A 144179-nucleotide genomic window follows, 5' to 3' on the forward strand; every position below is an offset into this window, starting at 1 on the left:
AGTAGCCCCTCCGCGAGTTCCCCGTGACGGCTCACCCAGGAGGGTGGGCATCTCCTTCGTCCCTGGCACCTCAGGCCCTGCCCCAGTGAGCCCTGCTGCCCTGAGTGAGAAGGCTATTGACCTCCTGAGATCCATCTCTGTAGGGCAGTCAACCATTGTGAATGCCATCCAGGGGCTGGCACCCCAGATGCAGCAATGCAGTGCATTCCTGGAGGGCATTCATGGTAGTTTGGCGGCCCAACACAGATCGATTCAGGCTCTGGCCTTCTCTCCGATGGCAGCCATTGTCCCTGTTTCTACCGTCCCCCCTCCAACTTCCACTTCCCAGTCCCATTCTCCTCAACCCCAACCCATCCCAAGCACACAGACAGACGAGCATGCACACAAGGCAACACACAAGAGTGGCACAGGCAAACACAAGCACCACACTTCATCCCACAGTCACTCACACAAACACCATACCGTTGCAGACACGACAACATCCACAGCCTCCACTGTCTCCCCCTCCTCCTCCTCCACCTTCCTCCCAGTCACATCCACACTCACACCTGCATGCACTACATCGACATCCACTATCAGCATCACCACACCAAGCAGAACACACACCTCACTGGCAGACACCTCCACAACAGCCATGCACGCGTCCCCTGTGTCCTCTCCCACCGTGTCTGTATCCCCCCTCCTAAAGGACACAGATGCAAGCACTCAAGACACCCAACAGCCATCCACCTCCCATCAGAACACAGCCCATGCATCTGCACCCAAATCCAGCAGACATACACCTCCAACAACCACTACTTCATCCTCCATTCCCATTACTCCTCCCTCCTCCCACCCCAACGTCTCTAAAAAGCTTTTCCTTTCCAAAATTGACCTCTTCTCTACCCCTCCCCCCGTCCTGCACATATGGACGGGGTACCAAGGACACAGCCCAGCACCTCAGCGAAACATGCCAGCTGTGGATGTGTAGCCATCAGTGAGTGCAGGGGCTGCCCAGGAGCCTCCTCCAACCACCACCACAATGCAGCCATCAGTGAGTGCAGGGGCTGCCCAGGAGCCTCCTCCAACCACCACCACAGTGCAGCCATCACCGCCGGCTGACGCCATGTAGTCCACCCTACAGGGACTACTGTGCAGGCTGCCCCCCTCCAGAACCAGTGGGCATGTTCCCCACTCCAGAGACTGTGACCTTGTACTCCCCAGGACAGGGAAATGGGCATGTTGCCCCCTCCAGAACCAGTGGGCAAGTCACCCACCTGAGAGACTGTGGCCTTGCACTTCCCAGGACAAAGCAATGGGCATGTTGTCCCCTCCAGAAATTGTGGGCAAGTCACTCACTCCGGAGACTGTGGCCTTGCACTTCCCAGCACAGAGAAATGGGCATGTTGCCCCCTCCAGAACCAGTGGGCTTGTTCCTGCATCTGGCTGAGGTGCCAGCCTATTTGCAAACTGATGCCCATGCAGTGTACTATCAGGATGTGGTCAGGATTCGAGTTGGGCCTTAGACTGTGCCCTGTGGCCATGTGGGCCCTTTGAACATTAGACTGGGCAGTGTCCCTTTGTGTACAGATGTACATATCTGTTTCATTGATAAATCAAATTATTAATTTTGACTTTGATCTGATTACAATCACTTCAGTCAGTTCCTGTTGTCTTTGCATTAGTCTGCCGTTTTTCGGGGACAAATTGTTTTTCATGTGCAGCTGGTTGTGTGTATTGTGTATGTGTGTGTCTGGTGTGTGTCGTGCGTGTGTGTCACTCTTGTTTTCCACCCACCCTCCCTTGTGTGCTAGGCGGCTGTACTCACCGTCGTCGTCTTCATCGGCGTTGGTGTTCCAGGTGGAGCATAACGTAGATGATCATCGGAAAAACTTGCAGTTCGGGTTCCATGGCGGCGTGGTTCCTTTCTGTGTCTCCAATGCTGAGTCCTTTCACTTCTGAGCTCTGATTCCACCAGGCTTTTGTTGCCGTTGGTTCCGCCCCGGAAAAGGTGGCGGATTGTAGGGTCAAAATATGGTGGGCGATACTTTGTCTCCTGCCTGGCTGTTGGCGGCTACCGCCGTGGTGACTATTCTTTCCGCCCTAGTGGTTGGTGTGGTACATTGGCTGTCTATGGGAGTTACCACCGCCATGGTCATAATTTGGGGGTACTTACCGCCAGCCTAATGGCGGTATTACCGCCACTTTATCACCCACCGCCAGGCTCGTAGTGAGGGCCTAAATATTTTAAAATAAAAAAGCACAATGGAAACAGCTGCATTTTTGGGGGTTTAATATTTTACACTGTAAGAAAGAGTCCACAAATATTTCAGTGTGGGGACTCTTCTGAAGCATATTTTAATGGGAATTTTAAAAAAAGTCAAACAGATTTGTTTATACCTAACTTCTAGACAAGAAAAAAACAGCTTACATGATTTGCTAACTCCAAAGGACTGATTTACAATCCAAAACACATGTTGTTTATGTAGAGTCTTGTGAATTAGGGATGACGGAAACCTTTTGGTTCCTGACACACTCCAAAGAACTGTGACGTAAGTGGTCTGGTGTGGTTAGTAGAATTCATGATTTAGAATGTTAAGTTTGCGGTTACGTGCTGAGGAATAAAGACGTGTAATACCAACCTCTGTGTGGTTGCGTAATCATTTACATGTACTGAGGCTGGAGAGGGCGCTACAACTGTTGACGAGATACGGGATACATAACCCAAGGAACCAACAGTGCTCTCCCTGAGAGTTTGCCATGGTCAGCAAACTACTTGTGCAAGCCACACCTGCCTCAGTCGAAGTGAAGATCGAAGTTTGCTGTATGTGGAATCAAAGCGCCACTCGAGCAAGCGCCAAGCTTTCGAAGAGGACACAGGCATTACAGATCAATTTTTTTACTACTTGCCAGGAGCCTGTTGGTAAGGCCATGAAAGAGGTACTGCACCACAACACAACACAGAGCTATATGATATACGGAAAGATAATGCTAAAAGTAGCGACAACCAGGTACAGAAAAGTGATGAAGGCAGCGATAGCCGAGTGCAAAGAAGCAATAAAGGCAGCGATAACTGAAGCGTTAAGATTACAAAGAAACGCTAACACAGAGAATATTCAAATATAAAATATATCATTGTACTTACTGAAGCTTGAGTAAAGCGAAGCATCAGACCACAGCATTGGGCGAAGCAACCCAAGTGAAAATATAGAGGTTGTGCTTACAGAGTGGTCATTCCTTGAAGTGGCACACCACAGAAGCTGCCAGGTGGGGCTCACAACAGCTCAAAAGTCTTTGAGAAGTTATAGGGCTCCAATGGCCATGAAAAAAAGAAGCCACAAGACCTCAAGCTGTCTGCACCAACCCTGATGTCAGCACTTTGTAGGGCCTCAGAGATGATGTAAATAAAGCAGATCCCAGCGGGCAGTGCTGGAGAGAACCCCACTTTCAACATCAGTAAGTTTCACAAATGGTTATAATTCTGCTTCCTTCTTGAAACCACTACTTTCATTCAATACTGCCAAGAAGCAGAATATTGGCACCAAATGGACTGCCTGGATAGACATTTTTAATGAGTTAGCTGATGAACTGGAAGAAGCAGATGACAAAAAGATTATCAAATATCTTAAGAATCTTGCAGGTGAAGGAGTAGAAGAAGTAATAAAGAAAATACTCCATGCAGATGAAGTCTCATAATGTCAAATAAAAGGAGCGCGAAATATCAAGTTCAATCCAATGCCAAATGTTGACTATATAATAGATATATTTTCAACCAGGAGAGACAGAGAGCTGGTGAATCAATTAACAAATTTGTTGAAAGACTTGATACGCTCATCAAAGATTGTAAGTTCAATTAATTCAATGATGAAGAAGCCATACGTCTCAGAGCTATAGAAGGTTGTTTGTTAGATTCATTCAGACTAATGCTGAGAGAAACACTGAGGGCCTGATTTAGATTTCGGCAGAGGGGTTATTCCGTCGCAAAGGTGACGGATATCCCGTCCACCAAAATCTAAATATCATAGAAAAAAACAGTATTTAGATTTTGGCGGACAAAATATTCATTACCGTTGCGACAGAGTAACCCCTACCCGAAGATCTAAATTAGGCCCTTAGTCTGGAGTGAGTTCTCATGGCTGCCAGAGCTGAGGAATCTGTGGATTTTCAAGCTGCTGACATGGAGGCTGGGGTGCCCAAAGTGAGTCAGTCATGAACATGAAAAGTAAGCAGAAACACAAGACTGAAGGGCACAAAGTGATGTCTCCAGAGAAAAAGAAACTGTGCTTCAGATGTGGATTTTCATTTCCACATGAAGGTAAATGTCCTGCCATTGGGCAAGTTTGCAAGGGCTGCAGGAAAGAGAACCATTTTGTAACGGTTTGCAAGGTGAAGGAAAAACTAAGTGTGTCATGCCGAGAAAACAAAATGGACACCCGAACATTCCAGAGGAGACGTTCTACTCACGCGCACAAGGCCAAGCGACCACATCAGACTGAAGACAAGGCAAAAATGGTATCTCAGTCGCACATCTCCTCTTGCTGAAGTAGTATCAAATTGATGGTGCTCAAAACATTACAACACACCTGCTGCCAAGATGTGTATGTCTGGATCAGAAAAACTTCCACCCAAACTCATATGAAAGGAAGAGGTAGCGGAGCACTTTTACAGTATATCACATGTAGTTTTTTAAGACTAAGGCCAAGGAATATAGGGGGTCATTACGACTTTGGCGGGCGGCGGAGGCCGCCCGCCAAAGTACCGCCGTCAGAATACCGCTGCGCGGTCAAAAGACCGCCGCAGTAATTCTGAGTTTCCCGCTGGGCTGGCGGGCGACCGCCAGAAGGCCGCCCGCCAGCTCAGCGGGAAACCCCTTTCCACGAGGATGCCGGCTCCGAATGGAGCCGGCGGAGTGGAAAGGGTGCGACGGGTGCAGTTGCACCCATCGCGATTTTCAGTGTCTGCTATGCAGACACTGAAAATCTTGGTGGGGCCCCACGACACCCGTTACTGCCAACCAGGTTCTGGCGGTCAAAACCGCCAGAACCAGGCTGGCGGTAAGAGGGTCGGAATCCCCATGGCGGCGCTGCCTGCAGCGCCGCCATGGAGGATTCCTCAGGCCAGGGGAAAACCGGCGGGAAACCGCCGGTTTCCCTTTTCTGACCGCGGCTTTACCGCCGCGGTCAGAATAGGCCTGGATGCACCGCCAGCCTGTTGGCGGTGCATCCGCGGTCCCCGGCCCTGGCGCCCCCATAATCATGCAATCCTTACAAAATATGTCATGTTTAAGAGAAATATAAAAGTTGATACACTATAAGAAAAAAACACTCAAAACATTTTATTGGAATGAAGAGTGTGTTTTTACATAGCAAAAAATGTTTCCATATAAATTATAAACATGTGCAATGTGTACAGCAGCACAAACAAAATTCTAAATATGTTGTCAGTCTTGATCGAAAGAAGACTCCAGCTAACACATAGTTCGTCCCTTCCCACAGACTTTTTCAAGGTTGATAATGAAATTAAGCTTAAAATACAAAATATCACAAATTATACCTTAGCACTACTATAAAGATGAACTTAATGTCACACAATGCTGTGTCCTGAATCCCATCATCACCAGAAAAGCTGAAAACACCTATGTGCATATCAATCCTTCAAGACAAAATGAAATATGAAGATCAAGGACACAAAACACATGGATGTAAGGACTCCCATGTGAGTAATACAAATAGAGGTTACCACCACCTGAACCTTGAAAGAAAATGTGATAATTTGTAAAAAAAAAAAAAAAATACAATCCATAAGCAAGACCAGAAAAGGGAATAAAAAGGTGCCAAATTAGTAAATTGTGTTAAAATGCCATTCAACCACATGCCTGCCTAAAAAATATAAAAACTCCACAAGTCAATGCATAGTGAACATACAGGCCTAAAAGATAGCATAGGAAAAAGTTCCATGGATTACCTAAATGTAGGTCAAGTTGATTTGAAATCAGATCCTTATAATCATTAGATCAAAAAAACATTAAACACCTGTAGAATGTTAACCCAATATCAAGATGGGAACCTGAAAGGACAATAAATGTCAAATGTCATCTGCACCAAATAATAAAGATTCAACTGATAAAAAATCTCCCCTCAACCAACCTCCTGGCTCCAGTGCTCCTTTATTATAATAAGAACTCTGATACGAATTTCCTCCAACATTGAGATACGGTCCATACGTAGTCTGAATCCGATATGAAAACATGTAGGGTGTAGGTTCACAAATGTTACTGCTACCAAAAAGTAGGATTTAGTCAGCAATGAAGGAACAACCTTTGGAAGGAAAAGGACCCTGATAAGTCCATATAGAATACCTCTAAATAATATAGAATGAAGTGTATATTACAGATAATATTATAGCTAATAAAGGATATCAGTTAAGTAATTGTGTGTCAAAATACTGTAGGACCTGTGGCAATCAGAGTAACTCAACATAGTATCTGAATAATGCGCCTAAGGCATTTTCATTAAAATATGATGTGAACGCCCATTACTGAAATGTAATCGGCAAAGTTATAATTCATAAAGTGGGACATGTGCCTACAAGGCTCAAGCTATGGAGAGAAACAATCATTGCAGTCGCAATATCAGTGCCAGCAGTAATCAGCACATGTAAAGCACAACAAAGGCAGTCCAAGAACATAGAATCAAGGCCAAAAGCAAAATCATCTAAAATCAGTGGTTCTTGTCAAACAATATATTGTATATTTACTAAAGATAGCACAATCGCATAAATAATATATTGGGATGACTGAAGAGAGACCATATTTTTGTTAAACAGGGAAAAAGAAAACGCAACCCCTTTATAATTCCATAAAAATTGTATTTGAATGACAATTTACAAGAATCAGAAGTTTAAAAAAAGATTAAAGAAGGTGTCCAACATAGACTGGAACCCACAAGTTCAAATTTTCAACAAATCCCAAACATCCACCACATATCAAGTACAGGTTTCCTATACATCAAGTAAAAGTGACCTAAATTCACCAATAGTCCATATCTATAACCAAATTAGTTCCAAAGGGTTACATCATTAGGTTCACCTAATTATAGTCAACTGTGTTTTGACTCTCTAAGAGATGAGGAGTCTCATCAGGACAAACATAGACACAGGACACCTAGAACGGTAAGCACAAGTTATTACGGTGGGTAGCAATGCAACTCATTAATTAATTCTGACAATAGATAGTCCATGCATGCAGGACTAATAAACCAAACCTGAAAAAACTGAAAAAATCAAGGAGACAATCACCAAAGTGAAATCACTACTCAGTGTAAAAAACATGAAGGAAAGTACTTACAAGGGGTCTGACGCTGTCTAAAGCACAGAACACTAAATTAGTGTTTACAAGAAGCCAAAAGTCTATTGGTGCAATAAAATGTAGTGAAAAAGAGAGGAGAGAAGAAGACAGCTTACCCCCATCCTGTCTTCAGCAGTGCACACACAATTAGGGAAATTTATGGTCACTCTTTGGACTTTTTCTTTCCTTTTGGCTGTGTCTTTTGTGGATAATATGGGTCATCAATTGACTAAGGAATATTTTTAGATCCACATGGCTGGATGAATCAAAACTTACAATTGAATCTGGATTGCTTTTTTGAGAATTCAGTAAACATAAAATTGTTTTTTGCTGCAATTCCACTTTCCTCGGCATATTGTTGATAAGGACTTTCAAAGGAGTTGTAATATCTCTTCCTATGCATCCATGGCCTGGAAAGTTACGGTATTTCCACTATCTAGACTATTGGCCTTTTTTTGTGTTTATGGCTACGTGAGTATGTAGTCATATTGTTAAGGGGGGTGGGTGCCTTGGTGTTCTCTGGACTTGAGAGAGGATGTTTGGGGCTCTCAGCACACCGTGTCGAACACAATAAGCTTGGATGATTGGTAATCCCTCTGTTGGGCGTTTAATTGATAGCAGTTTCTGTCATAAGAACTTGCGGACAATTGAGTTTCAGTTATATCATACACATTTTCTCGCTTTAGGTATGGATAAAATTAGAAGGTTCTTTCGAATAGGAACTTTTTTGGTGTGTCTTTTACCAAACTATATGAAAGAAGGGTATGCCTGGAAAAGTAGCCACTTTATGTATTCATTAGTGATTTCAATAATTGTGGCTAACGCTGATGGATTCTTCGGCATCCTGTATTTATGGCTTTCGTTAAATTTAAGCATGTGCCCCACACACCTTTAAAGGGAATTGATGACTCACGCCTGAGCGATTTCATTGTGTTATCAAGCACACCATAGTGACCACCTTTCTATTGACATTGTTACCAGTGCTTGCAGACACATCTGCTGATTTGTGCTAGTGTTGCCATTTCGCTTAAACAACATTCTATTTACCCACAACTTAGGCCTGGTAGAGGCACTGGTGGGCACTTTTCCCACTCTGTAAATTTTAACACTGTCCCTTACATTTTTATTTTTGAGTGTTAATATCTCTTGGGAAGGTTTACATACACTTCTAAGAACTGCCTCAGGTGCGTCTTTATTTGTGTTATTAAGCACACTGTAGCAATCACATCTCATTTTACTTCAGTGCTTGTAGTTATGTCTGCTGAGTACTTCTGGGATTGTTATTGTGATCACAATGATTGTTTTTCTCCATAGCTTAGGCCTAGTTACGGCTCTTGTGGGTGCATGCCCCACTTTATTAATTATAACTTTGTCTATTACGTTTCGGTAATGGGTGTTCATATCTATCAGAAAGGCTCACACATATTTTGAATAAAGTGCCTTAGGTTCATTATTCAGATATTATGTTGATTTGCTGTGATTGGCCACAGGTCTTATAGTATTTGGACCCACAATTACTTAACAGATATTATGTATAAGTAATAATATTATCTCTAATATATACTTCATTCTGTGTTTTTTACAGGTGTTCAATATGGACTTCCAGGGTCCTTTTCCACCTAAAGGTTGCGCCTTCACTGCTGAATAAAGCCTACTTTTTGGTAGCTGTAACATTTGTGAACTTACACCTTTCGTATTCAGACTATGTATGGACCGCATCTTAACGTTGGAGGATACTCTTATCAGAGTTCTTATTAAGATAAAGGAGCACTGGAGCCAGGAGATTGATTTAGCGGAGATTGTTTTTATCAGTTGGATCTTTATTATTGGATCCAGATGACATGTGACATTTATTGCCTTTTCAGGTTCCCGTCTTGATATTGGGTTAACGTACTATAGGTGTTTATGTCTTTTTTGATCTAATAATTACAAGGAGCTGATTGATTTCAAATCGACTTAACCTACATTTAGTCTTTACTATGCAACTTTTTCCTGTGCTATCTTTTATGCCTGTATTTTCATGAATGGGCTTGTGGAGTTATTATATTTTTTAAGCAGATATGTAGTTGAATGGCATTTTAACACAACTTACTAATTTGGCACCTTTTTATTCCCTTTTCTAGTCTTGCTTATTGATTGTTTTTTCCAACTTTTCACATTTTCTTTAAAGGTTCAGGTGGGGTAACCTATATTTGTATTATTCACATGGAAGTCCTCACATCCGTATGTATTGTGTCCTTGACTTTCATCATTCATTTTGTCTTGTTCAGTCTTAGGATTGATAAATACATAGGTATTTTCAGCTTTTGTGGTGGTAGTGGGATTCAGGACACAGCACTGTGTGACACAAAGTTTGTCTTTATAGTAATGCTAAGGTATCATTTTGTATTTTAATATTAATTTCATTATTAGCCTTGAAAAAGTCCCTGGGAAGGGATGAAACACATGTCAGCTGGAGTCCTCTATTGTTCAAGACTGACAACATAAACATTTTGTTTGTGCTACTGTATACATTGCCCATGCTCATAATTTACATGTAAAACAATTAAAATAATATTTTGCTAAGTAAAAAGACATTCTTTATTTCAAAAAAATATCTTGAATGTTTTTTTCTTGTATTATATCAACTTTTGTATTTCTCTTAAACGTGGCATATTTTGTAGGGATTGCATGATCATATTCTTGACCCTTAGTCTTAAAACATTACATGAGTTATATAGTCAAAGTGCTCCGCTACCTCTTTTTTGGTTGTATGGCGGAACAATGCATAGCATTCCAACGCATACCTTTAACAAGTATCCGCTACAATGCGAATGCCATTATCCCACATTACCTTAACCACACATATCAAACAACGAATATGCCTTTACCACGCATGCTTTTACAACGCATTCCATTGTAAAAGCATGTACGTTAAATGCATATATGTGGTTAAGGTTTTCTCTTGCCCCTTCCCTAAACACTAAAAACGGACCTCTGCCCCCCGCCCGCAGCCCCTTTAAAACAAATACTGACCCCTGCACTGAACTCTAAAATTGCCCCCCAAATCCTACAGCCGAACTCCCTCCTGCACCATACCATAAAATTTGACCCCCAGCGCAACCCCCTCCCCCAACTCTTTAAAAAAAAACATACCCGCCCTGAGCCCAAACACCGCCCCCACACCCAACACTAAACCTATACCTCCTACCCCAATCCCTAAAACCTGACCCCCAGTGAGAACCCCTCCCCTGACCCCTAACTCTTTAAAAAAAAAAACACCCTCACCTTGAGTCCTAACTCCGCACCCTTCCCCAAGCCCTAAAACCATACCCTACCACTCTCGACCCCAACCCTTTCCACAAAAAAATACATGCACTCCGCCCTGAGCCCTAACACTGCCTCCCACCCCAACACTAAACCTATACTCCCACCCCAAGCTCTAAAATCTAAACCCCAGCACAAACCCCACCCTAACACTGCCCACAGCCCCAACACTACACCTAAGCCCCCCGCCCCAAGCCCTAATACATGACCCCCAGCACGTCCCCCTCCCCTAACCCCCAACCCGTTTAAAAAAGAATACCCGCCCCCCCACTCTGAGCCCTAAAACCGTACCCCCGCCCCAAGCCTGAAAGCCTAATCCCCCCAGCCCTAAATCTACCCGCTCCCCCTTACCTCACTCTCCACACGACAAGGCAGCTCTCCAGGCAGGCCATAAAGAAGAAACAGTAAGGTATTTCCGGTTCCTTTAACGATGCTGATAGTCTTTACCACACCTTCACCACACATATGCCCTAACAACCACAACCACGCATATGCCATTACCATGCATGCTTTTACAACTTAATTCATTGTAAAGGCATGCATGGCAAAAAGGTATATGCATTGTAAAAAATGCATGGTTAAGACCATGCACGGTAAAGGTGCATGTCTGTAACACATGCGTGGTTAAGGCTGTCCGTGGTTACAACTTCATGGTAATAGCTGTTTTCCCTTCTTTTCAAGCGACAACAGTAGCTGAGGCAAATCAACACTAAACAAAGTTGATTGCCTACTAAACCTTTGTCTAAGAGTTCTTCAGTATCACTGTCAAGCAACATTGAAGCAGATAGATGTGCGATGTTGATGTTCACCTCAGAGAAACATGCGCTTGTCGGACTTGGCACGTGCTAGAAAGAAAACAAGTCAAAGACAAGTCAACAAGTCAAATCACAAAAGTAATTCACACATTGTTCTAAAATTACACTAAAGGTGAAAGGTTGCTCTATACCTTTTATTATAGACAGTGGTGCATCGATAAACATTATGCCTGAGGAGCAATACCACAAACTCTCTCCAATGCCCCGTCTCACACCATCTAATGCTAAAGTGTCAACATAGGCTGCATCAATGCCATTGAAAAGTCATGGTTCTTTCGTAGCAACCACTAAACACAAAAAGACAAAAGTACAAGCACCCATTCATGTGCTTCAAGGTAATACGTCAAGCGATTGTCTACTCAGTTTCAGTACTGCTGCTGAAATGGGACTGATATTTGTGAACTATAACATAAATGCTCATCATGAAATAGTGAGTCAGTTTCCATTGTTGTTTCATGGATTAGGAAACTTAAGAACATGAAAGTGCAACTGCATATTAATGGGGACGCTCATTCTGCTGTTTAAAGACTTAGTCAAATTGCATTTCATTTACAGGAAGCTGCTGAAAAGGAACTTAAGACGTTACCAAAGGATGATATCATTGAGTGATATACTGGCCAGACACTATGGGTTTCACCCATAGCGGTAGTGCCCAAAAAAAACCGTGAAGGAGCTGTACACATCTGTGTTGATATGCGTCAAGCGAAGAAGGCAATTGAGAGACAATCGACATCCAGGTCTACCCATCGCAGACATGATCACACAGCTAAATGGTGCCAAAGTCTTCTCTCGCCTTGATCTGAACAAAGGGTATCTATCATCAGTTGAAAATTGAAGAAAATTGCAGATACATTACTACCTTTTCTACTCATGTTGGTTCAGATATGAAAGATTACATTTCGGTGTGTCATCAGCAGCAGAACTTTTTCAAGATGTCATTGGACGTATAAAAAAAGGCTGTCGCAAATACTTTTAATTACAGTGATAGTGACTTATTGATACTTAAAGACATTATTGCACATCAATCCTGGAAACAGCACACTCAACCTCTTACAAATGACAGTGAATATCAGAAATCCAAAAATTTGAAAGATGAACTGTCCAGGTTTTAGGAAGGCATTATCCTACAAGGTTCGCAACTGTCATACCTTCTGAGAGCCCACTGACTGCTCCTGTCTGTGTAGCACCAGTGCAAGTCTTGGACACCTCTTCTATTTCTTCACAGCCTCGGAGGACACATTCTGGCCGATTGCTTTGAACTCTACAATGACTTATTGAAACGTTGTAATGTATATATGTAATAGTTGTATTTTATATTTAACAAGGAGGAGATGTAGTGTCTTCTGAGTTAGGGATGATGGGACCCTTTTGGTTCCTGACAGACTCTGTACAACTGTGATGTAAGTGATCTGGTGTGGTTAATAGAATTCTTCATTTAGAATGTTAAGTTTGTGGTTACACATTGAGGAATAAAGAAGTGTAATACCAAATTCTGTGTATGGTGTAATCATTTACATGTACCAAAGCTTGGGGGGACATTACAGTTTACTACAGTGATGGTTATCCTTGCAGCTGGGAAAGCAGTCTGCTTCCCAGACACAGCTTTTGATTATTCACCCCCCCTCACATCACGGCTGGCGCCATCCTTTAACACCCATTTCGCATAAACAAAAGCATGAGAGCCCTTTACAGACATCTAAGGTGCTTAAGGTAGCCTAAAGGCTTAAAGCCACGGAATGGTGAACTTTAACCTCGTGCTCCACCCCTTTTCACCGCTCGCAACGCCAAACTGACTGTTTTTAGGTTGCGTAATCTTGCAAAAGATATTTATTGCTTTTGTAAAGAATGAGAGCTCAACCCCTCTGTTATTCAACTGTGTTTTTGTTTTCCAACTAATATTGTGAATCAGTCACCTTCAATAGCTTTACACTACCTGGGCAAAGACCACCTCATTAGTACCAGTACCAGATTAATAGCCAAGTACAGTAATAAGAAACTGACAGATGACCAGTCAAGCTTTGCGAAGGCCACGTGGTAACACATGAACCCCATGTTTTTTAGTAAATCTAGCTGCAGTCACCATCTCAAAGTTTGGGTTTCCCTCATTCTCTTGGCCGGAAAAAATGTCTTTAACCAGACACTCCACTCCCTCTCACTGTGTCTTTCCGTGTACAAAATTCAAATCAAGCAGTTACGTGAAACAGAGCTGTTGTTTTGTGGATGCAGCTGCTGTTATATGTATTTATGTGTTTTTAATGGTAGTTAGGTGGTCCATTGGAAGGCTGGCCAGGACTCTTTGTTGATTATTTATTTTTTATGTTCCTTGCATTCTATGTCATGCAATGATTTCAGAACCCCAAGAAAAATAAAAATGTTATCTTTTGGGCGCTCCCTTTCCCCTTGTAATATAAAGTCATTCTGGTGTTCTCTTTTGGCTATTTGTGGTTGATCCAGAAACCAGTCGCCTTCAGTGGCTCTGCACTATCTGTGCAAATATTTCACCTCATTAGTACCAGATTAACAGCCAAGTCCAACAATAAATCAAGCTTTAAGAAAGGCCACACGGGAACACATGAACCCACCTTTTTTTTTTAGTAATAGTAGCCGCGCTCACCATCTCATGGTCTGTGTTTCCTTCATTCTCTTGGCCTGAAAAACATGTCTTTAACCAGACACTCCGCTTCCTCTAACAGCCTCTTTCCTTGGACAAAATTCAAATACAGCAGTTACATGAAATACAGCTGTTTTTTAGTTTGTTTAACAAAGAAAAAAAGTACTTTAACTACACAAGCTGGGTAACAATGAAACCTTTTAGTCAATGGAAATTACTAATGAACTACTGATGCATTGGTTCATCATTGATCCACGTGTTGGAGACTTAGCAGATGCATTCATACCACATCTACCAATTACCTGTGAAGTATTTTTTGTAATGGATATATTACAAAAAGGATAAAGGAATTTAACAGCTTGTAAATGTAAACAACAGAGTGTAAACAAGATATATACAAAGTGCAATCATTTCAAATTTTACCGACCTTTAACAGTTTGAAATTGTAAACAAAAATGTATTGATAAGAAAATAAAGATAATTAAAAAATGCAAGCGAAAAAATGATTGACCAAGAATTATCAGACTAACCAACAACTACGAAGGCTATAGCCACTAAATTGGCTATGCTATTTCTACACCTACAGCAATAAACAATTAACTGTGCATTACATTTCCACATTCACAAGTCAATATACCTACAATCAGTCAATGCCACTCCACTCTATGCCAGTATACTCTACTCTACTCTTCTGATTTGTATTCTAAACTTACACGATCACTCGTACATTAAAATAACATAAAAGCCATAGCATAGCAGTTTATACAGAATTTTTAAAAACAAGTAGAACAAAACTGTAATACAACACAGCTAACAAAAAAAAATATTATTGGCTTTGCCAAAGCTTCTTTTTTTTTATTGTTTTACCGTAACGTGATTGGTTGCTGTTAACACAAAGTGAGGGATTCCTTAATACTCGCCTCAGTCGTGGAATCCTCTTTCTGTGCTGTCAGTATAGCCCTACATCTTTAGTTGACGATTTTTCATTAACAAGGTGACAGGCCAAATACACATACGAATACTACACTCCTTTAAATGTGGATGAGTCCACTTCATCTTAACTAAATAGTAACAGAACCCTGGCCCGTCAACGGGCACCAAAAATATAACAATTGGCTGACCTCAAAACGGCCACTATAAAAAAATCAGTGATCTGTATCCCAATATTACGTGTCCATACAACATCTCTAGCCACGGGCCCGCTCTTTCTTTCCTATAACTATAGAAGGAGCGTGATTCTAAATCACAAACATGTCGGCAGCCCCCGAAGGCCACGCCTGTTCCTTCTGAAAATACGGATTCTCGTTCTAGTGTTTAAGCTGCCGCTGCTTCCTCTTCTGGGATTGGTCAGCACTTGACGAAGGGCTGGACAGTAGCTGTCACCCGCCTTCTCCCCGGAGGTCACGCCTGCGCGCTGATAGCGGTGCAATGTTCGGCGGCGCGGGTTGAAAGTGGGAATGCAACTTTTGCGCGCGGCCTGGGTGCGAGAAGAGGTGGCGGAGCGCGAGGCACTTCTGTAATCCGTCAGAGAGCAACGCGGCCGCTTACCGCGTCGCTCAGTCTACTCTAGCCCTATACCCTCATATTAGTGGGAACGCCAGCCCGGCCTGACGGAATTGTGGCGGTGTCTTGTCTCATAGATCGAGGGGCGGAAAACTAGTGAACGCCGTTGGTGCCCCGGGGACGCGGGCGGAGAAGAGGACCCCGAGAAGATGGCCAGTAAAGAAAGTAAGCGCCACGCAGCCTCAGGGTGGGGAAAGCACAGCGGCCTGCATTGTGACGTCATAGCACACTGGGTCCGGAGCGCCTCTAACTCCTTATGACGTCGTTGCACAGCAGCACGTCCATCCTGCCCTAAATGTGATTTCACTGTAAAACCTCTTGAGGGTTTCAGAGTAGCACCGTGCTGGCTTGAGTATGGATAGCTGATTAGAAATGGCGCGAAAAATGCCGGGCGGTAAACCCTCCGAGCGTGTGTACCTCCTATGTATGAGAAAGCTGAATGGGCAGGAGGCATTTATCACCGAATCCTTGGAGGTCTTTGCGGCTGAGTCCGTGATAAATTTACGGATTATTGAAAATGCATATGCAATGAAATAAAACGTAATTGCGTAGTTTGGATATGCAGAAAACTACCATGTGTACAGAACCATACTACTATATCGTTCCTTTTCTTGATTTAGCAAATAGTATCAACTTGCTCAACTAGTAGCATCGCGACTGCCCGCTCCGCGCCCCTGACTTGGTGAATATGCCCTCGCCCCTTTAGAACACTTTTTGCTGAACCCCGCTCCCCTGTCACTGGTCTAATGATTCGTTTGTTCACCTCCCGAATACTTTGCCGAATTAAAACATGATGAGCTCTGCTGGCAGTGCCTTTTATGTCCGGTTTTGAGGCTCAGGAGTCCCTTCACAGTGAGCAAAACCTCTCATCTGACGCCCATTGAAAGGGTACTCGCTTGTCGGTACAACACCCTTCATATTTATACGAGGCGGTAACCACACTGATGTCAGTCGTTATTTAGGCAGAATGAGCTTTGTACATCAAGGGGTTTGAACCGCGGGAGAGATTTCTCTGGTTGCCCCTGAAAAGTACATACAATTGCTGCATCGCTCTGTGCCTCTGGCGGAGGGTCTGGATCCCCTGGTGGTTGTTTGTTCCTGGGCGTTTTTGCTGACGTTTCCCAGCATTGGTTTGCTTTTAACTTTAATATAATGCCTTTTAACACTTCCCTTGCAGTCGTGGCTTTGCGAGAGAAGTTCTCAAGTGGGAGTGGAGTCGGATATGGATTCTCTCTCCTGGGTATTTTGTAGCTGGGCTCGGGTAGAGTGATCTTCTACCTACCGTGTCAGTGTCTGTCTTTTTTTTTGGGCGCTTGGGGATCCTTTACAGTGAGCAGTATTACCATAGCCGGCCTAGTGTCTGTAGGGTATGTGCTACTTACGACGATCTATTTGGTTGCTTAAATTTGGATTGATGCTTTATTTATTTTGATCATTGACCTGCCTTTGGATTTGTTTTGTTATATTGCCTCTACTACACTTTTGTGGAGGGACTTAGTCACTCTTACTTTTATGTCCAGCAAATCAAACAGCACAAACTGTCAGGTTGCAGAAGACCAGTTGACATCTTACCAAGAATTTTAGTGGACTTAAATCCCTCCCATTGTTTGGCCTTTTTACTCATTTGCTTGCTTTTTAGGTCGAGTGCGCAAGCGCTCTGACGTGTTGGAATCTATCTGTGGGCTTTTTTTCCACGTCCATCGCACGCCCATCTGTATCACTTGCCTTTCAAAAATCCTTTTGTCATATTTGGTAAATGCTTTACGTTTGTCCCTCCTTGGGGCAGTTTTGTTACCGCCTTGGCCATCGACCTAGTTACATGGATAATTGCACAATTGCTGAAACGTTTGACTGTGAGCAAACTTCTTTTTCCTTTTGTGTGTCTCCTTTGCACTCACTGCAGCAGTGGCGCTTTGAATTTGCTTGCTTAGGTCAACTGTTCTACTTTTCATTTTCAATTTATGTGGCAAGAAAAGTCCAGTGAAGAATTTACCACGCTAATAGCTATAACTCTCGCAAACGTGAGACCCATTACATTGCAAATTCTTGTTTTTTCTTTTCAGTGGCTTGTCCATTTTGTATGTTCCTCCTCTGGAGTGTGGCCTCGTTTCTTGTCATTCCACTGTTAAAAAAAGAAGTTTCCATAAAGTGTTTTTGTTTTTTTTTTTTTTTTTTTTTTTTTTTTCATTCCATGAGAGTGCTTATTCAAAAAATGACAATCTAATATTAATGTGGCATGGTGCTGCTGGCAGTCCTATCATTCTGCATGTTCACACATGAATGTGCGTCACCACATATGCATGCACATATAAAACGCTAGGCAATTTGTTTCACTTACTTTTTTTTTTTTTTAATTACTGTTCCAAGGTGAACGACAAATGAAGAGGTAAATGAATAAAAAAAAAAATCCACTTCGATAAAGCTATATATATATATATATTTTTTTTTTTGCTAACTGAGTGGCTAGCAGCTAATGGCAGCTGCTGGACTCTTGTTTGGGGGTGCAGGGTGATTCAGGAGAAGTGAGGAGGAGCAGGTGCCAAGGTAGCAACAGTGGAGCTTGAGTCCTGGGTGGCAGAAATGTGGATGAGAGTGGTGGTGGGGGGGGGGGGTGCCTGAGGAGGAGGGAGCAACAGAATATGCAAGGGCAGCAGGTTCTGTTGGGGGAAAGTGGACAGAATGGAGCGATCAAGAAAAACAATGTGCTTAAAGTAAAAATGTAGTTATGTAATTAAGGGCATTGGGAGGATACAAGTAATCTAATCAGGAGGGTGGAGAAGAGAATGCCCCAAAGGAGGGACACACACACAACCATCGGCAATTTTTTTTTTTTTTTCGACTTTGGGACCGATTGACTTGGCAAATGCCTTTTAGCAATGCTCTGCAGCATGACAAAAAAGAATATTTGTTCTAGCTGAATCTTTAAATAAAAAGAATTTAAAAAAACTAAGGAGCACAAAAGTGCTTCGTAGATAGGCTGCTAAAAATAACTACCTGGACTTCCACAGCCACAAAAAATAAATACATATTTCTTTAAAAAAAAAAAAAAAAAAAAAAACTTTGCGGGAGAGGGGAAGGGGAAAAGCACAGGAGGGAGATGTACACGTAGGTGAGCACAATACTGAGGAGGCAATGGGAAAGCACATGGGCAAGAATACAATACTTAGCACAGTGGGGGAGGAAGGCAACAGAAGTGCACACGGGAGATAAATGGGAAATACATGCACTCCCATGGAGTGCTTAACCATAAAAGGGAAAACTGTTCCCAACAGTGAGCAGGGAAAGAATAAAATCCAGTCTGTCAGAGATTAAGAGGTTATACTCAAGGAGTGGAACAAACACAAGAATTACGGCAGGACAAAGAAAGCCGTAGACCAGTGGTTCTCAATCTTTTGAGTTCTGTCCCCCACCACACCCCACATCCTCTTTAAAAAAAAAAAAGCATTATTGGAACCTAGGAACCCCCCACTAAATCATTATTGGAATCTGGGGACCCACTACTGAGTCATTAGTAGAAGTCGGGGACCCTGGCCTAAATATTGTCAATGATTGATTTGAACCACAAAACAATACACACGAAATACAGAAAAAGCATTTCATAAAGCACATACATGAATGATAACACATTTAAAAAGATGTGCAGACATAACATAAATATATATATATATATATATATGTATATGTATATATATATATGTATATGTATATATATATATGTATATATATGTATAGTTGGAGCTTTTCTAAATTCCATTCAAGCCACACATCATCCATACTATATTGTTTGATGCAGCTGCACCGCTCCCACCAATCAATCTAAGCATACTAATGTCATTTCTAGCCTCCGATTTCAAATTCCTTGACATTTATAGTATTTAAAACAAATCAGTTATACAGTTAACCATTTTATTTCGTAAAAAAAAAAATATATATATATATATGTTTATTTTTTTTATTTACACCCTCAGGAGTTTTTGCGGACCTACAGGGGTCCCCGGACCACAGGTTGGGAACCACTGGCGTAGACTAAGATGCCAGCAAATGAGTAAATGCAACCCATACTTAGCAGTGGGTAGGATGTTTTGCTCCATTAAGCTCTGAGACGGGTCTCCAACGGGAAGCTCCGGGTAGCTTACCTGTACTCTGGAAGCAGCTCTCCAAAGTGCAGCCCAGCAAAGTACTTAATTAAGAGGGTCTACTCCAGCCACATTAAAGGTCCCTTTTACAAGAAAAAAAAAAGATTTTTGTTGAATGTGTTAATGGAAAGTGCATATTTGATAGGAAAGTATTTCATTTGCAAAACTGATATGCTGAGGTTTGTAATAAAAAAGATTGAAAATCCAAAACACATTTATACTGCTATTTGAATAATACTTCCAACCAAGTTGTCTAGGTTTACAGCTTTTCTTTTTTGATAACCAACTTTTATTGATTTATAAACATAAAACTGAGTTGCAAAGTAGAAGGCACATTTTATTATCACATTAGCACATTCATTACAGATTTGCAGATAAACAGGTCCATGTAGCATTTGGGTTAGTTAAAATGTTCATGGGTGAGTAGCGCCCAGCCACACGTCCCGAATCGTATGGTATTTGCTTTCACGACCCCTTGCCTGCTAAACAGCTCATTCCATTTGAGCACACTAATCCATCCCCCTTCTTCACTGTTGTAGTGAGGGAGGGGTCTTGGACGCCCAGCTTCTAGCAATGCCCCGTTTTGCAACAAGCAAGTCCATGCCCACAAGTGTGCGAGTCGCCTGGGTACCCCCGATGCCCTCCATCACCCCTAGTAGAGCAACCTTGGGGGAGGCCATCAGGGTGAGGTTCAGCAGTGGAGAGTTCATGTAGGGTCTGTGTCCAGTATTATTGGATCCTGGGACAGGACCATGCCATGTGGAAGAAGTCTGCCGGCGAGTAAAGGCATCTATCACACAGAGTTCGGTTTGAGCCCAGCACAAAAGAGTCGATCTGGTGTCAGATAGGCACAGTGCAAAGAATGCATCTGGACCATACGCAGTCTCGTGGGAATTAAAGAGTGCACGGAGCCATCAATGCATCCCGCGAATCCTCTTCCAGGGGGTCGATCCAGGCCTCCCAATGGGCCCGTAAAGGCAAAAGGGATGGAGAGGTGTTCAGTACAAGAGAGCTGTAAATCTGCAAAACTTCCCCTCCCCGCCCCCCAACCCAAAGCCCCCATCATAGTCTTTGCCTCCATAGGACTGAATTCGGGTATCTGGGTACCATTGTTAATATGGGCATTTAATGCATGTCTGAGCTGTAAAAATGTGTGGAATTGTCTGATTCAGGGTGTATGCCTCCTGGAGTTGCTAGAAAGACGACGTGTGTACCCTCCCAGACATCTCCTACTACCGTGATGCCTATGGCGTCCTAGCACATGAAGCCCTCGAGGTTAGCTACTTCATGCAACCACGTTCCCTTCCATAGCGCGGTATACTGGGTGACTCTGCCCCACCACCCCATTAGTTTCTGGGCCGCGTGCCATCCATGCAGGACCTGGCTTGTAATTACGGGTGTAGCCCTGGGGATGGGAGAGCCATATAGCATATCCATAAGTCTTGTGAACCCTGTTGTTGACAATTCTAAACGATAGGCTGGGTCATCCCACCCCCGGTAAGCCATTCATTGAGGGCAAGTATCTGCACTGCCAGGTAAAAGAGGTATAGATTAGATATAGCCAGACCGCTGTCGTACATGCCGCGCTGACATGTGTCCCAGGATAGGGACCGTCGGCCCTCCCACCATATAAAGGAGCGGGCCACCGCGTCCATCTCCCAAAACCAGTGTAGGGGGATCCGGGTGGGAAGATTCTGGAGAACATACAGAAAACGGGGTCGGACCAACATTTTATATAGTGCTATGCGACCCATGGTGTTTAGTGGCAGTCTCTGCCGTTTTCCCAGGTCCGCTTTCACCCTACGGGAGAGCGGCCTGAGATTGAGTATCCAGGTCATAGAGGGTTCGAGCGTGACTTTCATGCCAAGGTATGTGAAGCTTAATCGTCTGATAGGAATGGTCGTTTGCCAGTCAATCAACGCTCGAGATTCTGAAAACTGGACCAGCAGAGATTTCGTAGAATTCATTTTAAGGCCCGATGCCTAACCAAAAATACGTATCAGTTGAGGACACCGAGGGCTGCTTATCTCTGGTTGTGATAAGTAAAGCAGGATATCATCGGCATAAAGCGCAATGCAGTCCTCCCCACCGCCATCCCTCCAGGAAGGCATCCTGGCAAACCATTTGTGTGAGAGGATCTATAGTGAGGGCAAAGAAGGGGGGGGGGGGGGGAGAATAGGGGACAACCCTGTCTAGTGCTCCTCCCAATGGGGAAGACCTCCGACAGCCTCCCATTCACCAGGACACGAGCTGATGGTATAACTGAACCATGCTCCTAAATGGGCGCCCCCAAGCCCGCCTTCCGGAGAACCAAGTCTAGGTAGCTCCAGTCCACCATATCAAACACTTTTTCAAAATCAATTAGGATGAAGGCCGGGAGGAGCGGAGCATATGTCTGTGTCAGGGCAACATGGAGCCTTCGTAGGCAATGTCTAGTGCTACAGGTGGGCATAAAGCCACACTGATCTGGGTGGGTCAAGTGTTGCAGCACCGGCCGAAGACGAGCAGCCAGTATATTAGCGTAAATCTTGAGCTCAGTGTTGATTAATGATAGTCTGCGCAGTGCAAGGAGGGTGGCCTGGACTTGGGCAATACAACAATCGTGGCCTGGTCCAAGTCGAGAGGGAAGGTACCCCTCTCCAAGGCCTCAGTATGGAGACTGTGGAGCTGGGGCTCCAATATGTCTCGGAACTTAGAGTAATATTCTGCTAGGTATCCGTCTGGGCCAGGTGCCTTTCCAGATCTAAGATTTGCGATGACCTCTCCTATTTCTTCCAAAGTTATGGGGTCGTCTAGACCTCTGCTAACAAAGGCTGAGAGTACTGGCATGTCTATTTCATTCAACAGTGGCATCTGTTGTTCGATAATAAGTCTGGGTGCTGCCGTGTATAGGGTGGCATAATATTGAGTAAGGGTCTCAGCTATGTCCTGGGGGGGTCGTGTGTATCAGCCCGGACTCGTCTGTTATCTTGGGGGATCACTCGTCCCTTCATGGGGCCGGTGGCCAGCCAGTAAAGGACGTTACTGTTTTTATCCCCCCAGCCATAAATTCGGGCCTGTATTGCCTGCCATATCTGTTTTGCCTCTTAGAGGGAATGGGTTCTAATTTCTTGCCTCGCCATCTCCAGGGCTTGTCTATGACTGTTCCATTATTAGTCGTGTTGAGGCATTTTGTTATGATAAAGCTTTTCCTGACACTGCAACTCAGTCTTAGGTTCGAGCTCAATTACAGTACTGAATTCAAAATATTGTATGCAGCGTAGACTACTAGTGTCTCATTAAGGTAAGTATTTAGAGGTTGGTATGGCTTTTATTTATGTTCTTTACCACATCTATTTATATTGCAGATATATTTTAAGGAATGTAGATGAGTTTAGAATTGTAAATCTATACTTGCCTATACATTTACATTCATGAGTGCATTAGCCAGTATCCCAGAAATATTTTGGAATCACTCAATATTGCCAATCTGGCATCTGGGTAGACACTTTTTAATTGTGTGGTGTGGTCATTATAGTGATTCTCTGCAATTGCTCTGCATTATTGATTGCTGTAACAATTGTGAGTGATTAGTAGCTCAGGGCTATTTTTCATTGATCAGAAGTAGCTCTGGGTAAATAAAAGGTTGGAGACCCATGCTCTAAGACCAAAACATTTTTCACAACCAGACAGCTGTGCTGCTTGGTAGACTTGATCTAAACAAGAGGAAGGAAAGCTGTTGAGTAAGAAGTAAGCAAATGAGTGACAAGAATGCCAACCAGTGGTGAATAAAGAGCAGGAAGCTTTTGGTATGGTTTGCAAGGGGCTTTTGCCTTCAGACGGCTAGAAAGCTAGGAGGACAGCATAATCACCTGCCCTGGTCCTGTCACAAAATCATCCCTGCTGTTATTGCAACCAGACCCTTAGAGCTATGTTTTGTCCTGGTATTGAATATCCACTCAGCCCTAACTACAGAGAAAAAGTATGACCATCTTTAAATGTGGATGCCCCTCCTTCACCCAGTTGGCTAAACGGCAACATACAGCTGGCCCTTTTTGACAATAGACCTATAGGCTATTGTTGAGAGTTAAAAAGGGGCAGCAGTCACAAAAATAGTACTCCAAGTAACAGACAATCCTACTGGCAAAAGGGAATTTGAAATGTTGGAATGCAGAGGACTAAGGTAGGAGGCCCACTGTTATTGATGAGGGGGAGAAACTAGAAATATAAAGAAAACTACACTTTAAGCCATATTAAATTGGGATTTCATTTTTCCAATTTATAGCAGATTGCACCATCTTGGATTGGGGAATGTATGAGGCTCTGGCCCAGCAGAACATCAAGGTGATCTTTAGCATGATGGTCATGGCATTTTATCATGGGGTCTCCAGCATTCGGTCATGGCTGCCAGCCACCGCCTGCTTTTCAAGGAATTCCCATGAACTTCACCCAGCTGCTATGTAGGTACTTGAGTGGTCTTCAGTGCTGCCATGGCCTACAGCTGCGAGTGCACTCACTCGCAGCAAAAGCCTTGCATGGTACCTGGCAGTGTCAGAAGTTTGCAGTCCCCTCTCATCCAGTAAAATAAAAGTATGTGGCTTCTGGCAGTCTACCCCTCCCCAAGATCAATGGCTCATCAAGATGTTTAGTGAGAATCAACAGACCAATGTCGAGGCACAGACAGACGTAGCAAGTGCCCATGACTGATCACTTATTTGTATACATTCAATCGTATAAAATATGGTAAAGGTATATGAACAAATGTGAATTACAAATGTCAGAAACCCCAAATTCAGGATGGCCATCAGTTAAGAGATAGAGGTCGAGTATTAAAGTTCAGAAACAAAAGGCCTCAGTTGAGAGGCACAATACAGATTCTGATTCCACAGTTGCTATGCATTGTGATTGTCCAGCTGTTTCTGATGACCATACGGGGGTGAAAACATATTCCAGATCTACGAATAAAAGACTAACATCGTGTCAGTTCATTTTTCCTTGGCTTAATGTAGGAAAAATTCATAAAACATTTTAAAAATAAACTTTTTAAAAGTTGTCGTAGCTCAGTTCTTATTCTAAAATGTGACATATAATGCGAAGAAAGTGGATAGGAACTACTTTTAACAGATGTTTGTCCATTAAAGTGTTTGTTCACGCTCATGGCTGTGTACCATACAAGATATCTGGTAGTCTCAGAAACGGTAACTTTTATAAAACCTCTTTCCTGATTAACTGAGGCATTGTGGTCCGGAGGGGGTGGATTAAAGTATTTGACACAATTAATAAAATATAACTTTACAGGCTATTATGTTTTGGTTTCTAGTGTGTTAATCTGAACAGGTCTGGGATGACAATGTTGCAGGAAAATCCGCTTCTGCTTGTCTGTTTTGTGATATGAGACACTTGTTTCCTGATCTGAGACGTAACATCAGGAAGACCTAATCCTAACATGGCTGATCAGAGCACAGGCACTAGCCAGTAGGGAGGCAATGCTAAGGTTAGGCTTGCACGACGGTCCGCACGAAAGCATGTAAAATAATAAAATCAAACAACACAGTGGGGTGAACGTGGGGGGAAGAAAAGGGGTGAGCACCAAGGACACTTCGTTGAAATGTAGTCTGACCCTCAATATAATGCAAATACTGACTCTAAAGATGGTGCAACCAAATCATCCTCTGGGTGAGAGAGGCACAAAAATATGGAGGAAAACCATCAAGTAAGCAATAATTGAAATAGACGAGCATTTCATGTGATTACAACACACTTATATTATGTAAGGCGAAAACATCAAACCTAAAGGTGGTAACTCTTTAATGAGACAAACACCAGAGTAGTGAGGAAAGACATCAAATCAGGATTAGGGAAATTGGCAAGCAAGTATTTGAGTTATGAGAAAAGAACTGTCTCAAAGCCCACTCTTTTCTACTGGAAGCAACAGGTCTGCTTGCGGACAACTAAAGCGGTCCCTAGCAGAGACCTGAAAAGGTGCTATTTTAGGATTGCTATTATAGGTAATCTTGGCACAAGGCAGCCCAATTATCACCGGTTGTACTAAAAAGACATTTTCAGATACTGCTCCATCTGATTGGTTCTCTGTCAAACCATTAGTCCAAGGATTAAATCAATTATCTGTCCAAGACCTTAAAAAGGCCAAAAGATTTTTGAAGAGTCTTATTTTGGGTGCAAACTGGACAACATTTGGAAGTATTCAACATATTCAGTGATGGTTAACCTCGAAAACAAGAAAGTAATCTCAAGGGTGTTCTTTCGACCGCCCCAGGATAACAGCAGGGCAGGCATCGGCCATGCTGGCGAATGTTGTATAAACGTTTTGAATTCATTTGTGTTCCGGAGGTTGGGGTCCATTTGGCTTGATGGCTAGTTCTACATTGAGCAGATTTTAACACCTGGAGGGTACCGTGATCGGTCCTCCTCTCCAAAGGACGTCTAGCTCTTCTGTACTGGTGTCTCCATTCCTTTTTAAGTGTCATTCTTGGCTAAAAATTGTTCTAGCATTGAATAATTTCTCTGGAGGATTAAGAGCACCAGAGTAATAAGATTTGAGGCACTTTGTGTTGAGTAACATGCTACTGGAGAGCCCAGAGTTAATGGCCAGCCTATTAATTATTGGGGTTAGGTTTGCATGCTCATTCCATGCATTCACTCCGGTTTCTTTCTGGTACATTATTATAATTGATGTGATTATTAGGGGGGGCTATGCGAGAAGCAGTTGCTTGCTGGAATTATTGGTGGATATTGTTATGATTTCAAAAAAGAGCTTAGGACGGAGAGGCATGAGATTTAGACTAATTTATATACTGAAGAGGCAGGCAGAATGTAGAAGAAAGCGAAGGTGCAATTAATAAGAGGAGGGTCAGTTTTTCATGCAGGACTTTAAGGAAAACAGCAGGTTGAGAATTTTTGCATGCAATTTGTGGATGTAAACCTGTTGAAAGTTTCAGATTTTGTTCCTTAGGAATATAGCTCATGCAGTCTTTCTAGAGGCACTTGAGAGGTGACGCATACTTCCAAAAGTAGCAAAGGAAGCAGTGCTTTAGACTCATTTACTTCAAGCAGTGTGAAACAATAAGCACACTCTTTTACGTGTAATTACAATTTTAGAACACCCTAGGAAGACCCCTTTTATACACATACCTCAGTATATTCAATAATATAAAGTATTCTTGCAGTTTATGCAAATATGCACCATACATAAACTATACATATAATATAAAACGTTATATAAACGCCGACCAACTTAAAATTATAAGAAGACAATTGATAACACATTGCAGCAATCATTAGTATATTCAGTGCATGCTTGAGCCATTCAATGCGTGGTCGAAGGTGTTGCCCCTGCGTCCACCTAAAGAGTACCCCCACAGAACAGGCACCATGTCCAGCAGGATCCACCTTGTCATGTAGTGGTGTACACCTGGCCCCAAACAGTAGGATAGACACACAAATGATCCCCTTCCTCACCTTCCAGTTCCTGTACTGTTTGATATTTTGTTTTTACAAACTTCTTTACTCTCAGCACTCAAGAATGAAGCCTCTTCTTTTTTTTTTTTTTTTTTTTTCTTGCACCTTTGACTCTATGGTGTCAGTATGGATTCTCTCACTTTAGTCGTCATTGGTATCCTCAGAAGTGTCCTCGGGTCACTGTGCCTTAAGACGCACAATGAAAATAAAAAGGAAACTGGAAGGTAGAATAAGCAAAAGGACAAAAGGTTAGAGAAGGACCTGATGGAGAACAAAGAAACAAACAAAATGAGTGAGTAAGAAAAGTAAAGAAGCTGACATGGATGGAGAGAGTAGCAGGAAGGTGAAGACAGAAGGACAAGGAAAAGGAGAGATACCTGCAGCATGCCATTACAAAGGAGAATTTCAAAGCACAAAAAGATTGGGGGTGGGGCGGCAAAAAGTCATTATTTTAAGTGCAAATTCCATCACTGTTACTTTAAAAGAAGGAAAACACCATTTGGGACTTGAATTGTAAGGGCGGGAGGCAGATGACTGCTTTATCAGTTGAACTGACCCTTGTTCAGTCTCATGGTTTCTATGCTCGACTGGCATTAAGGCTAGATCGCATGCCTCCTTAAAAGTATATCCCAAATTGTTTATTTTACTTGAGCACACCAGCTTAATATATTTGCCCATGGACAATATGGTGGCGTCCTTGGGTTTAGAGCTTCTTCTAGCAGCCCAGCGTAGGATTCTGTTTGAGTTCTGGGACTCGATTACCTTAGAGTGGGGGGTGGTTTCAACAGATTCGGAACCCCTGCAGTAGGGAAGCATGAGCTGTATTGTTTTGCCTGTCCTATTGTTTGCCTCGTTTCTTTATGGTCCTAACACTAGTTTTGTCGAGTATAAATACTTATTTGTTGACCATTCACTGTGGTGTTCTTACAGGGTCCAGTCTGTTCCCTTGATGCTCTGTTGTGAAGTTTGTCTGCTGTAGTTTATGGTCATTTACTATCCTTAAGTGTCGGATTTTTAATGATTAGTTTTTCTTGTCGTGCCACAGTGAATTCTGTTCTAGGGATTTTAAGACCGTGTTTCGTTTGAACTTGATTGGTAATCATTCCCCCCCCCCCCCCCCCCCCCCCCCTCATGAAATCTTTCTTTCAGTGTTTGAAGACACCGTTGAGGAGCGGGTGATCAATGAGGAGTACAAGATCTGGAAGAAGAACACCCCTTTCCTGTATGACCTGGTCATGACGCATGCTCTGGAGTGGCCAAGTCTTACAGTTCAGTGGCTGCCAGATGTGACTAGGTAATGTTAAGGGACAGGGGGACTCTGTGTGTGTGTGTGTGTGTGTGTGTGTGTGTGTGTGTGTGTGTTTCAGCCGGTGTTCTGAGATCTTTTGCTTGTAGATGAGACTTCACAGATAGTTCTGAGGCAGTTGATATGAGTTCTGCATATCCCTAAGCAATCTTTTTCTTCCAGACACTGGCCATCAACCAGAAAACTTGAATTCAACATCTCAAAGTGGTTGGTAACTAAAGAAAGCAAGGGACTGTTTGATAACTTGATAACTGGTCGATCAAGTTTAATTTAAAGAACCTGTGGCATGGTAAACTCAAGCCCCAGTTCTGATTGAAAGACGTTATTGAGGAAAGCAGCTTTACAGGGAAATTTGCTGTGAGAAAATGGCCAGATTGAGAACTCATTGTATGGCATTCATTTCACAGCAAGCGCACCATCACTTGGCCGTCAGACCTTTAAGGGACGGGTGGGGGAAGGTTGTAAAACCTGCTTGTCCCACCTGGGTACCTGCTTCCTTTATATTTCAGGCAGCAGGGATATTCTATATAAAAAAAAAAAAAAAAAAAGCCCTTCAAACCGCAAGTCTCTAATTAAAGCACTTCAGAGAAAAGAGAAGCCATTTAGCGGTCATACAACATTTCTTGCAATATGGTCCTATCCAGTTAGTAAGCCATTGGCGCTGCATCTCATCGGAAATGGAGACTGTAATCAAGCACTATAAATTACTTTTTGGACAGTGGCATTTAGTTGGTGAGCTAAAGCAAGTAACAAACAGCATTGTTGAAATAATGCATCCAGAACGGTTGCAATCAAAATATCTTGTTCCCCAAGTGTGGGTGTTCAGATATGCGTCGTGGCCATCTCCCCTTAGCACTACTAGTAGTATATTATGTGTGTCCTATACTCCATTACCATAAACCCTGTGCAGCTCTGACCCTGTGGGTGGGAACATCCACCTACCGATAGCGCCACCTTACTCCTCAAGGAAAAATACATTGGAAAACGTCCTGGGCGATAAGTGGTAGTATTTCTCAGTCCTTTCAATTACGGTCCAACTGTTGAATATTTTTAATAAGAATGGCATGAAGGGTGATGTGGTTGGTCAGTGAGACGTGTCCAAAATACTAGTTTCTTGTTGAACACTTTAGTAATTGGTCCACAAGAGCCGGGTCTCTGTAATATTTACAAATGTGCCTTTTTAAATGATTTTTTTTTTTTAAATTAGTTTTAATAATGCTTTTCATAGCTAATTTGCCTGTATTTTTTTTTTCTTAAGTTCCATGTCCCTTTATTGAATCAGAAGTTCTGGTTTTATTTATCTTGACTGTCATTTCTTATATGTGTTAGCGTTTGGACAAAGCAGGTATTCTCGACAGATAACTGAAGCTCTTAAGCACCAATATCATTGACCTTTACACGCTATGCCGCGCTGATGCAGCACCCTGTCATTTTCTCGTGGGCCTGTTCGTGAGGAAAATACCTGTCGACTTGTCAAGTGACACCTTTTTGTTATTAAGAATACTATTTTAACCAACATTAAAAATGTCTTGGTGATTTCTTTACAATGTGAACGATACAAAACAATTGCTCCTTTCCATGCAAATGAGGCCGTGCATATGTCTTCACTCTCAATAAAAATAATGTTGGACCATGGATTGCCCTACAGAGGCAAGGTCGTAGCTTTTGGTCAATGCTGTTTCTTTTTTAGGCCAGAAGGAAAGGACTATGCACTCCATTGGCTTGTACTAGGGACCCACACTTCTGACGAGCAGAATCATTTGGTGGTTGCACGAGTACAGATTCCGAACGATGATGCTCAGTTTGATGCGTCTCACTACGATAGTGAGAAAGGAGGTGAGTACTGTAGGAGCACTATCTGGTTGTCTGTTTTGTACTTGAAGGAAGTCGGCTTTCCCTCTGGTTCTACAGCAGTATTTGTGCATGCAAGTGCCTGGTTGGTGTATTTTTTTTAATTTTATTGCTTCATATCACAATAAGACCTTAAACAAGGCTTTTGTAATCCACTGGAGGGAGTGAGCATGTCTGCATATTCCCGAGGGAATCTCTGCAGCATGATAAGGCTTTTGAGCAGGAAATGAAAACTATCTTGCGAATTAGAGGTTGGAATACATGGGACTGTGCAACTGTCCCCTTGCATGGTGGGATGAATGACTACAGTAAGTACTGCATTAAAATATCTGGTGGGATACCGTGTAGGAAATGCCTGATAAAGGTGGATGCCACTTAAGGTCGTATGTTTACTTAGTGCCTTGTCCGTTCTTAATGGACGGTATCTTGAAAAGTGATACCCTGACTCTTAACTGTCTTGACTACTGGTCTTGGTGTGGAAGCAGCGGTTTGTGTCTCTTAGCTAATTTGCAGTTGATGCTTCATACTTTACATACAACTCCCTTTTATTAGGTGTTCTTTTGAGCGAAGTACAGCAATATTAATGAAATCTTGTGAATTGATTTAATTTATAGAGGTATATTCTGTTAATGGCTGTAAGTTTCTTACCTTGCTATGCTGTGAGTTTTTGATTTGATATAAATTGCATGGAATGCTTTGTTCCTCCTATCCAGTTTTGAAGTTTTTTTTTTTTATTGTTACAGTTCAAGTCCTTTGTGTAACTGCACTGAACAAAAGCTTCTCTTGCTGCATGCGGAACTAGGCATCACCCTTTTTAAACATTTTCTTAATATGGATATATCATGGGTGTATTATTTTCTGTGTGTGGTGTTTCCACCTCATGAGCCCTTATAGAGAGCAGTAGCAAAACGCACCTTCCGTTTAGTGAACTCGGCGCTCTTCTATCATCTAGAAAGCTGGTACTTCATTGTCCTACAAAATAGCCATGACCAGACCTGGCTTTCCTAGACCTCTACCCTTCTCAAGAGATGAGCTCCACTATCACACCCTACTGACTAAACCGGACCAGTCTATGTTATAAGGTACAGTCCTGGATTATCTAAAAACAGGTTGGGCCTAGAAGAAGAAAATGAAAATTCTGAGTAGCTGACTAATTTCTGCCCGGTTTTGAACTTTTATATTTGCAACTGTTCTGAAGAGCTGTATAGAGGTTCAGCTCAAACTTTTCATATTTAAAATGACCTCACTGATTAGCTATGTCTCTTCAGGTCATAATGCAGAAGAGAAACAAAATTCACAAAATAGTTGACAATGTCCTTTCATCCTAGACGAAAGGCCTCCTCATCCTCTGGGACCTGTTGGGAGCTTTTGACTCAGTTAGCAACTTTACTCTCTTGAAAATCTTAAGGCTAGAGTGGTGGTCAGTGGCACAGTCCTCAGCTGATTGTCCTCTTAACTTAAAAATAGATGTTCTCACAAAATTAGAAAACTTGCTTCACCTCCTGTGTGCTCTTCAAAGGTGTTGTTCAAACTACTGTTCTTGCGTTTTTATTCTTTGTGGACATTTTTGCTTGTACTATTTTTAGGGTGACCTACTTATCTGACGGTGCCCATTCCTTACAACATTAAAGTTGTTGCCAGTGCTTCTGTTGACATCAAGTCATCTCACACTCTGTTTGCTTAAGAGAGAGTTCCTTCTCGTTTCAACCCCTTTCAGAGAGGCCTTATACACAGTGGACATTATTTCTCCGTTTGACATATTGAAATGACTCCCCTTTCAGACAAGATGTCATAAATTAGCCTACATCATTCTGCTCTGGAATCCCAATCTACATTGCCCATAAATTGTCAATCTCGTGTGGGGTTGGAAGAAGGAGCGGCAGCAGCAACTATGGAGCTCAGGCACTAAGGCAGTCCATCACTTGGTACGCCCTCGAAGTCTGAATCTCTAGTCCATCAGCAGTATAGCCTTTTCTTATGCGATCAGAAGAATTCAAGTGTTCCAACAACAATTGAATCTATAAAGGGTGCATGAACCTATGAAGTACCATGTATTTCAGAAATTCCTAGGACCATTGTGTGTTTTTTTTTATTTATTTTTATATAAATATACATTTGTGTACCCTCATTTGTTATGCACTTCTTTTGTAAAAGAAAAGGCTCATCAAATCTTTGCATAGTTTGTTATGATATTAGCTAAATGCTAAAGCATGTATTCTTCACCACACATGTTTACTAATCCTAGAGTTTGGAGGCTTCGGATCTGTAACTGGCAAAATTGAAACTGAGATCAAGATCAACCATGAAGGCGAGGTGAATCGGGCTCGGTACATGCCACAGAATCCCTGCATTATCGCTACAAAGACACCCTCCTCTGATGTTTTGGTTTTCGACTACACCAAACACCCTTCAAAGCCAGGTAAATTGTATTGTATTGTAATAGTATTTATATAGTGCTTACTACCCCTGGCGAGGCGTTGAAGCGCTTTTCGGCGAGTAGCAGGTGATGACAATCGTTTTATGGTCCAATTTAAATTTCTGCTTCTAAAGTGGTGGCTCAGAAGTGCAAAGGAAAGCATTCATTGTCCAGAACCAGTATTATTTACGTATGTAATTTATTTCATTTTTTTTAACCCCTTTTGCTACATTTTGGACTCTTTTTAGTCAATAGTGCTGTGCGTTTTGCTTTTGTGCACTTCTTACTTCTGTAGTTAGACCTCCTTCAGTCTTTCTCCATTACAGGGAGCCAATAGAAGGAAAGCTAAACTCCACAAGTATCAGTGACAGTTGTAAAAGTCAGTAAAATAGTCCGACTGGTCTATGCGGATGTTATCAAGGGGTGAAAGGTGTAGTAGTAAACACCAGCCTTAAATTCAGTAGGGATTTGATTGAGCTTTCTTTAGAGCCCTTCCAAAAGGCTTTCCAATCGAAAGTCTCCTCTCGGATACTGTAAGGCGCAGAACCTTTAATCCTTAACGCCCAAAGTATGTTGGGAGCATCTAGAAAGCTGTTCTGGGAAACAGCTGCTAAAATTACATCCAAGTGCTATGTCCAAGGCCAATAGACTAGAACTTGTTTAGCCGTCTTAGTTTATAACGGCAAATTGTTTATTTTCTTTCAATGTTTATCTAAACGTAGGGGATAATATCAGTGTAATGTTGGAACAAGCTAAATTACAATGAAAGCAACTGGGCTAAGGCAGCTAAAAAGGAAATAAGGATATTTTTGCCAGTGGTAGTAGAATTCCCTTGGGATATCAGCACCTCCAGACATGAATTGTCCCAGGTTGCTCTGCCACCTCTCATTACACGGATACAAATTATTTAGAAATAAAGCCATACACAGACCTAACTTTGCCCACCTGAGATTATAATTTCAAATATCGCTCTCAGCTTCCTAACAGTGCACCAAGCTGTTTTTAGGGTTGAGCATGCAAGCGCTCTGGCCTGTTGAAATCTCTCTGGGCTTTTAACCACGCCCACTCTAGCTATTTATTGTTTGTTGTGCTTGTTTTAAATGCTTCATTTTTAATGTTACATTCTGTGAAATGTCCCTCCTTTGTGTGCTGAGCCCCCTCCAGGCGATTTTACTACTTGAACATTTTTGTTGGCCGCCACACTGTCACGCTTCCTCCTGTTGCAGTGTGAGACGGCCCCTCATCTAGTTTGTGTGCCTTCCATCCCAGTCACAATCCTTTCTAGACATTCACGAAGGGCGCCAGTAACTCGCGCTCACACACATGGTGGCCATGGCGCTTTGAATTGACCTGCTTCTGTCAACTGGTTTACTTTTTATTTTCAATTAATGTGGCCAGAAAAGTCCTGTTAGGAATTTAATAGCTTTAACTCGAGCAAATGCGAGACCCATTGCATTGCAAATGCTTGTTACATTTAGGATGGATATAAACCCTTTGGGCTCTTTAGCTGCAGCTAAACTTAAGCTTGCTGGTCCTCCCTTATCCTAAATGTACCTGTACCCACATTTTACTTGACTTTTATTTTCAGCATTTCCTTGTGATAGCATAAAAACACTAGAAGCCGAAATGACATTTATGGATGTAGACTATACACTGATTTTCCATTAGTATTTTTTTAAACTAGCATGCATAAACACATTTTACTAAATTATGCTTCAAAGAAATGGTAACTCGAATTTCATAGTAATTTACCAAAATGTTTTTTCCCTACTTGCATTTTTTTCTGAATATTTTATTTTGAAAGCAAAGAATCTTCAATTTTGCATAAAAGCTTCTACAAAAATTTGCATCTAACCAGAGAGCGTTCTGGGAGCATTATACTCGGCCTCATGAAACTTTTTAAACAAGTGTACAATTCTTTTTATTTAGTGGAACGCCTGTCAGTAGTGCAGTGTGACCTTAAAATGTTTCTTTAGAGCACTTACCCTAATAATAAAGGATTTGCATTAATGAACCATAAATACAAGTTCAAACGGCATCAACATATGGGCAAAATCTTTTACTCAACTTCAGACAGTTCCTTCCCTGTAAACTGATAGTCAAAGGGTCTGTGTTGCAGGAAGTTGAGCCTTCTTGTCCCAAGTACAAAATAAATATGAAAACATGTTGTCCTGGACCCCAAACAATATGTCCTGGGTGTCTGGCTATAGGAACTCCACATCCCTGACGGGTCCTCAATCACCTACTGCTCCATTTGTTTCCCCAGCCTACCCCAACCCCTCCAAAACCAACCAAAGTAGGTAAATTACGCAAAGACCCTTGGCAATTTCAGTATCCTGGACAGAGCTTTTACACAGCCCACATCATGTCATTGCATCTAAGCCAACTTCTAGGCCTTGCAAACTGAGTGATCTCCAGGAATCCAACATCCTTTGCTTCAACATTACCATGGACTCCAGATCTCCATGGTGTCCCTCCTGCGTGAGGTAGGTTTCTACAATGCTCTTCTGAGGATGGCAATTGAGTGCCTTGAAGATGTCTGCCCGCACAATAGGTGCCAATCCCCACCACCTCTGCAGTTTGCATCTTTTTAAACTTATGGGTGTTTGAAACACACTCATTCACCAGACAGGATGCAGGTTGGTAGATGTTGCATAACTCACCTGATGAGATTCAGGAACTCTATCTAATATCCAGCTTTTATTTGCTAGGATACAAATAACCTCTTGGGATGTGAAACTAACTAGTGTAGTATGTTTGACTGTTGGCATATGTAGCCCACTCTACTGCTGTGTTCTGAAGATGCTGATAACTACACATATTGATTTGGTCTACGATAGAGACACTTGACAACAGAATACACTGTTCCAACAAGAAGATAGGAAAAGGAGGTCTTAATTCTAGGAGCAAGAATCCTCACACACCCAAATGAGTGTCACGCTTCATCATCGGAAGTGCTCCTCGTCAGACTGGCACCCCCGAAGGGGGGCTCTTTGCCGGAGATCTTTACTCGATGATGCCAAGACCCAACAAGTGAGGATTAACGTTCCAGTTTATGGGTGACTGCACTTGACCCCATTGCATCAGAGAAAGCTGACTATTTTATGCCAGTGCTTCTTTAATAAAAAAAAAAAATAGCTGGATTGCTGTAGGTACTTCTACAGCAGAAGTGTTGTAACCTTGTGGGACTCCTGTGAGTCGCTTATCCTTCCTTTAATCATTGTTCATTATAGCACAGGATATCTGTTTGTGGCCACCAAAATGCAAAAAATCTTTTAGGCATGTTTTGGCAAAAGTGGGGTATGTAAGGACTAATGTCTTTGTGGAATAAAAGCTGGTACTTTGGTCTGTCAATTTCTAATTTAAGTGTCTCAAAAACCTGACTGGATTGGGGTGGCACAACTTCCTATGGAGAGCAGGAAGTCCCGCAAGAGACTTATCCCGATAACATGAGTGCTTCAGAAACAGGAGCACCATGTACCGGGTCAGGCTAGGTCCGTCCAGATAAGCTTATCTGTAACCCTGGGTTTTTAGGGAACGCATAGCATGCGTCCCATAATGACTGTGTTTCAACCCAGGTGCCTTTTCGTTCCATCAATAGTTCTCAACCGAAGATGGTTCTGAAGACCATCAGTGAACTGGTCATGCAGAAGTCGTCTTATTTTTATTTTCCTTTTTTTTTTTTTTTTTTTTTTTTTTTTTTAAATCAAAACCCCACGATCCTTTTGAAAACTACAACATCCAGAGTTTTAGAACTAGTGAATCTTACAAAATGAACAAAACCGTGACTTGGACGTTCCATATGTTATGAATTAACTTAATCAGGTAAATCAATGTAACATTTTAAACTTCATAATGTATAGTGGTGATTAAAAGCTGGCAACCAGTTCATAGTTTTGTAATTTCTAATGTTTGGTCTACTAACCCTGTGTGCGGTTTGTGGGTCCAGATGTTGGCCCTATGCATACTGTGACTGGAGATTTGTGGTTCTCGACTTACAGGATATCTATTAGGCTTGGTTGCTTAACTTATTGACAACATTTTGGATTGCTTAACCTATCCACTATTTTGTCTACTAGCTTGAATTGAAAGGCTGTTTGTGCCTCGTCTGGCTAATCTGCACGTCGTTTACCATCTGTTAATAGCTCAATTAAAATATGGAACACCTCTGAGATATTAAAGTTTTTAATTCGTATTTTAGGCAGTCCCTTATCCACCATATACTTGATGGTCTATGGTCTATCTGGTTAGTATTGCTGCGTTACCTGGTGTAGTCCCAGGATTCAATAAGAGTTCACTATAATTTTTGCTGGATGTTTATGTGAAGCAGGTATTTCTCTAATATATTTTCTGTTACGCTGATGCTAAATTGTGTTAACTTGGAGTTTATTTGAAAAATGTTTTTTTTGTTTTGTTTGGTTTGTTTACTTAGATCCAAGCGGCGAGTGTAGCCCGGACCTGCGGTTAAGAGGTCACCAAAAAGAAGGTTACGGCTTATCTTGGAATTCCAACTTAAGTGGACACCTCCTGAGTGCTTCAGACGACCATGTAAGAATCCTGATTATGTAAGAAATGTAGCAATGATTTTCCCATGAGTCGTATAAGCAGCTGTTCCTTTAATTTCTACAAGCCACGATTTTGTTGGTGCTTGTCCAATCTATATACAGATTAGTTGAAGAGGCTCATGAGTCGCTATTAAATTATAACACTTATCACTGGCTCTTATTTCAGTATATGTGGCTTTGTTTTTGTCTGTGAATTCGGTAATTTGCAGTAATTTAAGAGTAAACTGCTTGCAATTTTTTTTACTTGAGTCACCTGAAGTGTCAATTGCCCGGCATCAAAGCTTAGCCCTTGTCGTGCCAGTTAATTGATCTGGCAAGCACACCTTGGCAGGACAAGGAATGAAAGTTGCTATCATACAAGTAACGAGCTGCATCGGCAATTCCTGAAATTATGACAGTATTCAGACAAAACAAGCAACCCAGATTAAAAAATCTAACCCCTCTAAAACTGAATTTAGATTAAAGCACAATGTACATAGAGAAATAGAGGGTGTTTTTGTAAGCATCTACAGAGTGGGAGTGGTCAAGCTAATTCTTTTTGACAGATTTATTTTAGGGAAAACACTGGACTCTCCTTTGTATTCGGATTTAAATGCTTGTTAAATGTTTAATCTGACTTAAATATCTTGCTTTCGTTCTTTCCATTGCATGTCCGCGTTTGCCAGGAACTTGCTCTGCCCTGTTTTGACAGGGCAGTGACATGAGACAAAAATGAATGTTTAGAAAAGTTATGCTCTCTATTCTAGTGATGCTCTCTGGGTTGCACGTTATCACTAAATGTACAAATTGAGTGTTCATTGTTAATTTTAGGCTCTGTCTCTTTACCTACAGCACATTAAACTTTTTTTTTTTTTTTTTTACTTCCTTCTCAGACTGTATGTTTGTGGGACATAAGCGCTGGACCAAAAGAAGGCAAGGTTGTTGATGCAAAGGCTATTTTTACTGGCCATTCCGCTGTGGTCGAAGATGTGGCTTGGCACCTGCTTCACGAGTCACTGTTTGGGTCTGTTGCAGATGATCAGAAGCTGATGATGTGAGTGAATTGGGACCCCTTCAGTTTGTTGATTCATAGATAGTACCCCTATTATTTACTACATACTGTACCTGAAGGGTTCTGGTGACATAAACCATAAGGGCGAGTGGTTTTTAACCCCTTAGCTGCTGGGCCTTCCTTCCATCCAGCGCCCCCCCCCACCCCACCCCCATGTCTCCCAATATAAATGGTACCTCACTTGTGTGGGTAGATGTAGGAAGTTGGCTCTTTATGTACTATTTCAAAGTAAGGAATAGTATGCACAGAGTCCAAGGGTTCCCCTTACAGGTAAGATAGTGGCAAAAGGAGATAATACTAATGCTCTATTTTGTGGTAGTGTGGTCGAGCAGTAGGCTTATCAAAGGAGTAGTGTTAAACATTTGTTGTACACACACAGGCAATAAATGAGGAACACACACTCAAAGACAATTCCAGGCCAATAGGTTTTTGTATACAAAAATATATTTTCTTAGTTTATTTTAAGAACCACAGGTTCACGATTTACATGTAAAACTTTAAATGAAAGGTATTGCAGGTAGGTACTTTAGGAACTTTGAATTTGCAAAATAGCATATATACTTTTCACATAAATCACATATAGCTATTTTAAAACTAGACAGTGCAATTTTCAACAGTTCCTGGGGAGTAAGAGTTTGTTAGTTTTTGCAGGTAAGTAAACCACCTACGGGGTTCAAGTTTGGGTCCAAGGTAGCCCACCGTTGGGGGTTCAGAGCAACCCCAAAGTTACCACACCAGCAGCTCGGGGCCGATCAGGTGCAGAGGTCAAAGTGGTGCCCAAAACGCATAGGCTTCAATGGAGAAGGGGGTGCCCCGGTTCCAGTCTGCAGCAGGTAAGTACCCGCGTCTTCGGAGGGCAGACCAGGGGGGTTTTGTAGGGCACCGGGGGGGGGGGGGGGGGGGGACACAAGTCCACACAAAGTACACCCTCAGCGGCACAGGGGCGGCCGGGTGCAGTGTGCAAACAAGCGTCGGGTTTGTAATTGAAATCAATGGGAGACCAAGGGGTCTCTTCAGCGATGCAGGCAAGGGTCCTGGGGGCTGCGGGTGCAGAGTCTTTACCAGGCGTCGGGATCTGAGGAGCAGGCAGTCTCGGCCAGGGGGAGCCTCTGGATTCCCTCTGCAGGCGTCGCTGTGGGGGCTCGGGGGGACAACTCTGGCTACTCACGGTCTTGCAGTCGCCGGGGAGTCCTCCCTGAAGTGTTTGTTCTCCACAAGTCGAGCCGGGGGCATCGGGTGCAGAGTGGCAAGTCTCATGCTTGCGGCGGGAAACGCAAGTAGTTTTAAAGTTGCTCCTTTGTTACAAAGTTGCAGTCTTGGGTGAACAGAGCCGCTGTCCTCAGGAGTTCTTGGTCCTTCTAGATGCAGGGCAGTCCTCTGAGGCTTCAGAGGTCGCTGGTCCCTGGGGAGAGCGTCGCTGGAGCAGTGTCTTTAGCAGTGGGGAGACAGACCGGTAGAGCTGGGGCCAAAGCAGTTGGTGTCTCCGTCTTCTCTGCAGGGTTTTTCAGCTTAGCAGTCGTCTTCTTCTTAGGTTGAAGGAATCTAGTTTCCTAGGTTCTGGGGAGCCCTTGAATACTAAATTTAAGGGCGTGTTTAGGTCTGGGGAGTTAGTAGCCAATGGCTACTAGCCCTGAGGGTGGGTACACCCTCTTTGTGCCTCCTCCCTGAGGGGAGGGGGGGGGGGGGGGGACATCCCTAATCCTATTGGGGGAATCCTCCATCTGCAAGATGGAGGATTTCTAAAAGTCAGTCACCTCAGCTCAGGACACCTTGGGGGCTGTCCTGACTGGCCAGTGACTCCTCCTTGTTTTTCTCATTATCTCCTCCAGCCTTGCTGCCAAAAGTGGGGCCGTGGCCGGAGGGGGCAGGCAACTCCACTAGCTGGAATGCCCTGGTGTGCTGTAACAAAGGGGGAGAGCCTTTGAGGCTCACCGCCAGGTGTTACAGTTCCTGCAGAGGGAGGTGATTAGTAACAAAGCCTGTACTGGGTGGAGATGCTTGCCACAGAGTGACAAAGGCACTCTCCCCATGTGGCCAGCAACATGTCTCTAGTGTGGCAGGCTGCTAAAACCAGTCAGCCTACACGGATAGTCGGTTAAGGTTTCTGGGGGCACCTCTAAGGTGCCCTCTGGGGTGTATGTTACAATAAAATGTACACTGGCATCAGTGTGCATTTATTGTGCTGAGAAGTTTGATACCAAACTTCCCAGTTTTCAGTGTAGCCATTAGGGTGCTGTGGAGTTCGTGCATGACAGACTCCCAGACCATATACTCTTATGGCTACCCTGCACTTACAATGTCTAAGGTTTCGCTTAGCCACTGTAGGGGCATAGTGCTCATGCACTTATGCCCTCACCTATGGTATAGTGCACCCTGCCTTAGGGCTGTAAGGCCTTCTAGAGGGGTGACTTATCTATACTGCATAGGCAGTGTGAGGTTGGCATGGCACCCTGAGGGGAGTGCCATGTCGACTTACTCGTTTTGTCCTCACCAGCACACACAAGCTGGCAAGCAGTGTGTCTGTGCTGAGTGAGGGGTCCCCAGGGTGGCATAAGACATGCTGCAGCCCTTAGAGACCTTCCCTGGCATCAGGGCCCTTGGTACCAGGGGTACCAGTTACAAGGGACTTACCTGGATGCCAGTGTGTGCCAATTGTGGAAACAAAAGTACAGGTTAGGGAAAGAACACTGGTGCTGGGGCCTGGTTAGCAGGCCTCAGCACACTTTCAAATTAAAACTTCAGCAAAGGCAAAAAGTCAGGGGGTAACCATGCCAAAGAGGCATTTCCTTACAGTAGGCCTAGTGCCTGCAACAGAAAATGCCTCCAAACACAACGTGAACACATCACATTTTCCCAAATAAAACTAACCTGTTTTTGCAAAGTGCTTAGCTGTGGTCTTGGGCCTCTAACTCAGCCGGCACCTAGGGAAACCTAGCAAACTTGTAAATTTTTTAAAACTAGCCATCTAGGGGAATTCAGAATGGGGTGACTTGTGGGGCCCTCACCATGTTCTGGTACCAAAAATCCTTTGCAAACCTCAATTTGGCAAAAAAAACTTTCTCACATTTCGGTGATGGAAAGTTCTGGAATCTGAGAGAAGCAAAAAATTTCCTTCGACCCAGCATTCCCCCAAGTCTCCCAATAAAAATGGTACCTCACTTGTGCTGGGCAGGCCTAGTGCCTGTGTCAGGAAAAGATCACACACCGCTTAATGTTGGTCCTTACATGAGGGCGACTGTTGACCCTGGGGTGATCCATTCCTGACGCAGGCACTAGGTACAGGCAGTCAAGAGGGTAGCATTTTTATCAGGACAGGTGGGGAAACACTGGGTGGTATGAATTTTGTGGATCCCAGCATATTCCTGTAGTTTCTCAGAAGTGTACATTTCTTTTTTTCCTCCAACATTTTAGCTTTGCGGGGTGTTCTGGGTAAGAAAACTCTGGGGAATCCACACAATTCACAACTCTGTGGACTCCCTCCCGCACCCGGATGTCTTGTTTCCAGAAATGTCTGGGTTTGGTAGGTTTCCTTATATTGCCACCGAGCCCAGGACCAAAAACTCAGGTGCCTGTCTTACAAAACCAGGTTGTTTTGTGATAGATACTTTTGATGTCTCCACAATATGATTTGGGCAGTGTAATGTGGATCTGAACTAAATTGGGGAGCTCCCAAGAGAGCCCTCTCTATGCTTGCTGCCGCATGCACCTGCTCTCTGGGTTGGGCTAAACCGCTATTGTCCTGCTGCACAGACTGTGCTTGCGAAGGGACAGCTGGACTGTCTTCATCACCTCCCTCATAAATCACTGGAAGAGGAGTTCTGGAATGGGACTCCTCCTTCTGAAAAATCACTCAGTCTGCGCCATTGTCCTATCCCTCATATGGTGTGTAGGAAGTTGGCTCTGTATGTGCTATTTCAAAGTAAGGAATAGCATGCACAGAGTCCAAGGGTTCCCCTTAGAGGTAAAACAGTGGTAAAAAGAGATAATACTAATGCTCTATTTTGTGGTAGTGTGGTCGAGCAGTAGGCTTATCCAAGGAGTAGTGTTAAGCATTTGTTGTACATACACATAGCCAATAAATGAGGTACACACACTCAGAGACAAATCCAGCCAATAGGTTTTGTTATAGAAAAATATCTTTTCTTAGTTTATTTTAAGAACCACTGGTTCAAATTTTACATGTAATAGCTCTTTTGAAAGGTATTGCAGGTAAGTACTCTAGGAACTTTGAATCATTACTTTAGCATTTATACTTTTCACATAAAACACAATAAGCTGTTTTAAAAGTGGACACAGTGCAATTTTCACAGTTCCTGGGGGAGGTAAGTTATTGTTAGTTTCAACAGGTAAGTAAGGCACTTACAGGTTTCAGTTTTTGGTCCAAGGTAGCCCACCGTTGGGGGTTCAGAGCAACCCCAAAGTTATCACACCAGCAGCTCAGGGCCGGTCAGGTGCAAAGGTCAAAGAGGCGCCCAAAACACATAGGCTATAATGGAGAGAAGGGGGTGCCCCGGTTCCAGTCTGCCAGCAGGTAAGTACCCGCGTCTTCGGAGGGCAGACCAGGGGGGTTTTGTAGGGCACCGGGGGGGACACAAGATAGCACAGAAAGTACACCCTCAGCAGCGCGGGGGCGGCCGGTTGCAGTGTGCAAACAAGCGTCTGGTTTCCTTCAGTTTTCATTGGGAGACCAAGGGGTCTCTTCAGCGATGCAGGCAAGGGGGGGGCTCCTCGGGGTAGCCACCACCTGGGCAAGGGAGAGGGCCTCCTGGGGGTCACTCCTGCACAGAAGTTCCGTTTCTTTAGGGGCTGGGGGCTGCGTGTGCAGGGTCTTTTCCAGCCGTCGGGAAATGGAGTTCAGACAGTCGCGGTCAGGGGGAGCCTGGGGATTCCCTCTGCAGGCGTCGCTGTGGGGGCTCAGGGGGGACAACTTTGGTTACTCAAAGTCGTAGAGTCGCCGGAGGGTCCTCCCTGAGTTGGTTGTTCTCCACCAGTCGAGTCGGGGTCGCCGGGTGCAGTGTTGCAAGTCTCACGCTTCTTGCGGGGAGTTGCAGGGGTCTTTAAATCGGCTCCTTGTAACAAAGTTGCAGTTCTTTTGGAGCAGTGCCGCTGTCCTCAGGAGTTTCTTGTCTTTTTCGAAGCAGGGCAGTCCTCGGAGGATTCAGAGGTCGCTGGTCCCTTGGAAAGCGTCGCTGGAGCAGGTTCTTTGGAAGGCAGGAGACAGGCCGGTAAGTCTGGGGCCAAGGCAGTTGGTGTCTTCTGGTCTTCCTCTGCAGGGGTTTGTCAGCCCGGCAGTCCTTCTTCTTGTAGTTGCAGGAATCTAGTTTCTAGGTTCAGGGAGAGCCCTTAAATACTAAATTTAAGGGCGTGTTTAGGTCTGGGGGGTTAGTAGCCAATGGCTACTAGCCCTGAGGGTGAGTACACCCTCTTTGTGCCTCCTCCCAAGGGGAGGGGGTCACATCCCTAATCCTATTGGGGGAATCCTCCATCTGCAAGATGGAGGATTTCTAAAAGTTAGTCACCTCAGCTCAGGACACCTTAGGGGCTGTCCTGAGTGGCCAGTGACTCCTCCTTGTTATTCTCATTATTTTCTCCGGCCTTGCCGCCAAAAGTGGGGGCTGGGGCCGGAGGGGGCGGGCAACTCCACTAGCTGGAGTGTCCTGCGGTGCTGTGACAAAGGGGTGAGCCTTTGAGGCTCACCGCCAGGTGTTACAGCTCCTGCCTGGGGGAGGTGTTAGCATCTCCACCCAGTGCAGGCTTTGTTACTGGCCTCAGAGTGACAAAGGCACTCTCCCCATGGGGCCAGCAACATGTCTCTAGTGTGGCAGGCTGCTGGAACCAGTCCGCCTACACAGATAGTCGGTTAAGTTTCAGAGGGCACCTTTAAGGTGCCCTCTGTGGTGTATTTTACAATAAAATGTACACTGGCATCAGTGTGCATTTATTGTGCTGAGAAGTTTGATACCAAACTTCCCAGTTTTCAGTGTAGCCATTATGGTGCTGTGGAGTTCGTGTAAAACAGACTCCCAGACCATATACTCTTATGGCTACCCTGCACTTACAATGTCTAAGGTTTTGCTTAGACACTGTAGGGGCACAGTGCTCATGCACTGGTACCCTCACCTATGGTATAGTGCACCCTGCCTTAGGGCTGTAAGGCCTGCTAGAGGGGTGTCTTACCTATACTGCATAGGCAGTGAGAGGCTGGCATGGCACCCTGAGGGGAGTGCCATGTCGACTTACTCATTTTGTTCTCACTAGCACACACAAGCTGGTCAGCAGTGTGTCTGTGCTGAGTGAGGGGTCTCTAGGGTGGCATAATACATGCTGCAGCCCTTCGAGACCTTCCCTGGCATCAGGGCCCTTGGTACCAGAGGTACCAGTTACAAGGGACTTATCTGGATGCCAGGGTGTGCCAATTGTGGAATCAAAAGTACAGGTTAGGGAAAGAACACTGGTGCTGGGGCCTGGTTAGCAGACCTCAGCACACTTTCAATTCAAAACATAGCATCAGCAAAGGCAAAAAGTCAGGGGGTAACCATGCCAAGGAGGCATTTCCTTACATGGTGTCTCAGTATCTGCTGCCTGTCTCTAATCCTGCGTCAGAGCTGTCCTCTATAACCAGAGTTAGGGCTTGAGCAGCAGTCATCCAACAAGATGTGATCTCTGCTACTAGCTAAACTGTCGCTCTAAAACACTAGCTTACGTAGACAGTCACAAAATTGATTGTGTGTGTGTGATACCTGCAACAGTAAAGGTCACCTTACCTTTGCTTCTTCCCTCAATCAGCATGTTCTCTCAAGACACTTGTAGGAAGTTGGCTCTGTATGTACTATTTCAAAGTAAGAAATAGCATGCACAGAGTCCAAGGGTTCCCTTAGAGGTAAGATAGTGGCAAAAAGAGATCATTCTAATGGTCTATTTTGTGGTAGTGTGGTCGAGCATTAGGCTTATCAGAGGGTAGTGTTAAGCTTTTGTTGTACACACAGAGGCAATAAATGAGGAACACACACTCAGACAATTCCAGGCCAATAGGTTTTTGTATAGAAAATTATCTTTTCTTAGTTTATTTTAAGAACCACAGGTTCAAGATTTACAATGGATACTTCAAATGAAAGGTTCTTCACTTAGGTATCATGGGAACTTTGAAACAGCAAAATAGCATGTACAGTTTTGGCAAAAATGGCAATAAGCTATTTTAAAACTAGAAAGGTGCAAATTTCAACAGATCCTGGGGAGGTGAGTATTTGTTAGTTTTGCAGGTAAGTAAACCACCTACAGGGTTCAAAGTTGGGTCCAAGGTAGCCCACCGTTGGGGGTTCAGGGCAACCCCAAAGTTACCACACCAGCAGCTCAGGGCCGGTCAGGTGCAGAGGTCAAAGAGGTGCCCAAAACGCAGAGGCTTCAATGGAGAAGGGGGTGCCTTGGTTCCAGGGTGCCAGCAGGTAAGTACCCGCGACTTCGGAGGGCAGACCAGGGGGGTTTTGTAGGGCACCGGGGGGGGGGACACACAAATCAGCACAGAAAGTACACCCTCAGCGGCACGGGGGCGGCCGGGGTGCAGTGTGCACAGGCGTCGGGTTTGCAATTGGTTTCAATGGGGACCCAGGGGTCTCTTCAGCAAAGCAGGCAGGCAAGGGGGGGGGCGGGCTCCTCGGGGTAGCCACCACCTGGGCAAGGGAGAGGGCCACCTGGGGGTCACTTATGCACTGGAGGTTGGATTCTTCAGGTCCTGGGGGCTGCGGGTGTAGTGTCTTTACCAGGTGTCGGGTTCTTGGAAGCAGGCAGTCGCGGTCAGGGGGAGCCTCTGGATTCCCTCTGCAGGTGTCGCTGGGAGGGGCTCAGGGGGGGGTCAACTCTGGCTACTCACAGGGTCGCAGTCACCGGGGAATCTTCCCTGTAGTGTTTCTCCGCAGGTCGAGCCGGGAGCGTCGGGTGCAGAGTGGAGAGTCTCACACTTCCGGCGGGAAACGTGGAGTCCTTTAAAAGTTGTTTCTTTGTTGCAAGTTTTGCTTTCTTTGGAACAGGGCTGCTGTCCTTGGGAGTTCTTGGTCCTTTTAGATGCAGGGTAGTCCTATGAGGCTTCAGAGGTCGCTGGACCCTGGGGAGCGCGTCGCTGTTGCAGTTTTTCTCGAAGTGGGGAGACAGGCCGGTAGGGCTGGGGCCAAAGCAGTTGGTGTCTCCGTCTTCTCTGCAGGGCTTCAGGTCAGCAGTCCTTCTTCATCTTCAGGTTGCAGGAATATGTCTTCCGAGGTTCTGGGGGCCCCTAAATACTCAATTTAGGGGTGTGTTTAGGTCTGGGGGGTTAGTAGCCAATGGCTACTGGCCCTGAGGGTGGCTACACCCTCTTTGTGCCTCCTCCCTGAGGGGAGGGGGGCACATCCCTAATCCTATTGGGGGAATCCTCCATCTGCAAGATGGAGGATTTCTAAAAGTCAGTCACCTCTGCTCAGGGCACCTTAGGGGTTGTTGTCCTGACTGGCCAGTGACTCCTTGGTTTTTCTCATTATCTCCTCCGGCCTTGCCACCGAAAGTGGGGCCGTGGCCAGAGGGGGCGGGCATCTCCACTAGCTGGAATGCCCTGTGGCGCTGTAACAAAGGGGGTGAGCCTTTGAGGCTCACCGCCAGGTGTTACAGCTCCTGCAGGGGGAGGTGAGAATCACCTCCACCCAGTACAGGCTTTGTTACTAGCCACAGAGTGACAAAGGCACCCTCCCCATGTGGCCAGCAACATGTCTGGTGTGTGGCAGGCTGGCAAAACTAGTCCGCCCCCACTGGAAGTTGGGTATGTTTTCAGGGGGCATCTCTAAGATGCCCTCTGGGTGTATTTCACAATAAAATGTACACTGGCATCAGTGTGCATTTATTGTGCTGAGGAGTTTGATACCAAACTTCCCAGTTTTCAGTGTAGCCATTATGGTGCTGTGGAGTTTGTGTATGACAGACTCCCAGACCATATACTCTTATGGCTACCCTGCACTTACAATGTCTAAGGTTTTGCTTAGACACTGTAGGGGCATAGTGCTCATGCACCTATGCCCTCACCTATGGTATAGTGCACACTGCGTTAGGGTTGTAAGGCCTGCTAGAGGGGTGACTTATCTATGCCATGGGCAGTGTGAGGTTGGCATGGCACCCTGAGGGGAGTGCCATGTCGACTTAGTCATTTTCTCCCCAGCAGCACACACAAGCTGGCAAGCAGTGTCTCTGTGCTGAATGAGGGGTCCCCAGGGTGGCATAAGACATGCTGCAGCCCTTAGAGACCTTCCCTGGCATCAGGGCCCCTTGGTACCAGGGGTACCAGTTACAAGGGACTTACCTGGATGCCAGGGTGTGCCAATTGTGCAGACAAAGGTACAGTTTTATGGAAAGAACACTGGTGCTGGGGCCTGGTTAGCAGGCCTCAGCACACTTTCAAATCATAACTTGGCATCAGCAAAGGCAAAAGGTCAGGGGGTAACCATGCCAAGAAGGCATTTCCTTACAATACTAAAAAAAAAAAAAAAAACACTGTTACTTCATCGTATCACATACCCATCGTCAGTCTTTAGCGCCTCTAGCACCCAGTCAAACAATCATTCTTGGTTCTCAGACCCCCATTACCACCTCCTCCGATTCCCTCACTACAACACAGCAAAAGTGCATTTAATCTCTCCATAGCCCCCCTCGCATGCGCATTTCATTTGATTGTAGCACAGGTAATGGCTGGCTTTACTTATCCACTCAGCTATTCACCTAAAATACAGTTTTGATCCTTGCAGTAGGCATATAAACCTTCTGCTCTACTTTATAGCATCAAAACTGCCACTAGACAAAAGTCAGATCCTTTTCTAGCAGAAACATAATCTCAAGAGTTACTTGCCTTTTTTGTTTTTTAATTGCTGCCTAAAAGCTACTGTTGAAATGTGTCAGTTGAAGTATGCATTGCTGTGAAGATGCAAGCTGCAACTGAACTGGTGGCGAATATATATGTGTAGGAAGTTGGCTCTGTATGTGCTATTTCAAAGTAAGGAATAGTATGCACAGAGTCCAAGGGTTCCCCTTAGAGGTAAAATAGTGGTAAAAATAGATAATACTAATGCTCTATTTTGTGGTAGTGTGGTCGAGCAGTAGGCTTATCCAAGGAGTAGTGTTAAGCATTTGTTGTACATACACATAGACAATAAATGAGGTACACACACTCAGAGACAAATCCAGCCAATAGGTTTTGTTATAGAAAAATATCTTTTCTTAGTTTATTTTAAGAACCACAGGTTCAAATTCTACATGTAATATCTCATTCGAAAGGTATTGCAGGTAAGTACTTTAGGAACTTTAAATCATAAAAATTGCATGTATACTTTTCAAGTTATTGACAAATAGCTGTTTTAAAAGTGGACACTTAGTGCAATTTTCACAGTTCCTAGGGGAGGTAAGTTTTTGTTAGGTTTACCAGGTAAGTAAGACACTTACAGGGTTCAGTTCTTGGTCCAAGGTAGCCCACCGTTGGGGGTTCAGAGCAACCCCAAAGTCACCACACCAGCAGCTCAGGGCCGGTCAGGTGCAGAGTTCAAAGTGGTGCCCAAAACACATAGGCTAGAATGGAGAGAAGGGGGTGCCCCGGTTCCGGTCTGCTTGCAGGTAAGTACCCGCGTCTTCGGAGGGCAGACCAAGGGGGTTTTGTAGGGCACCGGGGGGGAACACAAGCCCACACAGAAATTTCACCCTCAGCGGCGCGGGGGCGGCCGGGTGCAGTGTAGAAACAGGCGTCGGGTTCGCAATGTTAGTCTATGAGAGATCTCGGGATCTCTTCAGCGCTGCAGGCAGGCAAGGGGGGGGTTCCTCGGAGAAACCTCCACTTGGGCAAGGGAGAGGGACTCCTGGGGGTCACTTCTCCAGTGAAAGTCCGGTCCTTCAGGTCCTGGGGGCTGCGGGTGCAGGGTCTCTCCCAGGCGTCGGGACTTTGGATTCAAAGAGTCGCGGTCAGGGGAAGCCTCGGGATTCCCTCTGCAGGCGGCGCTGTGGGGGCTCAGGGGGGACAGGTTTTGGTACTCACAGTATCAGAGTAGTCCTGGGGTCCCTCCTGAGGTGTTGGATCTCCACCAGCCGAGTCGGGGTCGCCGGGTGCAGTGTTGCAAGTCTCACGCTTCTTGCGGGGAGCTTGCAGGGTTCTTTCAAGGCTGCTGGAAACAAAGTTGCAGCCTTTCTTGGAGCAGGTCCGCTGTCCTCGGGAGTTTCTTGTCTTTTCGAAGCAGGGGCAGTCCTCAGAGGATGTCGAGGTCGCTGGTCCCTTTGGAAGGCGTCGCTGGAGCAGGATCTTTGGAAGGCAGGAGACAGGCCGGTGAGTTTCTGGAGCCAAGGCAGTAGTCGTCTTCTGGTCTTCCTCTGCAGGGGTTTTCAGCTAGGCAGTCCTTCTTCTTGTAGTTGCAGGAATCTAATTTTCTAGGGTTCAGGGTAGCCCTTAAATACTAAATTTAAGGGCGTGTTTAGGTCTGGGGGGTTAGTAGCCAATGGCTACTAGCCCTGAGGGTGGGTACACCCTCTTTGTGCCTCCTCCCAAGGGGAGGGGGTCACAATCCTAACCCTATTGGGGGAATCCTCCATCTGCAAGATGGAGGATTTCTAAAAGTTAGTCACTTCAGCTCAGGACACCTTAGGGGCTGTCCTGACTGGCCAGTGACTCCTCCTTGTTGCTTTCTTTGTTCCCTCCAGCCTTGCCGCCAAAAGTGGGGGCCGTGGCCGGAGGGGGCGGGCAACTCCACTAAGCTGGAGTGCCCTGCTGGGCTGTGACAAAGGGGTGAGCCTTTGAGGCTCACCGCCAGGTGTCACAGCTCCTGCCTGGGGGAGGTGTTAGCATCTCCACCCAGTGCAGGCTTTGTTACTGGCCTCAGAGTGACAAAGGCACTCTCCCCATGGGGCCAGCAACATGTCTCTGGTGTGGCAGGCTGCTGGAACTAGTCAGCCTACACAGACAGTCGGTTAAGTTTCAGGGGGCACCTCTAAGGTGCCCTCTGTGGTGTATTTTACAATAAAATGTACACTGGCATCAGTGTGCATTTATTGTGCTGAGAAGTTTGATACCAAACTTCCCAGTTTTCAGTGTAGCCATTATGGTGCTGTGGAGTTCGTGTTTGACAGACTCCCAGACCATATACTCTTATGGCTACCCTGCACTTACAATGTCTAAGGTTTTGTTTAGACACTGTAGGGGTACCATGCTCATGCACTGGTACCCTCACCTATGGTATAGTGCACCCTGCCTTAGGGCTGTAAGGCCTGCTAGAGGGGTGTCTTACCTATACTGCATAGGCAGTGAGAGGCTGGCATGGCACCCTGAGGGGAGTGCCATGTCGACTTACTCGTTTTGTCCTCACTAGCACACACAAGCTGGCAAGCAGTGTGTCTGTGCTGAGTGAGAGGTCTCCAGGGTGGCATAAGACATGCTGCAGCCCTTAGAGACCTTCCTTGGCATCAGGGCCCTTGGTACTAGAAGTACCAGTTACAAGGGACTTATCTGGATGCCAGGGTCTGCCAATTGTGGATACAAAAGTACAGGTTAGGGAAAGAACACTGGTGCTGGGGCCTGGTTAGCAGGCCTCAGCACACTTTCAATTGTAAACATAGCATCAGCAAAGGCAAAAAGTCAGGGGGCAACCATGCCAAGGAGGCATTTCCTTACAATATGTGAATAGATCACTTTTATATGTGGGTGTGGGTTTCCTGGGGGGCAGTCGCAGCCCCCAGGGAAACCACACACAGTGACAAATGATAGATGTAGATCTAAAGATATCTATAGATAGCTATATCTCCAAGAAAGAAGGGACTCAGATCTCACCAAAGAACAAAAATATATTTCTACTACAGTGTTTCAGCTTCCGACTTCCTCAGGTAGTACAAGATGGTTTGCATAAGTTCAGCATTTTCTTATGTTTTTCTGTAATAAGGAAGTACTGGAATAGAAATGACTCAAACTGCAAAGACTGTCCACCTACTATTGACAAACTGAATGGCAAATGATTAGTTCAGCAAACTGCCTCTTTGCCACACCATCCCTTTCTGATCATGTGATTGTCCAATGTAGGGGAAAAGGGTAGGAACTCATAACTTTTGAATTATTTCTTTTAATGTGATGCCTTTTTCTGTAGTTGGGATACCAGGTCTAACACCACGTCAAAGCCAAGTCATTCTGTGGATGCTCACACAGCAGAAGTCAACTGCCTGTCCTTTAATCCATACAGCGAGTTCATCCTAGCCACCGGTTCTGCGGATAAGGTAAGTTTTGTAGATATTTTAGCATATTGACTTCAAGAATTGTTTTTAATGTGCTATCATGATTAGCCTGCTTCATATATCTTATTTATGCAAAGTAAAACAACGTATACATGTTTGCACCGTACAGGAGTCTCACTTCATGAACCATACATAGAGTCTCGCTCTTCCAAATATAAAACTTGTCTGTCGACTCTACCATTCTCAGCTGTTTTCAGAATGATACAATACAGAATACACGGTCAAGCACTATAGTAGTGATTGTCCAATGGTCCATCGCAAGCTGTGCAATATTTGAATGCAATAGTAATGAGCAAGTCTATCCATATCAAGTACAGTGCATAGTATATTAAATTTATCAATTAAACTGATGCTGCAATGCATGTTACCGTATTTAAACATGAAGAGAACAGCTGTTGCATTCCATTGGACTAGTCAATGTTCGGGTGACTTAGGCTCTTAGATGGGCCAACCGAACCCAACCTGTGGCTATATAGGTAAATCGAATGAGTCGGCGAGGGAGAAGATCAGGCAAAAAAAAAGATCAGGTGACGAGAGAGGGGCATATCGTCCTCCAGTCCCACTCAGCCACACATCCACAACCGCCGCTTACAGCCCAAGTGGGTGTGCCAGTACTCACACTTTGCTATTGGGGTTCACCAGCCGAGGTGTCCCCCTCTTCCCCCACAGGCTCCCCATGCAGTCCTTCAATCATACCACACCAGACTTCCAGATCTCGCTCAGTGTGTTCATCCATACGTATCTTACGGAGGTGACCTTCCTCCGCAGTCGCCCACTCAGTGAAGTCAGACAGCCAAGCATCATGTGTCAGAGGGGCCGGGTTTTCCCAACTGATTGCAATGCGCCTTTTAGCCAAAACGAGCCCCCAGCTGCATGAATCTGTACGACATTTTGCGCCCTATTTTTAGGAATGGGAAGGAGGCCCAGCATGCAATGGCACATTGTTACTTTCAAGTTCACAGCCATCATATGCCTTAAAGTCCCCACTATCTGGCGCCAAAGAGGTAGAATGGAGTTACATGTCCATGTGACGTGTTTGAAATTGGCTGGGGTCGCACCACAACTAGCACATCTGTCGGGTCGTGACGGGAATAGTCTTTGAAGGTGTGGCGGTGTCAGATTTGCTCTGTGCAAATAGTAAGTGTTAATTTAAATCTGGCATTGCTAGTCCCAACCTGTACTAATGAGCAGGCCCTATTCCATTCTCCATCAGTAAGCGGAGTATCCAGGTCTGCCTCCCACGTAGCTCTTGTCAGCTTTATATTTATCAGTCTATCCCTTTTTAGGGCCTTGTAGGTGCAGGACTGTAGACCCCAATCGCATCCTGGGTCTGTAAGAGCAGTCACAAAGTGGGATTCAGTGAGTTCCACAGGAAAGGAGGTCCAAATCTCCCGAGCCGTCCATGAGAGGCTAGCATTTTGCAGGAATTGTCCCTGGTCAATTCCAAAGAGGGACTCTGCCTCCCCCCCCCCCCCCCCCACCTGACAAACGTGCCCTTTTGGTATAAATAACCAGCATTGTTACATCCACCTGCTAGCCATTTCGAGAAGTCTAGTACGTCAGTGACTCCAGCAAAAGGGCGAATCCATCGGAGCGGAAGTAGGCGCACATATGGCACCTTCCGAAGCACCTGCGTGACAGCCCGCTCTCACAACCGCAACACCTGTGATGCTAGGAAAGGGAATCCCTCTGAAGCCTAGAGCCGCACATGAACAGACCTGGTTATCCAGATATACATGTAGAACCTTCTAGCAATTATTTTTCCCCAGTTGGGGGGTATCCCTGCACCACATGGCCACACTGCAGCAAGCACTCCATGTAGTGTAGGTGGAGGTCGGGTAGCCCCATTTCCCCGTCAGCCAAATCTAACTTCAATACCTTGAGGCGTACCTGCCTAGACTAAGGACATCAGCAGTTTATCTATTAAACAGAGAAGGGGGCATCTCACAGGATGGCTTTTGCATAACATACGGGCAACGCAGGAGTAAAACTGTTACTGAGTGCAATTCTGCCGATTTACCCACAGTGGGTTGGTAGTCCAAAATTGAACAGAGGCTCGAAGGGAAGGCCGTCCATTACTCTACCCAGGTTCAATACATATTGGAGTGCCGCGGGGGTTGTAGTAGTATCTGATTGCCCAGGTACTGAAAGGTCTCGGTCTCCCATGCCAAATCTACCTGCGATAGAGCCACCTTAACCTTCGTCAGCTCTGCCATGGGGTACAACACCATCTTCCGACAGTTGACGTGGAGGCCGGATATCCCTCCAAAGTCTTCCATCATTTGTAACAGAGGTGGAATTAATCATTCCGGGTTTGTAACATACACTAGGGCATCATCTGCTGTATATTGGTCTATCCTGGTTTGTTCTCCTTCTCCCCCTTCTCTTCATTCTCCCTTTCCTCCTCCCAGGTTACAATAGCAAACTGTCTGGCTAAACTTGTCTTATATAAACACACTGTGCCTTATGCTCTAAGGGTGTCACTCTTGGCTTTTCAGTTTGTAGAAAGGACTGGCGGTACTCTGTCTCTTTCAGGAGACTCAGAGTTAAGTGCTTAAGCTGCTCTTCTGTAGACTTTCCTGAGCTCCGATTGATGAGATGCTGGGCGGTATTGTACTTTGCAGTGGTGGCAACAGACATATCTTACTACACTTTTATTGGTCGTTTTTCTTAAACTCACTCTACCAAGACCTAAACCTCAGTTTGTGGTTGACTTATCTGATCTGCAGTTTTGCTGTTATTTTTGTGACGTAATGTTGTTATAAAGGCAGGCACCCCAGAAATTCCCCAATTGGTTTTAGGACTTAATGATCATTGTGGAGAGAGAGTAGAATCGCTAATTGCATCAAACAAATGACGATGTTTCCCTGTTTGAAAGGAAAGTATCTCATTGTTTGCAGGCCTTACAACACATTTTTCAGAACCAGTGGTTCTGTTGTGATGCTCCTGGTGACACCCCGCTCCCAATTTGAAAGCAGCCTGTGCTTGGACGTTCAGATGCTGAAAGACCATCTGGGTTGGGGGTCGTTGCTCCCAACTCACAAGATCTAGGCTAAGACTTACTCCAGCTGTTGTGGCAGAGGGCTTGGTACAATTGTGGACTTCGATTTACTAAATGTGCCCACCAGTCTCCCTGTGATTCTTCTGACCCAGATTCTTTCATCCCCAAAACTACTCATCTCTCCCCCAAACACCTGCCAACTGAACAGCCTGAACCCTTTGTTTCATTGGTTTTGTTACCTTCAGGGCTGGGAAGGCACCTCTTCATTCTGACATGCTATTCTTTGATTATCTCCTGGTTGAGAAATATCCCTTTAGTGTGAAAGATGTTAACTGCCAGTGGAAGGTTTCGCTATGATGATAGCTGTTATTTTGTAGACTGCTTCAGAGTGTAGCTAGTGCCTTTCTGGCGGCTAAATGATGTGCAGACTAGGGGCCCATGCAGAGTGCTAGTGAACTTAATGTCTGCTTGTAAGCTTCCATTATTGGGTATTGGACATTGGTAGTTGTAGGCAGACCGTGGTGGCACACAACAACTTTGCTAAAATATTGAACTTTAGCAACAAAAAAAAAACCACACATTAATATGGTGGTGTGCCGTAAGTGTTACACGGAGTGACGAGTTAAACTTTTTTTTTTTTTTTTTTTTTTTTTTTACTGTTAATTTGTTTAAACAGTTGACTCCATGCATGACACCATTTAAATTTCAGTGGATTGTTCCAAGTCCGAAATGGTTATCTACATACTTATTCTACACTAATAAATACAACTGTTTTAGCAGCTTTCTAAAGCAAAACTTATAACTTTCACAATGGAAATACAGTGTAATTGTTTACATATAGATATCAATAAAAACATGTACAAAAAACATTGTTTTGTATTTAACATTTTTGCTTTTTCTAAGTTATTTTTAAATAAAAGCATTCTCATTTGTAGACGGTGGCATTGTGGGATCTCCGAAATTTGAAATTAAAACTTCATTCCTTTGAGTCGCACAAGGATGAGATCTTTCAGGTAACATGAAGAAACTATGGTGATGTAAGCTGTTTCTAAGATAATTTCAAAATAATATTCAAATTAGCGTCCTATACATTTTATATGAACCTAAATCCAAACGGAAACCGTAGAAGTAGCAAATACCATAGGCATCGTAAAACATACATTCACATATTGGGAAACCTAAAAGCGCGAACATTGCTTGTTTTTTCTAAACATCTAGTGACTTTGTGAAGTGCAAGCCATGTGGTTCATATACAGTTGATAGTGTAAAACAACATGAATTTCATTATGTAATTGTGATTTGCATCACAAGTAGCACCATAGTATGCATGTGTCTAGAGGAAACATGGCCATGAATATGGACTGCCCTCTGTCGTCGCCATTCCTGTGCCCTACCGCTATAGCTGGCAGCCATGATGTTATTGCACTGAGGGTGGATATACACCTGCTCAGATTCCGTTTCTGTGCAGTTTTACACCACCCCTAACCAGCTGGGGATTCTGGAAGCATGAAGCTGCAGTGATTGTGTTTTAAGCATATTTGTGTTTATGGATGAAATTTAAGAAAGTTTACCCGAGGCTGGGAGAGGCAGGTGTTGCTGAAATCCAGGGTAAACTGTGGATACTTTATGTAGGGATTGTGTATTAAAGTGCTTCTTGTCAGACCAGAACTATCAGAATGAAACTAGTTTCTACATCCTGTATATCCCTGTTGAATGTTCGAACAGCTGTTGCTTTGCCATAGACCTGGTTTTCTTAACCCCTTCGCTGCCAGGCCTTTTCCCCCCACCTGTGCCAGGCCTTTTTTGTCTATTTGGGGCAGTTCGCGCTTAGGCCCTCATAACTTTTTGTCCACATAAGCTAGCCAAGCCAAATTAGCGTCCTTTTTTTCCCAACATCCTAGGGATTCTAAAGGTACCCAGACTTTGTGGGTTCCCCTGAAGGAGGCCAAGAAATTAGCCAAAATACAGTGGAAAAATTCGTTTAAAAAAAAAAATGGGGAAAAGTGGCTGCAGAAGAAGACTTGTGTTTTTCCCCCTGAAAATGGCATCAACAAAGGGTTTGCGGTGCTAGAATCACCATCTTCCCAGCTTTCAGGAACAGGCAGACTTGAATCAGAAAACCCAATTTTTCAACACAAATTTGGCATTTTACTGGGACATACCCCATTTTTACATTTTTTTGTGCTTTCAGCCTCCTTCCAGTCAGTGACAGAAATGGGCGTGAAACCAATGCTGAATCCCAGAAACCTAAATATTTCTGAAAAGTAGACAAAAGTCTGAATTCAGCAAGGGGTTATTTGTGTAGATCCTACAAGGGTTTCCTACAGAAAATAACAACTGAAAAAGAAAAATATTGAAATTGAGGTGGAAAAAAAAACAGCAATTTTTCTCTACGTTTTACTCTAACTTTTTCCTGCAATGTCAGATTTTCGAAAGCAATATACAGTTACGTCTGCTGGACTCCTCTGGTTGCGGGGATATATAGGGCTTGTAGGTTCATCAAGAACCCTAGGTACCCAGAGCCAATAAATGAGCTGCACCCTGCAGTGCGTTTTCATTCTATACCGGGTATACAGCAATTCATTTGCTGAAATATAGAGAGTGAAAAATAGCTATCAAGAAAATCTTTGTATTTCCAAAATGGGCATAAGATAAGGTGTTGAGGAGCAGTGGTTATTTGCACATCTATGAACTCCGTGGTGACCATACTAGCATGTAAATTACAGGGCATTTCTCAAATAGACGTCTTTTTTTACACACTCTTATATTTGGAAGGAAAAAATGTAGGGAAAGACAAGGGGCAATAACACTTGTTTTGCTAATCTATGTTCCCCCAAGTCTCCTGATAAAAATGATACCTCACTTGTGTGGGTAGGCCTAGCGCCCACAACAGGAAATGCCCCAAAACGCAACGTGGACACATCACATTTTTTTAAAGAAAACAGGTGTTTTTTGCAAAGTGCCTACCTGTAGATTTTGGCCTCTAGTTCAGCCGCCACCTAGGGAAACCTACCAAACCTGTGCATTTCTGAAAACTAGAGACCTAGGGGAATCCAAGATGGGGTAACTTGTGGGGCTCTGACCAGGTTCTGTTACCCAGAATCCTTTGCAAACCTCAAAATTTGGCTAACACATTTTCCTCACATTTCGGTGACAAAGTTCTGGAATCAGAGAGGAGCCACAAATTTCCTTCCACCCAGCGTTCCCCCAAGTCTCCCGATTAAAAATTATACCTCACTTGTTTGGGTAGGCCAGGTGCCTGCAACAGAATAAGGCCAAAAACTTGTAGAGATAGAGGGGATAGCACAGCGAGTTGATAAGGACATATTCTTCTTTTATACATCTTTAGGCTGACTCTGCTTTGGGGGCCCATACAAGTGAGGTGTAATTTTACTTGGGAGACTGAGGGGAACGCTGGGGAGTAGGAATTTTGTGCTGGAGCGGTGATCGTACAAACAAAAGTCAGAAAAATATGCTTTTTTTAAGCAAATTTTGCAGTGTCCAGAGGCTTCTGGGTAAGAAAATGTTGGGGGAATCCACGCAAGCCACATCTCCCTGCACTCCTTGGGGTGTCTAGTTTAAAAAAATGTCTGGGTTTGGTAGGTTTCCCTAGATGAAGGCCGCACCCAGGACCAAAAACATAGGTGCCCCCCCTCCCCCCAAACACAGGTAGTTTTGTAATATATAATTTTCTGTCCACATAAGTCTGTGATGTGCCCAACACTAAAACTGTGAAAAGAAACGCACTTAGGTTATGTGAAAAAGACCCCTCAACCACCAACCAAGTTGGTGGCATGCTTCATCATCGGGGTCCCACCTGAGACACCTAGCGTGTCAAGTGTGCTGCGACGCCCGATTACAGCGGAGCAGGTTTTGTCATTTGTACCACACATACTGGTTGGATTTGGCACGAGGGTGAGTGATGGTTCAGTAGATCAAATTTTATTAACAAGAGATTTCACAAAAGTGAAATGCACTGGTAATAACTGAAAGGCCAAAAAACTGAACCAATGACTCGCAGCTCGTGAGCTGTAAAGCCACGGCAAGGCACCAGCTGCTTTACAGTCCATTCACACACCTTTCATACATGACATGCACAAGGCCATTCACGCCGCCAGCCACGGGCCCAGCACATTACAAGACTCGCATCGACAGACAGCGCCAGTCAAGGGCCCATCACTTTCATACGCCCACATGCTTGATACAGCAATCACACCAGCTGATGAGTGTGTGGACTGGCCTTTGGCTGGCACCGCCAGCCAAGCGCCACCCCACCCACACTGCCAGCCAAGCGCCACCCCACCCACACTGCCAGCCAAGCGCCACCCCACCCACACTGCCAGCCAAGCGCCACCCCACCCACACCGCCAGCCAAGCGCCACCCCACCCACACCGCCATCACTTTTGTTTTGTTTATAAACAAGAAAGAAACCACTAACTAATTATTATAAAATAAGTACAAAACTACAAACACAAATGCTCTAACTAAATACATGACAGTGATGCCAACCATGAAACTCAACATATGAAAATATAAAACAGACCGTTTACGCTCACGGTATTTCCCAAAAGTTTTTCCTTGTGTGGTAACTTCTAAAACAGCTGGGCGCACACAGCCCAGGCTTTGAAGGGCATTCGGGGCAGTACATTGATCTCCCGGCACATACTCTACATTTCTTTGTGGGCAAGTCTTTTTTGGGAGTGGGAGGAATGTGATCTGGAAAGTGCCGATCTTTCAATCTAGCCACATCCTCTACCACTTCTACTCTAGGAACTCTTGCCTGTTCCAGCACAATAAGGCTTTCTATCACTGACTCCTGAAATTTAACAAATGTCATCCTTGACTCAGGTGAACAATCCTTGAATACAATAAAAGCATTAAGTTGCCAAATTAAATAAATGTAGGGCCAACTTTTTATACCACACGTAAGACTTACGAAGAGCAGTGTAAGGTTCCAACCTCTGATCTACTCTATCAAAACCACCCATGTGCCTATTGTAGTCCAAAATGCACGCCGGTTTGCGCACTTCGCAACCTGACACCAAACAGTCACAGGGGAAGTACTCATCATGGATGGTACACGGCATGTACACATCCCTCCTGTCTGAAAATTTCAGAGCTAGCAGCTCATTATACCGCAAGACACTGCACTGTCCCCTCAAGTTTTTTTTTACATCCAAGCTCCCTTGGATAGCCTTTCCGGTTTGAACGTATTGTGCCACAAGCAACAGTTTCCACTCTAAACAACTCCTTGAACAACTGCACTCCAGTGTAGAAATTATCTACGTACAAATGGTGACCTTTGTTAAACAGTCGTCTACCAAGTTCCCACACAATTTTTTAGCTAACTCCAAAAGTGGCCTGACAACCAGGAGGGTCAATACTGGAATCCCTACCAGTGTAGACCCATAAATTATACACATATCCTGTACTGCTTTCTGACAGCATATACAATTTAATCTCATACCGTGCCCTCTTACTAGGAATGTACTGCTTAAAAACTAAACGCCCCTTGAAAAGGACTAAAGACTCATCCACACTTACCTCTTTGCCTGGAACAAAGACCTCTGAAAACCGATCTACAAAATGATCAAGGACCGGCCTAATCTTAAAAAGACGGTCACAATCAGGGTGATCTCGTGGCAAGGCTAAAGCATTGTCTACAAAATGCAGCATACGAAGAAGCAAATACCGATTACGTGTCATAGTTGCAGGAAATATAGCTGTTGCTATCAAGGGACTAGTAGACCAATAAGAAGCCAGTGACGGCTTCCTGATCAACCCCATCAAAAAAGTCAAACCTAAAAACTTTCATCTCTTCCAGATATGTGGGAACCCACTGAGTAGCTCTAGAATGAGGCTTAAGTCTGGCAGCGTTGTCCCTCAAATATTGCTCTGCATACAAACTAGTCTGCTCCACAAACTCTTCCAAAAATACATCGTCCATAAACAAGTGAAAGGAATGGACAGGCACAAAGTTTTCCGTATTGACTCTACACCCTGGGAGACCAGTAAATGCAGGTAACTGTGGCTGCTCCATGTTTGGGGCAATCCAGGTGTCAGGTCTTCTAATGGGAAACCCTTCAGCCCCAGGCTGCTGCACTCTTGGCACATCAATGTCCTCCTCTACAACAGGCCCTTCATCTGCACTGAGAGTAGCTTCCTCATCAGAAGAATACTCTTGGACAGAAAACTCACTGCCAGAATCTCCCACTTCCTCCTCTGCCTCAGATGCAGAGTCAGTCTGGTAATCTTGGTCTGAAGACGACTCTGCCAACAACCTGCTGAGCGGTCACTCTGCGGCTAGCCATGATCCTCACTAACAACAAATGGATTGCCAACAACAACTAGCACTAAAATAAGTAATAAAGTGTAGATTTATCACAGAGTTATGTACTAAAAAACTATACCACTCACTTGCCTGAAAAAGCTACTCACCAAGCAACTACTCTGCACAGACACAGCAATCACCAATGAGATCCCACTAAAAAGAAAAAAGCAAATTAGACATATGACAACACAAATATCCTTGTGCTCAAATCTAAGGACAATTTCACACACAATACTGCATTTAGTACACCACCTACAAACATGTCATTCATGCATGTCAACAATACTCCTTTGGAGTAAATTGCTTTCACTTACCTAAAACATGCAACTATGCAAACCGCAGGACAACTACTGCCAAAACCTCAAGGATCCACAGCAAAGGAAGCAAAAGCGTTTAACTTGAAGAAAAAGAAGAAATAAATTGTTATAATCACAAATACTTCGCCAGTTGACAAACACCCCACCACCAAGAACTTAGAAATTGTCCCTGATACATAGGTGGATTCTGCCACCCTTGGGGGCAGATAGGCATAAAGAAATTTGCCGATCTGCCCCCAAGGGGGGCAGAAATGGGCAACAGCTCTGTACCCCCTTTAGGGGGCGACCCTTCTCAAAGGGGGCACCCCAGCACAAAACAAAAAAGGGGGAAAAAAAATAAAATCCCAGGCGTATTGGTGGTTTCTGCCTCCAAAGGGAGCAGAGATGGCCAATACGACCTTTCCCCACTTTTGGGGGGTGGGGGCGACCCTTGCCCAAGGGGTCCCCCCAAACCTCCCCCCCGCCCCAATGGCTTCCAGCACGCCCCGGCAATACTTGATGACGGCGCGATGTGCGTGTGCTGACGTCATCAGATTGCCGGGGGAGGGGTCGGGGGTGGAAGGGGAAGGGCTTCCCCTTCCATCCCCGCCTTGCTAGCGCTCCCCCCCCCCCCCCCAGTTCCCGGGTGTAGGACGAGGTGACCTTGTCCAAGCACCCGAGTGGTTAAACCCTTGGAATTTTACATTTTGCTTTCTTTGCCACTTAAAGCGATTTGTACCTGTTTGCTAGAAGAGAAGAGGGGGGAAATGCTCTCGCTTATTCAAATTATTTAACATACACAAGTTTCTACAAATCTATATTTTTCATATTTCAATGAGATGTGCATTGCAAGCTGTTTTTTCTGTCAAAAGTGTACTGTGTTTATTCACAGGCCTTTAGGCAACAGTTTTTTGTGTTTTTGTTTTTGGGTTATTTCGGCATTAGAGTTGACACTATCTTGGCTCATGATTTTATAGACCTTTTATGTTTTAAGTTTGTCTGCGAACACATGGTCTCACACCGCGCTGGTCATTTGCTGGATCTGGTGTTAAACCACATTTTAAACCAGAAATCCTCATTTTGTGATTTGGTCGTGCCTTAATTACATTTTAGATTGCCTTTTTTTAGGCAATCTGTTTTGTCAAATGCTTCCACTTAAGAACATTTTATAAGCTAGTGAGGAATTTTAAACCATTACAGAGGACGACGTTATGTCTATCCACTATCTGCAGAGAGGTAATCCTTTAGATTTGAGGCATAAACAAAATGCAAATTAATAATGAATATTAAACAGGCTGGCACCTGAAAAGATGCCCCGATAATAACGTGGAAGAATCTGTGCTATTCTGCAAATCTCGGTAATTTTAAATGTCATAGAAATAAACTTGAGCACAAAAGGCAAAAAAAAAGACTGGGATCTCACATTAACCCTTGTGACGTCCACGGGTGTTAAGGAAGCAATTTGAGTTGCTAAGAGCATTGTTGATCATATTTGCATTACTCTGTTTTGAATTACATAGCTAGTTTCATAACTAGCTTTTAATATAGTCAGTGGGTTCACATTGCAAAAAAGTTTCCAACTTTTTTAAAGCTAAAATTCAAATTTGAAAATCTGGTTGTTTATTGATAATTTAACTTGTTAATTTCCTTTCCCTTAAGCTTTAGCTTCTAATCTTGATTTGGATTTGAAAACTTTATTCAGCACATACAAAATAGCCATAACAGTACAGCTTTAAATATTTAAAACACTTGACTCCACCTCATCCTAATTCATAATAAACATATAAAATATTCATTAAAAAAGGATAAATAGATAAAACATTCAAGACAGTCCCAGCCACGTACTTAACGACTATTATCATAAAATGAGTATAACGGATAAAACAAGCAGGACAGCACAAACGATTACACGTATCCAGGGTTTACAAAGCTAACAACTAAAGCTTTTCCTAACCGGTATGGCTTTTAAGATATATTGTGCTACCCTGTAACACTCAAGGATTATTTAAATTTAATAGAAATTCCAGCGCCACCAAGTATCGTCTTAAATTATGTTCAATAAAAAGTGGGTTTGAGATAGGCAAACCTAAGGTTCTCATACAATTTACAGAATAGCAAAGTGCTCTGTTTACTAGCCCCATCACAGGGGCAGCTATCCAGCTCATTGGAACAAGATCTCATTCTGGGGAATGCTACCAAATGGTACACTATTCCCAATCTTAGTCTTGTCAAAACAAACTAATGCTACATATTAGTGACTCCTGATAGGTATCCTTCTCTACTTAACTCCAGAGAAAAGGACATATATAAACCAACAGTGGATTTTGGTCTTTCACTGGTTTTCTTAACATCCACCCTATATTGCAGGAAGGTATCTTAAATAAATTTCTTTGGGAGTGTCAACACCTGCTTTGGGTCCGAATTTATAGATGTATTAAACAAGGTTTTAGAGGGAGAGTCAACATAAGCAAGCCTAGGAATACATGGGGCATTTTCCAGTTTTAAACAGTCCAGGATAAGTTGTTTAGTAAAAATAGTTTCCTCTTTGGACCAAATACTGCACCATAGGAGCAGGATACTTGACTGCAACACATCCTCCAAATGTTGGAGACCCACCTCATGATGTACAATCCAATTAGATGCAGATGTGGGTAGACCTAAGACGTTTTAAGAAACAATTTCCTCTATTGCAACTGGATACTTTTTGCATAACCCCATGCTACCATGGCTAAAACTCTAGCACTGTAAATTTTCACCATAGGGATTATGGGGTGGGTTCCTAATTTACTAGCAGATCTATTTAAAAAAAAAAAAGAGCACAGTCATTCCTTCCCATCTTGTCCTTATCTGAATCAATTTGCTGTTCCCATGAGCCATTACTTGTGAACAAAACACCCAGATAGCTGAAAGAACTAACAGTAGTAATCTGTGTATTTTGGATATAAAAACCCCAGCATTTCTTTGCCTTTTGGCCACAGACCATGGTAAAGGTTTTAGATTTATTAATCCCCATACCCTTTGATGTCATAAACTGCTCAAAACCATTCATTCGTTACTGAAGACCCACTGGGGTCCTAGAGATCAAGATGTCATCTGCATTTAATAACGCAGGTATAGGCACTATGCCACATAAGGTGGATCCACCTGAATTCCCTACAAGAATTTATCCACCCCATTAATAAATATAGAAAACAGAAACAGGGCAAGGACACAGCCTATGCGAATGCCTCTACCAATCTTAAAGGAGTGGTACATTCTCCTGTTGTCCTGAAGCGGACTTTGTATGTTAAATCTTTATATAAACAGGCCAGGAAATCAATAATCTACCCTGCGGCACCCATTTATAATAATGTGGGCCACAGAAAGGTGTTCTCTTCTACATCAAAGTCGCTACAAAGGTCAGCAAAACAGGGTGTGCCCCTACTTTGGCCTTTGCGTATTTCCCTATAATTAGGTCACGATTGACACATTGCTCAATAGTACCTAGTCCTTTCCAGAACCCAAACTGGACAGGAGAAAGGATATTGTCCAGTACCCATTCATTGAGTCTTGCCAGTAAAACCCTACTTAAGACTTTCATAGATGAATCCAGCAGTGATATTGGACTATAATTATTGGGGTCTGCTTTATCTCCTTTCTTATATATAGGTACAATAATAGAGGTAGTCCATGACGTTGGGATATCCCCGGTAATTACTACATTAAACAACCTGGTCAAAATAGGTTCCCATAGATTATTATATTTAAACATCCACGGTACCCCATCCGTGCCTGGGGCCCTACCCCATCACTAGCTAAAGTAGCTGAGAAAACCTCTTCCAAAGTAATATATAAATGATTGGGATACTCTGGCTCCTGTTGTCAACTAATTTTTCTACCCCACTCTTGTTTAAAGACGTCAGAAGTGGTCCACGCAGGCTACACTAGTGCCTAATCCAGGTAATGCCCGATGAGACGACAAAGGGGCATTTACTAATTCCCAGAACAATTTGATATTATTTGTTCCCGTCGCCAGGGCTAGTTTGGACCATGCCTCTTTCCTTAAGGGTCTCTGGGTGATGTGTTAAGGGTAATCATAAGGTTCCCCTTGGCTTTAGTGCATGCATGGTCAAACCACCCTCTGTCTTTCAGTCTGCTTAGCCTTTGGTTGAGGTGTCAAAAGACCCTTGGTATAACAAATAACTTTACTAAAGCAACTAAACTACTGTAATGGTTTAATGTCCTCTTGTAAGCAATAGTTCATTTTGAACAGACACCACCACACAGTATTCTACTGTAGGTCATCTGGGTTAATGTCTTTACATTTCAATCCTATGGACCTTAACCTGGTTCATGATGGTATGAAAAACAGCCTTTGGACCCCAGAATACGATTGGAAGGATAATCGGTTCATGGTCACTCAGTGGTGACTGGACAATGTAGGGGGTGTCACATACATGGTTAGCAAATGAAGACACTATAATGAGGTCAATACCAGATGAGTTAGTACCTCTAAAGGATGGCATCACTTCTACATTAACTCCATTTTTTAACATCGCAATAATATCACGTCAAATTTGGATAGTGTCAAATTAAGAACCTCACCATAATCATTGTGAAAAATGATTGTAGCCTTCACCCTCGTAGCTGGTAAGCCCACAGGTCCGTAATATAGGCAGGAGGCATGATTGGATATTAACATCACCAGCCCATAATATAAGGAAGTTTGAATGAATAGGGCGTAGAAATTTGTATAAACACTGATCTAAGGCATGGACTACTCTACACCAGGTAAAATCAACAACATTGTTGTAATAGTTAATACCACATCGATCATACTCTTACGTTTTAACCACAACAGTTGGGAGTTTTGAGTATCCTATAAGGACTTTTTTGATCACTACTGGAAGCTTATTTGAAATAAACATATGAGCCTGCCCTTGGCCCTCCCTGATTTGGAAGCAGTAGCATGTAAAAAAATGTGAGTTAAATCCTTGCATATGGATGGGAGAAACACACCATGTTTCTTGGATACAGAGCAAATCAAGGTCATTTTCGATGTTACACCACTACTGTCTCAATCTTATTACATAGACCTTGAACGTTCTATGTGGCAATATTGTGGCGATAACTGTTAGGTCTGATACACTCATTACCTTCAGTTACGGTCTCCAGCGAGCTATTAATACTTGGGGCTTTTCCTTTAATGCTCCATCAGGATTACTATTACAGGCCACAGTAGCTGCCCCAACTGAACCCTGAATCGTTCGAGAGGCTCTACTGCAACCAGTAGACATTGTTTTCCCTGTAGTCATCACCATAGAGGGCCCTCCTTTTTGGCTATTCAGATGGCCCCTGTAATTTTGTCAATCATTGTGAATTATTGGGTGGCTCATGACAAGGTGTACTGAGGGATACCCTGATTGTACAGATTGCGAATGTCAGTAGAATGCACCCAATGGCAGCAATAGCGGAGTGTTACTACATAATGAGCATAAAGTAGCTCTAAATAAAATGTCTCGCAGGTCTAGGGCTCCAGAAGTTACTGATTTGTACAGTCGTGTCGTCGTCCACCCCCCCACCCCCAAAATCGAATCTTTGACCAGTGGCCCAACCTATCCCGCTCTTCGAGTTAAGATAATCTGGTGAGCTTTGTCAAGTGCGAATAAATTATTTTAGACCAGCCAGTGCATAACTTTGTTCTTCAAAGCCCCTTGGGATTCACTCTGGCCAGGCCGTAGAGGAGGGACATTAACCATAATTATTTCATAAGGGCAACACTCTGGTGATAAACTGATAATGGGAAGTTCCTCCCTCGGGGGCAAAGGGACAGACACAACATTCTGATTATAACATGGCTGGGATATGGCGGTCACCTTTGGGATTATATTAGTTCTTGAACCAACTGATGATATCCCATGTAGCCTATAACTGGTGGTTGTATGATACCCACCAGATTGACCTACACCACTGTCCTTCATTGACTGTCTTTTAGCAAGATCCTTCTGCCTAGAACTTGGCATCTCCTATCATTCAGATACAGGGTCTAAGTCCTGAGCGATCTACAGGGCCTAGCTCATTTTGTTCACCATTATATAAGAGTTTTGGGGTTTAGGGACCATCGTGGGCAAAAGGCCTCTGGCACATGGCAGTTATTTTCAGCACTTACCCTTCAAGTTTATCAATTTATCTTTAAGTGGCTTTAGCAGATATAAAATGTATTCCAAGATATAGGTTGTGTTGACAGATGCAACAGGGTCGAAATCAGTCAGCACCTTTCTGGCCTGTTTCTTCCTTTTTACAACAGGTGAATGTGTGACTGGAATAGGGGTAGCTGTGGCCGTGTGTCCTAAATGTTTATCACCACTCCTCATCACATCCAGCTTTAGGATGTGATGGGTATCAGTTGCCATATCTGTTGAACTAGGCGATCCCTCTAATACTGCATTCAATCCAGCTGCCCCTAGAGAGAGATGCCTTTCAGCAAGATCTATTTCTTTAGAAATAACCCCAAATGCCTGTACTAAAAAGGAGTCAATGGTGGAGCAACTTGGTTCAATGACTGCCTTCTGATTATTGACTTTGCCCATCTTAACACCTAAATTGTTGAATCTGTTTGCAACTACAATCGGCATCCCCCACCCCCCCCCCACCCCCACCCCCTAGGCCAAGTGCAGAGTGTTCCGTGCAGTTTCATTTCAGCTGTCGATGTGTCAGGACTCCTACCCTAAGTTTATGTTCTTGATATGATTAATGCCTTTGTTACACAACACGTTGTGGATTTCATCCTTTCCTACTGTATAGCTCTACAGAGGGGCATATATTGTTCTATTTTATAATGCTGTTTAGTAATCTTTGAGTCTATACAACAAGGCCACTGACTATAAAATAAATTCTCATCTGGTATATTACAGACTAATGTCTATGTAGCTTTTCCATTTAAAGGTAATTGAATATGTGGTTATCTCACAGAAGCAGAATTAAAGTGAGCCAGATAATTTGCTTTGTGATTTCTAGTCATGTTTCAGATCTCTAGGTGGCACAGTTTTCTGTAATTTCTTTATTATGAAGCATAAATTTTAGTGATAGGGATTATGCCGTAACACTAACGCATATAGCTCTGATGGAGGCTTTTAATGCAGTTGACTGTGCTGCTCCTCACTTGACTGGAAGACATGGCACTAGGTGTGATTTGTTCTCTTCTTGCCAGCCACCAGCAACAAACTTGTTTAGATCATTTCATGTACAAAGTCTGTCTTTTGGGCTGTGGCATGCCACAAGGTCCAGGTGTATCACCACTCCTTTCTAACTTATATAGGGTTCCCTGGCTCCCAACAAAGCAGCACATGGGCTTCAGTGCAAACAGTATGCTAATCCAGTTCTTAATGAGCGTTTGTGAATGAGCTAGTAATTCAAAAAATCTGCCCATTCATTTGTTTTTTAATGTTATTTTTGTTACGGTTTCCTTCCCCTGGGACGCACTCAACCTTGTATTGAACATCTGTGTTGATTCCAGTGGGCTTGTGACAACAGTGTGAAATCAAGGGTTTGTCTGGAATTCAGCTGGGCTTTCGGATTCATGGTAATGGCAAGCACAAAGACTACGCATTTTTCTCATTTAATATTTCAGGCATCTCACCGCTGTCATAGAATAACTCTGGTTCAAACCATGCTGTTTACTCAACTTCTTGATTGTTCAGACCAAATTGGTTTGTAAATTGCAGCAGTTCAAAATATACCACTATGTGAGTAACTGTAGGCTTGCTAAATATGGTCCAGTATCTATACAAAGGAAAGTTCTAGGTTTACTGAGGGTCCAGGAACAGTTAAAGTTGAGCGTTATGCCCAATATTAAAGGTAGTTCTCATCACCATACTTTCCATAAATCTAAAATAAGGTCTGTTTACCTCAGATTCTGTATTTCCAGATGCCTCTGAGAAGTTTGGACACGAACAGAGGGAGGATCCTAGTTAGTCACATTATTTAATATCTTGCAGGCTGCATACTGTTTCACTAGGTTCAGACACTTATTTAGCCTCTGAAGACCTTCAAGTGGGGTGGTGATAATGATTGAGTTAATGTGTTTAATTTATTTGCAAATTGGGTTTTGTAACAGCTGATTTATTGTCGTACCTTTATAGTATTTGTTTTATGATGTATAGCACATTGAAGCTGGGTTGATTCTTAGCATTGATTGTGCTTCATAAATCCATGGGTTTACAAAGTAGGACATTAGTGCTTAATATTGTGTTGTAGGTTTGCCACCGGTCTTCAATCTCGTCATACTCTTTACCATTTTTCTCTTTCAGTTGTTTAGTCAGGCATGGCCTCCTATGAATTCATTGTTCTTCACAGCCTTTGATACAGTATGAATTTTGTGTCCTCAATATTAAACATTCCTTTTTATAGCTGCAAAGGGTAGGACTTGTCCATTCAGAAACTGGTTGTAGATCTAGAAAGTTTTTCCTCTATTTGAAAATGTCTGTAGACGTCTTCTGAGCAAGATAGACCCTACAGAGCCCTTACTTCGCAAAACATACTGTTCCACATTTTGCTGAATAAACGGGTTTCCACAGGAGTTTTGATATTCCCCTCAAATTAGGGAGGCGTCCAGACTAATAGTCATGAGTTAATTTGTTCTATCATGTTCGTTTACTTCCCTTCTAGCAATAACGTATCCTAGTGCTCACCATCTTCAAGTCAGTCTGCTGCATATTGGAGCTGTGCTGCCAAAATGTAAGTCTTGTAGACACCAACCACCTTCCTCTTACTCTAGTGTATGGACCGCTCCTTTTTCTGACAGCTATTTTATTGAGCAGGCTGTCAAGTCTCTTGAAAAAAAAAAAAAAAAAATCCCTGGATTTGTGGACAAACATCTTTGAAATACATTGAGACATCTGGGCAGCAGAGCTGTTTTCACTTGAGGTATACGTCCCTTCGTAAATGAGGACAGGGTAGTCCAAAAGGCCCATCTCCATAATCTCCATAATCTCCATAAAACCTACTCAGTAATTGCTTAGCAGGACCTCTGCCACTTTGACCAATCTGCATGGGTATCTCTGAGTCCATCTGAGGCAGAACCCTGCAGTTGATAGTCTCTCACAGTCCACAACACTGCCTTATTGCTGTTCTCCTCAGGCCTGGCACAGAGCCAAAATTGTCCATCATACCCGTTGATGTCACTTGTCGGCTGAGGATCTTTAAGATATGTTGTCAGTGAGTGCCACCGCACGTTTGAAATTACCCACCCTCAGGGCAAACAAAGGAAAAAGGTATTTGGTGTCTTATTTATAGCTCAACTTCCCATTCCGTAGACATGAGGACCCTTCTAACTTTTGCCAGTGGTTTTGTAGACGACAGACTATCGAAGTGGACAAATCTAACGTAGTTCAATATTTTAGGACTGCGGAGATAAACACCTGCCCAATTGTGTTTAATGCCTTTCCTGCATCTTATGCAACCTTGCACTCCTCCATGCTCTGATCATATACTTAACAGTGTTACAGAAAGGTTTGAAGCCTTTAATTTGGGCTGTACCAGTGACTTCCCAACTCCCTGTAATCTCTCCCAAATCCTAGCTGAATATTTGTTTATATTCCGCATGCAGAGGGTTCTAAAAGCCGTCCACTCCAGTGGGTTTTCCTTGTTTATGCACCATTACCTCTCTAACCTCAGTTGTGGCAGAATGTGGTTCTCTGTTCGAAGCCTGTACCGTGGAGTTGCTAAGTGTTTGGGCAACCTCTGACACTGCTGAACTTTTATTAGCGATAAGACTACTTATCGCTCCCATTATTTCAGCTCTGTTAAGCAGTTTGTTCAAATAAACTTTGTAAAAGTTGCTTAAATTTAGCATTAATTTCAGTAGCAAAGGTACCTTAAACAGGCACTGGTGACAATCATCCCTGTAAAATGTATGTAGTCCAAGTGATTGGATAATACTGGTTAATCTCTTTAGATAGGAATATGCTTCTTGCATTTTTTGTGTACAAACCTGCCTCAGAACTTTGAAGAGAAGTTCTTAAAAGAACTCAAACGTTTGAAAGTATTTAGCTACTTTCTGTCTGGTTAAAGATTGTATTGCTGTTGTTGCATTGATCCACCACCTCCCTCTGAGCAGCATTTTCTTTGTCATGGGCCCTAATTACATGTTGGGCACAATTCTATGTAGTGATTTTCAGCGGTTGGAATTGCTGTTACTGTCCAGCATCTTCACATGGAATTTTGCTTATTACGAATCCTGTTAAACTCATTGAAGTGGACAATACATGTAAATACTGAATTACTGTATGATACTCAGCACAGTATTACCTATTGGCAGTTTTAAAACTCACGTACTGCTTGTCCTGAATGTAATGGGATACTAGTTAGGTTGCAGCTAAAGCTTCATCCACGAAAACCTGATGCAGGAACACCAGGCCAAAAGTGATCCGGATTTCAGTGGATTTCCATAGAGTAATTCTGCTTCACCTGACTCTTCATTAGGGTCATAGGGCCTTTAAAGACAGTTTGGTTTAAGAAAAAGGCTGGGAGTGAATGTGGAGAGATGACTTCAAAGCCTTTTACAAAGCTGTTTGGGTACTGAATAACTAGTGGTGTTGCCCAAATGCCCCCTTGTATAACTTGCTTTGTGGATACCTATAAAGGGATAAGTCTCACACAGAGTATTAACTATTAGGAGCACACGTATTAGTGGTACCAGTATCTTCCAATCCAGTGAACATTGAGTCAGTCCGCCTCCCCCTTCCCGGTGATTGCCCCCAGAGAAACAAAGTAATGTTGGCAGCAGAAGTTGGTTAAAATGAGGAAAGGGTATACTTGGGCTTTACCCTTTTCCTAGAATCTGAAATTATTTTAAAATGTGTATCTCCAAGTAGCTTTTTTATGAGCTACTACTGTTGAGACCCATTGCAAAGTCTTTCTACTCTGACATCTCAGGTAGTAGGATGAGAGATTGACCTCTGCCCCGTGACTTGTTCTGTGAATCTAGTGTCATGGAACTGCCCTGTATCAAGAATTGCTTCGCAGTAAAAAGGCATATATTTTCATGCACTCAGGTAACCCAAAAGCCACCTACTACACTTTGAAAAATTAAAAGGTGATGTATATGAACTATTGAATGGAATTTGAAAGTGGTGTGTAGAAACGAAGGGTGGGTGATGGTAGAGAGCACCTCTATTACCTATGTAATGTTAATGGAGTGAAATCTTGAAAGTTTGTTTCCTGAGGTATTCATTGTGGAAATGGTATCTTCTGCTTGATGTTACTGGTTGTTGGGAAAATGTTTTGTATTCTAATTCAGCACTGATTTCCTCAGAGCCTTGGTAGGTCAGGGTCATGGAATTTAATAAAATATCTACTTGTCCATGGGACAGGTGACTCCATAAATCAACTTGTCCTGTAACAAAATCCACTTGTCCTTTGGTGCCATGTAGTACAGACACAAATAATGGTAGCATTCAGGTTATATAGGAGCTCTGATAATAGCCTCACTGATTGTCAGGCTCCAAGTATACAAGGATTTAAATACTACCAATTCCCTTATTTTGCCTCCTTTCTGCAGATTTATATACAAGGGTTGGAGGTAGCGGTAAGCAATGCGCTTTTGAGTGTCTGCAAACCTACTAACTTGCATGTTTTAGGGGTTTTCACAAGCTCTTCTCTCCTCTCTTTTCCCATACTGAGAGGGTGGATATTTACTCCTGATAATGGCAAAAGTAAAACTTCTTCCAGGGATGCGAAAAATGTGAGTGTAAGAAAAGTGAACTTGTAATTACAACAGATTTTCACTGGGGCAAAATTACACATTCATATTTGCTAGTGCTAAAATGCACTTCACAAATGTTTTCTAGAAGTACAATTTCTTTGCCTACTTGAAGGAAATTCATGTAAATTCACGTAAGTCGTAAATCTGCTTTAATGCAAGGACATATATCATGGGTGCACTCTTGTGACTAACAATTGTCCCCTAATTAGTTCGGTGTAAACCAAGACCTTTTGTTCTTATTGAAATACTATATTTTGGCTGCCTTCACTGACTGACAGCATTCTGCTCTTTTACAAGGAGTATATATGCACACAAAGTAGTTTTGTTAGGTGCCAGGAACTACTACATCAATATGGGCTTTTTGAGATCAAGAACTACTGGCTTTTTAGGAAGAACGTGCTGGCAAACAGCACCATGCCCACCCGATAAGCCCCAGGTAGAGAAAGAAGCATAGCGCAGGCCAAGTGAGCAGCCAGAAAATTAAAATAACCCCCACATTAAACCAAAGCTCTTATGCCACCAAGCAAGCAAAGTCATTGTATACCTCCCCAGGATAGTTGACTTGTCTCTTCCATCCAAGCATCTATCTATTCATCCTTTCATTCACCCACTGATATCTACCATGTGATCTATCCTTCAGCCTTTCACTGTTCTGTTCATCTGTCCATCTCCAAATGTATATATCTCCAAACCTATCCATCCATTTCAGCCATCTGCCCACCTATCTACCCACCCTTTCACTACATCTATCCACCCTCCCTTTCGCTCATCCATCCCTTCACCCTGTAACCCAACTTTTTTTTTATTCACCATCCTTTCCACTCATCCATCCTTTCCCATTAATTATTGGCCTTTGTCTGTTGAGCTGTAGACAGTAGAGGTGCATCAAGAGCTCCCCCCAATTGTAGCTGCTAAAATTGTGGGGTGGGGGGGGGGTGTTATGGGGGGGAGGAGGTTCATTACTCCCCTGTCAAAACCTATCCATCAAACCCATCCATTCCTTCATCGGTTCTCATCCATCCATTCTCATCCGTTCACCCTTTCAATCATCCTCCTTTTTACTCTGTCCGTCAATCCACTCCTCTGTCAACCGTTCCACCCACCGATCCGTCCACCCTTTCACTCAGCCATCCATCCACCCTTTCACTCAGCCATCCATCCACCCTTTCACTCAGCCATCCATCCACCCTTTCACTCAGCCATCCATCCACCCTTTCACTCAGCCATCATTGAATTATGAGCCTTTGTCTTTGGACCTGCGCCGGAGAGAGCTAGGTGTGAGCAGGTACAGGCACCGGATGAGATCTAAGATGTTCAGGCAAGGGGCGGTGCAAGGGGGTTGTGGGGGCATGAGATGCATGAGAAGGGAAAGCAGTACTCTTTACTATAGGACCCTGAGGTGAGGAGGGTTCATGAGGCCCAGGGTGGAGCACAGAATAAAGGTCTGGATCACAGGGTTGAAGTCAGAACAGGGCCCAAGAGGCATATAAGCCAGCAGCCAACATGCCAGTGGTGTGCATGTTCTGGAGCTGCAGAAGCTCGATGGTCACGTCCTGCTCGAAGTAAATGAAGGGACCAGGGGGATGTCATGGAAGTCACACGAGAGCCTCCGGGAGAAAGCAAAAAGCCTCTATCATGACAGTGCTGTGGATGTTCTATACGGGAGCTGCAACTTCAGCTCTGCTTTATCATGTTATTCTGTTCTGGGGAAAGGAAAGTGCAGGCCCCATCTTTTGCATTGACCTTTACACTGGAAATAAACTGCCCAGAGCTCAGTTCTTAACTGGCTGTGACCAACAGGGTTGAATAGCTGTGTATCGGAATACCGTCTTTGTTTACTTGTCATTCGGGCAAAATAGAAATTAAACATCTTGCCCTTGTAAGAAATCTGGATGTCTCGGGCATCGGAAGATACGAATTCCCCACCCCTTATAGGTGAATAATTGCTTCCACATGCATAAATTAGGACAGGCAGATTGCAGTGCACAACAGACGAGCGAGTTATTTGACATTGGACTCTGACCATATGATGCATCTAGTGTTCACACTGCAAACTGGCTTGACTAGGTCGAAGGAATTGGGGTCTCCACTAAGACAACTAGCATGCTTTGCCGCTTGCAACTAGCGATCGATTATAAACACAAATAAGGTTTTTTTTTTTTTGTTGCCCACCCAGTAATTACCATTGGTTGGCTTCATTGTCACTCTTATTTTCTTCCTTTCTTTGAGTGTGGGTCTGCACATGTTGGCTGCCCGTCTCTGCTGCTTGTGTGTTTTTTTTCTCTGGAGTATGGCCCAAGTACTGGCTGATTTCGATTAGCATTCTTTTGGACTGTTTGCTTAGATTTTGGAACCTTTTCTTTTGTGTGTGAGTATATATTGTCTGTCTGTTCTTTCTATATGCCCCTGTGCTCCTCCTATCTTTTTTGATACTATGCTGCTCTTTATTTTTTGATACTTTAATGCCCTTTAGTTTTTGCTTGTTAATCTTGGGTCTGCTGCTCCCTTTGCTCCACATTTAGTTTGCATTTCATATTTTTCATAACCTCGCTATCCTCTTTCTCCGGCCAGTCCTCTCCTATCCACACAACAAAAAATAAACTTTAGTAGCTACATGTTAGGGCGTTCGCTGTGGGTGCTTTTTGTTTGACTCCTCGTTTTGGTTGCATTCCGTGTAATGCTTCCTACCTACCCTATTTGGGAAAGCCAACGTAAATTGCATGTTTTTAAATTGTACCTGCTGGTAATATCAGCGCATGCCTAAAATGCATGTGTAGATGTGCTATTATCAGTTCATAGGTTGTACTCCTCAATAACACACCTTACCATTCTCGTATCATAATATACTATATACCAGGCCATGACCTACCATACAGTAACACAATAACCTACCATATTATTATAACCTACTTTACAGTGAGACCATAGCATACAATGACACGCCATACTGTACAATAAGCCGTCCTATATCATACTATCCAACTAAGTCACTGTCGCCACCTTGTATCTCAACCCGCCACATAACCTTCAAGTCCCCATCATTTCCTTTTATCCCTACCTGAGCCTTCAATTCACCCTCCTCCCTGCTTCTCTTCCCACCCAAGCCCTCCAGTCTCCCTCTACCCACCTCTGAACTGACAAAGCATCCTTTCCTCTATCACTACCAAACCCTAAAATCACTTTATGGGAAACCATTTCACCTGAAATGTTTAATGGAAAACCACAGTGAGTGGAATTTACCACTTCATAGAAACCAGTTCTTAGAATCTCTCGAAATTGGCAGTTGATTGCACATTTAAGGCGTAAATTTAATGATTGCATTTTTGTTGGGGGTATTTCAGTGCTTTACTTCAGGGAACATTGTCTGTTTTACATCATTTACATTGTCGAGCATTTGCTTTTGAATGCTTTTAATTTACGAAGCCCTCATCAGTCCTAGAAACAAAATCTATCCCAGACCCCCAGACAATCCCTGAACATCATCAGTCCTGGACTCTGACACCCCTCACCACACCTAAACTTCTCCTAGCTCTGAACCCTATGAATCCCTCATTACCACTACCCATTTCTGAACTTTATAAATCACACTCTACCCCAACCATTCCCGAACCCTTAAATCCCCTCAACACTTCAGAACTCCCATATCCCTGAACCTTAGGAATAACCCAAATCACCCTAAACACCATTCATCCCTGACCCCCAAAATCCTTCCAAACCCAAAACACCATCCTCCCAGGCCCTTTAAAATTCCTTAGCACCCTGAACTCCACCCATTCCTGTTCCTAAAAATCCTTTAGCACCCCTAAACTCCACCCATTACGGAACCTTAAAAATCCCTTGCAGCCCTAAACTCCGCCTGTCCTAGAGCTCTAAAAACCCCAGTCCTACCCTGAACCCATACCTGAACCAAAAAAACTCCTCACCACCCCTAATTTTCAATTGGTGTACCCTAAAAAACTCAGCACTCCTAAACTCCACCCAGATCTCATCCCTAAAACCCTTCGCAACCTCTAAACATCCCCATCCCCTAAGCCAGAACTCTCCCATCTCAGACCCCACCAAAAAAACAAAATCACCACTTTACAAAACCCATATTGGAAATGCAAAACCCCTCGCTGCTTCTAAACTCCACCCAGTTTTAATGTTTTCGATATTTATTTATTTATTTCTATAAAATTCTTTCCTTTAAAATGTTTCCTTTTTAATTTTCGATTTCCTTGTATTTCAATAAGATTCTTTCTCCAAAATCGTTTATCTATGATTTGGTTTCCTTCAGTGTGGAAACCCAGTTCTCAATTTTATTTTTTTATTTTTTTTAAATAGATCTTGTGTATATATACATTAGTTTCTACTTTGTGGGCTTGCAGCCGTCCACTGCATTTTAATTTTTAGGGCCGAGCGCAAAGTGCTGTGTCCCTGGTATAATCTCTGTGGGCTTTTAACCGCGCCCATGTCAAGCCCATCAGTTTGGGTGGTTCATGGGCTTACCTTTTTAAAATTTGCTTGATTTCATTAGTGAAAGGCATGCATACGTCATGCCTTTTCTGGTATTTACCCCTCCTCGAGCGCATCGGCCAACTACTGAAAACATATGAGGCTCCATGTTTTCCGGATGGTTTCTGCACTACTTTTTCTCTTTATTTCGTAGGCAGGGTGACCTCGCTGGGGAGTTGTAGAGCGCTTTGCAAGGCATCGACCATGTTACATAGATATTTGCACTTTTGCCAGTTATATGGATAATTGTACTTTTGACGGTTACATGGCTAATTGCGCTTTTGCAGATACAATTCACTGCAGGCAAACTTCAGTTTTCTTTTGTTTCCTTTGCGCCCCCATGGCGGCTTGCTTATGTGGAACTGTTTTACTTTTCAGTTTGTGGCAAGAAAAGTCAGATTAAGAGTTTACAACTCTAATATCTTTAACTCGAGCAAACGTGAGCCCCTTTGCGTTACAAATGCTTGTTGTTCCAGCGTCCTTTAAAAATCCTTGCTTACTATTGGTCAGTCGTCTTTGTCCATCCTTTCTTTTTGTTTCCTCCCACGGAGCAGGGACCTAGTTACTGTATCATTACACAGTGGTTGTTCATCTATTGGGGTGTTTTTTTGTTTGTTTGTTTTCTGTTTGTGGCACACATCAGTCCTTGTTTGTTTATCCTTATCTTGTCACATTTGGTGAGCGTTCAAAGACCAGATCAAATGGCTGCTGTTTTCCGAGGGCACCCTCATTGGTTTCTTCTTTGTATTCCAATAACCAGCAGAGTTTGAGATGCACAGCAGTTCATCTGCATTTTATTGTCTGTGCTTGCTGGGAATTGTCAAAGCTACGTTTTCAAACCTCACTTAGCCCTGCGGTTTTTGTGCTGTCTACAGTAGACACTTTCTAGGTGAGAGGAGGATCCTGCGGCCTAGTCTGCTCTAGCTTTAATAACCACACAAGTGCTGCTCTTCCCCATTACTCCTCCCCATCGTGCTACACGAGGACTCCTCATCTAGGGGAGGCTGACTCAGGCTTAGGAGAAGAGTATTGCCTGCCCCTCCCCTAAATCTGGAAGACTGCTTGCAGAAGTCCTCACATCCCAATACATCCCTGTTGCCAAACAATGACATGCCTACACCATAAATCACATTGTGGTGTGCTGAGACAGCCTTTGGGAGCCCCCTCTCTATCCATTCCCACACCTCACAGCCTGAGGCATTCTTCCCTCCTCGCAGAAGAGCAAAGCTGGGCTAATGCGCAGCACGGTATGGAGCAGGTCTGCTCTCCTTTCTGCCCCATGCATTTTCCCACCCGGAGTCCTCGTGCAGCGAGTAGGGCATGGGAGATGTGGGAGCGCGGCTACAGGAGGTGTCTGAATGTGTAGTGATGTGTATGTAATCCAGCCTTTGTATATAACTATGACTGTTACAGGCTTGCATTACTTGCCAGCCATCTGTGGTTCTAAGTGTGCGTGTCGAGTGGCAGCATATCTGACAGTGGTATGGTCAGAACGTCCCATCCCATGACTTCACTATGGATAGATGTAAACTTCGCCCAGCCTTCTGCCTCCAGAGATGTGCCTAATGGCCCATGTGCTGGCGAGCTGTTGGCAGTTAACTGCCAACCGGCATCAAGTAGTTCAAGTCCACGGAACCCTATATCGATTTCTAGCAGGCGTGAGCTGTTAAGCTTTCTTCGGACTTGGACCTCCTGAGCTTACCAAAGTGAAAATAAATATTTAACCAATCTCATAAATAAATATCTTTGCTGGTTGGCTAAGAAATCGCCGGACCATAAATTCTGACCCACGTGGTACTATGTTTGTTGGTGTTGCCAGTGAAACCGAGGGGAGGCAGCAAAATAAGAGAAATAGAGCGGGAGTTGGCCCTGGTGGTGACTTATTGATCGCACAATCGCACATTGACTGATAAGTATCAGTTCCCTCTAGCTTTTAACTTGCTTGGTCTCTGGTCCCCGCCGCTTCTGTGACTTGTCGTTCATCTGCTTTAGTAAGGTCTTCTTTTACCCTCTTTCTTTTTAGACTTCCTACACTCCTCTTGCATTCTTTCATCTTCTTACACTCTATTGCTCATCCACCTCTTGTCTGTTCTTCTCTCTTGCTCTCCCCATCTCTTTCCCTTCTGGTCCTCTTATTTTCCTCTGCTCCCTCTCTAATTCCTATCCCTTTTTCTCTTGTTTCCTCATCCCTCTTTGTCGTCCTACCAGTCTCTCCTTTCTTCTCCCTTGTCTTCCTCAATCCCCATCTCCTTTTTGTTTCTCACCCTCTTAAACTCTCTTTTTTTCCCTGTCTTATTCCTTTACCCTTATCGTTCTGCTTCTCGTTTATTCCCCCCACTCTTGCCCTCAGTCTTCTCACTATTTCTTTAGTTTTTGCTTATTTTGCAAATGTCCCCCTCCCTAACATTCCCTCTTTCATATCCTCCATCTTTCTTCTCTTGTCTTTATACTTTTTATTTCTAACATTACCTAACCTTTTAGTTCTCAAGCGTTGCAGTTCACATTTTGTCAGCTTTCACTTTCTTTCCTTTGCTAGTTCTCCCTTATTTCCATGCATATTCGATAGCATGTGTGGCTGTAGATACACATGCTCTGCATACTCCTGCCATCTAGTGTTGGGTTAGGAGTGTTGCAAGTTGTTTTTCTTTGAAGAAGCAGATTTGAGTCACAGGCTTGAGTGGCTCCTTCTCGGTGATGGAATGGGCATTGACTCCTTTGTTAGATATTTTCTCTGTCTGATTTGGATGTGCGTCTGTCTTCTGTCTTTCCCTCACACCCGTTTCGAAACCTCCCTTTTCCTTCTTTACTCCATCAACTGTATTGTTCTTGAACCCGTTTTCTCACATTCTCGGACTCGTCTGTCGGTCTGGGAGCCAATCGAATGCCCTCCAAGGCGTCCTTGCCCGTTTGGGCCTACCTCAATGCGTGGCACCGTCCAGTATGCTATGCGATTGAACAGACGCAGTTTCACTTTTGTACTTGGTGCCACTCGGAATTCCCACATACTGACCAACATCTGGTGCGTAACCTGTGCCTCTGCCTGACCATCAAGAAGCTGCCTGAAAACCCTTCCAGTCGTAAAAGACTCTTAAAGACACACTGGACATCTTTGGGTAGGAGCACGCCCAGTAGGAACCGGAATAGGCGGGAGGCCTTCTCCAACTAGGACTGACGTCCAGTCTGATATCGAAAGCCTTAAGGTGACATGGGCACAACCCATTAATATTGTGGCCCCTTCTGCCCCACTAAGACTTCCAAAAGGCCCCCTTACTGAGGTTGTCGGCCCACCACTGCCACCAGACCATGGCCAGCTCCGAAAAATAGGCTCAGATGTCCTGCTTTCCGGCTTGCACTGGAAATTGCCAAGGCTAAGACATTGTCTTCGATATCGGCCTCATAATCTTTGGTCTGAGACATTGTAGCAATTGTCATTCAAACCTCGGCGCTAACCCCTTTGGAACTGAGCTGACCAAGCTCCACCCCTGCTCCGGTATCGACAAAGAGGGCACCCACTGGAAAGCTCTTTTGGAAACCAGGAATCAGGCCTCTTTGGGACCGAGAGACTTTAGCCAATCTTTGGCCACACCATCTATTGTCTCCATTTTGGAGACAGTTGACACTTGGTCAGTGTCACCTTTTCACCCAAGAGGGTACAGGGTGCATAACACACACTGCTCACCCTCTTGCCTTCAAGCGGAAGCTATCTTTTCAGGAGGCTCTGGACACCTCACCTCCAGAGAAGACCAATGACCAGAATACCACTATTCACAAGCCTTCTCCTCTTCCTCATCATCCACCACCTACCTCTCCTCCACCCTCCTCCTCATTCATCTGCCTCTCCTACTGCAGGGGATTTAATACCACAGGGTTCCCCCTTATTCACTGGGGGAGATTTGGGTGAGACACAGCAGGACCCAGATTTATGGGACATGTGACTCTGATCCCAGGATCCCCCACACATCCTGATCCCAGGATCCCCCACACATCCTGATCCCAGGATCCCCCACACATCCTGATCCCAGGATCCCCCACACATCCTGATCCCAGGATCCCCCACACATCCTGATCCCATACCAGCACGGCCAAAGGATGCTACATGCAACTAGCAGATGATTGTGGAAGGTGGCTGCTCGAGCATTGTCAAGCTTCACAAGGACCCCATTGAACAGTACTTTCTTTTTGATGCCTGAACATCCACACATTGGGGATATCCAGTTCCTCCCCATGCTCCCTGGCATGCTTTGTCATGCAGACAGCATTTTTAAGGAACCAGCCCGCTCTAGGGTGATCATCCCCCCCCCCCCAACCCCCCCCCCCCTAGTTCACTAAAAATACAAAGCTGCTCTCTGATCTGCCGTACATCAGATCACAGGTCCCACAGGATTCTGTCGTGGCTACTACCACATATAAATAAAAAAAGAGAGAACAGGGAGATTATGGTCCAGTGTACACTCTCCCTAATATAATCAGTAATAACTAAGAAAGTACACTGTTCCAAAGTGACACAACTACTCTACAAGAAGGCGAGAATAGTCGGGAGCAGAACAGCCCTCACACCTCCAATAGGATATCAAGCTTCATCACTGGGCGAGCTCCTCACCAGACTGGCACTGCAATGTCTGACGGGCCACCCCTTCAAAGCAGGAGGTGGTTCTTAGCCGGAGGATGTACTCCTCATAGTGAATATGCCCATATTAGACACAAGCTGAAAGTATAAATAGGAGAGAGGGGGGAAAAAAAGGTGAAACTTAAAATTGGCTCTAAACCATCACAATTTAATAGTTCATGGATGGGGATGATGGTCTCCTGCATTGCCATTGTTCCCCATGCCAGAATCCACACGTCTCCCCTACAGCAGAGTCTGTCTCATCAGTGGGCTCAGTCACAGGGTCACTGGAAAGATTTAGTGCTAGATCGCCGTCCTCACTGCTCTCTGCAATGGTGGAACACCACCAACCTGTTGAAAGGGTGGGCTTTTCTAGACCATGTGCCTCAGATCATTCTGACAAGATGCTTCACACATGGGCTAGGGTGGTGGTTCCCAACCTGAGGTCCTGGGACACCTGCGGGGTCTGCAAAGCCTCCTCTGGGGGTCTGTGACTGCTTAATTTAAAAAAAAATTTTTTTTAGCAGATTAGGTCCCTAGCTTTCAGCAACGACTCGGGTGGCGGGGGAGGTATGTTGGTGAGTTCAGAAATGATTCAGTGGAGAGTCCCTGGGTTCCAGTATTGATGAAGTGGGGGTCCATATAAGTCAATAGGTTGGACTAGAGTGCTCACCTTTGAGGCCTCTCAACAGAGACATTGGGATCCTCATCAATACCCACAAAACAGCCAAAATACATCCCTCTTTAGGATTTCAGTAATGAAAGTATTCTGTTCATGGCTTGTACTGCTGTAGATACACATGCGCCCTCCCTCCTCCCCGGACGCCTATGAGTGTATCAGTTACCTTATACATGTATATAGTTGTAGATATATAGCTACATTTGCATGGACATATTTCTCTGTACTTTCTCTACACTCCTTTTCTCACTTGCGGGAAAACAATCTAACAAAGTCGATGCTCATGCTTAATATCACTGAGGAGTCAGTCGATCCCATGACTCAAATGCTGCTTCGAAGAAGAAAAAAAAACACTTGCAATACTCTGAACCCAACACTAGATGGCAGGAGTACGCAGAGCGTGTGAATCTACAGCACTGCATGCCACGAACAGATGCTTACTGGGTATGTAACATTTACCTTTCCTCATTTCCCCTTTCTTGTATCTTCATTTCTCTCCCTTTTGCACTTACTCTGCTTTCTCTTCCCTCCAGTTTCTCTTTCATCTCTTCCTCTCAACATTTCCCTCCTTTTTCGTTTCCTCTTTGCTGCTTTTTTTGCTGTCTCTAGTCTTCTGCCTGCTTTCTGTCTGATCACACAGGCACCCCTCCTTTTAATCTATCCTGTGATCTTTCTGACATGCGTTATCCATCCCCCCGTGGCTTTCAAGCACATGCACACATAATTTCTTGCTTTATTTTGGTCACCCTCTGTCCTACCTGTGGGTATCATTGTTTCTGTTCTTTTGCTCTCCTCTCATAGTGAGTGTTTATCAAGTTTATTTCTTCCCCCTACATACAACCTCTTACCTCAGTGTTTCGATCTCCGGTCTCAATGCTTCTATATATGTATCTTATTGTGTATCTTATTGTGAATTATACTGTTTTCACTCTGTCCACAGTTTCTAATGTGCCTCATTCCCTTAAGTGCAGTCTGCTCTCTGAATATGGTGTCTGTTGATTCTCCCCCTAGTGTCCGTCCGCTGCGTGTGTTTTAATTGAGGTGTTAATTTCCAACCTCCACCCTCCTGTTTGTGTCCGTCTACCCCTCCCTTTTTGCAGGCTCAGAGCCCACTCATTCCTTACCATTGGCTGAGTTAGCCACTCATTTCATTGCTTCTCCTTCGGTCAGCAAAGCTGGCTTCACTTCCTTTGTGTTTGTCCCCATCCTGGAGCTTTTGTCTAGTTTGGGTTTTGTGTGTGTCAAGGCAGAGAATAATCCCATAATAAGAAAATAGATAACTGCTCCTCGTAGTCAGCACTGACATGTAATTTCTAACTTTAAGCCGTGCTGCTGTACAACATGGCTAAAAGGAATTGGCAAAGCCAATAGTGCTGCCATAGGTGAGACCTATTTCCTATGCCAGTGCTTTTTTCTCTTCTTGAGGTCCTGATTTAAACTGAGGAGAATGGCTACTGTTGATGAAATTCTCCCAATGTAAAGACTGTGAACTCACCCCCTAGTACCTATCCATCTAAGAGCGAAATGGAACTGAGAAAAGGGCTTGTACTTTATTCTCTCACTTGAGAGTAGATGACTTTGGTCACTGAAGTTTGCCTGACCTACACTTACACATTTATATAAAGTGTGGCTTGTCTTACTGCGTGTACTGTTTTTCTTTTTTTTTCCCCCCTTCCATGAGAAGCAGAACTATAAAGCAGTTTAGAGCTCCTTTCCAGAAATTGAGGAGCAGTGGTATGGTTTTCTTAATCCCACCTACTTCACCTTGCCACTTTCCGCTCCCATAAGATGTTTGACAAGTGAAAGCCTGGAGTTTGCCTGTGGGTACAACTATTCAGAGGGGAGGATTTACTTTCTCACTTTGTAACTAGGCTTTAGTATCTTCTCTAAAGAATTGTGGGCACCAGGAAAGTGATCTAATGCTAAAGCAGAACTTGCAGATTCCAGAAGGATTGCTCAGAAAGTGTGAGCACATTTCAGCCCTCGTACTGTTTAGCCTTGGAAAACAAGGTCCGCAAAGTTAGGGTTTCATCACACAGGTTTAAATGTAACTGAACATTATCCCTTGCTTAAAAAAACAAAAATAAACGAAAACGTTGAATACTTCAGCATGGCAGCTTCACTTCAAAGATTTTGCATGTGGATATCGATCAGCAAGCACAGTCTAAGAAGAATTGTTCGATTCTCCTGTGTTTCTTTTGTATGGCAAGATACTCAATACCACTGCATTATAAACCTCCGTTAGACATGTCTTAAAGTATCTTTTCCCTACAAGAAATGAGAAAAACTGTTGCTTGCTGTCGCAAAGGAACTATACAGGTCATATTGGTGACTTAATTTGCCCGAGGCATTCTCTTGTGAGGCATTTAGGTAAAAAAAATACTTAAGAGTTTATCTGTTTAACACGAAGGCAGTCTGCTCACAGATTGTCTTCCGGTGCTGCATGTACCACAAAACAGGCGTGTGTGTGTACTTTACCTAAGTAGCTGAAGAAAATGGTGATGGAAGACAATTGTGAAAGTTACTTTTGTCCCACAGCATACCCAAAAAGACCAGTAAAGAGGATTAAATGGTTAAATTTCCAAGAATTAAAGTGACCAATAGAGGTGATGCTAGAATTGCATCTGTATTGACACTGCTTGACTGATTTTACTTTGGCAATTTCTTTTTTTTTTTTTTTTTTTAAGGTTCACTGGTCTCCTCACAATGAAACAATTCTTGCTTCAAGTGGAACAGACCGAAGGCTTAATGTATGGGATTTGAGGTAAGTACGGTATTTTGGGTTGATAGCAAGTTAAAATATTTCAAGGGACCCAGTTTAGACCTTTTAAAGGAAGTCTTTGGGAATGATTTTTAATTGATCACACATGGATCGAATATTATATTTGAGCCAGGATATTGGACAAGTATAAGTTGATTTTTCTCACTTTTTTTTTTTTTACCCACCGCAGTCTTGTGTTTTTGTGCTCAAAATTTCAACATATCTGCTTCAAATGAAATATAAAGCAGATGGTTGTTGTTCACGGTCTGGAGTTGGGTATTCCTCAGACTTGTCTCACATTGCTTGTGATGAATGAGCCCTGTATTAAGGGCTGTCAGTGGATGGTGTGATGTCTCTTGTAAGTTGTATGCTTATGAATTTGCTGTTTTAAAGGCTAAGTTACATAAACTCTTATTTAACCTTAAACCAAATCCAAGAGCCCTTGGTCTAGTAATTATGGGGTCTGATTACTGATTTTTAGACTTGGACGGTCATAAGACGGGGAAAGAAAACTACTTAATTATGCAGACTGGTTCTGACAAGAATGGGATCGCTAACCTAATACATATAAACTGGCAAAACCGGTCTTCACTGACTGCAGAATTGTTTGACATAGAATGTAATGACCAAGTCTTCTTTTACAGTAAAATTGGAGAAGAGCAGTCCTCTGAAGATGCGGAGGATGGACCACCTGAACTTTTGGTATGCCAGTTGATTTAAAATCTTTGAGCCACATGAAGATTGTGTATTGTAATTGCCCCTTGTTTAGAATCTTTGTAAAATGTGTGTTATTTCCATCATCTAATTTGTAACCCAAAAAATAGGATGGCGTGTACACGGCTCCCTTAGCTGAAGTAGTATGCATTTGACTCTTCCAGAGCAATCCTGACCTCTGCTTCTTTGAAATGGACGCACTTTGTTTGCATATTTGTCCAGACATGGAGCGTTTTATGGAAATTTGATTGTCTTCATCCCAGGAATAAGTTCAGATTGTCTGGCAGATGCTAGAACTCCAACAGTGCATATGCTTAGCAAATGTGTTCTTGTACCCTCCCATGTAAAGTACTCGCAGTACTTTACATGTGAATACTGGAGTATGGTGCATTACAAAGATAAAAGCTAACCTCTAAATTGGACTGTAACATTTTAATAGAAGTGTAATGCCATACACTTACCAAAATTATGGGTCCTGCTAATGTGTGATGCTTTTTTTGGGTCATTTATTCGTCATTTTTGCTTGGACTGTTGGTATCATTTGGTGATGCCCATCTTTGTCTTGCACAATGAGTACATTTCACCCTATTTCAAGGGCAGTAATTTCCACTGATAAAATGTTAACCGAGTCACAACCAGTGATATTTGTCTTGTGTTGCTCATGCACACTTATTTAAGAGCTGTATTCATCCTTGTTTACAGCAAGTGAAAAGAATAATTGACACTCCTAAGGAAGGGTGTTTAGTGAAAAATCTTTGTGATTCAATTCATGCCTCCTAACTCCCAGCTTTAATTTATTCTTTGCATTAATAGCCTGGCTTCATGTTGGACTTCTCTACTTGCCTAATTATGAGTAATGGAGCCTTTTTAGCATTCGTACAGTTTCGCTAGCAGTGGGTCAAGTGTTAATTGGTTTGTGTTGGCTGGATTAATATTAAGTACTGTTCATTTCCAGAGCTCTCGTTCAGTGCGAGTGGTTCCTGGTGAATGCTTGCATTCTCTATTTTATTTTTTAAAAAAAAGATAAATATTCCTTCTTTGTTGAAGGACCTCAGAACTAGGCGGAGTTCTGGAATGCAGAACTCCGCAAAGTGCTGGGAAAAAAACTGCGTAGTTTCTGGAACCACAGAGTCTGGTAAGTTATGCTGATTTTTACCGCCAGGAGTGAGTTACAGCACAACAAGCAACGCAACAGATGCTGCTTCTTTCTGCCGCTAGTGTAGAGTTTCTGCTTGGGTGGCTGCTTCCACAACACGAGGGGCAGTTTTGTCACCGCAAGCGTTAGCAACCGCCTGTTTGAGAGCTTGCCAGGAGGTGGTATAGCGTGTGATTTTTCTTGCTCGCGCTCGGCAACCCAACGCTGGTGAACTGCAGAGAAGAAAAAAAATTCTCCCTGCCGTTCCAGTGTATTTCAGAACTCCAAGATCTGTACAGAGCAGGCAAAATGCCGCCGCAGACAAACTCATCGCCCACCCCTACTCGGAACCTATATTTCTAAGCGGCATTGGGTATAGCAGCTTAACATGATAAATTGTTTCCAGTTTATTTGCATATGTATGTTCCCGATTTAATGTCTTGTTCTTTTAATAGTTTATCCATGGAGGTCACACAGCAAAGATTTCAGATTTCAGTTGGAATCCCAATGAACCATGGGTGATTTGCTCTGTATCGGAAGACAATATCATGCAGATCTGGCAGATGGTAAGCAATATTTATATATTTTTTTTAAGCAGCTTAAGTGTTAACTTTCCTTCACCAGGGAGCTTTTTTTCTTTCTGCTTCAGGCTATGTAAAGTTTTGTTAGTGCTGTATATCTTTTTCTATACTTTTTTATTTTATTCCTTTTGAGACTGAAATGCACTTTTTCTGATCCTCTTCTACAACATATGGCTCATCCAGTCCCTGAAGAGACAAGACTTTAAGGACTGAACACTTTCCATTCACTAACTTTTTGCCTCTGACTCTTGTATATAGTTTCATCACTTGAACAGTCTTTGATGTACTATCACTCCTGCCCCAGAGGGGTCTTATTACTAGAACTGTCATGCAAATGTTTGAAAGAACAGCACCAAATCCTTGGTGGCAGTTCTGGGACCAGATCTGTGTGGTTAATTTGAGACTACATGAGGTGCTGTCGCTCCTAAACAACCACTTTGACATCTGTTCTAATAGGTCGGCCTAGAGCTCAAAGCGCACATGTCCAGGGCAGTGTATTTTCAATGTTTGTATATGGCTCGTGCAAACATGAGGGTAGGTATCTGGCACAGGAGTGCACAGACACTGGCAGTTGAGACTTAATCGAATGCAGACATCAGCTTCTTCCTAGTGCCTAGCAGTGGTACCAGCCACCTGTTGTGGTCCTTTTCTGAGTGAGTAATAGCTGACATGGGCAGTAGTATGTAGTTATCCAGTATTGTATCTTTGATAGATTCACCTGCTTGAATCTTCCCCGTAGTCGAAGTGGGAGTCCCACAGTGTCCTATAAAACATGATATAATAACCAGAGAGGCTGCAATGCAAATAGGCCTTAAATTTGCTATTCTATCCGTACTTTTTTTTAAAAAAATGGACAAAACTTAAACCTCAACCAATCGGGCGACCGCACCCTCCAGTACACTCCCAAGAGAAGCTCCCTTTCTTAGATTTTCACCGCATGTTGAGTGTGAAGGGAATCTCCCTGAGCTCTGCTCAGTTTTTTTTTCCACAAATTACTTCAAAAATGGTTTGGACTTCCATTTATTCCAATTATGTCTGATTCTAAAGGCCTCTTTCGTCCCTGCAAGACCTCTGAGGGAACAAAGAGTCCACGTGGATGATCCGAATAATTTTTTTATTTATTGCCTTCACCCTACTCATAAGGCAGAGGAATGCAAAATCTGTCGTACTTTTCCACCAAGACTTTGAGAGACAGATAAGGCAGATCATTGCCGTGGCTACAAAAAACATCTCTGATGAAGATAGTGACTCTGCCCTTTAGTCAAAAAAGGGCTAGGTCTTTGGAGGGAACTTCTGAGGAGAGGAGAAAATCGCATAAGATTCACCGCCAGTCGGGGATTCTAAGAAAAACAATCCTCTACAGAAGTAGCTTCATCTGCTCCAGCTACACCCATGTAAGCCACAAAAGCAAAAAGGTAGTTGCCTCAGACAAGTCAACAGGAGAAAAAGCTCCTTTCCTAACTCGGTCGACGACAAAATCACCATCAACGGCAACATCGGCAGTGGCGACCTTCACCACCCTATTGTTGACCAGACCATCCACGTTCACGACGACTACCACATCTTCACTTCAGGTTCCTATGTCGTCCACGAGAACCTCCGATGAAAGGCATTTCAATTCCAGCGATGACTGTTTACCCAATGACAACAGTAAACACTATGCTGTTGACGTCAGTAGATAAGGCCTCGTCGACGATAGCACCGCCATCAGCGCTCACACTGTCGACGATACCAAAAATGAAAATATTCTGCAAACCTACCCTGGCATACACGGCAAACATTTCACCCCTCCTCCGAAGTCACCTTTCTGACAGTCAGATGAGTAAGGACCTTTTAGACCAGCTCACAGGCCTTCAGAGCTCCATGTTAAATATGAAGAGGAAGAGTATTATGAGGGTGACCAAAGTCAGGACTTTGAGGGATACTAAGTCAACCCTCTATTCCCAAGTACCACCAGATCGAGATGAGACCTTGACACTAAGGCAAAAGATTTTCCCTCATGTCGGCTGTTACAGTGAGGGCTGCCAACGCTTTGTCTATCCTGGCACAATCTGACAGGCTGATGTAGTCTGATATCAAATCTATGATCAATCTCATTCCAGAGGACCAAAGACAGGACGCAAAACTGGAACACTATCACCTTGGATCAATGGGTATTAGACATAGTGGCTTATGGCCACACCTTGGAGTTCACACTAAAACCACCAAATACCCCCCAAAGGGGGCGCGTTCCCCTTCTCTTCACTTTTCTTATTGAAAAAATAAACCAAATTGATGCTTCACAAAGGAGCATTAGAGAGAGTTCCAATGGCTCGAAGAGAAAAGGATGCTATTCCCGTTTTTTCCTCTTGCGAAAGAAAACAGGAGTGCAGACCTATTCTAGACCTGCGGCTTCTAAACAATTACCTCCGCAAGCAAACTTTGAGAATTATCACTCTTTCAGATATATTAAATTTTCAAACATCGGAGACTGACATCTCTAGACGTGGAAGATACTTATTTTTCATATCTCCATTCATCCCAAGCATCACAAGTATCTTCGGTTCATAGTGGCTGGTACTCACTAGCAGTTTCAAGTCCTTCCATTCGGACTCAGGTCAGCCCCATGCATTTTCACCAAGTGTTTAGCCCAAGTAGCAGCCGTTCTCGGGAAGCAAGGCCATCAGGTTTTTCCATACCTAGACGACTGGCTACTAAGTCAACTCCACAAAAAAACCACTCAAAGCGACAAAGGCCTGCCTTATGCTCTTTCAAAAATTAGGGGTCTCAGTCAACAAAAAATCTTTCAGAATACTCACTCAGAGAATGACGTTTCTTGGAGCTGTTCTGGACACGCAGCACTACAAGGCCTTCCTTACACAGGGCTAACAGAATGGGCTGACATCTTTGGCCACAATAATATCAAGAAGAAAGTCCATTTCAGTGAGGTTGTACAAATCGCTCCTAGGTATATCTTCCACAATCAACCTAGTACTAAATGCATTTCTCAAAATCAGACCATTGCAGGAACCGATCAACAGGATCGTTCGATTGCGTTCTTGTTACGCCAAAGATGATACATTGGACTGGTGGGCTCACCAGTCTCCTTCTCAAGGCCTCGCATATATTCTGTTAGTCCCACAATTTATAATTATTACAAATCAGCACAGAAAGTACACCCTCAGTGGCACGGGGGCGGCTGGGTGCAGTGTGCAAACAGACGTCTGGTTCGCAAAAGGTTTCAATGGGAGACCCAGGGGTCTCTTCAGCGAAGCAGGCAGACAAGGGAGGGGGCTCCTTTGGGTAGCCACCACCTGGGCAAGGGAGAGGGCCACCTGGGGGTCGCTTCTGCACTGGAGGTCGGATCCTTCAGGTCCTGGGGGCTGCGGGTGCAGTGTCTTTACCAGCCGTCTGGTTCTTTGAAGCAGGCAGTCTCGGTCAGGGGGAGCCTCTGGATTCCTTCTGCAGGTGTCGCTGTGGGGGCTCAGGGTGGTCAACTCTGGCTACTCACGGGCTCGCAGTCGCCGGGGAGTCCTCCCTGTAGTGTTTCTCCGGAGGTCGAGCCGGGGGCGTCTGGTGCAGAGTGGAAAGTCTCACGCTTCCGGCAAGAAACATGGAGTCCTTTTAAAGTTGTTTCTTTGTTGCAAGTTTTGGTTTCTTTGGAGCAGGGCCGCTAGATGCAGGGTAGTCCTCTGAGGCTTCAGAGGTCGCTGGACCCTGGGGAGCGCGTCGCTGTTGCAGTTTTTCTCGAAGTGGGGAGACAGGCCGGTAAGGCTGGGCCAAAGCAGTTGGTGTGTCCGTCTTCTCTGCAGGGCTTCAGGTCAGCAGTCCTTCTTCATCTTAGGTTGCAGGAATCTGTTTTCCTAGGTTTTGGGGGCCCCCTAAATACTCAATTTAGGGGTGTTTAGGTCGGGGGGTTAGTAGCCAATGGCTACTAGACCAGAGGGTGGCTACACCCTCTTTGTGCCTCCTCCCTGAGGGGAGGGGGGCACATCCCTAATCCTATTGGGGGAATCCTCCATCTGCAAGATGGAGGATTTCTAAAAGTCAGTCACCTCAGCTCAGGATACCTTAGGGGCCAGTGACGACTCCTTGTTTTTCTCATTATCTCCTACGGCCTTGGCGCTAAAAGTGGGGCCGTGGCCAGAGGGGGCGGGCATCTCCACTAGCTGGGATACCCTGTGGCGCTGTAACAAAGGGGGTGAGGCTCACTGCCAGGTGTTACAGCTCCTGCAGGGGGAGGTGAGAAGCACCTCCACCCAGTACAAGCTTTGTTACTAGCTACAGAGTGAGAAAGGCACTCTCCCCATGTGGCCAGCAACATGTCTAGTGTGTGGCAGGCTGGCAAAAACTAGTCAGCCCACACTGGAAGTCGGGTATGTTTTCAGGGTGCATCTCTAAGATGCCCTCTGGGTGTATTTCACAATCAAATGTACACTGGCATCAGTGTGCATTTATTGTGCTGAGAAGTTTGATACCAAACTTCCCAGTTTTCAGTGTAGCCATTATGGTGCTGTGGAGTTCGTGTATGACAGACTCCCAGACCATATACTCTTATGGCTACCCTGCACTTACAATGTCTAAGGTTTTGCTTAGACACTGTAGGGGCATAGTGTAGGAGGCTGGACTGGCTTGTAGTGAGTACCAAGGGGTACTTGCGCCTTGCACCAGGCCCAGTTATCCCTTATTAGTGTATAGGGTGTCTAGCAGCTTAGGCTGATAGATAATGGTAGCTTAGCAGAGCAGCTTAGGCTGAACTAGGAGACGTGTGAAGCTACTACAGTACCACTTAGTGTCATATGCACAATATCATAAGAAAACACAATACACAGTTATACTAAAAATAAAGGTACTTTATTTTTATGACAATATGCCAAAGTATCTTAGAGTGTACCCTCAGTGAGAGGATAGGAAATATACACAAGATATATATACACAATAGCAAAAATATGCAGTATAGTCTTAGAAAACAGTGCAAACAATGTATAGTTACAATAGGATGCAATGGGGAAACATAGGGATAGGGGCAACACAAACCATATACTCCAGAAGTGGAATGCGAACCACGAATGGACCCCAAACCTATGTGACCTTGTAGAGGGTCGCTGGGACTATTAGAAAATAGTGAGAGTTAGCAAAATAACCCTCCCCAAGACCCTGAAAAGTGAGTGCAAAGTGCACTAAAGTTCCCCTAAGGACAAAATAGTCGTGTTAGAGGAATAATGCAGGAAAGACACAAACCAGCAATGCAACAACTGTGGATTTCCAATCTAGGGTACCTGTGGAACAAGGGGACCAAGTCCAAAAGTCACAAGCAAGTCGGAGATGGGCAGATGCCCAGGAAATGCCAGCTGCGGGTGCAAAGAAGCTTCGACTGGACAGAAGAAGCTGAGGTTTCTGCAGGAACGAAAAGGGCTAGAGACTTCCCCTTTGGTGGACGGATCCCTCTTGCCTTGGAGAGTCGTGCAGAAGTGTTTTCCCGCCGGAAGGACGCCAACAAGCCTTGCTACACGCAAATCGTGCGTTTGGCGTTTTTGGACGCTGCCGGGGCCCAGGAGGGACCAGGAGGTCGCAAATTGGACCTGAAGAGAGAGGGGACGTCGAGCAAGACAAAGAGCCCTCACTGAAGCAGGTAGCACCCGGAGAAGTGCCAGAAACGGGCACTACGAGGATGCGTGAAACGGTGCTCGCCGAAGTTGCACAAAGGAGTCCCACGTCGCCGGAGACCAACTTAGAAAGTCGTGCAATGCAGGTTAGAGTGCCGTGGACCCAGGCTTGGCTGTGCACAAAGGATTTCCGCCGGAAGTGCACAGGGGCCGGAGTAGCTGCAAAGTCGCGGTTCCCAGCAATGCAGCCCAGCGAGGTGAGGCAAGGACTTACCTCCACCAAACTTGGACTGAAGAGTCACTGGACTGTGGGGGTCACTTGGACAGAGTCGCTGGATTCGAGGGACCTCGCTCGTCGTGCTGAGAGGAGACCCAAGGGACCGGTAATGCAGCTTTTTGGTGCCTGCGGTTGCAGGGGGAAGATTCCGTCGACCCACGGGAGATTTCTTCGGAGCTTCTGGTGCAGAGGGGAGGCAGACTACCCCCACAGCATGCACAAGCAGGAAAACAGTCGAGAAGGCGGCAGGATCAGCGTTACAGAGTTGCAGTAGTCGTCTTTGCTACTATGTTGCAGGTTTGCAGGCTTCCAGCGCGGTCAGCGGTCGATTCCTTATCAGAAGGTGAAGAGGGAGATGCAGAGGAACTCAGATGAGCTCATGCATTCGTTATCTAAACTTTCCCCAGAGACAGAGACCCTAAATAGCCAGAAAAGAGGGTTTGGCTACCTAGGAGAGAGGAAAGGCTACTAACACCTGAAGGAGCCTATCAGCAGGAGTCTCTGACATCACCTGGTGGCACTGGCCACTCAGAGCAGTCCAGTGTGCCAGCAGCACCTCTGTTTCCAAGATGGCAGAGGTCTGGAGCACACTGGAGGAGCTCTGGACACCTCCCAGGGGAGGTGCAGGTCAGGGGAGTGGTCACTCCCCTTTCCTTTGTCCAGTTTCGCGCCAGAGCAGGGGCTAAGGGGTCCCTGAACCGGTGTAGACTGGCTTATGCAGAATTGGGCACATCTGTGCCCAACAAAGCATTTCCAGAGGCTGGGGGAGGCTACTCCTCCCCTGCCTTCACACCATTTTCCAAAGGGAGAGTGTGTCACACCCTCTCTCAGAGGAAGTTCTTTGTTCTGCCATCCTGGGCCAGGCCTGGCTGGACCCCAGGAGGGCAGCTGCCTGTCTGAGGGGCTGGCAGCAGCAGCAGCTGCAGTGAAACCCCAGGAAGGGCAGTCTGGCAGTACCAGGGTCTGTGCTACAGACCACTGGGATCATGGAATTGTACCAACAATGCCAGGATGGCATAGAGGAGGCAATTCCATGATCATAGACATGTTACATGGCCATATTTGGAGTTACCATGGTGAAGCTACATATAGGTAGTGACCTATATGTAGTGCACGCGTGTAATGGTGTCCCCGCACTCACAAAGTTCAGTGAATTGGCTCTGAACAATGTGGGGGCACCTTGGCTAGTGCCAGGGTGCCCTCACACTAAGTAACTTTGCACCTAACCTTTACCAGGTAAAGGTTAGACATATAGGTGACTTATAAGTTACTTAAGTGCAGTGTAAAATGGCTGTGAAATAACGTGGACGTTATTTCACTCAGGCTGCAGTGGCAGGCCTGTGTAAGAATTGTCAGAGCTCCCTATGGGTGGCAAAAGAAATGCTGCAGCCCATAGGGATCTCCTGGAACCCCAATACCCTGGGTACCTCAGTACCATATACTAGGGAATTATAAGGGTGTTCCAGTAAGCCAATGTAAATTGGTAAAAATGGTCACTAGCCTGTTAGTGACAATTTGAAAGTAATGAGAGAGCATAACCACTGAGGTTCTGGTTAGCAGAGCCTCAGTGAGACAGTTAGGCACCACACAGGGAACACATACATGCACACCTATGAGCACTGGGGTCCTGTGTGACAGGGTCCCAGTGACACATACATATAGGCCACAACCTTATGAGCACTGGGGTCCTGACAAGCAGGATCCCAGTGACACATAACAAACATACTGAAAACATAGTGTTTTCACTATGAGCACTGAGGCCTGGCTATCAGGATCCCAGTGAGACAGTGAAAACAGTGACAAACACCCTGACATACACTCACAAACAGGCCAAAAGTGGGGGTAACAAGGCTAGAAAGAGGCTACCTTCTCACACATAGCGCTCATGCACCTATGCCCTCACCTATGGTATAGTGCACCCTGCCTTAGGGCTGTAAGGCCTGCTAGAGGGGTGACTTATCTATGCCATGGGCAGTGTGAGGTTGGCATGGCACCCTGAGGGGAGTGCCATGTCGACTTAGTCATTTTCTCCCCACCAGCACACACAAGCTGGCAAGCAGTGTCTATGCTGAGTGAGGGGTCCCCAGGGTGGCATAAGACATGCTGCAGCCCTTCGAGACCTTCCCTGGCATCAGGGCCCTTGGTACCAGGGGTACCAGTTACAAGGGACTTACCTGGATGCCAGGGTGTGCCAATTGTGGAGACAAAGGTACAGTTTTAGGGAAAGAACACTGGTGCTGGGGCCTGGTTAGCAGGCCTCAGCACACTTTCAAATCCTAACTTGGCATCAGCAAAGGCAAACATCAGGGGGTAACCATGCCAAGGAGGCATTTCCTTACAAAAGGGCAATCCATTAACACTCCCCAACTTTGTAATTAGTCTTTATTGCCAGGCTTTGTGGAGTATAAAACTGTAACCGTTTGGAAATACAAAAAAACAAACCTACGGCAGCAGTTTATTCTAAAATTCCATACTTGTATTAGTTATGTCCTTCTGTGTCTGATAGTTGTTTGTTGCTCTCCAGTTAGCCAGGAGAATGTGTTCCCACTCACTGTTCTTTCTATTTTATTTTTATTTGAAGAAATCCTAGCCACTCCATTCATTAATGCTATAAATATATTATTTGGTAGCTGTATAAATATCAGCTTTCATATACCTTCTAGAAAGGGAAAAACCCAATGTTGCCTGGCAATACTGGGCTATTTCAGCCCAGAAGCCCCCTAATTAGCGACATCGCAATATGATGCGAACCCTGTTGCTCTTTAACTGAAACTAACATTTGAAGCAGCTTGGTGGAATTTGCAAAATAATTGTGTACAGGTGCTGGTGTTCTATATAACAAACCGGTTGTCAAAAGAAAAAAAAAATGCGTTCTGCAGAAATGTGCTTTTATTTTAATTTTATTTTTTTTAGAATTTAGATATTAAACTTTTAATCCACAATTTCATGTGATAGTCAACTTCTCAACTGTGACACGTCTGAGCCATTTTTGAAAACTTCAGTCTCTTTTCCTGCATTTAATATTTTTTTTCAGTATCTAATTGATCTTATTGTATTGATTTCAATAATATCTTTAGCCTGCTAGAAGCTTACACTTATTACTTTGGGATCAATATTCTTTAAAATCTGGTGTAGTGTGGGACCAAAATATAGAGGCTTTAAAACACTTGATCTGGCAATCAACATTAGCCAAAGATTCCAAGTATCCTGGTTCGTAAAATATGCCAGGCCAGAATAGCCATGTATTCTCCATTTTGCACCGTATAGCTTTCAGGAGCCGGTGATCTAGTAGCCTAATATCATCTAGCTTGTTTACATATTTAAACATGAAATAGAATATTATCTAAACAGTTGCTTCATCTTTTTAAAATCACAGAACCGAGTTTAAGACGAGTTAGACACATGAAATCCCAAATACTATATTCTTTCAACGTCAGACATAAAATTATCTGATATATTGGGATGAATTGAGATCATAAAAGGGAGAGGGAAAATGTACAAAATTCATAAAATTTGTTCTGGCAATACCAAGTCCCCTCCCTTTGTTAGTTTATATAATATATGCAATGCCAGGTGTGGTGACTTGTTAACCCATATAAAAGCAGAGATCAGCTCCACCATTTTTTCAAACAAATTTACAAACATAATGGAAGTGCAGAAAAGACAACCGTGAATAGTGGTAATATGGGGATTCAAATTAATGCACCTTTATCTATGATTGAGTAGGTGGAGGTTCATTCAAGAAAATAGGAATGTAATCTTCTCTTAGAGGTCTATAGTTCAGATTCTCACCATTGCAGCTTATATTCCTAAATACATCCTCGGTTTTGAATGAATCAATGGTCATAAGTCTGGGGTTAGTTTTTAATGTGGAGTTGTATAATAAAAACTTGTTTTGATTTGTTAATCTTGTACCCTCATAGCTCTTGAAATTCCAAAAAAATATCAGTGTTGAACATCTGCCACATGTGTAAAGAGAAGCATGGTGTCATCCACATAGATTGATTGTTGGACTTTTTTTTTTTTTATTAACTGGAGCCTTCATTTGGTTATTTGTTTACTAATGGTGATTGCTAAGGGCTTTTTTTTTTTTTTAAAGCAAATAAAATACAAAACAATGGCCATCTCTCCCTAGTGCCATGATTGACTTTGCATGCACCTGGGCAATAGAATTCAAAATCAAACCAACTCGCTTTCGTAAAGATGAGTTTAGTACTGTGATGAACTGAGATGGAAATATAATGCTTTTAGGTTAAAAAAAAAACAAAAAAAAACAATTCAGCGGGGAGGCTGTCTTCTTCGCAAGACTTTCTATTTGGTAGAGATGTAATCATATCATCTACTTCCCCCAGTGTGAACAGTTTTCACTCTGGCATCCCCTGCACATTCACGTGAAAAAAGTACCATAAGTGCATACAGTACCTTTTTCAGCCATCAGTAAGAAGTGACCATCTCCCTGGTGTTTAATCCAAGGAGAGAAGACATCACATCAGACTATGATTTGTCTCCGTCGCTCGCTCTCCGTCGCTCGCTCAATTCATGCTTATGCCTTTTTGTCCACTTAAGCTACCCACGCCAAATTTGCATCCTTTATTTATTTATTTTTTCTCCCCTCATCCTAGGGATTCTAGAGGTTCACAGGGTTTGTCACTTCCCCTAGAGGAGCCTAAGAAATTAGCCAAAATACAGCAATTTTTTTTTTTTTTTTTTTAAAGGGCTGCAGAAGTTCCCCTGAAAATGGCATCAACAAAGGGTTTGCGTTGCTAAAATCACCATCTTCCCAGCTTTCAGGAACAGGCAGACTTGAATCAGAAAACCAAAATGTTGGCATTTTACTGGACATACCCCATTTTTACTATTATTTTGTGCTTTCAACCTCCTTCCGGTTAGTGACAGAAATGGGTGTGAAACCAATGCTGGATCCCAGACAGCTAAACATTTCTGAAAGGTAGACAAAATTCTGATTTCAGAAAGGGATCGTTTGTGTAGATCCTTCAAGGTTTTCCTACAGAAAATAACAGCTAAACAAAAAATAAAAATTGAAATTGAGGTGAAAAAGAGCCATTTCTGTCCACGTTTTCTTCAAGATTTTTTTCCAGCTATGGCAACTTTTAAAAAAAAAAGTAATATACCATTACGTCTGCTGGGCTCCTCTGGTTGCGGGGATACATAGGGATTGTAGGTTCATGAAGAACCCTAGGTACCCAGAGCCAATAAAGGAGCTGCACCTTGCAATGGGTTTTCATTGTATACCAGGTATACAGCAATTCATTTGGGTAAATATAGAGTGAAAATTAGGTATCAAGGAAACCTTTGTATTTTCAAAATGGGCACAAGATAAGGTTTTGAGAAGCAGTGGTTATTTGCACACTTCCAAATTCCGGGGTCCCATACTAGCAGGTGAATTACCGGGCATTGCTCAAATAGACGTCTTTTTTACACACTGTCTTACATTTGGAAGGACAAAATGGCGAGAAAGACAAGGGGGCAATAACACTTCCTCTATTCTGTGTTTCCCCCAAGTCTCCCAATAAAAATGGTACCTCACTTGTGTGGGTAGAGACAATGCCCATGACACAAAATGCAACATGGACACATCACATTTTTACGTTGAAATCTGACTTGATTTTTGGAAAGTGCCTAGCTGTGGACTTTGGCCTCTAGCTCAGCCGGCACCTAAGGAATCCTACCAACCCTATGCATTTTTGAAAACTAGACACCTAGGGGAATCCAAGATAGGGTGACTTGTGGGGCTCTCATCAGGTTCTGTTACCCAGAATCCTTTGCAAACCTCAACTCGGCAAAAAAAAAAAAACACTTTCCTCGCATTTCGGTGTTAGAAAGTTCTGGAATCTGAGAGGAGCTACAAATGTGCTTCCACCCAGCATTCCCCCAAGTCTCCCGATAGAAAAGGCGTAATAAAAAATAAAAATGCAGGAATGCTTTGCAAACTGACTGGGTTCTGACCAGGCACAGCAAACGACTAACTTAATGACCATTACAGAATCTGGGTAATCAAGAATACATTAGTTTGCACTGAATCACCATTCATTCAGAATAGACGTTCTAACTGCAAGGACAACAAAAAGGCAATAAATGTAATAAACGATTCCAGCTGCCCTGTTCTTATGGCACCTTTACATATGACCCTTACCCATGTTGTCCATTTTAAGCATAAATTAACAGTAGACTTAGAATCGGGGTGGGGGGTGGTGTTGTGGGTGCATGGGATCACGGGACTACTTTTGGTTGTTCCAAGAATAAGGCACACCAGAATTGGCAGCTAAAGAGTGGAATCTGCTTCCAGTTGCTTATTTAAGTAGCTGTTACTTCATTCTCACAGTATTTAGTGCCAAGACCGTGGGGGGCCTTCGGACCCCCCCATCTCCATCATTGTGACTGGGTGCCCTGTGGGGTACCTAGTTCACATGGCTGTGCCCCTGTGGATGGGGTGCCTGGGTCAGACCAGCGTGGGGCCCGTTAAACCCCCCTCCAAATATATAATAAAGCCGGCCCCTAGGGGATGGGTTCCCCAGGGGCCAAGATTGTCTTGGGGAGGGAAGATCATGAGGGGGTTTGGTTGGTATAGGGGTTGGCCACAGGGACTAGCCACAGGCAGGCCCTGCGGCCAACACCTGTTTCTCACAGCCGAAGGCTGTGCGCAGCACAGGCTTTGGTGATTTTTAGGGGTTGGGTAGTTATAGGGGCTGGGTACAGGGCCAGGCCAGGCTCAGTGGCCAACCTCAGTGCACAGCCAAAGGCTGTGTGCGGAGGTGGTTAACTTATAGTAATGAAAATTACTTTACATTAAACTGTAGAAATTCACTGAAAAAAACAAAGGTTACAGGGATGTTATAGTTAGGAAAAAAACTTAAAAAAAAAATATATATATATATATATATATATATATATATATTCACTCACTAAAAAAGCCAAAGGTTACAGGGACGTTCTAGTTAAGCTCACACGTTAAACGAACAGAACCATTAAAATTCACCTATTATAGTTAATTATCTCAAGTAACTAACTCCTGCCCAAGGTAACTATAACTTGCACCCTCGACACACACTGCTAATCACCCCCCACAAAATACACCACTTGTGATATCTGACATCATTGATATCAACGTAATATTTGCAGTAAAATTCTTTATATAAAAAAACTGTGCATAGCGTTTACTACCCCTCACGAGGCAGCAACACGCTTTTCGGCGAGTAGCATGCTACTCCAGAACGCCAAAGGATTAGTGGTGGATTAGTATAGGGAAGTATGAGTTAAGGATTGATGTATGGAAAGGAGTTCATTTGAGCGGTGGACATGTGAGTTTTAGTTGAGTTGAATAATAGAGGACTAGAAGAGGGAACAATCTAGAAAGTGTTAATCGGAAGATCATACTAGTAAAATGAGGTTTGGGATGAGGAAAATGAGAGATGCATGGGGGAGAATGAAGTAGGGTTGTTTAGGAGATCATAGTAGGGTTGTTTGGGAGATCAGAGTAGTAAACTGAGGTTTGAGGTGGGAAGAGTCTTGGAATGGTTATTTTGGAGATCCTAGTGGAATGAGGTTTGAGTCGAGTCAGGGGCAAGAGGATAAATTGAGAGGGGTATAGGGTGAGACAGTAGTGCATTGGAGAGATTTTTTTTTTCTCTTGTACAGTAGGACTTAAGTATAGAATTTATGGTTACATGAGTACATAGACAGGGAATATATTTATAAGGAAGATAAAATATTGAGATTTAAAGTTGTATAAAGACTTTCCAGTGCTGCAGTATTTGAAGGTAATTTTTGTACTTTTCTTTTAATGACTTTTTAATCTTTCCCTCAATATTTCAATAGTAAAATGCTTGTAGATAAATGGTTAAGATTACCTGTTGTGATAAAATACTCATAAGTATCTGGTCAAACAGCTTATATAGAAACTATGCAATGACCTATGAACAAGTTAAGCATAGAATAATATAGAGATACTTAAACATGTATACGCACAAATATATCTGAGAGGATCAGTTCTTCGTTTGCCGCGGTCTTGGGGGGAGGGGGAGTGTGTGTGTGTGTGTGTGTGTGTGTGTATATATATATATGTGTGTGTGTGTGTGTATGTGTGTGTATATGTATATATGTGTATATATATGTGTGTGTGTATATCAAATCCAAATGACGATCCTTCACTCCCAGAAGCTTTTTTTTTTTTTTTTTTTTGTGTTTAATGATAGTTGTCGCACTCTCAAAAAACAGTAGCAACACATTTGGACTATTGTAGTCTTGTTCACGATGATCAGTCCTTTCTCCATCACCAATTCATACTCCTCCTTTTACATTGTTTGATGCATTATGGGAATTATAGTTCTAAATATAGTGTACACAAAAAACAGTTCCCGAAAATGTGACATTGTCAAAATATATGGCACTACAACCACTTCTGTCAAGGTCAACAGTGCATTTGTTAGACAATTTAATGTCATTCAACATACTTTTGAGATGTAACATGGTTCCTCATACATTCCAATGCAAGTACTAACCAGGAAGCAGAATGATGCACCAAAGATCATGACCCAAGAGAAATAACACTCTGGGCAGAGCCAAAGCTGACTATTTGAAGGAATTGGTGACAGTTGTTGCCCCCAGTATGAGCAAGCAGAGTTAAACTGGAGGGGCGCATAAATGGCCTTTTTCACAGAAAGTTTGCAAGTACTGTCTTTGACTTAAATGTGAATAAAATTGTGGTTAAGTGCAACTGTTTTTTGTAAACTTTTAATGGGTATGATCCATATTTGAAGGCGTTGATACCTAATAAACATAAGTACAATTTAGGATTTACTGCTCTTTCCTTTACCAATTAGAAGCAGGGAAATCTAAGGTAAATCATATGTGGAAACTAACTTCTTATTTTGCTCTAACTTCAGAAGTAGTACAGATACAACTATTGTCCTCTAAATTGCTGAGCTCATGCTGCACTTTTTTATTTTTATTTTTTATATGAATAAGTTAAGTTACTATTGAATTGTTGAAGTGTACTAGAAGTAGACCATTTCTGGAGAACAGCATTTAATGTCTTGTTCCATCACCAGAAAGATGCTTAGGGTTGGTTATCTTAATACATTTATTTCTTTTGCTTCTAGGCTGAAAACATATACAACGATGAAGAACCTGACATAGCACCATCAGAACTAGAAGCTCAAGGATGAAAACTTGTTTTATTAACTATCTGACAGAAGAAGTGTTGGGTGTCGTGAAGTGGGTTACTGTTCACTTAAGTTATACATTTTTGCATACATTTACAACTTTTTTCTTGTTGAGTGTATGCCTTTTCAGATGCTTGGTTTGTCAAGCACTTACACAGCTTGTGTAGATGTTGGTACAAAAGGAATGACGTATGCTGTTCCTTCTTATCTTAACCCAATCCTAATTGGTCTGGTATTTTCAGCACTTTGAAGTGAGCTATTTCATATTGTACAGAGTTAGGCTGTTTCGGGGAGGGAAGAAATGCAGCTGAGCATTGTGTATTAAATAATTTTGCAATATTTGTAAGAATTGCTCACTTTAATTCCCTGCGTCAGTGCTTAATCCCATCTTTCCTCCCCACATTACCTTAAATGGTGTATTGCCTTTTCAGATCACTTGCCAATAGGCTTTGCATAAATAAATCTCTTTTGGAATAACCTGTTTAGTGACTTATTGTGGAAATGGCTAAGCCTAAATTTTAATCACTGTGTACAACTATTGTTATGTCATTTAGTGCTGCAATGTTCTCTATCCAGTTTGTCGCTTGAGACTACCAGATGAAGGGTTTTTACTGCTTGTTTTACATGGACCCACTTCAAATGTTAAGGAACAGTCTAGTAGCCAGATTGTCTTTGGAGGGGCTAGGGGAGGGTATTTAATTTATGAATGTATCATTTTCTCCTTTCCTCTATCTCCACTCTCTTGAGTGTTTGTATTTATATATGGATATATCTGTGTTTTTGTAAGTTTATACCAATATATAACATTATTTTTGTTTTGCTAATAACTTTGGTGTTCTTGTATGAATCGGAACAAAACTTTAAAAAAGAAAAATTCAGTCATCCACTTGGTTTTCAGTGGCAAGGTAACTCTTATAAGATTTTTTTGGTTCTCAATACAGGAAAAAATGGCAAAAAAAAAGAAATCAGGTACAAGAGTAAAACGTTACTCAAGGAACTTTTTTTGATAAATTTAGAGTTTCCCTTCTGGGTATGACTAGGTTTAGGGCTCTCTTTGACCATCAGTTTGTGGATTTCTGTGTACCCTGTTCGGGGTCATCCACAAATCCAAAAGCTTAAAATAATCATTTATTTTATTTTTCTCCTGTCCATTTGGTTCCCATAACTCGAAGTTGTCCACGAAACCAAAGCCCTCTGATTGGCTGGCTGCAACATCAGAAATAATTATCAATTATAGACCAGGGCACACCAAAAAGTAGTCCGGCATAGTTCATCTAAGTGGAAGTTTCCACTTGGATGAACTGTGCCGGACTACTTTTTGATGATTACCACTACTGACTATTCCAGTCAGTATTTCCAACACACTCGGTGGTTGGGTGTTACACCAGGTTGGCACCCAGTGACACCGGATTTTTTCCCAGAACACTGCATTCGCATTTGATTAGATGTGTGAGCTTATGGCATGTACCACTCTTTGTTGGATAACATCAGTATAACATCAGAAATAATGTTGAAGCTGGCATTGCAGGGTGCAGTGCTTATTTAGGTTTACAGCAGGGGGAAAAAGTGAAACATTATATAGGAGGATGGGCTAAATACAACCTGGTGCCTAGGTGGAACTGTGTTGGTTGGACAAAGGGAAAGGTTCTCTTGCACAACCCCACTCCTGCCACCCCCAACCTCCCCAGGGTAAAAGAAAAAATGCCAAAGGATTCAGATTCACGTAGCTACGATCACTGTCCCTGATGTCTGCGAACCAAGGGTGGGAGCTCCAGGGCAACGTACCCCAAAGACACAACAAGCTTCATGGACCCATGGTGGCCCATTTGTGGGTTTCCTGAAAACAAGGTGTTTAGACATCAAGGCTGGTCCCTCATGGGCTCAAAAGCTGGAGATGGTTTGCAAACATTAAATATTTAAAATAAAAATACAGCTTATGGGGTTGGGCACCTATATTTGTGTGCACCCTGGTTATGTGGCTGTAAATTGGTTGGGCACATTAAAAGGTGGGTACGCCACCTCCCCCCTGATTGGCTGCCCTATCACAGGAGTGATGCGCCTGTCACGATCAGATCTGATTGAGGAATGAAGAGGAGTCAGCCGCTGACCCAATCGCTGTCCGTCAGCCACCACTGATGATCTTTTGCAGTGCCTTCTGAGATCTGGGTCATGTTGGAGAGACTCCCCTGAGGCTGCCCTACTGGAAGTTTGGATCTCACTGCAGAGCCCACTAAATGCCAACACCCCACTAGCTGGATGCAGGAGGCCATGAGGCCTAACAGCCCAAGTCATTTTTTTCAAAACCCAGGATCGAGGCTGAAATATCTGTATCATAGCCTGATTATCCTGGACTCACTATTTTGAAGGATAAACCAGAACCTGCAGCATCCAAAACAGCTTCCATGAAAGAGAGCATCTAAGAAGGGATTGGGCAATGCTTTGGCATGTTGATAGTGAACCCTAGGGAATACAGGAGGTCCACCCTAGTCTTTAGGTGGGAAACAACCACATGGGCTGAGCTCGCTTTCAACACCCAGTAGTCTAGGTAGGAGAACACTGATCTTTGCAAATGAGCTGGAACCACTGCCATCACCTTGGTGAACACCCCAGGGCACTGGTAAGGCCAAAGGGGAGTGTGGAAAACAAAGTGCTTGTGGCCTACCATGACTGCCTTTGGGCAGGCAGGATAGGAATGTGGAAGTAGGTCTCCTGCAAGTCTAACACCACCATCCAGACTCCTGAGTCCAGGACAATGAGAACTTGAGTGAACATGAGCATTTTAAATTTCTCCTTTTTCAGTAAGAAGTTGAGATGGTACAGGTCTAGGATAGGACAAAGGCCTCATCCTTCAGCACCAGAAATACAATAACAACCACAAACTTTTGATGCAGACACCCTCTCTGTGGCTCCCTTTGCCAACAGAGCTGCTTCTTCCTGGTGGACTAATGAGACGTGCTTCTCAGCAGCCTATCACGGGAGTGGCATGGGTCCTGGCTGTAGCCCTGCTGTCCTTGAAGTGCTCCAGTGCGGAGTAGGCCTTTTCTGAAGAGACAGTAGCCATCGAAGGGCATTAGTGAGGTCTGGACATCCAATATAAATGCCAGTGTTTCTCTACCAGACATGGCACCTAAAGTTAGCAGACAATGAAACCGCTCTGCCTAGTGAGTCCTGTCATATCCAGCGTATGGAGAAATTTGCTGCATCTCTCCCATAAGCAATAGCTTGGATGGCTTGGGCCTCCTCCAAGACCATAGGCAGCACCTGTGCAACGGCGTACCAGAGTGAGTGGGAGTATTGGCACAAAAGGCATGCAGTGTTCACGGACCCGAGTGGGAGGGGGGGAGGGAATCTTTCTGAAGGTATTCAACCCGTTAGTTTCCCTGTCTGGTGGAGTGGTAGGGAATGCTCCAGGATTTACTTAGGAAAAGTAGAGGCTTGAACCATCAAGCTCTCTGAAGTGCTGGGTAAAGAAATAGGGGTCCCCTTGGGTGAGGTGACGGTAGCAGGCAATGGTCCTATTCACAGGAGCCCCTTTGCAGCACTTACACCAGACTCCAAGTAGGACATCTGTGAGGGCTTTCTTAAATGTGAGACATTCCGGCAGAAGACCAGCAGGGGCCCCTTTTGGAGCCTGCTGGGCCCAAAGCACTCCAGCAGTAACATGCTGCCTATATGAGGTGCATGGCCCCATAAAATTAGCGGAGGTAGGCGTGGGTTGCTCTCGCTCCTGGAAACTTGTGTAGGTGTGTAGATGGTGCAGGCTCAACTGTGGAGCTAGGCCTCCAATGCAGATGTTTTCTCAGCAGATGAATTTGGACAGGGCAAAGGCTAAGACCTCTTCAATTTCTTGTTCGTATGCTTCTGGGACTCACCTGAATGACTGTAATGGTGAGTGCTTGGAGTGGCTCCATAACTGATCCTGGGACCTTTCTCTTGATCTGGATCGAAACCGTTGCAGTGTCACACGTTGAGCAGCAATGAGCTTGAAGGACAGCTCCCTCAAGACTTTGTGGTGCATGGAGCCACAATAAACGCAGGTCTTGGTGTCTGTCTTGCCTAAGACCAAAGGCAGAATAGGTGTGAAGTTGTCTGACAACTGCCAGTGACCGGCACTAAAGGGCTTGAAACCAGCCTTTGATGTGGACATCCCTGCCACACCAGCAGAAAGTCTCAAATCTTCGACAAAAAGGGTTGAAAAGGTCAGTCAAAAAGTGACTCTGGGTAGCTCTTCCTGGATCTGCACTGACTGGCATGAAATGAAAAGAAATTATGGTGCACTGGGGTTGCACCTAACGCCTGGGGATAATTCTAAGGTAAGGAATCTTTGGCTGGAACTCTATCTGATATTGAACCTTGAATGTTAAAGGGTTGCTTAAAAAGTCAAGGCTCAGGCTGACCTTTCTTCAAGAAATGCATCTTATTGGTAATAGGGTCCCCTTTCTCATCCAGACAAGGATTTGCCCATGTTTTCCTCTGTGGGTTTTTTAAGGGGTTCCAGGGGGACACCACACAGATTGTTTCCTTCCCTGCGACGTGAGTGTGTTGATTGGTGGGGGAGAGATGTGGTGGTCACGGGCCTCTTATAGTGTGAGCCTTTGACATTGATCAATGTCTACACTCCGTTTATTCTTGTGTTCTTTGAGGTCCTTGCCAGACAAATAAGGGATCTACCTGAGGGTCTGTGTGTGGATTTGGGGTGGGTAACTGGTAAGGGATGATGAATGATTTTTATGACAGATGAAGTGTTTCCGACAAATTAAGGTGAACTGTATCTGGTCAACATATACATCAGTGTTTAAGTACTGAGTTCACATACACCATATTGGGGGGGGTGGGGAGGAATGTTGACACTTGCTAGCTCACAATGTCCCACCTGAACCCCTAAACATAACAAGGTATTAGAGATCTGTACCCTCAAACCGGACTACTATGATTCCAAAAGAAATCATGAAAACAGATCAACCCTTTTGTTCTCATACTGCATACCCAAGATACAAGGAAAGATGTGAAAATGTCTTTTGAACATATTTGCAACAATTGGCTTCTTGCATAAAAAACATGAGCTGTGATTAGGCAAACGAGACAAAGCGTGGCAACCAGCATTACAACAATGGTGAAAAAGATACAGTTCAACCATAATAATGTTATTGTGTTGGTACACTCCTGTCTGTTACTAACTACACTATAGAGAGCATAGTGGGACTACCCTGTGCCAGATCAATTGGGATAGCCTAACCCCTCATACCTGGGTAAGCTATACTAGGAAGTCAGGACGCTGGTCTGGTGTACTGCAGATTCACCTCTACCCCACGAGAGACAATAGTCAGCAGCGCTGCATCTCGGGCTCAGCACACAGGATAATCCAGCGGAAGCGCCCCTCTGCTGAGTACAGCTCAGAGGCAGGTTTTATAACGCAAGCACCATTTGTGATGGTGAGGCAACTTATTGCGCACAGCTACACATAAGTGTCCTGGCGCGATCCGCTGTTTTGTGTTGCACGGTCAGAGTAGCAAAGCTGATGTGATATGTCTGCAATTGAAGAAATGTCTCCATGGACAATCGCAATTCTCGGGTATTGCGTTTTGGCTTCCTAATCTTGGACAGAGTGTAATGGCAGCAAAGCTTAACAGAAACAAGCTGCATATACTGTGATTTCTCAGTACATTATTGTGTGCATGAAAAGTCATGTGAAGTATCACCATCAGGAAAAAATGCTAACTTGAAATGTGTTTTTTAAAATGGATGCACAAAGCAGGCCCTATTGTGCTTTACCACACCTCCCTCTTGGCTGAGAGACACTACACTCACGGTAAAATAAAGCCTAAAAACTAGCCTAAAATATGAATATTAAATGAATGTGTTAAATATCTTTAATAATAAAAGCAAATGAAAGCCAAGATAAAATAAGCCTATTTAAATAGTCAATATAAATAAACACATTTTCTTAACCACTTAGCTGCTGGGCCTTCTCCCTCCCCCGCCCCCAGTGCTGAGACCTTTTTTGGCTATTTGGGGTTGTTCGCGCTTAGGCCTTCATAACTTTTTGTCCACATAAGCTATCCATGCCAAATTTGCGTCCTTTTTTCCCCAACATCCTAAGGATTTCAGAGGTACCCAGCGTTTGTGGTTTCCCCTGGAGGAGACCAAGAAATTAGCCAGAATAGAGCAAAATGTTTTTTTTTTTTTTTTTTTTTCAAACAAAATTTGAAAAAAGGGCTGCCGAAGAAGGCTTGTGGTTTTTCCCCTGAAAATGGCATCAACAAAAGGTTTGCGGTGCTACAATCACCAGCTTCCCAGCTTTCAGGAAAAGGCAGACTTGAAGCAGAAAACCACATTTTCCAACACAATTTTGGCATTTTTCTGAGACATACCCCATTTTTACTATTTTTTTTTTTTTTTTTTTGTGTGCTTTCAGCCTCCTTCCAGTTAGTGACAGAAATGGGTGTGAAACCAATGCCTGATCCCGATAAGCTAAATAATTTTGAAAAATAAACAAAATTCTGAATTCAGCAAAGGCTCATTTGTGTAGATCCTACAAGGTTTTCCTACATAAAATAACAGCCGAAATAAAAAAAAAAATTGAAATTGAGCTGAAAACAGTCATTTTTCTTTGTTTTACTCTAACTTTTTCCTGTGATGTCAGATTTTTTTAAAGCAATATACCGTTACGTCTGCTGGACTTTTCTGGTTGCGTGGATATATAGGGCTTGTAGATTCATCAAGAACCCTAGTACCCAGAGCCAATAAATGAGCTGCACCCTGCAGTGGGTTTTTATTCTATACCGGGTATACAGCAATTCATTTCCTGAAATATAAAGAGTGAAAAATAGGTATCAAGAAAACCTTTGTATTTCCAAAATGGGCACAAGATAAGTTGTTGAAAAGTGGTTATTTGCCTCTCTGAATTCCGGGGTGCCCATACTAGCATGTGAATTACAGGGCATTTCTCAAATAGACGTCTTTTTTTACTCTCTCTTATATTTGGAAGGCAAAATGTAGAGAAAGACAAGGGGCAATTACAAGTGTTTTGCTATTTTATGTTCCCCCATGTCTCCCGATAAAAATGGTACCTCACTTGTGTTGGTAGGCCTAGTGCCTGCGACAAGGATTGCCCAAAACACAACGTGGACACATCACATTTTCCCAAAGAAAACAGGTGTTTTTTTGCAAAGTGCCTACCAGTGGATTTTGGCATCTAGCTCAGCCGGCACCTAGGGAAACCTACCAAACCTGTGCATTTTTTTTAAAACTAGAGACCTAGGGGATGGTGCTTTCACCAGGTTCTGTTAACCAGAATCCTTTGCAAACCTCAATTTGGGTAAAATAAAAAAAACTTTTTCCACGAATTTCGGTGACAGAATTCTGGAATCTGAGAGGAGCCACAAATTTCCTTCCACCCAGCGTTCCCCCAAGTATCCCGATAAAAAAGAAACCTCACTTGTGTGGGTAGGCTTAGTGCCCGCGACAGGAATGGATCACACAAGGGTCAATGGTAGTTCTTGCATGAGGGCTACTGTTAACCCTGGAGTGATCCATTCCTGAAGCAGGCACTAGGCGCAAGGCACACCGACGGGGTTGTTTTTATCGGGACAAGTGGGGAAACACTGGGTGGTAGGAATTTTGAGGATCCCTGCACATTCCTGTACTGTAGTTTCTGTGATTAACAAAAGAAAGGAAATATAGTGGTTTTAATCCACGTTTTACTTTTGCAGGATATTCTGGGTAAGAAAACATTGTTAAATCCAAACACGCCACATTTACGTGGGCTGCCTTGGGTGTCTAGTTTTCAGAAATGTCTGCGTTTGGTAGGTTTCCCTATACGGCTGCCGAGCCCAGGACCAAATACTTAGGTGACTGTCTTAAAGAGGCTGTTTTGTGGTACGTAATTTTAATGTCTCCACAATCCGTTTTGGGTACTTCCCTGTTGTGGTCACTTGCCCACTCACTAAAGTGAGGCAGTTTTTTGCTGGAGACTTATTGGAACTTGTGGCTCCCTGGACTTCTGCTCATTAAAATGCAAGGCAAATGTGTTTGTTAAGCACATTGTGATTTCAAGGGGATTCTGGGTGAAGGAAAACTGGTGAGAGCCACGCAAGTCCTTCACCCTTGGACTCCCCTGGTACTAGTTTGTTAAAGTTAACCCACCACTCACACTGGTTGGTTTTAGCACCTCCAGAAATTATGGTTTCAAAGCATGAATACTTATCAAAGTATCTGAATATTGAAACCAAACCTTCTGAAGATGGGCCATAAAGCCACGTCCAGTTACCAACCTCTTTATGGTCCATTCACACGCCATTCACGCACAACAAACAACCCTTTCATATCGCCGTCCACGGGCCCAAGCCAACCAATCACTGCACTCACATTAACTTAGCGCTGCCAGACAAGGGCCCATCACATTCACACGCCACAGAACGTAATAAGTTTGACTCCATTTTACCACCTGTCAAGTAACTGCCTCCTTCTTCCTTAACATAACCAAATGCATGCGTAACGAACCTTTACTAATGACTCCTGTGACAGCCACCTGAGGCTCAGGAAGACATGTTTTTCATGCGCCTTTAACGCACTCTGTGCTAAGTCCATCTCCTTCCAGTTTGTGGATGCAAGTTGGGGGTGTCCGAGTATGCCATACAAAGCGATTCCTTGAACTGAGTGCGCATATCTACCTTTGAAACTAAGGGAGACATGCTGGGGATTTCTCATGATGTTCCCTAATGAGAAGGTCATAGGCTATGAAAAAGGGTAGTGTTTGGCACACAGGGGAGCCCATGTGAATGTAGCATATGTCCCAGCCAACATTATGTGGCTGGAAGTTGGGGGTTTCCAAGTATGCTGTACAAAGTGATTCCTCGAAATGAGAGCAGATCTACAGTTGAAAGTAAGGCAGACATGCTAGGAAAGAAAGGGTACTCCGTGACAATGTGCCATATGTTCTGTCCACTAGTATATGCAGTAGGGGGAATATAATGCATGTTAATTGAACAGAACACCGACCACGTTCTGACAGTGGATTTAGCTCTCAACCAGTCCAAAAGGAAGTCCATGATGAAGTAAAATTCTGTGGCTCCTTGCCTAACGAAGCAGTGGCCCATGGACATTTGGTATCCATGCACTGCCACTGAAAGGATTACCCAACGGCAGCTCAACCTCAGTTGATTTCCCAGAACTTTGTTTTAGTATGATACAACGTAAAGCAAGTAGGGATACAGAGGCCTGGTTGTGATGGACACTGGGGACAGTAATACTGATTCTCCTGCCGATTTCCATGCTTCAAGCACACTTTACAACGACGACATGGACAATCCTTTTTGGGTGTTTTAGGAAAGTGATCAGCAAAGTGTCGCTCCTGCAGCCTTGCCACATCCTCCAGAACATATGAGGTGGAGGCTGCTGCTGCTTCTGTAACGGCAGTGAGGCTTTCAATTACAGACAACTGGAAGTCAAGGAAAGTCATGAGTCTTCCTGTGGTTGTCTGACGGTAAACAACATACGCATTATATGTTGCCATCTGAATCAGGTGGGTGAACAGTTTCTTGTACCAAGCGCAAGTTTTACGACACGCATTGTATGGTTGAAGAACCTGGTTGTTCTTGTCCACTCCACCCATGTATTAATTGTAATCAAGTATACAGATGGGTTTGTTGACTTCAGCCATCTGACACCAAACTGTGATGGGAAAAGTGCTCATCATGAATTGTAGTGAGCACGTATACATCACGCCTATCCAAGAACTTGACTGCAAGCAGTTCGTTAAAACGCAATGCAGTACTCTGATTTCTGGAGCTTCTTGCAAACAAGCTCCTGCGGGAATCCTTTGCGGTTACAACGAACTGTACCGCAGGCCACAGTGCCAGCTTTGTAGAGCTCACTGAACAGCTCTACTCCTGTATAGAAATTGTCCACATAAAGGTTATAACCTTTGTAAAGAAGTGGCTGGACAAGTTTCCATACAATCTTACCTGTGACCCCAAACGCGGGAGGGCAACCTACAGGGTTTAGGGTAGAATCCTTCCCTGTATGCACTCTCAAGCTTTAAACATAGCCAGAAGAGCCATAACACAGCATGTACAGCTTTATGCCATAGCAAGCTCTTTTGCTTGCAATATACTGTCTGAAAAGCAGCCGTCCTTTGTACAGGATCAAGGACTCATCTACTGCTATATTCTTTCCAGGAGTATAGATCTCTGGAAACCTGGCAGACAAATGTTCCACGACAGGCCGAATTTTAAACAACCTGTCATGGTCTGGATGGTCCCAGGGCAGTGCAGCAGAATTGTCATTCAAATGCCGCATGCACTGCAGTAGCAAAAAACTATCTCTGCTCATGTATGGTGCGAAGATGGGAGTTACCCAAACCGTGCGAGTCGTCCAGTAGGACTGCAAGGCGGGTTTCTGCACTAACCCCATTTTGAGCGTAAGGCCCAAAAATATCTTCAACTCCGCCAACGAAGTGGGAGTCCACGGGCGTGCCCTAGAACGGGGCCCTACAGTGCCTCTACACTCCCCCAGAAATTGGTCTGCACGCAAATTTGTTTGCTGCACAATTTTCTGAAGGAAGTCAACATCCAAAAATAGATGGATGTAGTCGACTGGCAAAAAGTTAGCTGTATCGACTTTACATCCAGCGTCACCAGTAAAAGGTGGAATTTGGGTCTGAACTAAACAGGGGGACTGCCAAGAGAGCACTCTCTGTGCTTGCGGCCGCAAGCACCTGCTCTCTGGGTTAGTCTAACCCAATGCTGTCCCGCTGCACAGAATGTGCTTGCGAACGGACAGCATGGCTGTCGTCATTGTCTCCTTCAGACTCACTGGAAGAGGTGTCGTCGGATGGGACTCCGCCAATTGAAAAATCACTCCCAGATTCTGCCCCCATTGTCCTCTCCCTCAGATGCTGTCTCAGTCTCTGAGCCTACATCAGAGCAGTCCTCCATAACCCGAGTTGGGGCTTGATCAGCCGTCATCCAACGAGATGCCATCTCTGCTACTGGCTAAACTGTCCCTCTAAATTACTAGCCTACGTAGAAGGCAGTCACAAAATTGCTAATGGGTATGTTTGACGTGTACAATAGGAAATGCCGTCACCTTACCGTCGCTGCTTCTCCAATTCGGCAGATTCTCTGAAAACACTGAAAAAAACAAAAAATAATATATTACTTCACCTTACCACATACCCATCATCACAGCCCTCAGCGCTGGTGGCACCCAGTGCAACAGTCATTTTTGGTGCTCTGCCTCCCATTACCTCCTCTTCTAATTCCCTCAGTACCACCCAGCAAAAGTGCTGCTCATATCTCCATAGTCCACCTGGCATAACATTTGTTTTAAAGCGCAGGTAACGCTTGCCTTTACTAATCCACTCAGCTAAATACATATAAATGTATATCCTTTGCAGCAGGACAATAAACCTTCTGCGCCACTTTATGGCAACTGCAACTAGAGAAAACAAAGAAAGACAGACATGCATGCATGCATATATTTTGTGAACAAGAATCTCACCGCACTCCACGAGGTTCAAATTGGCATGTTTTATGGAGTGCGGTGAGATTCTTGTTCACAAAGTATTTTTGAGGTTGGTCTCAGTCACCGAGCACCGGCAGTGGAGTGCGCCGTGCAACAATCTTTTGACCAATTTGTGTTGCGTATATATATATATGTTCAATGGCATGTGTAGCTGCAGATACACATGCTGTGCACATCCCGCCATCTGGTGTTGGGCTCGGAGTGTTACAAGTTGTTTTTCTTCGAAGAAGTCTTTTCGAGTCACGAGACCGAGGGACTCCTATTTCGACTCCATTGCGCATGGGCGTCGACTCCATCTTAGATTGTTTTTTTTCCGCCATCGGGTTTGGACGTGTTCCTTTTCGCTCCGTGTTTCGGGTCGGAAAGTTAGTTAGAATCTCAGAAAAATCATCGGTATTGTTTGCGTTCGGTATCGGGTTAGTTACAGCAGATCGACACCGAATTAAGAAGAGCTCCGGTGGCCCTTCGGGGTTTTATTCCATCCCCGTCGGGGCCTGGTCGGCCCGGCCACGTGTCTCTTCAAGGCTGATGGAACGGACCACATTCCGCTTCTGTCCAGAATGCCATAACAAGTATCCATATACAGATCAACATCTGGTCTGTAACTTGTGTTTGTCACCAGAACACAAGGAGGATACTTGTGAGGCCTGTCGAGCGTTTCGGTCCAGGAAGACTCTGGGACCGAAGAGCAAGAAGACTGCAAAAGGCGTCGGCGCTGACAGGACAAGAGCGTTTCGAGGAGGAGGAAGAAACATTCTCCACCCAGGAGTCGGACTCTGAGGAGATCGATCCCGAGGAAACGCCGAAAACCGCGAGTAAGATGTCAAAAACAAAAACTCACGAGAAAAGCGCTAAAGCCCAGGGGACGCCACTGCCAACAGGCCATGGCTTAACCCAAAAAAGCGGTGACCGAGCCAAGGGCACGCTGGTGTCGAAGTCATCCGACTCCAGTCGAGATACCGGCACACAGCAATCTCGGACCCGAGACATCGGCTCTGAGAAATCTCGGCACCGTGACAGCGGCACCGAACAAATTCGGCACTGAGACACCACCACGCCGAAAATTACAATGGTTTCTTCGGAGCCTAAAAAGACCTCCGAAAAAGTTTCGGTTCCGAAACATCCATCCTCGGAGCCGAGAACAGGTTCCTATACAGAGGAACAAGGATTAGCCTCACAAATGAAAAAACATAGATTTGGAGAGGAACTTCAAGCTGTAGAGCCAGACTATACTCAAAGAAGGCTCCACATTCATCAAGACACAGGGAAGATAATCACTTCCTCCAATTAAAACAAAAAGAAAACTTGCCTTTCACAAAAAGGACAAGGAGCCACAGGCAAAGGTGGCAAAGAAAACAACTCCACCACCTTCTCCACCACCATCAGTGCACACATCACCAGTAGCAACTCCTCCACTGATGCACTCACCGACTCATACTGCCATGAGTCAAGATGATCCCGATGCATGGGACCTTTACGATGCTCCAGAATCGGACAACAGCCCAGACTCGTACCCTACCAGGCCGTCCCCTCCTGAGGACAGCACATCTTACACACAGGTGATCGCAAGGGCAGCTGCTTTCCATAACGTCACCTTGCATTCAGAACCAATTGAGGATGACTTCTTGTTTAACACGCTAACTTCCACTCATAGCCAGTACCAAAGACTACCTATGCTCCCAGGAATGCTAAAACATTCAAAACAAATCTTTCAGGATCCTGTTAAAGGCCGAGCCATAACTCCAAGGGTGGAGAAAAAGTACAAGCCACCGCCAACAGATCCTGTTTATATTACAACGCAGTTAACTCCAGACTCAGTAGTTGTCGGGGCAGCTCGTAAGAGAGCAAACTCTCATACCTCGGGAGACGCACCACCTCCAGACAAAGAGTCGCAAATTTGATGCTGCGGTCAAAAGGGTTGCAGCACAAGCAACAAACCAATGGCGCATTGCCAATTCACAAGCGCTTTTGGCAATATATGACAGAGCTCACTGGGATGAGATGCAACATTTGATAGAACACTTACCCCAGGAGTTCCAAAAAAGAGCACAAGTGGTGGAAGAAGGACAAAGTATCTCGAATAATCAGATACGGTCTTCAATGGATGCAGCAGATACGGCTGCAAGGACAGTAAATACTGCAATGACAATAAGACGGCACGCATGGCTCCGCATGTCAGGTTTCAAGCCGGAAATTCAACAAGCCGTGCTAAATATGCCATTTAATGAACAGCAGTTGTTTGGGCCGGAAGTCGACACTGCTATTGAGAAACTCAAAAAAGACACTGATATGGCATAAGCCATGGGCGCACTCTACTCCCCGCAGAGCAGAGGCACCTTTCGCAAAACACCCTTTAGGGGAGGGTTTCGAGGACAACCTACAGAAACCACAACATCACAAACAAGGCCCACTTACCAAACCAATATCAGCGGGGAAGTTTTCGGGGGCAATATAGAGGGGGACAATTCCAAAGAAGTAGAGGAAAATTCCAAAGCCCCAAAAGTCCTCAAAATAAGCAGTGACTCACAAGTCACACATCCCCATCACATAACACCTGTGGGGGGAAGATTAAGCCAATTTTACAAACATTGGGAGGAGATAACAGATACTTGGGTACTAGCAATTATCCAGCATGGTTATTGCATAGAATTTCGCGAATTCCCTCCAACAGTCCCACCGAAAACACACAGTATGTCGAAACAACATTTAAATTTTCTAGGATTAGAAGTTCAAGCATTGCTCCAAAAAGAAGCAATAGAATTAGTACCAAAACAAGAACTAAACACAGGAGTTTACTCACTGTACTTTCTGATACCCAAAAAAGACAAAACTCTAAGACCTATACTAGATCTCAGAATATTAAATACATACATCAAATCAGACCATTTTCACATGGTTACATTACAAGAAGTAATCCCACTGCTCAAACAACAAGACTACATGACAACACTGGATCTAAAGGATGCATATTTCCATATACCAATACATCCTTCACACAGGAAGTACCTAAGGTTTTTTATTCCAAGGGATACATTACCAATTCAAAGTGTTGCCATTCGGAATAACAACTGCGCCAAGAGTTTTTACAAAATGTTTAGCAGTAGTAGCTGCACATATCAGAAGGCAGCAAATACATGTGTTCCCGTACCTAGACGATTGGTTAATCAAAACCAACACGCAAAAACAGTGTTCACAACACACAAATTACGTCATAGAAACCCTACACAAACTAGGTTTCTCAATCAATTACTCAAAGTCACACCTTCTGCCGTGTCAAACACAGCAATACCTAGGAGCAACAATCAACACAGTAAAAGGAATTGCCACTCCAAGTCCACAAAGAGTCCAAACATTCCAAAATGTCATACAAGCCATGTATCCAAACCAAAAGATACTGGTCAAATTAGTAATGAAACTCCTAGGCATGATGTCATCATGCATAGCCATTGTCCCAAACGCAAGATTGCACATGCGACCCTTACAACAGTGCCTAGCATCACAGTGGTCACAGGCACAGGGTCAACTTCTAGATCTGGTGTTGATAGACCGCCAAACATACATCTCGCTTCAATGGTGGAACAGTATAAATTTAAACCAAGGGCAGCCTTTTCAAGACCCAGTGCCACAATACGTAATAACGACAGATGCATCCATGACAGGGTGGGGAGCACACCTCAATCAGCACAGCATCCAAGGACAATGGGACATTCAGCAAAAACAGTTTCATATAAACCACTTAGAACTGTTAGCGGTATTTCTAGCTCTGAAAGCATTTCAACCCACAATAACCCACAAATACAGTCTTGTCAAAACAGACAACATGACAACAATGTATTACCTAAACAAACAGGGAGGAACACACTCGACACAGTTGTGTCTCCTAACACAAAAAATATGGCATTGGGCGATTCACAACCACATTCGCCTAATAGCACAATTTATTCCAGGGATTCAGAATCAGTTAGCAGACAATCTCTCTCGGGATCATCAACAGATCCATGAATGGGAAATTCACCACCAAATACTGAACATACTTCAGAATGTGGGGAACGCCACAAATAGATCTATTTGCAACAAAAGAAAACTCAAAATGCCAAAACTTCGCATCCAGGTACCCACAAGATCAGTCTCAGGGCAATGCACTATGGATGAACTGGTCAGGGATATTTGCGTACGCTTTTCCCCCCTCTCCCACTTCTTCCATATCTAGTAAACAAGTTGAGTCAAAACAAACTCAAACTCATACTAATAGCACCAACATGGGCAAGGCAACCTTGGTACACAACACTACTAGACCTTTCAGTAGTACCTCATATCAAACTGCCAAACAGACCAGATCTGTTAACACAACACAAACAACAGATCAGACATCCAAATCCAGCATCGCTGAATCTAGCAATTTGGCTCCTGAAATCCTAGAATTCGGGCACTTAGACCTCACACAGGAATGTATGGAGGTCATAAAACAGGCTAGAAAACCTACCACTAGACACTGTTATGCAAATAAGTGGAAAAGATTTGTTTATTACTGCCATAATAATCAAATTCAACCTTTACACGCATCTGCAAAAGAGATAGTAGGATACTTACTACATTTGCAGAAATCGAAACTAGCTTTCTCTTCCATTAAAATACATCTTATGGCAATTTCAGCTTACCTGCAAATTACGCACTCAACTTCATTATTTAGGATACCAGTAAAAAGCATTTATGGAAGGCCTAAAGAGAATTATACCACCAAGAACACCACCGGTTCCTTCATGGAACCTTAACATTGTCTTAACACGACTCATGGGTCCACCTTTTGAGCCCATGCACTCTTGTGAAATGCAATACTTAACGTGGAAAGTTGCATTTTTAATTGCCATCACATCTCTAAGAAGAGTGAGTGAAATTCAAGCATTTACCATTCAAGAACCATTTATTCAAATACACAAAAATAAAGTTGTTCTATGGACCAATCCTAAATTTTTACCAAAAGTAATCTCACCGTTCCACTTGAATCAAACGGTAGAATTACCAGTGTTCTTCCCACAGCCAGATTCTGTAGCTGAAAGAGCACTACATACATTAGACATCAAAAGAGCACTAATGTACTACATTGACAGAACAAAACTAATTCGAAAGACAAAACAACTATTTATCGCCTTTCAAAAACCTCATACAGGAAATCCAATTTCAAAACAAGGCATTGCTAGATGGATAGTCAAGTGCATTCAAACATGCTATCTTAAAGCTAAAAGAGAACTGCCTATTACACCAAAGGCACACTCAACCAGAAAGAAAGGTGCTACCATGGCCTTTCTAGGAAATATTCCAATGAACGAAATTTGTAAGGCAGCAACATGGTCTACGTCTCATACATTTACCAAGCACTACTGTGTAGATGTGTTAACTGCACAACAAGCAACAGTAGGTCAAGCTGTACTAAGAACATTATTTCAAACGACTTCAACTCCTACAGGCTGAACCACCGCTTTTGGGGAGATAACTGCTTATTAGTCTATGCACAGCATGTGTATCTGCAGCTACACATGCCATTGAACGGAAAATGTCACTTACCCAGTGTACATCTGTTCGTGGCATTAGTCGCTGCAGATTCACATGCGCCCACCCGCCTCCCCGGGAGCCTGTAGCCGTTCAGAAGTAGATCTTAAACATTTGTACATTTGTAAATATATTACTTTAAACTTCATTATGTACATACGCATTCACTCCATTGCATGGGCACTATTACTAGCATACACAACTCCTACCTCACCCTCTGCGGGGAAAACAATCTAAGATGGAGTCGACGCCCATACGCAATGGAGTCGAAATAGGAGGAGTCCCTCTGTCTCGTGACTCGAAAATACTTCTTCGAAGAAAAACAACTTGTAACACTCCAAGCCCAACACCAGATGGCGGGATGTGCACAGCATGTGAATCTGCAGCGACTAATGGCACGAACAGATGTACACTGGGTAAGTGACATTTTCCATATATGTTATATATGTGTGGTTTCTCTGGGGGGGGGAGGGTGCAAATATTGAAGATGAGACAGCTGATGTTGGGGATATAAACAAATCTGAATAAATCATTTTAGTTTGTTAGCATGTCTGAATAAATCATTTTAGTTTGTTAGCATGTTTTTCTTCACTGGAGAAGGGTTAAGCATGTATTATGAATGTGGGTCTAAGGGGCTGTGTCCTGAAAAGTATTCAGACTTTCTCATGAATGTTTTACAACTACCCATTGGTGATGGTGGGCAATGTTCACATTGTGTGTAATTAACAAACTGCATGTGAGAACTTGCTCTGTGTAAATAATGATGGTAACCAAACATTTCACTATAATTAGTAACATTCAAATACCTAACTTCAGCTTCAAATACAGTGCGGCTTTCCAGTTTGGAGAGCATATGCACTGTGTCCACATCCCATTCATCAGAGAGCACCAGGAGTTATATTGTCTATAGAGATTTTGAACACCTGGTGTTTGTAAAATTTCTGTAGGACCAAAAATATGAAATGGGACCTTATCCTACACAATTCCATCAGAGATGGGAAATGTTCACGAAGGGACAGGTCTCTTTGCACTATATGCAAAGAAGAGTGGATATTTTACACCTCAGCTACTATTCCAGGATGGTAATACACATTCTAAATTAAGAAGAAAATGGTAACATCCAATCCAAATGCAGAGTAAATGTCAGTCCAAATATAAGACCAAAGAGGAATCTGGTAAGTTTTTTAGACAAACAAGTAAATAACTTACTCCATGTATGGATGTGTGTGGAGAAAGCTTCAATGTTGCCAAAGTAACCAGAGGCAGTCTGGGCGAAAACAGGGACCTCATGTGGCAAAGAACTGATAGTCCCTACCAAGGGTGGTTGGTAATGTAGGAGGCTGGACTAGCTTGTAGTGAGTACCAAGGGGTACTTGCACCTTGCACCAGGCCCAGTTATCCCTTATTAGTGTATAGGGTGTCTAGCAGCTTAGGCTGATAGATAATGGTAGCTTAGCAGAGCAGCTTAGGCTGAACTAGGAGACGTGTGAAGCTACTACAGTACCACTTAGTGTCATATGCACAATATCATAAGAAAACACAATACACAGATATACTAAAAATAAAGGTACTTTATTTTTATGACAATATGCCAAAGTATCTCAGAGTGTACCCTCAGTATGAGGATAGCAATTATACACAAGATATATATACACAATACCAAAAATATGCAGTATAGTCTTAGAAAACAGTGCAAACAATGTATAGTTACAATAGGATGCAATGGGGAAACATAGGGATAGGGGCAACACAAACCATATACTCCAAAAGTGGAATGCGAACCACGAATGGACCCCAAACCTATGTGACCTTGTAGAGGGTCGCTGGGACTATTAGAAAATAGTAAGGGTTAGAAAAATAGCCCACCCCAAGACCCTGAAAAGGGAGTGCAAAGTGCACTAAAGTTCCCCAAAGGACAAAGTCGTGATAGGGGAATTCTGCAGGAAAGACACAAACCAGCAATGCAACAACAATGGATTTCCAGTCGAGGGTACCTGTGGAACAAGGGGACCAAGTCCAAAAGTCATAAGCAAGTCGGAGATGGGCAGATGCCCAGGAAATGCCAGCTGTGGGTGCAAAGAAGCTTCTACTGGACAGAAGAAGCTGAGGTTTCTGCAGGAACGACAAGGGCTAGAAACTTCCCCTTTGGAGGATGGATCCCCCACGCCGTGGAGAGTCGCGCAGAAGTGTTTTCCCGCCGAAAGACCGCCAACAAGCCTTGCTAGCTGCAAATCGTGCGGTAAGGGATTTTGGATGCTGCTGTGGCCCAGGAGGGACCAGGATGTCGCCAATTGCGTCTGGGGACAGAGGGGGCGTCTAGCAAGACAAGGAGCCCTCTCAGAAGCAGGCAGCACCCGGAGAAGTGCCAGAAGCAGGCACTACGAGGATGCGTGAAACGGTGCTCACCCGAAGTCGCACAAAGGAGTCCCACGTCGCCGGAGAACAACTTAGGAGGTCGTGCAATGCAGGTTAGAGTGCCGTGGACCCAGGCTGGACTGTGCACAAAGGATTTCCGCCGGAAGTGCACGGAGGCCGGAGTAGCTGCAAAAGTCGCGGTTCCCAGCAATGCAGTCTGGCGTGGGGAGGCAAGGACTTACCTCCACCAAACTTGGACTGAAGAGTCATTGGACTGTGGGAGTCACTTGGACAGAGTTTCTGGATTCAAGGGACCTCGCTCGTCGTGCTGAGAGGAGACCCAGGGGACCGGTGATGCAGTTCTTTGGTGCCTGCGGTTGCAGGGGGACGATTCCGTCGACCCACAGGAGATTTCTTCAGAGCTTCTAGTGCAGAGAGGAGGCAGACTACCCCCACAGCATGCACCACCAGGAAAACAGTCGAGAAGGCGGCAGGATCAGCGTTACAGAGTTGCAGTAGACGTCTTAGCTACTTTGTTGCAGTTTTGCAGGCTTCCAGCGCGGTCAGCAGTCTATTCCTTGGCAGAAGGTGAAGAGAGAGATGCAGAGGAACTCGGATGAGCTCTTGCATTCGTTATCTAAGGAATCCCAAGAGACAGAGACCCTAAATAGCCAGAAAAGAGGGTTTGGCTACCTAGGAGAGAGGATAGGCTAGCAACACCTGAAGGAGCCTATCAGAAGGAGTCTCTGACGTCACCTGATGGCACTGGCCACTCAGAGCAGTCCAGTGTGCCAGCAGCACCTCTGTTTCCAAGATGGCAGAGGTCTGGAGCACACTGGAGGAGCTCTGGGCACCTCCCAGGGGAGGTACAGTCAGGGGAGTGGTCACTCCCCTTTCCTTTGTCCAGTTTCGCGCCAGAGCAGGGCTAAGGGGTCCCTGAACCGGTGTAGACTGGCTTATGCAAAAATGGGCACCAAATGTGCCCATGAAAGCATTTCCAGAGGCTGGGGGAGGCTACTCCTCCCCTGCCTTCACACCATTTTCCAAAGGGAGAGGGTGTAACACCCTCTCTCAGAGGAAGTCCTTTGTTCTGCCATCCTGGGACAAGCCTGGCTGGACCCCAGGAGGGCAGAAACCTGTCTGAGGGGTTGGCAGCAGCAGCTGCAGTGAAACCCCTGAAAAGGCAGTTTGGCAGTACCAGGGTCTGTGCTACAGACCACTGGGATCATGGGATTGTGCCAACTATGCCATGATGGTATAGAGGGGGCAATTCCATGATCATAGACATATTACATGGCCATATTCGGAGTTACCATTGTAAAGCTACATATAGGTAGTGACCTATATGTAGTGCACGCGTGTAATGGTGTCCCCGCATTCACAAAGTCCGGGGAATTGGCCCTGAACAATGTGGGGGCACCTTGGCTAGTGCCAGGGTGCCCTCACACTAAGTAACTTTGCACCTAACCTTTACCAGGTAAAGGTTAGACCTATAGGTGACTTATAAGTTACTTAAGTGCAGTGTAAAATGGCTGTGAAATAACGTGGACGTTATTTCACTCAGGCTGCAGTGGCAGGCCTGTGTAAGAATTGTCAGAGCTCCCTATGGGTGGCAAAAAAAATGCTGCAGCCCATAGGGATCTCCTGGAACCCCAATACCCTGGGTACTTCAGTACCATATACTAGGGAATTATAAGGGTGTTCCAGTAAGCCAATGTAAATTGGTAAAATTGGTCACTAGCCTGTTAGTGACAATTTGAAAGAAATGAGAGAGCATAACCACTGAGGTTCTGATTAGCAGAGCCTCAGTGAGACAGTTAGTCACTACACAGGTAACACATTCAGGCACACTTATGAGCACTGGGGCCCTGGCTGGCAGGGTCCCAGTGACACATACAACTAAAACAACATATATACAGTGAAAAATGGGGGTAACATGCCAGGCAAGATGGTACTTTCCTACAGGTAATAAACAATTTCATTAGAAACAGCAGTGGAAGACCAAACTCACATCTGGAATGTTCTGTATTGGTAATAGCAACAGGAACTATAGGACGTTCAGCATCTGTATTCCCCAGCTAGGGAGAAGCAATACTTGAATTATTGAATTCTTTCAGCGGGATCTCAATCGGGGAAGTGAGAGGGGGCAGGTAACTGCCCAGGAGCCCTTGTGGCCTACTGTGTAAGAATGGCCCCATGGTGGAACTTGACTACATTAGTTGAAACATTGTTTGCTTGTATAACCAGCAAGCTGAGGCAAAATTAGTTTTTTTTGTAATTTTATTTTTAAAACCTTGAATGCCTAGGACTGGCACCGGTGCTTCATATGATGGGCTAATTTCATTTTTTAGTAATCTTCTTGGACCAGATCCCCCAAACTTTGGAATGCAGCCTAGAAGATGCTGGTTGCCCCATTTAATCAGTGAAGGAAGGTTTAGTAGTTTCATTTGAGTGCTCATTTCGGAAGTCTTTTCATTCCTGTAAGAGAGGGAAACAAACGTTCATTGATGTCAAAAGGCATACCTGCTGCCTCTATGCCAGGATTATCTAGAGCTGGAAGGTACTTCTGGATGCCAAAGAGGACCTTGTAGGTTTGGCCTCCTAAAGATCTTCTAGGCAGATAATTTAAAGCTCTCTGAACTTCATATAAGTGATGGATTAAAGTACAACCTGGACCTAATAGCCTAGCTGTTAAGGACTGTTTTTAAGTCCTGTTTTTCCTTTCCACTATTGAGTTTCCCCTGAGATGATGGGGAGAGGAATAATGCACAGCAACACTCAAGGTTCCCATGGGATCCCTGTAAGCCTTGGAGGTAAAAGCAGGTCCCGGTTTGGAGTGGAATGTCGTTGCTGCATGTGTCTCCACAAGGACATGCAAATCTTTAAGAACACTTCAAGCGTAGCGAATTGCATAGGCCACCCCCATCTAGAGCATGAACCTATAGATAGTAGAATGAATACGCACCATCAGAATTTAGAGGTCGGCAATGATCAAATACACATTGGATGCTGGCTTTGTTTAAAACTAAGAGGGGTATCTGGTGGGTGCCCTGCTGTGGAACTTTTAATTTGCTGACAAATGTCACAACTGAGGACATGCTGTTTTTTTTCTGCTTGTACAGACCATGCCACCAACAGTGTTTCTGAAGTAGGGAGACTAGCCACCAAACCAGAATGTGCAGACACCAATCCCTCATGTACTGCAACAATTAATTCAAGCCTGTGGTTCTGGTTGGGCATCACTCGATCACCCACACCAGGAATGCGGATGGGCAAAAGGAATATTTTGGGCCCTCAACAGATAGGAGTATTTGTGTATCCCAACATGTTGATGAATCGGTGTATGAACTATATGAGTCAGCGGCAAATAATCTTTCAGATGTGCCACTTTTCTCCAAAGCAGTTTGCTTGATGGTATTCCCTTTGGAGTCTGAATCCATTCAGGTGCCAGTAATATTGATTTTTGTTGTAAGACTGGCTACAGTAATACGAAGAGCACACTGAAGGGCCTGATTACGACCTTGGCAGATGGAATACTCCATCACAAACGTCCCGGATATCCCACCCGCAGTATTACAAGTTCCATTATAGCCTATGGAACTTGTAAAACGGTGGGTGGGATATCCGTAATGTTTGTGGTGGAGTATCCCTTCCGTCAAGGTCTTAATCAGACTCTGAGTGTGGGGAATTCAGGGTCCACATTTTCCAGTAACTGAATCAGTGCTTTCAAATCAGGCAGATGGGCAGTACAATTCCCAAAGGACTGTGTACATGTTTTTATTGGCTGGAATTTTCTGTTTTTCATGATACTGCTGCGCAACGCAAGCGGACAAATATTATTTGGTGCCAATTGCAGGCATAACCTACCCATCAGCATAGATTATGAAATTACACTGTAGAAGAGGCAAAATATCACTGGACACATCATATTCTTGTTCGTACTGAAGGAATTCTTGTCTGCAAAGTTGTGTCAAAGACATGGTTTACATCAGTAGCTGTTAGCGAAGTATAGCCAACTGTATCTGTCTTGGATGTAAGACTTGTGCGCTAGGAACACTCACCTTGGGGACAGCCTCAAGGCTGGAACGGGATTTACAACAGTGATGATTTTCCCCTGAGCCAATGGTCTTTCCTTTGACAGTTGTCTGAACTGCTGCCAGTATTATTATTTTATTTTTTGTGAAATCAAAAAGCATTTCAGTGTTGGAATTTAAATGTGATATATGTGAACGAGGCACAGTCTCTTTGTTGAAGATTACATATGTATAGCCAGTGGATCCTGCAGTTACACTTATCACTAGATTGGTTGTGTTGACATGAGTAAGTGCCTGGATGCAAGCATGTCAGTTTGCAATGATCTGAATATTTGTGTATGTTCTTATGTCTAGTGTGTGCTGGAAAAATCTGGGCATATTAAATCATACAATGGTTTAACCTGCTGTGAATTATCTGATATGTATGTTCTACCAAAGTTCGGAAAGCCTAGCCGTGATTGTAGCTTTTTTTATAGTGTTTGGTGGTTGCAAAAGAGCACATATTTTTAAGAAATGTGGGGTAAGGCTTTTGCCTTTATTAAACGGCGTGTATCCCAAAACATGATGCTCAGAAAAGCAATTTTTTAAAATTAAATTTGTAGCTGTATTTTGCAAATCCCAAGGCTGTGCAATCTATTCTCGCTAAATGTGTTTTTAAGTCATCCTCTGTCGGTTGTAAACATAGGACACTGCTTCTAAGTTAATTTCTTGTAAAATTGATGTAACTGGCAGCAAACAATCAAGATCTGTTGTTATAGCCTTGAGGAAGTCCACAAAACCATCTTTGTGACCCCAGGGATGAGAGCACTGTCAAATCTATGCTTTCAGGCGCTATATTTTGACAGAGTAACCATTGGAAATGCCCAAGGTCGTTTTGCATTTTTTATGGACTGTACTGTTCGTTAAAGCCACACTGTGTGAATTTTGAATCAGAAAATTGTATGTGTGCCTGTTTAAGTGTCAGTAATCTAAGACTGTTTGATAGGATTGATCTAGTTTCGTGACCGGAAAAAGAGTATTATTCATAGGAGAGACACAGGGTTCAGCTACTCTCTAGTAATCAAGTCTTGAGAGGATTTTCCTCACTGGAGCTTTTACTTCATGTTTGAGAGTGTTGTGGTTGCACTGCTGGACTAGTGTACAGGTATTATATGATCAGAGGAACCCTTATCCCAACCTAAATGATTGCAGTATAGTGCAGGGACTTCTGCAAGAGCTCAATATTTAGCATATGCCTACTTAACTGCTTCAGGAAGAAGGATTATAGTATTAAATCTTCTCCTTGTGGGACTTTCGTTACAAACTCAGGCCTCCAATCTACCTCAGCTAGGAAAATGTCATAAGTATGTTAATGTGTCCCAGAAAATCACTTTGATAGTGCACTGTGTATCTTCCCCTAATTTGTGTTCAATTTATAAAATCTATTGGAACGGCTCACCCAGTGATCTGGTGTTTCAACTTGTATAAATGTAATAGTTCCTCTTGAAACCAAAAAGTCTTGAAGATTCCTGCAAATTATCGTGACCTTCTGTGCTGTCTAGCAGTGTCAATGCCCACCTCATTCTGGAGGCGTGTTCAGTATGTGTGGCATATTTAACTGAAATGCCTGTCACTTTCTTCTTTTTGAATTGGGTTTTTTATTTCCTTTTTTTGATGTCTGTTTTCGGTTTCACATACCCTTCATGCCTGTGCTCCGGTTGTCGTCCTCTCTGAGCGTTTGTCTGGTGAGTCCTGAAAGGAATGAGTAGGATACATATCAGTATATTGATACCTATCAGGCTGTTTAAGTGTGTCACGGTTACATAAATTATGCTTTTCAGTGGGCTCCAGTTGCTGAGATCCATCTTGTTTTTATTTTATGTTTATTTTGTTGTCCCAACATTTTTTAGAGGGCTGTAATTATTGTGCTATGATGTGCATTTAAGCTGCAGCTTATTAGGCCTGGTTACCAGATTATCTCGACTTGTAGAGGTATAGGTTTCCACAATCATTTTTGGTAGTTTGCTCTCCTGATCCTGCATAGGAACCTGTGAGTTTTTGCTGTACTGCCAGAACTGCTGCATCCCCTTTAATATTACTTAATATGATTGAGAAAACTGGGATGAAATTAATTGGCAATTTTACCACAAAGTCTAGGGCAGGGACTGCTCTGTATTCATTTTGTATCTGTTTTAGCACCTCGGGCAAAACAGCTATTGACAGTGTGCTGTGTTATGGTATATATGGTAGCAAAGACTAACCCAGGTGGCACAGTCTTCAACTGGGGAAACCATACCAAGTGGCAGGCATATAAGAAACCTAGGTTTATCTTGGGGTTCCATATGGGGAAACACTGATTCATGCAGATTTTTTTTTTTAAATTTTCTTTTTTAGCTCAATCCAGAATTGTATTCCCTTCTGTCAGGTGGGAATCTTACCCATATTTGTGTTAGTAGACATGACTAATTGCAGGCACAGCTATCTGTGGCTGGACAGCTTGAACAGCCCTTGCTGGGACAGATTTTATTTTTCACATAACAAACTGGGTAAGACGTCTATATAGTCTAACTGAATCTGTGTATAGAGTATAGCGTTCACCAGCCTTTAATGGTGTCAAATGTGGGTATAGCAAGCAGCTGACTAAAACTGCTGAGGACACCTATTCATGTATTTTGTAGCGCATGTAGAAGGCCACCTTGGAACCAGTTCTGATGCTCCTGATTTGTTGGTATTTTCAATTGTTGATAAGGCCTGTATTGATTAGGTGCTGCAACCTCGGATGTGTGAAATGTTTGTGTTCGCGCCTGCTGCAGGAAAGTTGACCCATGAATAACAAAAAACTTAGCATTTACGTGCTTTGTGGACCTCCACCACAAAGGTCACTTCACCGATGAGAGGGAGTCCCTGTTGCACCAAATATGATGTAGCAGCAGGTCTACAATTAACCATAATGTTAATTGGGTTCACCATTTTAAAGAATGGGATTCAGAGAGGGAACATTATAGTGGGGTGATCCTTGTAAAGGTTCATGCTTGGACAACCTATTGACTAAAATAGGGGGGTGTCCTTATTCAGTTGAGGATTAATCCTAACACCACGGAGGCCTCTGTGTAAAGGTGAGACCTTAGGTACACATAACTACTTGGGGGACTCATTAAATAAGTATCTGGCCTAGAAGTTGGTGGTGCCATGTTATGTGGTCCCTTCAAATTAAGTAGGACTGTATGTCTGGTCAACATAAACGTCAGTGTATAGGCACTCAGGGCCAGATGTATCAAAGCGTTTTACCCATTCTGTCTCTGAGAAAATGCTTTAGTAGATATGGCCCTCAGTGCGCATATACCTTTGGGAGATGTGACATGTTTCCTAGCTAGCTTGCAGTGCCCCTCCTGAACCCCTAAACATACCAGGGTGTCATATGGTACCTGCAACCCTGAACATCATTACTCAGATCCCCAAGGACATTGTGGAAACAGATCTACCATTTTCTTGTCATACTGCGTACCCAAAACAAGACACAAGAAAAGATGTGAAAATGTCTTTTGAACATTTATTGCAACAATCTGATTCGCGCATAAAAAACATGAGCTGTAATTATTAGGCAAACAAGACAAAGCATGGTAGCGAGCATTACGACAATGGTGAAAAGGCTACAGTTCAGCCATGACAATGTTATTGTGTTGGTACACTCCTATCTGTTACTACCTACACTATCAAGAACATAGAAGGATGTGTTCTGTGAATAAACAGCCAGGTTCCTGGGGGAAGGGCATTGCCTAATTTGAGCCAGTGGTTGTAGGTGGGGCCCAGAGGCACTAATTTTTGGAGACAGGACTTAGTTCCCCTTTTCTAGAATGAATGAGGAAAACACAAAAATAGGGAGAAAGCAGGAATGAACCTTTGAGAGAGAGGTGGAGTGCTGGCTGATAGATGAGGCATAATGTAGAATCAAGACCATGCAGCCTTGGTATTCAGTACCCTTTCCTTTGGTATCGCCGGCTGTAGACTTCGGAGCAAACCATTGAGCCCCAGCACTTTTACAAATGAAGCACTGAAATGGTGTAGAAAGACGTTAAATGAGTGTTTCAAATCTGTTTTCGGAAACGTAACAAAGGACAATGGAGGTAGTTTTACAACACTGAAAGGCTATAATGGAAAATTGTTTCAGAACATACCTGCGTCAGGGGTCCTACAAGATCTGTATAAATAAATCACACACAGACGATCATCAGAGGGATTGCTACCAGATGCCTTTAACGCTATCTATGCTACATGTTGCCTTGATGCAGACCCAGCTTTTGTGTCACCACGTATTGGGTTCTAGACTCCAGGGTAACGTGGATTGGGGGGGGGCTCTTCTCATGGACATGGTACTGGCGGATTAGGTTTAACATACCTAGCTCTCTTTAGGTTAGAGATTAAGTTCTTCATGCTAGGGAATTAGGGTTTACTTCACACCTACTTTATAACTTATGTTATTGCAAGATGGTGGGGTTCTTTATATTCATGACTCTCGTTTTTACCATTCTGTTTCTTGCACTGTTCCTTATCCTATTCATTGCAGCCCATGCAATATACAGTAGATTGCACTCTTGTTAATAAAACTTATCAAACTTCACTGCATCTCCTTCATTGCCTGTGTATGACTGAGACATGTTGCTCATGTGAGAAAAGGGCAATCTACTTTTAACCACGACTCCCCTGAGATGTCACACTCCTAAGTCCATGCGTAAAGGCTGCCACAAATCACCTTTTACTGTTTCGGTTTTTGGTGAGGTACTACTTGCGAGTGGGGAGGGTTGGGCTGACAGTTGTGACTTGTTGTAGGATTGGCTTAGTCGCCTACATACAAAAGTGCGGTCATTCCTAAACCAGCAGTCTTGCCTAGAGCAAGATTCTAACTACGACACTTTGAGAGTGGATGCAGAGAGTGACCGGTCATGGGCCAGGGTGGTCTGGGAAGAGGGCCTGCGGGCACCCATAGAAGATGAGGATTGGCTCCCGTCTGTACTCATGCAGTCCATATCAGGCAATGCCTGCTGTAAGCTGATACATCATCATTTTTGGAACTCATTTGAGCAGCCTTTGTTGCGGAACTCTGGGAGCTGACTTCCTTCATTTGGCCTGGGGCTGTCAAGCAGTACAGGACTTTTGGATCCAGGAGGTGGGTGAACTTCCAGGAGTTACATCATTATGGGCAACGGTAACCCTACACTGCTGTTTATCTGGGGATATCAGGAGGCCTAAAGGTTGCAAGATGGCATATAAATGTTTGCTGGTGTTGCTGGCCCCTGCTAGGTGCAGAGTGGCTATTACCTGGATGGGGCAGCCTGCCCCGGAGATTGACCACTGCACAGGGTGGTGGCTGAATGGTCATTAGCAGAAAAGATGCATATGAAGCTCAACAGATGAGGTGATAAAGTGAGGTACGATATCCTCGTGTAGCAAGAGTTGGGTGACCGGCTTTTGGCCCCTGACCCGACTAGTGGTGATAGTGATGGCTCTGAACAGTAGTCCTTCGCTGGATGGGACCGCCGGGTGGGTGTGTATCTGTCTCACTGTGGCGTGCAGCTGTTGCTCTTCCCTTGGACAATGTATGAGACAGTCTATTGCAATTAGGGACACTGTTCCCTTGCCTGCGTACTGTATACTGTGACTATTAATCTTACCAATGCAGTTATTTCATTTAAAGAATAAGTTGGAAAAAAAATATATCAGAGAAAACATATGCCCAGCAATTGAGTATATTATTAAAAGGACACCCTTCACAAATTTGAAAGAAATCATTCACAGAAGAGCTAGGTGTTCCAGTTTTCTACATTTTCATATCCAACAGTTGATGGGGTCAAATGTTCAGAAATGTTGCTTTTGTGCAAGGCTTACCTGTATTTATTAAGACTGTAATAAGCTGATATAGAGAAATTTTTATTCCTCCATGATGGAGACAGTGACTAAGCAGAACCTCCCAATCTTCGCTGTGCATGTTAATTGTATTTACATAGTGCTTGCTGACTCCAACAAGAAGTTGAGGCGTTTTATGGTGGGTAGCACTCTACAATGTACCTTTTGAGCTTATGTTTTTAGGGCATTGTTGGAGGTAGTTACTCCCGACTCTTGTGGTAGATGAGGTTAGTAAAAGCTAGGTGAAATTATTAGTGAGTTCATGCCAGATGAAAAATGTTTCAGTAGACAAGCTAGAGGAGATGAGGAGGTAGAATAATCTTAGATTGCAAGAAGAGATTACACAGGAGGAGAGTTTGTGATGAGGGATGAGTCAAACTGGTAAGTGTAGACAGACTGGAAAAGGTGAGCTGCTGTTAGGCTGCAAGGAATAATTAGCCCTAAGGGGAGTTTGTGATTAGTGAGAGATGTTAGGTTGCAGAAATGTAGTAGAGAGTAAAGTGGACAGGCATGTGACATAGTAACATCACTCAAAGGTATTTAAACACGCAGGGGATGGACTTTAAGGAGAGGATCATTCAGTAGAAAGAAGGGCTTTCCACTAGCTATAAAAGCAAGGTGAACCTCTGTGTAGGTTTTAGACGTATAGTGGGAGTACGTTTTTCAGATAGGATAGTCTGTAGATATATTAGCTGAAGAAAGAAAGATTGAGGTTTGTTACCTGTGGGTATATAAACTGTATCTGCTTTGGTTATTTGTTTGACTGGTTGATGCTGTTAACTCAGTTTGCCTGTTTTTGTTACATAGTTATAGAAGATGTTTTGGATTATTTTGACTTTGTACATGGCTTATTGTTATTTGATATGTGGAGAATGTGGCATGTCTGGATTGTTAGTCCTTTATAAACTGCCTGGTAAGATTTGGAGGAGTGTGCCATCTCGGGGATTTGCACTGAATTATTAATTTATGAACTCGTTTGAGATGGATGTGTGGGTGGCATGCTTCTAGGGCTTGTGGTTCTCATTGGAAGTAGTAAGGGGTTATTTATCAAGGTATTCTGCAAATGTGGTTCTTACTTGTTCTTAGAGTCCTGGAGAAGGATCTGTTGAAGGCTGAGGCAAGAGATCATGTATATTCTATTTTGGTTCACATTGGAAATAACCAGGTCTTAAACGTTCCTCTGAATACTCAGTGACTTTTAGTGGTTGGTTCAGAGGATCCAGCTGGCACCGAAGGCGATTCCAATGGCGGTATTGCAGTTGGAGGGCTTCTTGGCTCCTTTGGGCCATTTAGGCACGCCAGAGGGAGTTAAGGATCTGAAGAGTTAGGGCATGGCCTTGGGGGAACTCTTCATTCTGCCTCGATATTGCAGTCAGCCTGCATACTCCAGTTGCGCTGGGACAAGTTGTGGAATGGGCTCCAAAGTCAACTGACCTAGGGAGCCCTCACACCTTCTCAGGTGAAAGTGAGTGGCAGAAAGGGGCTGAGCCCTGCTTGTATTTTTAATGGTTTTTTTTGGACTTACTTGAAGACGACGATTGTAACTCCTGCAAATTCTGAATGCGGACTGACCCTTAGACTTGGACCAGTCTTGTCACAGAGTCTTTTAGTACTTTGAGACAGTTTCACCTTGCAGTCTTGTGTGGCCTTTTGGTTCATCAGCATGCAGTCGCTGCAGGCCTTAGAGTTGTGGCTCAATCTCAAACATCACAGGCAAACCTGATGAGGATCTGTTACAGACATTTGTTTGCAACAGTCCTTAGAGGGCTTAACCTATTTTGGGAGGAGAAATTTCCCTAGCACACAGAAAGTTTTTGTCTCAAAGAGACAAGAGGTAGCTTTGGATCTGGTAGCATGAAAAGAAAGTAACTGACAGGGTGAAGGAATGGCGCCTATATAGGTTCTGCACGTCATTTAGTGCATCAGGGCAGAGACATGTGGCGCCACCTACCAGCGTTCACAGGTACTGCTGTTAAAGTTTGCAGATCCAGTCTAACGCCTGGGGAGTATTCATAAGGCGAGGAATCTATTCTAGATAGGAGAGAAAGCAATATTTACACAAGTCTGTTTTATTTAGGATTCAAAACATGGTGTGCTTCACTCATAAGAGAGATGCAGGTTTTAAATGTTAGTGTTTTCGCTGTGGTGTGCTAGGGCCTATGGCCGGCAGTGAAGGGTGCCTTGCTGTGACAGTGACATGCAATAGATGTAGCAAGAGAGGCCACTTCTTGAAGTGCTGCAGAAGTGTTTTGCAAGAAATGAACACACCTAAAGTGTCAGGTGGTGGATCATATTCTATTACAATTGAGGCATGGTATGCATGGAAAACCATCAGTGTATTTTAGAGCTGGATTGGAAAAGGAGATACTGATAGACTTCTGCTCTCATCTGACTATCTTCTGTGAAGACTTTTTGCTGAGAAGTTTGCAAGCAAAAGTAAGTGGAATAAGATTGACATTAGAGCAGGGGGTTATGGAGACAGTGTGATCAAGATCAAAATGATAGGTTTTTTTTTCACTGCCACTACTGAATCTGCAGAAAGAATAATCTCTAGGATGGCCCCATGAAAAGAGAACTGGGAGTGTTCTTAGACCCAAGTGCGGCTCCACATGTAGGAGTCCATGAAATAGTTGAGGAGAACATGGACTTTCGGAAAGCCTTTCTGCAAGTATTTAGTGATACCCTTGGGTGTTTGAAGGGCTATGTGTACAAATTAAAGTTTACAGGGTGTTCCATACCTTGGCATTCATGCTTAGGTACTGAAAGAGTAGGAAAGGCTGCATCCAGGAGGTGTCATAGAATCTGTGGAAGCAACCAAATGGTTGGCCCCTGATGCCGTAGCCAAACAGGCAAGTGGTGACATACATCTAGGTGTAGCTCTCGGAGCATGCAATAGGGAGGTGGTGGTGGTGGTAAAATTTCCACTCCGAAACATCACCAAGATTATGGGCAAAGTACTTCACCACACTTGACCATTTAGATAAGGACAGTCAGGAATTTACTCCTCTTTGTGCTTTTAATTTTTTTAGAGTGTCTTTTCGTTTAATATCTGCAATATCTGATTTCCAGCATCTAGTCACAACAACCTGGGTGACCTTAGTAGAGTAGCCTTGGTAGGGTGAAGTATTTAAAAGATGATGTATCAATATTTGGACATATGAGCAAAACTAGCATAAGCATGTTGTATGTGTCTTAGAGAGGTTTAAGAACCAGGATTAACACGGAAAAGTGAGAGATATTGTTTAGACAGAACAGAAATCAACTATTTGGGACATTTAGAAATTGGAATAAGACCCTAAAAAATAGATTATGACCACAAGTGCAAGGAGGAACTGCTGACATTACTAGCAACAGTAGAATACTATAATCATTTTGTTGGAAACTTTGCAAACAAGTTTGTCAATAAGAGGTTTGTAGAGGAAGAATGTGATTTATGAGTGCTGAGGATTACATGACAGTTTGAATAGATAATAAATTACATAAGAATGCACTTTCTTTGGAAGCTTTTGTCCAGGTGCAGAGACCATAATTGTCACTGATGCTAGCTCAAGGGGTCTTGGTGTGGTGCTCTTGCAGGAAGGGATTCCAAAGATTACTGTTTGTTTCAATGACTCTAAAAGGGGCAGGGTTAAAAAATTCACATGTGGAGAAAGAACCCTTAGCTGTGCATGGAGTAGTGAGTAGGGTTACATGTTTTGCGTGGGGTAAAATATTTTTGGTAAAATCTGATCATAAGCCTCTAAACAAAATTTTCACGATAATGACTCCAGTTCCATGCAAGTGGATGGTGTCTCTGGGGCAGTGTGCCATTTGAAGTTGAGTATTTTTCCTGCAAAAAGCAATTGTACAGCTGATTATTTGTCCAGATTAGTGGAGCTGAAGATAATGGTGAAGATGAGGTGGAAAAGTACTTAGCTTGTTTGAAACTTTGTGTTGTCACAGGTGGAGTTGCTCTAAAGGAGAAATGAAAAAAAGTTAGAAAAACATAGGGGCAGATTTATGAAAAGTGGTGCTGAACCTAGTACAGCACCACTTTTCTTGCGCCCCTTAACTCCCCCCAACGCCACCATGGTAACGCTGTATTTAAAATACGGCACACCATGGTGGTAGTTACGGTAACTAGCGTCATAATTTTTTACGTTAGTCCGGTGCTTTGCAGGATTAGCATCAGAAATTATGACACTAATCCTGCAAAGCACCAAGAGGCCCATTGTAATCCATGGGAGCCTCTGTTTAACGCCTGAACTTAGCAGGTGTTAAACAAATGGCAATAAAATGGCGCAAAGGAATCTCATAGATTTCTTTGTGCCGTTTTTACACCCCTCACCCCGGGCCAGAACACTCCCCTTGCATACATTTTGCCTGGTGCCTAGTGTTTTGAAGGATGACCATTGTTTTGGAAATGGCTGGACCAGTAAGAACATCATGGGAAAATAAATGAAGGGGCATATTTATCAAACAGTTGCGCCACTCTCGTGCCACGCAATGGGATGCAAGAACGACACAACTCTTAAGTTAGATTTATCAAGCCATGCAGGGCCACCTTGTGTGGCCTTACCTGGCTTTATATATCTAGAGAAACGCAATTCAGCACAAACCACTGCTTTCGTTAATGTCCTGGGAAGGTGTTCCATGGGTGGAGTGTGGGTGTTCCCACTCATCCACCCAGGGATTTTGGCACATTCCCAGATTTACCTATACTCTTAGACCTGGGAATGGATCAAAAACCTATGTCTCCTCAGGTGAGACGTAACATGGAGAAATATATTTATTTCTCCTCGTTACTTCCTCTTTCTGTGTGTGCTGCATTCTGTAGCACACATAGGAGGACAACGCCTCTCAGGTTTGTTTTTCTGCAGGAAGGTATCCCTTCCTGCACAAAAGATATCCTGCTTACAATGCAGGCACTTTTGCACTACGGTGCAAGAGTGCCTGCGTTGGTGCTAGGCAGCACATTGTGCGCTAGCGCAGGGAAAAGCCAGAAATGTGCCATACAATGTTAAGTGCGGCACATTCCTGCCCTTTCCCTATAACATAGTGCAGCTTCACTTGATGCGTAAACCTCTTTGGTACTTAAAGGACAAGTTAACAGTAATGGAAGGGCTACTATTCAGAGGTATGCATTTGGTTCCACCTAAAATTCTCAGGGATTATTTGATTAAACAAGTCCATGAATGTCATTCAGGGATTTTGAAGTCCAAGGTGAGTGTGGTGAGATGTTTGATGGCCTGGGTTGGACATGGAGACTGAGTGGGTGATTGGTGAATGTGTGCTGTGTATCAACAGTGGCAAGATTATTAAACTACAGATTCCCCCTGTGGTGAATCTGCAGCTACAGGTACAACTGAAGGATACAGAAGCTCTTGATATTGGGGGTCCATTGAAAGGAGAGTGAGCTGTATATATTTTTTTTGTGACTGATTTGCTTTCCTATTGGCCTAAAGTAACATGGATATGAGAGATTTCCTTGCATATGGTGATAACATTTTTGAATGAGCTTTTGTATTGAGAGGATTTGCCTAAATGTATTTTAATGGATAATGGAACATAGTTTTGTTCCATAGAGTTGGAATACATTTTGAGAAACAATAGTACTGAGTACCACCACCCCTAGTTCAATTGAACTTTTGAAAGATTCAATGGAGCACTTAAAGACTGCACAGAATACTTTGGTTTAAAAAAAAAAAAAACAATGTGCACATTAAATGAGAGTTGGTGATTTTGTGCTTATTATAGTAAGTTTAGGTACTATTGCATGGTCAAAGTTTACAAAACGCTGCAATGTAATCAGACTAGTCAATAATGCTAACAAAACCAGTAATGAATGCATTTGGAATCTGAGTGAAGTATACATGGCATGGAAGGAGGGGATGAGAAGTTTGCTTATGTTCTTCCATTATGACAACGGGGCACTTGGATCAGTGGTCCACTCTCCTGTGAATCCTTGCGCTGGAGATAAGTTGAGGGTGAAGGCAAAAGAAACAAGGGTCATGAGGAGTCCTAAATATCAAAAGGACTATGACCTTTGTGTACAAAGATTTTGCGTTGGAGTTGCATTAAAAGTTTGATTTGTCTGGCTTGTATGAAAAAGTAACCCAACACAGCACACTGTACTGCCTTCCCCTTCTTTGTGTCATGTCGGCATTCCATGGGTTGTGCATGAGCGTTCCCATGCACCTACCCATGGGTTTTGATGCAAAACCATCTTTACAAAAAGGTATAGATGGGTTTGAGCCAATATTGTCTCCCTGCCTGATGCTGGCATAATGAGGACAAATATCTTTATTTCTTCTCATTATTTCTTCTTTGCATGTGTGCTGTATTCTGTAGCACACATTAAAGAAAGAAAGTGGCCTCAAAGGATAGTTTTTGTGTAAGGAGGTTTCTACTTCCTGCACAAAACCTATCATGACCACAACGCAGAAACCCTTGAACTATGGCTTAAGTGTGCCTGCATTGGTGCCAGGCAGCCCAAAGGGTACCAGCACAAGGAGAGATCAGAACTGTGCCATTTCTTTGAGGATATGGTGCAGTTCTGCTCTCTGTCATACAATGCAGATAGGACATTTTGATTGCTGTTCTGCAGAGCCACCTTTTTGCAAATGTGCCCCCTGTTTGTTAGTCTCTCCTTCCCCAGAATGTGTGTAGCTTTACCTTTTGCATCTTCCTTCTTCCTCTGTCTTTTGTTACTTTACCCTTTTTCTCCCCTTTTTCCCTTTATCCATGGGTTAAATGCAAATTTGTTTAATTATTTGTTTATTTTCCTTAAGGAGGAAGACGTCTGGTGTCTCCTTTCCCCTTTTTACATTCTCATGTGATTTTTTTTTTTTTAGGTTGAGAGCACAAGCACTTTTGACCTGTTGTAAGTATTCTGTGGGCTTTTAACCACGCCCATTATATGCTCATCAGTTTCACTCATTCGTGGGCTTGCCTTTCAAAAATCCCTTGATATCTTAGGTAAATGCTTTAGGTTTATCTCGCCTTGGGGTGGTTTTGTTACCGCCGTGCAGACTGACCCTGTTACGTGTATTATTGCACGATTGCCGATATAATTCAGTGTGGTTGAACTATTTTATTCTTTTGTCTCTCCCCTTCGTGCACCGTGGCACTCACAGCGCGACCTCCATCTGCGGTATTGAAGCGCTGGTCACATTATTCACACTGTTACCTAATCAGTCACTTCTTTTGTCTCACCGCCTTTACGCTCCATAGCGTTCACAAAAACACTTGTAATTGATAAATGCTTTACGTAAAAAACACAAAAATCCTGAAAGCAGCTCTCCCGACACAGAGAGAGAGCAGATACTACAATATTTACTGTACTTGGGGGAAACTCGCTCCATAATGCTTTGCAAGCATTCTCTTACAAAACATTTTTGCCCATAACTCAGCCTATGGTGGTCCAGGACAATGGATCCTCCACCAAATCGTTCAGCACCTCACACACTTTCTGTCTAGGTCATCTCTGGGTCCCCCTGCTAGCTTAGTGGGGATCCAAAAATAACCCCTCACACCATTCAATGTCTGTTTAAGCATCTTTCATGGCTGGAATTTTTGATTTACAGCTGAGAGTAGTTAGTGTTTTAAGGGCCTTCTTTGTAACATTGTTTCAGTTGGAGTGCCAGCCCTGAAAATGTGTAATGCACTATGTCCTATAGGGGCCCAATATATGCATACACTGCATTTTTTTTTCTGCCATTCTGTTTTCATGTGGTTATGCCCTCTAGAGGCAAACTATATGGGTACATGACCATGTTTCTCATAAATGCTATTTTTATTGTGGTGTCCTCTAGGGGCTGTTCTGAGCATTGGTCAACATGCTACAATATTCGTGGCACTTTGAAACTCATCCCATAATGCTTTGCAGGGCATTCCTTTTGCAAAGATTTTTGCTTGTAATTCAGCCTAGGGTGGTCCTAAGACAATGGGACCACCTTCAAAACGTGTTCACCACAATGTTCTCTTTCTGTCTAGAACATCTCTGGGTCCCCACACTAGGTTAGTGGGGAACCCAAAATAATAACACATCCCACCATTCAGTGTACTTGTAACTCTCTTATGGTGGAGCTTTTGTTTTTCATGTGGGAGGAGTTTGAGTTTTAACAGCCTTGTCTGAAAAAATATTTCATCAGCCCTACTAGCCTTTTATTGAAGTACCATATGGAATTATTTGGCACAAATGACCAAAATATGCACCAAGGTTGACCAATTTATGTAGCAAAAGAAGTCCAGTTATAAATTTACAATGCCAATAGCTCCACTCAAGTAAATGCGAGACCTATTGCATTATAAATGCTAGTTTTGACCTCAGCCCGTATTTGTTTTATTTAATAGAACATTCTGCCCTGTGTGGCAGAATGTTCTAATAGCCTTAGAACCCGCCGTAGCGGGCTCTACCGGCTATCAAAGGCCCTCTCCCTTGTTAAAGGCCCTCGCCTTCGGCTCGGGCCTTTAACGCGGGAGTGGGCCTTTAATAGCCGGTAGAGCCCGCTACGGCGGGTTCTAAGGCTATAATGTATACATTTTCTCTTTTTCTTTACATTTCAACCAGTTGGCTGGGCACCTGATCTTGGATAGAGTTTTCTCCGTTATAGCTCCTGCCCTTATTCACCTTGTGAGAGTACTTTTTACATACTTCTGTCCCTAGTCACATTGAGAGGGTCGTCGAACGCATTATTGCTTCTTCCCCACTGATTAAAGGTGTCTCCACGCATAGTATTTTTATCGATCTGATTAATTTCCCAGTCCCTTTTAGATTCTTCGCCACTTCTGTTCTCAATAATGTTTACTTAGAATATTTGTAAGCATCCCTGTAAATACCATAACTGCCTCGAACCTTAATGATCTCACCTACCCCCATGCCCCCCCCCCCCCCCCCCCCCCGAAAGACTCAAGACATTTGGGTAATCAGCTGACGCTTTTGCCCAGCTGCAACTAAAATAGCTTCCAAAAAAATCGTAGCCGGCTCTGGCGCACCACAGTTCTGAAATTGTAAAGAATAGAGGCAACAGGACGGAAAATGCATGGCTGCCTTTTAAATTCCCCACACGTTTCACTAAACTGAAAACCTTGAGAAGGTGCAGTGAGCAGGCTGACGTTGCTGCCAGAGCCCAGCTTACGCAGCCACAAATATCGATCTAGCCGTGCAAGAACTCATTATTTTCTCCATCCACGTCTACCCAGTAAACCCTGTATCAAATTATTCCGCCCTCAAATACAACAAATGCCTCATCAGGCTTTCTTCTGTATATGCCGACAGAATACATTGCAAGAATCGCGAGCTTCCAAAACTAACAATACCTGACACTCTTTTTGCTCCTAGCAGCACCGAAATTATTACCTTTTCATGAAATAGTTTAAACCTACCGATCATTAGTTTGACATGCTGTCAGAAAACCAATAAAGACGAACTTCCATTTGGTTGTACCTCCGTGGTGTAGGCTCACCAATTCTTCTCTTACCTATGTAGGGCCGGATTTATTAAGAAGCTCTGTTGTCCTTGCGTCAACCAAGGTAAAACAAGGCAGCACAATTCCTTGATTCAATTTACAAAGATACGCAAGTAGTGATTTGCACTGCATTTCTTGGCTTTATTTAAAAATAAAAATAAAAATTCATGCTACGCAGCTCCTTGTACGCAGTTACTTTACATTTTGAGCTCAGAGGCGTTCCATGGGTGAAGCATGGGCACTCCTGTGCATTCACCTGTGGATTTGACACAATTCAGATTTACAAAAGTTTGTAAAACTGGGATTGCATCAAATCGGTACACCTCCCAGATTTTTTTGCCTTGTTATTTCCACTTTCTCTGTGTGATGCATTCTGTATCACACATAGAGGAAAATTCCTCCTTGAATTGTTTTTGTGCGGAAAGGTATCCCTTCTTGCTCAAAAACAGTCCTGCCCGTAACACAGGCACCCTTGCACTGTGGTTCAAGGGTGCCTATGTTGGCGCTAGGCAGCGCACACTGCACCTGTGCAAAGAGAAAGCATAAATGCTCCAAAGCTGCACCTCTCATTCAATGATAGTAAATGTGCCCCTTAGTCTTTCCTGACTGTTAAAAAAAATTGGTCAGATCACCCCATTCTGAAAAACCAAACACTCATTTCTAACCTGTCTTGGCTTAGGAGAGCAATAAAGTAATCTTCCATCAACTGATTACTTACATGAACAAATAGCATCTTCTAAATGATCACCAATCTGGCTCCACTCCAGCTGCAGCATTGAAACTGCCCTCCTATAACTCCTTGATGGCATTCATTGGGACTTGTAATCTTTTTGCCTGATCTCCTGGAAGCCTATCAGAATATAGTTAGCTAATCTAAATCAGCAAAAACACATGGGCCTTCGTGGCCAAGTCTGGAGATGGTTCTTTATGTCCTTGCAATATCGTCTGGTGAAGACTCGATACAACCCTTTATGTAGTTCTTCAGTGACTTGCAGCCACCCTCAAGGTTCCATTCTAGCACCCACTCTCTTCAGTTTGTATCAGGAGCTTCTGTTCAAGGGGTCTGAAGTCTCTGTATGCCAATTTACCACTGACATCCAAACCAGGCCAAAAACGTCCTCCATTAAAGATATCCTTAGCCTACTCATGATGAAGATGAAAATTTGAATGACAGACAACTTTCTCGGGCTCCTCTTCCACAAAGCAGAGTTAATTTTATTTAAGCCCAAACATGTCACCTGAACATCCAGCTGCCAATACTTTTCAAGTGGAGACTGGACCTAGAAGCAGCAGCAACAGATGCATATCTGCAAGACTAGAGGGATCTTCAGGGTTATGCTTTTCAATTATTCTTGCTGATTCAGAATAGTGAGAATCTAGTTCGGGTGACACCAGTTTGGGGAGCTCAAGCCTAGTTTCCAGTTGAATGTTTACTTGAGAATTCTTTCACTGTTGTAGATGAAATGTCTTATAGTGGTAATTGTTGTTTCTCCTAACTTGTTACATTCTAATGAGAGCTGATTGAACTTCTCTCATATAATTTTTATTTTCCTCATCTTGTCTGGGGATTAGATGTGAAGTACAAGTAGCTATGACTCTTTCTGCTGGTGTTTTCAGAAAATCCTTTCACTAGGATCATTGTCTAAAGCTGAGTGATGACAGGGCGAGGGGTGGTAGAAGTGGTCCCTCTGTAAAAGTTGAAGTAGATTTGAGTACTTAAAAGAACAGGCCAGAGTGCCCAGGATAACACTGCATACTAGGCTCTTCCTATCATCTGAAGGACTCTTGGATTTAGAGGGGTGAAAAGCATAAAGAAATGGCTTCATCCAGTCTAATGCCTGACCATCTGCTCATCCAGTATGCAAACTGACCAAGTTGAGGTGCCTTGCAGCAGCATGGGTGGGTGAAACAAGTCTCAAAATCCTTGAAAATCAGGTCTGCAAAATCTTCCACTTGTGTGGTAAACAGAAATTCCTGCTTAGCCTGTCTGATCTGGAGTTGTTGATTGCCATAGTGTGGAAGATCAGCAGTAACCTACCTTACCCCAACACCCACTGCCACAAAGCTATGGCCAGCCAGCATAGAAGTGCTTAGTGAGTACATGCTTTTTCTGATATGGAAGAGTGCTGTGTTATCATCTGTGGTGAAAGCAATGAAAGCCAGAACACGTCAACACCAAAAACTATGCTATCCTCCAACACATTATGTCTAAGAATGTATCATGACACTGGTTTTGAGATCCCGACAATATGACCACCTATCTATAATCTGAACAGTTGGGGGGGACAGTTATCGACAGGGAGGACAGGCAAAAGGGGCACCACTTCAGAGCTT

At 43.7% G+C, this 144179-nt stretch overlaps 1 protein-coding gene across 1 annotated transcript; it reads left to right on the plus strand.

Annotated features, from left to right (window-relative positions):
- Positions 1 to 15475: 15475 nt before the first annotated feature.
- Positions 15476 to 103531, plus strand: RBBP7 (RB binding protein 7, chromatin remodeling factor). Its single transcript, XM_069204536.1, has 12 exons — positions 15476 to 15784; positions 28363 to 28507; positions 30210 to 30355; positions 32616 to 32789; positions 37219 to 37334; positions 38224 to 38384; positions 51524 to 51650; positions 55605 to 55682; positions 85507 to 85583; positions 86225 to 86282; positions 87885 to 87995; positions 102992 to 103531. Exons 1-12 carry the CDS (start codon positions 15769 to 15771, stop codon positions 103055 to 103057), a joined length of 1275 nt encoding a protein of 424 aa, XP_069060637.1. The 5' UTR covers positions 15476 to 15768; the 3' UTR covers positions 103058 to 103531.
- The last annotated feature ends 40648 nt before the right edge of the window (positions 103532 to 144179 follow it).

The sequence above is a fragment of the Pleurodeles waltl genome, chromosome 8 (assembly GCF_031143425.1).
Source record: "Pleurodeles waltl isolate 20211129_DDA chromosome 8, aPleWal1.hap1.20221129, whole genome shotgun sequence".
NCBI classification, from domain to species: Eukaryota; Metazoa; Chordata; class Amphibia; order Caudata; family Salamandridae; genus Pleurodeles; species Pleurodeles waltl.

Coding starts and splice junctions, on each gene's coding strand:
- RBBP7 (XM_069204536.1), top strand. Junction 28,508..30,209: donor TGGCTGCCAGATGTGACTAG/GTAATGTTAAGG, acceptor TTTCTTTTTTAG/GCCAGAAGGAAAGGACTATG. Junction 51,651..55,604: donor CCACCGGTTCTGCGGATAAG/GTAAGTTTTGTA, acceptor TCTCATTTGTAG/ACGGTGGCATTGTGGGATCT.